The 131,318-nt window shown below is 49.1% G+C and overlaps 29 non-coding genes across 29 annotated transcripts; all 29 read left to right on the forward strand.

Moving 5' to 3' along the window:
- Window positions 1-11,016: 11,016 nt before the first annotated feature.
- Window positions 11,017-11,090, forward strand: Trnaa-agc (transfer RNA alanine (anticodon AGC)). The gene has a single exon. It is a non-coding gene; the product is annotated as a tRNA-Ala (tRNA).
- Window positions 11,091-13,955: 2,865 nt separating this feature from the next.
- Window positions 13,956-14,029, forward strand: Trnaa-agc (transfer RNA alanine (anticodon AGC)). The gene has a single exon. It is a non-coding gene; the product is annotated as a tRNA-Ala (tRNA).
- Window positions 14,030-18,363: 4,334 nt separating this feature from the next.
- Trnaa-agc (transfer RNA alanine (anticodon AGC)) lies at window positions 18,364-18,437 on the forward strand. The gene has a single exon. It is a non-coding gene; the product is annotated as a tRNA-Ala (tRNA).
- A 2,857-nt stretch (window positions 18,438-21,294) lies between these two features.
- On the forward strand, window positions 21,295-21,368 carry Trnaa-agc (transfer RNA alanine (anticodon AGC)). The gene has a single exon. It is a non-coding gene; the product is annotated as a tRNA-Ala (tRNA).
- Window positions 21,369-22,754: 1,386 nt separating this feature from the next.
- Window positions 22,755-22,828, forward strand: Trnaa-agc (transfer RNA alanine (anticodon AGC)). The gene has a single exon. It is a non-coding gene; the product is annotated as a tRNA-Ala (tRNA).
- Window positions 22,829-24,214: 1,386 nt separating this feature from the next.
- On the forward strand, window positions 24,215-24,288 carry Trnaa-agc (transfer RNA alanine (anticodon AGC)). The gene has a single exon. It is a non-coding gene; the product is annotated as a tRNA-Ala (tRNA).
- A 1,397-nt stretch (window positions 24,289-25,685) lies between these two features.
- Trnaa-agc (transfer RNA alanine (anticodon AGC)) lies at window positions 25,686-25,759 on the forward strand. Its single transcript has one exon. It is a non-coding gene; the product is annotated as a tRNA-Ala (tRNA).
- Window positions 25,760-27,159: 1,400 nt separating this feature from the next.
- Window positions 27,160-27,232, forward strand: Trnaa-agc (transfer RNA alanine (anticodon AGC)). The gene has a single exon. It is a non-coding gene; the product is annotated as a tRNA-Ala (tRNA).
- A 1,386-nt stretch (window positions 27,233-28,618) lies between these two features.
- Window positions 28,619-28,692, forward strand: Trnaa-agc (transfer RNA alanine (anticodon AGC)). Its single transcript has one exon. It is a non-coding gene; the product is annotated as a tRNA-Ala (tRNA).
- Window positions 28,693-30,078: 1,386 nt separating this feature from the next.
- Trnaa-agc (transfer RNA alanine (anticodon AGC)) lies at window positions 30,079-30,152 on the forward strand. Its single transcript has one exon. It is a non-coding gene; the product is annotated as a tRNA-Ala (tRNA).
- Window positions 30,153-31,538: 1,386 nt separating this feature from the next.
- Window positions 31,539-31,612, forward strand: Trnaa-agc (transfer RNA alanine (anticodon AGC)). The gene has a single exon. It is a non-coding gene; the product is annotated as a tRNA-Ala (tRNA).
- A 1,365-nt stretch (window positions 31,613-32,977) lies between these two features.
- Trnaa-agc (transfer RNA alanine (anticodon AGC)) lies at window positions 32,978-33,051 on the forward strand. Its single transcript has one exon. It is a non-coding gene; the product is annotated as a tRNA-Ala (tRNA).
- A 1,386-nt stretch (window positions 33,052-34,437) lies between these two features.
- Window positions 34,438-34,511, forward strand: Trnaa-agc (transfer RNA alanine (anticodon AGC)). The gene has a single exon. It is a non-coding gene; the product is annotated as a tRNA-Ala (tRNA).
- A 1,365-nt stretch (window positions 34,512-35,876) lies between these two features.
- On the forward strand, window positions 35,877-35,950 carry Trnaa-agc (transfer RNA alanine (anticodon AGC)). The gene has a single exon. It is a non-coding gene; the product is annotated as a tRNA-Ala (tRNA).
- An 8,411-nt stretch (window positions 35,951-44,361) lies between these two features.
- On the forward strand, window positions 44,362-44,435 carry Trnaa-agc (transfer RNA alanine (anticodon AGC)). Its single transcript has one exon. It is a non-coding gene; the product is annotated as a tRNA-Ala (tRNA).
- Window positions 44,436-48,697: 4,262 nt separating this feature from the next.
- Window positions 48,698-48,771, forward strand: Trnat-agu (transfer RNA threonine (anticodon AGU)). Its single transcript has one exon. It is a non-coding gene; the product is annotated as a tRNA-Thr (tRNA).
- A 1,397-nt stretch (window positions 48,772-50,168) lies between these two features.
- Window positions 50,169-50,242, forward strand: Trnaa-agc (transfer RNA alanine (anticodon AGC)). The gene has a single exon. It is a non-coding gene; the product is annotated as a tRNA-Ala (tRNA).
- Window positions 50,243-51,637: 1,395 nt separating this feature from the next.
- Trnat-agu (transfer RNA threonine (anticodon AGU)) lies at window positions 51,638-51,711 on the forward strand. The gene has a single exon. It is a non-coding gene; the product is annotated as a tRNA-Thr (tRNA).
- A 1,397-nt stretch (window positions 51,712-53,108) lies between these two features.
- Trnaa-agc (transfer RNA alanine (anticodon AGC)) lies at window positions 53,109-53,182 on the forward strand. The gene has a single exon. It is a non-coding gene; the product is annotated as a tRNA-Ala (tRNA).
- A 1,395-nt stretch (window positions 53,183-54,577) lies between these two features.
- Trnat-agu (transfer RNA threonine (anticodon AGU)) lies at window positions 54,578-54,651 on the forward strand. Its single transcript has one exon. It is a non-coding gene; the product is annotated as a tRNA-Thr (tRNA).
- A 2,857-nt stretch (window positions 54,652-57,508) lies between these two features.
- Trnaa-agc (transfer RNA alanine (anticodon AGC)) lies at window positions 57,509-57,582 on the forward strand. The gene has a single exon. It is a non-coding gene; the product is annotated as a tRNA-Ala (tRNA).
- Window positions 57,583-60,426: 2,844 nt separating this feature from the next.
- On the forward strand, window positions 60,427-60,500 carry Trnaa-agc (transfer RNA alanine (anticodon AGC)). Its single transcript has one exon. It is a non-coding gene; the product is annotated as a tRNA-Ala (tRNA).
- A 1,386-nt stretch (window positions 60,501-61,886) lies between these two features.
- Window positions 61,887-61,960, forward strand: Trnaa-agc (transfer RNA alanine (anticodon AGC)). The gene has a single exon. It is a non-coding gene; the product is annotated as a tRNA-Ala (tRNA).
- A 2,846-nt stretch (window positions 61,961-64,806) lies between these two features.
- Trnaa-agc (transfer RNA alanine (anticodon AGC)) lies at window positions 64,807-64,880 on the forward strand. Its single transcript has one exon. It is a non-coding gene; the product is annotated as a tRNA-Ala (tRNA).
- Window positions 64,881-66,266: 1,386 nt separating this feature from the next.
- Trnaa-agc (transfer RNA alanine (anticodon AGC)) lies at window positions 66,267-66,340 on the forward strand. The gene has a single exon. It is a non-coding gene; the product is annotated as a tRNA-Ala (tRNA).
- Window positions 66,341-67,737: 1,397 nt separating this feature from the next.
- On the forward strand, window positions 67,738-67,811 carry Trnaa-agc (transfer RNA alanine (anticodon AGC)). The gene has a single exon. It is a non-coding gene; the product is annotated as a tRNA-Ala (tRNA).
- Window positions 67,812-70,666: 2,855 nt separating this feature from the next.
- On the forward strand, window positions 70,667-70,740 carry Trnaa-agc (transfer RNA alanine (anticodon AGC)). Its single transcript has one exon. It is a non-coding gene; the product is annotated as a tRNA-Ala (tRNA).
- Window positions 70,741-72,126: 1,386 nt separating this feature from the next.
- Trnaa-agc (transfer RNA alanine (anticodon AGC)) lies at window positions 72,127-72,200 on the forward strand. The gene has a single exon. It is a non-coding gene; the product is annotated as a tRNA-Ala (tRNA).
- A 1,397-nt stretch (window positions 72,201-73,597) lies between these two features.
- Window positions 73,598-73,671, forward strand: Trnaa-agc (transfer RNA alanine (anticodon AGC)). The gene has a single exon. It is a non-coding gene; the product is annotated as a tRNA-Ala (tRNA).
- Window positions 73,672-131,318: the final 57,647 nt, after the last annotated feature.

Below are 131,318 nucleotides of genomic sequence, written 5' to 3' on the forward strand. Positions count from 1 at the left end.
TTGTTACCTCAGGTGCTGTGTGATTGTGGACAAGGAGTGAAATGGACCAATTTGTGACCGCCCTTTCAATTTAAGACGTTCAAAACAGACGGAATTTGCATTCGTAATACCAGAGCATCGAAACTACTTGGAACTCTTGTGTATATGAACGTGTCCGCGCCTTTGTATTCTGGTACCTTCGCCGCTACAAACCAACCAACCATCGTGTCCGTGCACATCAGAGTCGCAAAGAATGGAGAATAGCCAGGCTTGGTCGTGTGTGTAGCTGTAGCTCAGTTGGCAGATCGTTCGCTTAGCGTGTGAACGGTCTCGGGTTCAAGCCCCGGCTTCTCCATGTTTTGTGGTCAGTGCATGGTAAGTGTTGGTCGCGGCGAACATAAACGCACGCAAGAAGTTGCAAAACCAGCGTCACAGACTGATATGATGTATACTGTCATAAGGAGAGCAAGATGTAAGTGTGGGGACCGGCTGTTATCGTGGTGTCATCGAGTGCAGATCTGTCTTAGGTATCACGGCTTAACGTCATTGAAGTCTAGAGGTGGACAACACGTTGGTCTTACTCAGAGCGGTGTCTGAACTCTATTTTCGACGGTATGCGTGCCACTTTCATTGTGGCCAACTACGATTCGATACAGAATGCACGAAACCTGAAAGACACCCTCACTGATACATAGAGAGTAGTGTTTGTCTGCGGAATAATGGGAGTGCAAGGGTCTGTGACGTTGATATGACTGTATGTAGCACTACTAGTTATCGGGGGGGTGGGCGTAGCTCAGATGGTAGAGCGCTCGCTTAGCGTGCGAGAGGTACTGGGATTGATACCCAGCGCCTCCAGAATTTTTAACACACCTACATGCGCACCTTGCCATGCAAGTGGAATAATTCCCAACCGGCAGAGGTGTGTAGGCAGATACAAGCGAACGATTAGCATCCACAATTGCGCCGATTTCACGTAAATCCCACTGCACGTTCCCATTCTTTGCGTGCAGTCGGCTGCTACTGGTGTTGCTGGTTGTGACTGCTGATAACAGATGCCGTAGCAATCAATTCATGGAGTGAGTTGTATGTTTTGCGATAGTCTGTCTCTGACAAGGAAGCACAGGTGATATAGGTGCGAACACAGGAAGCTTGCAGCCCCTCGCTGCCTGCAGACACAGGGCAGCCACACTAGAAGAGCGGCCTAAGCCGTAGGCGAAATGTGCTCATTCGCTTTGGCGCGACGTCGAACTATAAATAAGGCTGTCACTAGCGTGAGCGTTGCGTGAGCGTCGTGTAAAGTCGGAAAAGTCATCTGCATGGGTGATTGCCAAGTTTGGGGAGCGTTTCGTAGTACGATCAGTGCAAAGGGGAAGCGGAAACTTGTTGTGTCCCAGTGTTTTGCAGTTGGACGACAAGAGTTTGACACAGTAGCAAAGAGCGAGGCACTGAGTTGGCATGAACAATGGAGAGCACAATGGGGCTTGAGATGTGCTTGTTACCTCAGGTGCGGTGTGATTGTGGACAAGGAGTGAAATGGACCAATTTGTGACCGCCCTTTCAATTTAAGACGTTCAAAACAGACGGAATTTGCATTCGTAATACCAGAGCATCGAAACTACTTGGAACTCTTGTGTATATGAACGTGTCCGCGCCTTTGTATTCTGGTACCTTCGCCGCTACAAACCAACCAACCATCGTGTCCGTGCACATCAGAGTCGCAAAGAATGGAGAATAGCCAGGCTTGGTCGTGTGTGTAGCTGTAGCTCAGTTGGCAGATCGTTCGCTTAGCGTGTGAACGGTCTCGGGTTCAAGCCCCGGCTTCTCCATGTTTTGTGGTCAGTGCATGGTAAGTGTTGGTCGCGGCGAACATAAACGCACGCAAGAAGTTGCAAAACCAGCGTCACAGACTGATATGATGTATACTGTCATAAGGAGAGCAAGATGTAAGTGTGGGGACCGGCTGTTATCGTGGTGTCATCGAGTGCAGATCTGTCTTAGGTATCACGGCTTAACGTCATTGAAGTCTAGAGGTGGACAACACGTTGGTCTTACTCAGAGCGGTGTCTGAACTCTATTTTCGACGTTATGCGTGCCACTTTCATTGTGGCCAACTACGATTCGATACAGAATGCACGAAACCTGAAAGACACCCTCACTGATACATAGAGAGTAGTGTTTGTCTGCGGAATAATGGGAGTGCAAGGGTCTGTGACGTTGATATGACTGTATGTAGCACTACTAGTTATCGGGGGGGTGGGCGTAGCTCAGATGGTAGAGCGCTCGCTTAGCGTGCGAGAGGTACTGGGATTGATACCCAGCGCCTCCAGAATTTTTAACACACCTACATGCGCACCTTGCGATGCAAGTGGAATAATTCCCAACCGGCAGAGGTGTGTAGGCAGATACAAGCGAACGATTAGCATCCACAATTGCGCCGATTTCACGTAAATCCCACTGCACGTTCCCATTCTTTGCGTGCAGTCGGCTGCTACTGGTGTTGCTGGTTGTGACTGCTGATAACAGATGCCGTAGCAATCAATTCATGGAGTGAGTTGTATGTTTTGCGATAGTCTGTCTCTGACAAGGAAGCACAGGTGATATAGGTGCGAACACAGGAAGCTTGCAGCCCCTCGCTGCCTGCAGACACAGGGCAGCCACACTAGAAGAGCGGCCTAAGCCGTAGGCGAAATGTGCTCATTCGCTTTGGCGCGACGTCGAACTATAAATAAGGCTGTCACTAGCGTGAGCGTCGTGTAAAGTCGGAAAAGTCATCTGCATGGGTGATTGCCAAGTTTGGGGAGCGTTTCGTATTACGATCAGTGCAAAGGGGAAGCGGAAACTTGTTGTCTCCCAGTGTTTTGCAGTTGGACGACAAGAGTTTGACACAGTAGCAAAGAGCGAGGCACTGAGTTGGCATGAACAATGGAGAGCACAATGGGGCTTGAGATGTGCTTGTTACCTCAGGTGCTGTGTGATTGTGGACAAGGAGTGAAATGGACCAATTTGTGACCGCCCTTTCAATTTAAGACGTTCAAAACAGACGGAATTTGCATTCGTAATACCAGAGCATCGAAACTACTTGGAACTCTTGTGTATATGAACGTGTCCGCGCCTTTGTATTCTGGTACCTTCGCCGCTACAAACCAACCAACCATCGTGTCCGTGCACATCAGAGTCGCAAAGAATGGAGAATAGCCAGGCTTGGTCGTGTGTGTAGCTGTAGCTCAGTTGGCAGATCGTTCGCTTAGCGTGTGAACGGTCTCGGGTTCAAGCCCCGGCTTCTCCATGTTTTGTGGTCAGTGCATGGTAAGTGTTGGTCGCGGCGAACATAAACGCACGCAAGAAGTTGCAAAACCAGCGTCACAGACTGATATGATGTATACTGTCATAAGGAGAGCAAGATGTAAGTGTGGGGACCGGCTGTTATCGTGGTGTCATCGAGTGCAGATCTGTCTTAGGTATCACGGCTTAACGTCATTGAAGTCTAGAGGTGGACAACACGTTGGTCTTACTCAGAGCGGTGTCTGAACTCTATTTTCGACGGTATGCGTGCCACTTTCATTGTGGCCAACTACGATTCGATACAGAATGCACGAAACCTGAAAGACACCCTCACTGATACATAGAGAGTAGTGTTTGTCTGCGGAATAATGGGAGTGCAAGGGTCTGTGACGTTGATATGACTGTATGTAGCACTACTAGTTATCGGGGGGGTGGGCGTAGCTCAGATGGTAGAGCGCTCGCTTAGCGTGCGAGAGGTACTGGGATTGATACCCAGCGCCTCCAGAATTTTTAACACACCTACATGCGCACCTTGCCATGCAAGTGGAATAATTCCCAACCGGCAGAGGTGTGTAGGCAGATACAAGCGAACGATTAGCATCCACAATTGCGCCGATTTCACGTAAATCCCACTGCACGTTCCCATTCTTTGCGTGCAGTCGGCTGCTACTGGTGTTGCTGGTTGTGACTGCTGATAACAGATGCCGTAGCAATCAATTCATGGAGTGAGTTGTATGTTTTGCGATAGTCTGTCTCTGACAAGGAAGCACAGGTGATATAGGTGCGAACACAGGAAGCTTGCAGCCCCTCGCTGCCTGCAGACACAGGGCAGCCACACTAGAAGAGCGGCATAAGCCGTAGGCGAAATGTGCTCATTCGCTTTGGCGCGACGTCGAACTATAAATAAGGCTGTCACTAGCGTGAGCGTCGTGTAAAGTCGGAAAAGTCATCTGCATGGGTGATTGCCAAGTTTGGGGAGCGTTTCGTATTACGATCAGTGCAAAGGGGAAGCGGAAACTTGTTGTGTCCCAGTGTTTTGCAGTTGGACGACAAGAGTTTGACACAGTAGCAAAGAGCGAGGCACTGAGTTGGCATGAACAATGGAGAGCAAAATGGGGCTTGAGATGTGCTTGTTACCTCAGGTGCTGTGTGATTGTGGACAAGGAGTGAAATGGACCAATTTGTGACCGCCCTTTCAATTTAAGACGTTCAAAACAGACGGAATTTGCATTCGTAATACCAGAGCATCGAAACTACTTGGAACTCTTGTGTATATGAACGTGTCCGCGCCTTTGTATTCTGGTACCTTCGCCGCTACAAACCAACCAACCATCGTGTCCGTGCACATCAGAGTCGCAAAGAATGGAGAATAGCCAGGCTTGGTCGTGTGTGTAGCTGTAGCTCAGTTGGCAGATCGTTCGCTTAGCGTGTGAACGGTCTCGGGTTCAAGCCCCGGCTTCTCCATGTTTTGTGGTCAGTGCATGGTAAGTGTTGGTCGCGGCGAACATAAACGCACGCAAGAAGTTGCAAAACCAGCGTCACAGACTGATATGATGTATACTGTCATAAGGAGAGCAAGATGTAAGTGTGGGGACCGGCTGTTATCGTGGTGTCATCGAGTGCAGATCTGTCTTAGGTATCACGGCTTAACGTCATTGAAGTCTAGAGGTGGACAACACGTTGGTCTTACTCAGAGCGGTGTCTGAACTCTATTTTCGACGTTATGCGTGCCACTTTCATTGTGGCCAACTACGATTCGATACAGAATGCACGAAACCTGAAAGACACCCTCACTGATACATAGAGAGTAGTGTTTGTCTGCGGAATAATGGGAGTGCAAGGGTCTGTGACGTTGATATGACTGTATGTAGCACTACTAGTTATCGGGGGGGTGGGCGTAGCTCAGATGGTAGAGCGCTCGCTTAGCGTGCGAGAGGTACTGGGATTGATACCCAGCGCCTCCAGAATTTTTAACACACCTACATGCGCACCTTGCGATGCAAGTGGAATAATTCCCAACCGGCAGAGGTGTGTAGGCAGATACAAGCGAACGATTAGCATCCACAATTGCGCCGATTTCACGTAAATCCCACTGCACGTTCCCATTCTTTGCGTGCAGTCGGCTGCTACTGGTGTTGCTGGTTGTGACTGCTGATAACAGATGCCGTAGCAATCAATTCATGGAGTGAGTTGTATGTTTTGCGATAGTCTGTCTCTGACAAGGAAGCACAGGTGATATAGGTGCGAACACAGGAAGCTTGCAGCCCCTCGCTGCCTGCAGACACAGGGCAGCCACACTAGAAGAGCGGCCTAAGCCGTAGGCGAAATGTGCTCATTCGCTTTGGCGCGACGTCGAACTATAAATAAGGCTGTCACTAGCGTGAGCGTCGTGTAAAGTCGGAAAAGTCATCTGCATGGGTGATTGCCAAGTTTGGGGAGCGTTTCGTATTACGATCAGTGCAAAGGGGAAGCGGAAACTTGTTGTGTCCCAGTGTTTTGCAGTTGGACGACAAGAGTTTGACACAGTAGCAAAGAGCGAGGCACTGAGTTGGCATGAACAATGGAGAGCACAATGGGGCTTGAGATGTGCTTGTTACCTCAGGTGCTGTGTGATTGTGGACAAGGAGTGAAATGGACCAATTTGTGACCGCCCTTTCAATTTAAGACGTTCAAAACAGACGGAATTTGCATTCGTAATACCAGAGCATCGAAACTACTTGGAACTCTTGTGTATATGAACGTGTCCGCGCCTTTGTATTCTGGTACCTTCGCCGCTACAAACCAACCAACCATCGTGTCCGTGCACATCAGAGTCGCAAAGAATGGAGAATAGCCAGGCTTGGTCGTGTGTGTAGCTGTAGCTCAGTTGGCAGATCGTTCGCTTAGCGTGTGAACGGTCTCGGGTTCAAGCCCCGGCTTCTCCATGTTTTGTGGTCAGTGCATGGTAAGTGTTGGTCGCGGCGAACATAAACGCATGCAAGAAGTTGCAAAACCAGCGTCACAGACTGATATGATGTATACTGTCATAAGGAGAGCAAGATGTAAGTGTGGGGACCGGCTGTTATCGTGGTGTCATCGAGTGCAGATCTGTCTTAGGTATCACGGCTTAACGTCATTGAAGTCTAGAGGTGGACAACACGTTGGTCTTACTCAGAGCGGTGTCTGAACTCTATTTTCGACGGTATGCGTGCCACTTTCATTGTGGCCAACTACGATTCGATACAGAATGCACGAAACCTGAAAGACACCCTCACTGATACATAGAGAGTAGTGTTTGTCTGCGGAATAATGGGAGTGCAAGGGTCTGTGACGTTGATATGACTGTATGTAGCACTACTAGTTATCGGGGGGGTGGGCGTAGCTCAGATGGTAGAGCGCTCGCTTAGCGTGCGAGAGGTACTGGGATTGATACCCAGCGCCTCCAGAATTTTTAACACACCTACATGCGCACCTTGCCATGCAAGTGGAATAATTCCCAACCGGCAGAGGTGTGTAGGCAGATACAAGCGAACGATTAGCATCCACAATTGCGCCGATTTCACGTAAATCCCACTGCACGTTCCCATTCTTTGCGTGCAGTCGGCTGCTACTGGTGTTGCTGGTTGTGACTGCTGATAACAGATGCCGTAGCAATCAATTCATGGAGTGAGTTGTATGTTTTGCGATAGTCTGTCTCTGACAAGGAAGCACAGGTGATATAGGTGCGAACACAGGAAGCTTGCAGCCCCTCGCTGCCTGCAGACACAGAGCAGCCACACTAGAAGAGCGGCATAAGCTGTAGGCGAAATGTGCTCATTCGCTTTGGCGCGACGTCGAACTATAAATAAGGCTGTCACTAGCGTGAGCGTTGCGTGAGCGTCGTGTAAAGTCGGAAAAGTCATCTGCATGGGTGATTGCCAAGTTTGGGGAGCGTTTCGTAGTACGATCAGTGCAAAGGGGAAGCGGAAACTTGTTGTGTCCCAGTGTTTTGCAGTTGGACGACAAGAGTTTGACACAGTAGCAAAGAGCGAGGCACTGAGTTGGCATGAACAATGGAGAGCACAATGGGGCTTGAGATGTGCTTGTTACCTCAGGTGCGGTGTGATTGTGGACAAGGAGTGAAATGGACCAATTTGTGACCGCCCTTTCAATTTAAGACGTTCAAAACAGACGGAATTTGCATTCGTAATACCAGAGCATCGAAACTACTTGGAACTCTTGTGTATATGAACGTGTCCGCTCCTTTGTATTCTGGTACCTTCGCCGCTACAAACCAACCAACCATCGTGTCCGTGCACATCAGAGTCGCAAAGAATGGAGAATAGCCAGGCTTGGTCGTGTGTGTAGCTGTAGCTCAGTTGGCAGATCGTTCGCTTAGCGTGTGAACGGTCTCGGGTTCAAGCCCCGGCTTCTCCATGTTTTGTGGTCAGTGCATGGTAAGTGTTGGTCGCGGCGAACGTAAACGCACGCAAGAAGTTGCAAAACCAGCGTCACAGACTGATATGATGTATACTGTCATAAGGAGAGCAAGATGTAAGTGTGGGGACCGGCTGTTATCGTGGTGTCATCGAGTGCAGATCTGTCTTAGGTATCACGGCTTAACGTCATTGAAGTCTAGAGGTGGACAACACGTTGGTCTTACTCAGAGCGGTGTCTGAACTCTATTTTCGACGTTATGCGTGCCACTTTCATTGTGGCCAACTACGATTCGATACAGAATGCACGAAACCTGAAAGACACCCTCACTGATACATAGAGAGTAGTGTTTGTCTGCGGAATAATGGGAGTGCAAGGGTCTGTGACGTTGATATGACTGTATGTAGCACTACTAGTTATCGGGGGGGTGGGCGTAGCTCAGATGGTAGAGCGCTCGCTTAGCGTGCGAGAGGTACTGGGATTGATACCCAGCGCCTCCAGAATTTTTAACACACCTACATGCGCACCTTGCCATGCAAGTGGAATAATTCCCAACCGGCAGAGGTGTGTAGGCAGATACAAGCGAACGATTAGCATCCACAATTGCGCCGATTTCACGTAAATCCCACTGCACGTTCCCATTCTTTGCGTGCAGTCGGCTGCTACTGGTGTTGCTGGTTGTGACTGCTGATAACAGATGCCGTAGCAATCAATTCATGGAGTGAGTTGTATGTTTTGCGATAGTCTGTCTCTGACAAGGAAGCACAGGTGATATAGGTGCGAACACAGGAAGCTTGCAGCCCCTCGCTGCCTGCAGACACAGGGCAGCCACACTAGAAGAGCGGCCTAAGCCGTAGGCGAAATGTGCTCATTCGCTTTGGCGCGACGTCGAACTATAAATAAGGCTGTCACTAGCGTGAGCGTCGTGTAAAGTCGGAAAAGTCATCTGCATGGGTGATTGCCAAGTTTGGGGAGCGTTTTGTATTACGATCAGTGCAAAGGGGAAGCGGAAACTTGTTGTGTCCCAGTGTTTTGCAGTTGGACGACAAGAGTTTGACACAGTAGCAAAGAGCGAGGCACTGAGTTGGCATGAACAATGGAGAGCACAATGGGGCTTGAGATGTGCTTGTTACCTCAGGTGCTGTGTGATTGTGGACAAGGAGTGAAATGGACCAATTTGTGACCGCCCTTTCAATTTAAGACGTTCAAAACAGACGGAATTTGCATTCGTAATACCAGAGCATCGAAACTACTTGGAACTCTTGTGTATATGAACGTGTCCGCGCCTTTGTATTCTGGTACCTTCGCCGCTACAAACCAACCAACCATCGTGTCCGTGCACATCAGAGTCGCAAAGAATGGAGAATAGCCAGGCTTGGTCGTGTGTGTAGCTGTAGCTCAGTTGGCAGATCGTTCGCTTAGCGTGTGAACGGTCTCGGGTTCAAGCCCCGGCTTCTCCATGTTTTGTGGTCAGTGCATGGTAAGTGTTGGTCGCGGCGAACATAAACGCATGCAAGAAGTTGCAAAACCAGCGTCACAGACTGATATGATGTATACTGTCATAAGGAGAGCAAGATGTAAGTGTGGGGACCGGCTGTTATCGTTGTGTCATCGAGTGCAGATCTGTCTTAGGTATCACGGCTTAACGTCATTGAAGTCTAGAGGTGGACAACACGTTGGTCTTACTCAGAGCGGTGTCTGAACTCTATTTTCGACGGTATGCGTGCCACTTTCATTGTGGCCAACTACGATTCGATACAGAATGCACGAAACCTGAAAGACACCCTCACTGATACATAGAGAGTAGTGTTTGTCTGCGGAATAATGGGAGTGCAAGGGTCTGTGACGTTGATATGACTGTATGTAGCACTACTAGTTATCGGGGGGGTGGGCGTAGCTCAGATGGTAGAGCGCTCGCTTAGCGTGCGAGAGGTACTGGGATTGATACCCAGCGCCTCCAGAATTTTTAACACACCTACATGCGCACCTTGCCATGCAAGTGGAATAATTCCCAACCGGCAGAGGTGTGTAGGCAGATACAATACAAGCGAACGATTAGCATCCACAATTGCGCCGATTTCACGTAAATCACACTGCACGTTCCCATTCTTTGCGTGCAGTCGTCTGCTACTGGTGTTGCTGGTTGTGACTGCTGATAACAGATGCCGTAGCAATCAATTCATGGAGTGAGTTGTATGTTTTGCGATAGTCTGTCTCTGACAAGGAAGCACAGGTGATATAGGTGCGAACACAGAGAGCTTGCAGCCCCTCGCTGCCTGCAGACACAGGGCAGCCACACTAGAAGAGCGGCCTAAGCCGTAGGCGAAATGTGCTCATTCGCTTTGGCGCGACGTCGAACTATAAATAAGGCTGTCACTAGCGTGAGCGTTGCGTGAGCGTCGTGTAAAGTCGGAAAAGTCATCTGCATGGGTGATTGCCAAGTTTGGGGAGCGTTTCGTAGTACGATCAGTGCAAAGGGGAAGCGGAAACTTGTTGTGTCCCAGTGTTTTGCAGTTGGACGACAAGAGTTTGACACAGTAGCAAAGAGCGAGGCACTGAGTTGGCATGAACAATGGAGAGCACAATGGGGCTTGAGATGTGCTTGTTACCTCAGGTGCTGTGTGATTGTGGACAAGGAGTGAAATGGACCAATTTGTGACCGCCCTTTCAATTTAAGACGTTCAAAACAGACGGAATTTGCATCCGTAATACCAGAGCATCGAAACTACTTGGAACTCTTGTGTATATGAACGTGTCCGCGCCTTTGTATTCTGGTACCTTCGCCGCTACAAACCAACCAACCATCGTGTCCGTGCACATCAGAGTCGCAAAGAATGGAGAATAGCCAGGCTTGGTCGTGTGTGTAGCTGTAGCTCAGTTGGCAGATCGTTCGCTTAGCGTGTGAACGGTCTCGGGTTCAAGCCCCGGCTTCTCCATGTTTTGTGGTCAGTGCATGGTAAGTGTTGGTCGCGGCGAACATAAACGCACGCAAGAAGTTGCAAAACCAGCGTCACAGACTGATATGATGTATACTGTCATAAGGAGAGCAAGATGTAAGTGTGGGGACCGGCTGTTATCGTGGTGTCATCGAGTGCAGATCTGTCTTAGGTATCACGGCTTAACGTCATTGAAGTCTAGAGGTGGACAACACGTTCGTCTTACTCAGAGCGGTGTCTGAACTCTATTTTCGACGTTATGCGTGCCACTTTCATTGTGGCCAACTACGATTCGATACAGAATGCACGAAACCTGAAAGACACCCTCACTGATACATAGAGTAGAGTTTGTCTGCGGAATAATGGGAGTGCAAGGGTCTGTGACGTTGATATGAATGTATGTAGCACTACTAGCTATCGGGGGGGTGGGCGTAGCTCAGATGGTAGAGCGCTCGCTTAGCGTGCGAGGGGTACTGGGATCGATACCCAGCGCCTCCAGAATTTTTAACACACCTACATGCGCACCTTGCCATGCAAGTGGAATAATTCCCAACCGGCAGAGGTGTGTAGGCAGATACAAGCGAACGATTAGCATCCACAATTGCGGCGATTTCACGTAAATCCCACTGCACGTTCCCATTCTTTGCGTGCAGTCGGCTGCTACTGGTGTTGCTGGTTGTGACTGCTGATAACAGATGCCGTAGCAATCAATTCATGGAGTGAGTTGTATGTTTTGCGATAGTCTGTCTCTGACAAGGAAGCACAGGTGATATAGGTGCGAACACAGAAAGCTTGCAGCCCCTCGCTGCCTGCAGACACAGAGCAGCCACACTAGAAGAGCGGCATAAGCTGTAGGCGAAATGTGCTCATTCGCTTTGGCGCGACGTCGAACTATAAATAAGGCTGTCACTAGCGTGAGCGTTGTGTGAGCGTCGTGTAAAGTCGGAAAAGTCATCTGCATGGGTGATTGCCAAGTTTGGGGATCGTTTCGTAGTACGATCAGTGCAAAGGGGAAGCGGAAACTTGTTGTGTCCCAGTGTTTTGCAATTGGACGACAAGAGTTTGACACAGTAGCAAAGAGCGAGGCACTGAGTTGGCATGAACAATGGAGAGCACAATGGGGCTTGAGATGTGCTTGTTACCTCAGGTGCTGTGTGATTGTGGACAAGGAGTGAAATGGACCAATTTGTGACCGCCCTTTCAATTTAAGACGTTCAAAACAGACGGAATTTGCATCCGTAATACCAGAGCATCGAAACTACTTGGAACTCTTGTGTATATGAACGTGTCCGCGCCTTTGTATTCTGGTACCTTCGCCGCTACAAACCAACCAACCATCGTGTCCGTGCACATCAGAGTCGCAAAGAATGGAGAATAGCCAGGCTTGGTCGTGTGTGTAGCTGTAGCTCAGTTGGCAGATCGTTCGCTTAGCGTGTGAACGGTCTCGGTTTCAAGCCCTGGCTCCTCCATGTTTTGTGGTCAGTGCATGGTAAGTGTTGGTCGCAGCGAACATAAACGCACGCAAGAAGTTGCAAAACCAGCGTCACAGACTGATATGATGTATACTGTCATAAGGAGAGCAAGATGTAAGTGTGGGGACCGGCTGTTATCGTGGTGTCATCGAGTGCAGATCTGTCTTAGGTATCACGGCTTAACGTCATTGAAGTCTAGAGGTGGACAACACGTTCGTCTTACTCAGAGCGGTGTCTGAACTCTATTTTCGACGTTATGCGTGCCACTTTCATTGTGGCCAACTACGATTCGATACAGAATGCACGAAACCTGAAAGACACCCTCACTGATACATAGAGAGTAGTGTTTGTCTGCGGAATAATGGGAGTGCAAGGGTCTGTGACGTTGATATGACTGTATGTAGCACTACTAGTTATCGGGGGGGTGGGCGTAGCTCAGATGGTAGAGCACTCGCTTAGCGTGCGAGAGGTACTGCGATCGATACCCAGCGCCTCCAGAATTTTTAACACACCTACATGCGCACCTTGCCATGCAAGTGGAATAATTCCCAACCGGCAGAGGTGTGTAGGCAGATACAAGCGAACGATTAGCATCCACAATTGCGCCGATTTCACGTAAATCCCACTGCACGTTCCCATTCTTTGCGTGCAGTCGGCTGCTACTGGTGTTGCTGGTTGTGACTGCTGATAACAGATGCCGTAGCAATCAATTCATGGAGTGAGTTGTATGTTTTGCGATAGTCTGTCTCTGACAAGGAAGCACAGGTGATATAGGTGCGAACACAGAAAGCTTGCAGCCCCTCGCTGCCTGCAGACACAGAGCAGCCACACTAGAAGAGCGGCATAAGCTGTAGGCGAAATGTGCTCATTCGCTTTGGCGCGACGTCGAACTATAAATAAGGCTGTCACTAGCGTGAGCGTTGTGTGAGCGTCGTGTAAAGTCGGAAAAGTCATCTGCATGGGTGATTGCCAAGTTTGGGGATCGTTTCGTAGTACGATCAGTGCAAAGGGAAGCGGAAACTTGTTGTGTCCCAGTGTTTTGCAATTGGACGACAAGAGTTTGACACAGTAGCAAAGAGCGAGGCACTGAGTTGGCATGAACAATGGAGAGCACAATGGGGCTTGAGATGTGCTTGTTACCTCAGGTGCTGTGTGATTGTGGACAAGGAGTGAAATGGACCAATTTGTGACCGCCCTTTCAATTTAAGACGTTCAAAACAGACGGAATTTGCATCCGTAATACCAGAGCATCGAAACTACTTGGAACTCTTGTGTATATGAACGTGTCCGCGCCTTTGTATTCTGGTACCTTCGCCGCTACAAACCAACCAACCATCGTGTCCGTGCACATCAGAGTCGCAAAGAATGGAGAATAGCCAGGCTTGGTCGTGTGTGTAGCTGTAGCTCAGTTGGCAGATCGTTCGCTTAGCGTGTGAACGGTCTCGGGTTCAAGCCCCGGCTTCTCCATGTTTTGTGGTCAGTGCATGGTAAGTGTTGGTCGCGGCGAACATAAACGCACGCAAGAAGTTGCAAAACCAGCGTCACAGACTGATATGATGTATACTGTCATAAGGAGAGCAAGATGTAAGTGTGGGGACCGGCTGTTATCGTGGTGTCATCGAGTGCAGATCTGTCTTAGGTATCACGGCTTAACGTCATTGAAGTCTAGAGGTGGACAACACGTTCGTCTTACTCAGAGCGGTGTCTGAACTCTATTTTCGACGTTATGCGTGCCACTTTCATTGTGGCCAACTACGATTCGATACAGAATGCACGAAACCTGAAAGACACCCTCACTGATACATAGAGTAGAGTTTGTCTGCGGAATAATGGGAGTGCAAGGGTCTGTGACGTTGATATGAATGTATGTAGCACTACTAGCTATCGGGGGGGTGGGCGTAGCTCAGATGGTAGAGCGCTCGCTTAGCGTGCGAGGGGTACTGGGATCGATACCCAGCGCCTCCAGAATTTTTAACACACCTACATGCGCACCTTGCCATGCAAGTGGAATAATTCCCAACCGGCAGAGGTGTGTAGGCAGATACAAGCGAACGATTAGCATCCACAATTGCGGCGATTTCACGTAAATCCCACTGCACGTTCCCATTCTTTGCGTGCAGTCGGCTGCTACTGGTGTTGCTGGTTGTGACTGCTGATAACAGATGCCGTAGCAATCAATTCATGGAGTGAGTTGTATGTTTTGCGATAGTCTGTCTCTGACAAGGAAGCACAGGTGATATAGGTGCGAACACAGAAAGCTTGCAGCCCCTCGCTGCCTGCAGACACAGAGCAGCCACACTAGAAGAGCGGCATAAGCTGTAGGCGAAATGTGCTCATTCGCTTTGGCGCGACGTCGAACTATAAATAAGGCTGTCACTAGCGTGAGCGTTGTGTGAGCGTCGTGTAAAGTCGGAAAAGTCATCTGCATGGGTGATTGCCAAGTTTGGGGATCGTTTCGTAGTACGATCAGTGCAAAGGGGAAGCGGAAACTTGTTGTGTCCCAGTGTTTTGCAATTGGACGACAAGAGTTTGACACAGTAGCAAAGAGCGAGGCACTGAGTTGGCATGAACAATGGAGAGCACAATGGGGCTTGAGATGTGCTTGTTACCTCAGGTGCTGTGTGATTGTGGACAAGGAGTGAAATGGACCAATTTGTGACCGCCCTTTCAATTTAAGACGTTCAAAACAGACGGAATTTGCATCCGTAATACCACACTAGATCGCGTGTTTGGAACTCTTGTGTATATGAACGTGTCCGCGCCTTTGTATTCTGGTACCTTCGCCGCTACAAACCAACCAACCATCGTGTCCGTGCACATCAGAGTCGCAAAGAATGGAGAATAGCCAGGCTTGGTCGTGTGTGTAGCTGTAGCTCAGTTGGCAGATCGTTCGCTTAGCGTGTGAACGGTCTCGGTTTCAAGCCCTGGCTCCTCCATGTTTTGTGGTCAGTGCATGGTAAGTGTTGGTCGCAGCGAACATAAACGCACGCAAGAAGTTGCAAAACCAGCGTCACAGACTGATATGATGTATACTGTCATAAGGAGAGCAAGATGTAAGTGTGGGGACCGGCTGTTATCGTGGTGTCATCGAGTGCAGATCTGTCTTAGGTATCACGGCTTAACGTCATTGAAGTCTAGAGGTGGACAACACGTTCGTCTTACTCAGAGCGGTGTCTGAACTCTATTTTCGACGTTATGCGTGCCACTTTCATTGTGGCCAACTACGATTCGATACAGAATGCACGAAACCTGAAAGACACCCTCACTGATACATAGAGAGTAGTGTTTGTCTGCGGAATAATGGGAGTGCAAGGGTCTGTGACGTTGATATGACTGTATGTAGCACTACTAGTTATCGGGGGGGTGGGCGTAGCTCAGATGGTAGAGCACTCGCTTAGCGTGCGAGAGGTACTGCGATCGATACCCAGCGCCTCCAGAATTTTTAACACACCTACATGCGCACCTTGCCATGCAAGTGGAATAATTCCCAACCGGCAGAGGTGTGTAGGCAGATACAAGCGAACGATTAGCATCCACAATTGCGCCGATTTCACGTAAATCCCACTGCACGTTCCCATTCTTTGCGTGCAGTCGGCTGCTACTGGTGTTGCTGGTTGTGACTGCTGATAACAGATGCCGTAGCAATCAATTCATGGAGTGAGTTGTATGTTTTGCGATAGTCTGTCTCTGACAAGGAAGCACAGGTGATATAGGTGCGAACACAGAAAGCTTGCAGCCCCTCGCTGCCTGCAGACACAGAGCAGCCACACTAGAAGAGCGGCATAAGCTGTAGGCGAAATGTGCTCATTCGCTTTGGCGCGACGTCGAACTATAAATAAGGCTGTCACTAGCGTGAGCGTTGTGTGAGCGTCGTGTAAAGTCGGAAAAGTCATCTGCATGGGTGATTGCCAAGTTTGGGGATCGTTTCGTAGTACGATCAGTGCAAAGGGAAGCGGAAACTTGTTGTGTCCCAGTGTTTTGCAATTGGACGACAAGAGTTTGACACAGTAGCAAAGAGCGAGGCACTGAGTTGGCATGAACAATGGAGAGCACAATGGGGCTTGAGATGTGCTTGTTACCTCAGGTGCTGTGTGATTGTGGACAAGGAGTGAAATGGACCAATTTGTGACCGCCCTTTCAATTTAAGACGTTCAAAACAGACGGAATTTGCATCCGTAATACCAGAGCATCGAAACTACTTGGAACTCTTGTGTATATGAACGTGTCCGCGCCTTTGTATTCTGGTACCTTCGCCGCTACAAACCAACCAACCATCGTGTCCGTGCACATCAGAGTCGCAAAGAATGGAGAATAGCCAGGCTTGGTCGTGTGTGTAGCTGTAGCTCAGTTGGCAGATCGTTCGCTTAGCGTGTGAACGGTCTCGGGTTCAAGCCCCGGCTTCTCCATGTTTTGTGGTCAGTGCATGGTAAGTGTTGGTCGCGGCGAACATAAACGCACGCAAGAAGTTGCAAAACCAGCGTCACAGACTGATATGATGTATACTGTCATAAGGAGAGCAAGATGTAAGTGTGGGGACCGGCTGTTATCGTGGTGTCATCGAGTGCAGATCTGTCTTAGGTATCACGGCTTAACGTCATTGAAGTCTAGAGGTGGACAACACGTTCGTCTTACTCAGAGCGGTGTCTGAACTCTATTTTCGACGTTATGCGTGCCACTTTCATTGTGGCCAACTACGATTCGATACAGAATGCACGAAACCTGAAAGACACCCTCACTGATACATAGAGTAGAGTTTGTCTGCGGAATAATGGGAGTGCAAGGGTCTGTGACGTTGATATGACTGTATGTAGCACTACTAGCTATCTGGGGGGTGGGCGTAGCGCAGATGGTAGAGCGCTCGCTTAGCGTGCGAGAGGTACTGGGATCGATACCCAGCGCCTCCAGAATTTTTAACACACCTACATGCGCACCTTGCCATGCAATTGGAATAATTCCCAACCGGCAGAGGTGTGTAGGCAGATACAAGCGAACGATTAGCATCCACAATTGCGCCGATTTCACGTAAATCACACTGCACGTTCCCATTCTTTGCGTGCAGTCGTCTGCTACTGGTGTTGCTGGTTGTGACTGCTGATAACAGATGCCGTAGCAATCAATTCATGGAGTGAGTTGTATGTTTTGCGATAGTCTGTCTCTGACAAGGAAGCACAGGTGATATAGGTGCGAACACAGAGAGCTTGCAGCCCCTCGCTGCCTGCAGACACAGGGCAGCCACACTAGAAGAGCGGCCTAAGCCGTAGGCGAAATGTGCTCATTCGCTTTGGCGCGACGTCGAACTATAAATAAGGCTGTCACTAGCGTGAGCGTTGCGTGAGCGTCGTGTAAAGTCGGAAAAGTCATCTGCATGGGTGATTGCCAAGTTTGGGGAGCGTTTCGTAGTACGATCAGTGCAAAGGGGAAGCGGAAACTTGTTGTGTCCCAGTGTTTTGCAGTTGGACGACAAGAGTTTGACACAGTAGCAAAGAGCGAGGCACTGAGCTGGCATGAACAATGGAGAGCACAATGGGGCTTGAGATGTGCTTGTTACCTCAGGTGCTGTGTGATTGTGGACAAGGAGTGAAATGGACCAATTTGTGACCGCCCTTTCAATTTAAGACGTTCAAAACAGACGGAATTTGCATCCGTAATACCAGAGCATCGAAACTACTTGGAACTCTTGTGTATATGAACGTGTCCGCGCCTTTGTATTCTGGTACCTTCGCCGCTACAAACCAACCAACCATCGTGTCCGTGCACATCAGAGTCGCAAAGAATGGAGAATAGCCAGGCTTGGTCGTGTGTGTAGCTGTAGCTCAGTTGGCAGATCGTTCGCTTAGCGTGTGAACGGTCTCGGGTTCAAGCCCCGGCTTCTCCATGTTCTGTGGTCAGTGCATGGTAAGTGTTGGTCGCGGCGAACATAAACGCACGCAAGAAGTTGCAAAACCAGCGTCACAGACTGATATGATGTATACAGTCATAAGGAGAGCAAGATGTAAGTGTGGGGACCGGCTGTTATCGTGGTGTCATCGAGTGCAGATCTGTCTTAGGTATCCCGGCTTAACGTCATTGAAGTCTAGAGGTGGACAACACGTTCGTCTTACTCAGAGCGGTGTCTGAACTCTATTTTCGACGTTATGCGTGCCACTTTCATTGTGGCCAACTACGATTCGATACAGAATGCACGAAACCTGAAAGACACCCTCACTGATACATAGAGTAGAGTTTGTCTGCGGAATAATGGGAGTGCAAGGGTCTGTGACGTTGATATGACTGTATGTAGCACTACTAGCTATCGGGGGGGTGGGCGTAGCTCAGATGGTAGAGCGCTCGCTTAGCGTGCGAGAGGTACTGGGATCGATACCCAGCGCCTCCAGAATTTTTAACACACCTACATGCGCACCTTGCCATGCAATTGGAATAATTCCCAACCGGCAGAGGTGTGTAGGCAGATACAAGCGAACGATTAGCATCCACAATTGCGCCGATTTCACGTAAATCACACTGCACGTTCCCATTCTTTGCGTGCAGTCGTCTGCTACTGGTGTTGCTGGTTGTGACTGCTGATAACAGATGCCGTAGCAATCAATTCATGGAGTGAGTTGTATGTTTTGCGATAGTCTGTCTCTGACAAGGAAGCACAGGTGATATAGGTGCGAACACAGAGAGCTTGCAGCCCCTCGCTGCCTGCAGACACAGGGCAGCCACACTAGAAGAGCGGCCTAAGCCGTAGGCGAAATGTGCTCATTCGCTTTGGCGCGACGTCGAACTATAAATAAGGCTGTCACTAGCGTGAGCGTTGCGTGAGCGTCGTGTAAAGTCGGAAAAGTCATCTGCATGGGTGATTGCCAAGTTTGGGGAGCGTTTCGTAGTACGATCAGTGCAAAGGGGAAGCGGAAACTTGTTGTGTCCCAGTGTTTTGCAGTTGGACGACAAGAGTTTGACACAGTAGCAAAGAGCGAGGCACTGAGTTGGCATGAACAATGGAGAGCACAACGGGGCTTGAGATGTGCTTGTTACCTCAGGTGCTGTGTGATTGTGGACAAGGAGTGAAATGGACCAATTTGTGACCGCCCTTTCAATTTAAGACGTTCAAAACAGACGGAATTTGCATCCGTAATACCAGAGCATCGAAACTACTTGGAACTCTTGTGTATATGAACGTGTCCGCGCCTTTGTATTCTGGTACCTTCGCCGCTACAAACCAACCAACCATCGTGTCCGTGCACATCAGAGTCGCAAAGAATGGAGAATAGCCAGGCTTGGTCGTGTGTGTAGCTGTAGCTCTGTTGGCAGATCGTTCGCTTAGCGTGTGAACGGACTCGGGTTCAAGCCCCGGCTTCTCCATGTTTTGTGGTCAGTGCATGGTAAGTGTTGGTCGCGGCGAACATAAACGCACGCAAGAAGTTGCAAAACCAGCGTCACAGACTGATATGATGTATACTGTCATAAGGAGAGCAAGATGTAAGTGTGGGGACCGGCTGTTATCGTGGTGTCATCGAGTGCAGATCTGTCTTAGGTATCACGGCTTAACGTCATTGAAGTCTAGAGGTGGACAACACGTTCGTCTTACTCAGAGCGGTGTCTGAACTCTATTTTCGACGTTATGCGTGCCACTTTCATTGTGGCCAACTACGATTCGATACAGAATGCACGAAACCTGAAAGACACCCTCACTGATACATAGAGAGTAGTGTTTGTCTGCGGAATAATGGGAGTGCAAGGGTCTGTGACGTTGATATGACTGTATGTAGCACTACTAGTTATCGGGGGGGTGGGCGTAGCTCAGATGGTAGAGCGCTCGCTTAGCGTGCGAGAGGTACTGGGATTGATACCCAGCGCCTCCAGAATTTTTAACACACCTACATGCGCACCTTGCCATGCAAGTGGAATAATTCCCAACCGGCAGAGGTGTGTAGGCAGATACAAGCGAACGATTAGCATCCACAATTGCGCCGATTTCACGTAAATCCCACTGCACGTTCCCATTCTTTGCGTGCAGTCGGCTGCTACTGGTGTTGCTGGTTGTGACTGCTGATAACAGATGCCGTAGCAATCAATTCATGGAGTGAGTTGTATGTTTTTCGATAGTCTGTCTCTGACAAGGAAGCACAGGTGATATATGTGCGAACACAGGAAGCTTTCAGCCCCTCGCTGCCTGCAGACACAGAGCAGCCACACTAGAAGAGCGGCATAAGCCGTAGGCGAAATGTGCTCATTCGCTTTGGCGCGACGTCGAACTATAAATAAGGCTGTCACTAGCGTGAGCGTCGTGTAAAGTCGGAAAAGTCATCTGCATGGGTGATTGCCAAGTTTGGGGAGCGTTTCGTAGTACGATCAGTGCAAAGGGGAAGCGGAAACTTGTTGTGTCCCAGTGTTTTGCAGTTGGACGACAAGAGTTTGACACAGTAGCAAAGAGCGAGGCACTGAGTTGGCATGAACAATGGAGAGCACAATGGGGCTTGAGATGTGCTTGTTACCTCAGGTGCTGTGTGATTGTGGACAAGGAGTGAAATGGACCAATTTGTGACCGCCCTTTCAATTTAAGACGTTCAAAACAGACGGAATTTGCATTCGAAATACCAGAGCATCGAAACTACTTGGAACTCTTGTGTATATGAACGTGTCCGCGCCTTTGTATTCTGGTACCTTCGCCGCTACAAACCAACCAACCATCGTGTCCGTGCACATCAGAGTCGCAAAGAATGGAGAATAGCCAGGCTTGGTCGTGTGTGTAGCTGTAGCTCAGTTGGCAGATGGTTCGCTTAGCGTGTGAACGGTCTCGGTTTCAAGCCCCGGCTCCTCCATGTTTTGTGGTCAGTGCATGGTAAGTGTTGGTCGCAGCGAACATAAACGCACGCAAGAAGTTGCAAAACCAGCGTCACAGACTGATATGATGTATACTGTCATAAGGAGAGCAAGATGTAAGTGTGGGGACCGGCTGTTATCGTGGTGTCATCGAGTGCAGATCTGTCTTAGGTATCACGGCTTAACGTCATTGAAGTCTAGAGGTGGACAACACGTTCGTCTTACTCAGAGCGGTGTCTGAACTCTATTTTCGACGTTATGCGTGCCACTTTCATTGTGGCCAACTACGATTCGATACAGAATGCACGAAACCTGAAAGACACCCTCACTGATACATAGAGAGTAGTGTTTGTCTGCGGAATAATGGGAGTGCAAGGGTCTGTGACGTTGATATGACTGTATGTAGCACTACTAGTTATCGGGGGGGTGGGCGTAGCTCAGATGGTAGAGCGCTCGCTTAGCGTGCGAGAGGTACTGGGATCGATACCCAGCGCCTCCAGAATTTTTAACACACCTACATGCGCACCTTGCGATGCAAGTGGAATAATTCCCAACTGGCAGAGGTGTGTAGGCAGATACAAGCGAACGATTAGCATCCACAATTGCGCCGATTTCACGTAAATCCCACTGCACGTTCCCATTCTTTGCGTGCAGTCGGCTGCTACTGGTGTTGCTGGTTGTGACTGCTGATAACAGATGCCGTAGCAATCAATTCATGGAGTGAGTTGTATGTTTTGCGATAGTCTGTCTCTGACAAGGAAGCACAGGTGATATAGGTGCGAACACAGAAAGCTTGCAGCCCCTCGCTGCCTGCAGACACAGGGCAGCCACACTAGAAGAGCGGCCTAAGCCGTAGGCGAAATGTGCTCATTCGCTTTGGCGCGACGTCGAACTATAAATAAGGCTGTCACTAGCGTGAGCGTCGTGTAAAGTCGGAAAAGTCATCTGCATGGGTGATTGCCAAGTTTGGGGATCGTTTCGTAGTACGATCAGTGCAAAGGGGAAGCGGAAACTTGTTGTGTCCCAGTGTTTTGCAGCTGGACGACAAGAGTTTGACACAGTAGCAAAGAGCGAGGCACTGAGTTGGCATGAACAATGGAGAGCACAATGGGGCTTGAGATGTGCTTGTTACCTCAGGTGCTGTGTGATTGTGGACAAGGAGTGAAATGGACCAATTTGTGACCGCCCTTTCAATTTAAGACGTTCAAAACAGACGGAATTTGCATTCGTAATACCAGAGCATCGAAACTACTTGGAACTCTTGTGTATATGAACGTGTCCGCGCCTTTGTATTCTGGTACCTTCGCCGCTACAAACCAACCAACCATCGTGTCCGTGCACATCAGAGTCGCAAAGAATGGAGAATAGCCAGGCTTGGTCGTGTGTGTAGCTGTAGCTCAGTTGGCAGATCGTTCGCTTAGTGTGTGAACGGTCTCGGTTTCAAGCCCCGGCTCCTCCATGTTTTGTGGTCAGTGCATGGTAAGTGTTGGTCGCAGCGAACATAAACGCACGCAAGAAGTTGCAAAACCAGCGTCACAGACTGATATGATGTATACTGTCATAAGGAGAGCAAGATGTAAGTGTGGGGACCGGCTGTTATCGTGGTGTCATCGAGTGCAGATCTGTCTTCGGTATCACGGCTTAACGTCATTGAAGTCTAGAGGTGGACAACACGTTCGTCTTACTCCGAGCGGTGTCTGAACTCTATTTTCGACGTTATGCGTGCCACTTTCATTGTGGCCAACTACGATTCGATACAGAATGCACGAAACCTGAAAGACACCCTCACTGATACATAGAGAGTAGTGTTTGTCTGCGGAATAATGGGATTGCAAGGGTCTGTGACGTTGATATGACTGTATGTAGCACTACTAGTTATCGGGGGGGTGGGCGTAGCTCAGATGGTAGAGCGCTCGCTTAGCGTGCGAGAGGTACTGGGATCGATACCCAGCGCCTCCAGAATTTTTAACACACATACATGCGCACCTTGCTATGCAAGTGGAATAATTCCCAACTGGCAGAGGTGTGTAGGCAGATACAAGCGAACGATTAGCATCCAAAATTGCGCCGATTTCACGTAAATCCCACTGCACGTTCCCATTCTTTGCGTGCAGTCGGCTGCTACTGGTGTTGCTGGTTGTGACTGCTGATAACAGATGCCGTAGCAATCAATTCATGGAGTGAGTTGTATGTTTTGCGATAGTCTGTCTCTGACAAGGAAGCACAGGTGATATAGGTGCGAACACAGAAAGCTTGCAGCCCCTCGCTGCCTGCAGACACAGGGCAGCCACACTAGAAGAGCGGCCTAAGCCGTAGGCGAAGTGTGCTCATTCGCTTTGGCGCGACGTCGAACTATAAATAAGGCTGTCACTAGCGTGAGCGTCGTGTAAAGTCGGAAAAGTCATCTGCATGGGTGATTGCCAAGTTTGGGGATCGTTTCGTAGTACGATCAGTGCAAAGGGGAAGCGGAAACTTGTTGTGTCCCAGTGTTTTGCAGTTGGACGACAAGAGTTTGACACAGTAGCAAAGAGCGAGGCACTGAGTTGGCACGAACAATGGAGAGCACAATGGGGCTTGAGATGTGCTTGTTACCTCAGGTGCTGTGTGATTGTGGACAAGGAGTGAAATGGACCAATTTGTGACCGCCCTTTCAATTTAAGACGTTCAAAACAGACGGAATTTGCATCCGTAATACCAGAGCATCGAAACTACTTGGAACTCTTGTGTATATGAACGTGTCCGCGCCTTTGTATTCTGGTACCTTCGCCGCTACAAACCAACCAACCATCGTGTCCGTGCACATCAGAGTCGCAAAGAATGGAGAATACCCAGGCTTGGTCGTGTGTGTAGCTGTAGCTCAGTTGGCAGATCGTTCGCTTAGCGTGTGAACGGTCTCGGGTTGAAGCCCCGGCTTCTCCATGTTTTGTGGTCAGTGCATGGTAAGTGTTGGTCGCGGCGAACATAAACGCACGCAAGTAGTTGCAAAACCAGCGTCACAGACTGATATGATGTATACTGTCATAAGGAGACCAAGATGTAAGTGTGGGGACCGGCTGTTATCGTGGTGTCATCGAGTGCAGATCTGTCTTAGGTATCACGGCTTAACGTCATTGAAGTCTAGAGGTGGACAACACGTTCGTCTTACTCAGAGCGGTGTCTGAACTCTATTTTCGACGTTATGCGTGCCACTTTCATTGTGGCCAACTACGATTCGATACAGAATGCACGAAACCTGAAAGACACCCTCACTGATACATAGAGAGTAGAGTTTGTCTGCGGAATAATGGGAGTGCAAGGGTCTGTGACGTTGATATGACTGTATGTAGCACTACTAGCTATCGGGGGGGTGGGCGTAGCTCAGATGGTAGAGCGCTCGCTTAGCGTGCGAGAGGTACTGGGATCGATACCCAGCGCCTCCAGAATTTTTAACACACCTACATGCGCACCTTGCCATGCAAGTGGAATAATTCCCAACCGGCAGAGGTGTGTAGGCAGATACAAGCGAACGATTAGCATCCACAATTGCGGCGATTTCACGTAAAACCCACTGCACGTTCCCATTCTTTGCGTGCAGTCGGCTGCTACTGGTGTTGCTGGTTGTGACTGCTGATAACAGATGCCGTAGCAATCAATTCATGGAGTGAGTTGTATGTTTTGCGATAGTCTGTCTCTGACAAGGAAGCACAGGTGATATAGGTGCGAACACAGGAAGCTTGCAGCCCCTCGCTGCCTGCAGACACAGAGCAGCCACACTAGAAGAGCGGCATAAGCTGTAGGCGAAATGTGCTCATTCGCTTTGGCGCGACGTCGAACTATAAATAACGCTGTCACTAGCGTGAGCGTTGTGTGAGCGTCGTATAAAGTCGGAAAAGTCATCTGCATGGGTGATTGCCAAGTTTGGGGATCGTTTCGTAGTACGATCAGTGCAAAGGGGAAGCGGAAACTTGTTGTGTCCCAGTGTTTTGCAGTTGGACGACAAGAGTTTGTCACAGTAGCAAAGAGCGAGGCACTGAGTTGGCATGAACAATGGAGAGCACAATGGGGCTTGAGATGTGCTTGTTACCTCAGGTGCTGTGTGATTGTGGACAAGGAGTGAAATGGACCAATTTGTGACCGCCCTTTCAATTTAAGACGTTCAAAACAGACGGAATTTGCATCCGTAATACCAGAGCATCGAAACTACTTGGAACTCTTGTGTATATGAACGTGTCCGCCCCTTTGTATTCTGGTACCTTCGCCGCTACAAACCAACCAACCATCGTGTCCGTGCACATCAGAGTCGCAAAGAATGGAGAATAGCCAGGCTTGGTCGTGTGTGTAGCTGTAGCTCAGTTGGCAGATCGTTCGCTTAGCGTGTGAACGGTCTCGGGTTCAAGCCCCGGCTTCTCCATGTTTTGTGGTCAGTGCATGATAAGTGTTGGTCGCGGCGAACATAAACGCACGCAAGAAGTTGCAAAACCAGCGTCACAGACTGATATGATGTATACTGTCATAAGGAGAGCAAGATGTAAGTGTGGGGACCGGCTGTTATCGTGGTGTCATCGAGTGCAGATCTGTCTTAGGTATCACGGCTTAACGTCATTGAAGTCTAGAGGTGGACAACACGTTCGTCTTACTCAGAGCGGTGTCTGAACTCTATTTTCGACGTTATGCGTGCCACTTTCATTGTGGCCAACTACGATTCGATACAGAATGCACGAAACCTGAAAGACACCCTCACTGATACATAGAGAGTAGAGTTTGTCTGCGGAATAATGGGAGTGCAAGGGTCTGTGACGTTGATATAACTTTATGTAGCACTACTAGCTATCGGGGGGGTGGGCGTAGCTCAGATGGTAGAGCGCTCGCTTAGCGTGCGAGAGGTACTGGGATCGATACCCAGCGCCTCCAGAATTTTTAACACACCTACATGCGCACCTTGCCATGCAAGTGGAATAATTCCCAACCGGCAGAGGTGTGTAGGCAGATACAAGCGAAAGATTAGCATCCACAATTCCGGCGATTTCACGTAAATCACACTGCACGTTCCCATTCTTTGCGTGCAGTCGGCTGCTACTGGTGTTGCTGGTTGTGACTGCTGATAACAGATGCCGTAGCAATCAATTCATGGAGTGAGTTGTATGTTTTGCGATAGTCTGTCTCTGACAAGGAAGCACAGGTGATATAGGTGCGAACACAGGAAGCTTGCAGCCCCTCGCTGCCTGCAGACACAGAGCAGCCACACTAGAAGAGCGGCATAAGCTGTAGGCGAAATGTGCTCATTCGCTTTGGCGCGACGTCGAACTATAAATAAGGCTGTCACTAGCGTGAGCGTCGTGTAAAGTCGGAAAAGTCATCTGCATGGGTGATTGCCAAGTTTGGGGAGCGTTTCGTAGTACGATCAGTGCAAAGGGGAAGCGGAAACTTGTTGTGTCCCAGTGTTTTGCAGTTGGACGACAAGAGTTTGACACAGTAGCAAAGAGCGAGGCACTGAGTTGGCATGAACAATGGAGAGCACAATGGGGCTTGAGATGTGCTTGTTACCTCAGGTGCTGTGTCATTGGGGACAAGGAGTGAAATGGACCAATTTGTGACCGCCCTTTCAATTTAAGACGTTCAAAACAGACGGAATTTGCATTCGTAATACCAGAGCATCGAAACTACTTGGAACTCTTGTGTATATGAACGTGTCCGCGCCTTTGTATTCTGGTACCTTCGCCGCTACAAACCAACCAACCATCGTGTCCGTGCACATCAGAGTCGCAAAGAATGGAGAATAGCCAGGCTTGGTCGTGTGTGTAGCTGTAGCTCAGTTGGCAGATCGTTCGCTTAGCGTGTGAACGGTCTCGGGTTCAAGCCCCGGCTTCTCCATGTTTTGTGGTCAGTGCATGGTAAGTGTTGGTCGCGGCGAACATAAACGCACGCAAGAAGTTGCAAAACCAGCGTCACAGACTGATATGATGTATACTGTCATAAGGAGAGCAAGATGTAAGTGTGGGGACCGGCTGTTATCGTGGTGTCATCGAGTGCAGATCTGTCTTAGGTATCACGGCTTAACGTCATTGAAGTCTAGAGGTGGACAACACGTTCGTCTTACTCAGAGCGGTGTCTGAACTCTATTTTCGACGTTATGCGTGCCACTTTCATTGTGGCCAACTACGATTCGATACAGAATGCACGAAACCTGAAAGACACCCTCACTGATACATAGAGAGTAGAGTTTGTCTGCGGAATAATGGGAGTGCAAGGGTCTGTGACGTTGATATGACTGTATGTAGCACTACTAGCTATCGGGGGGGGGGGGGGGGGGCGTGGGCGTAGCTCAGATGGTAGAGCGCTCGCTTAGCGTGCGAGAGGTACTGGGATCGATACCCAGCGCCTCCAGAATTTTTAACACACCTACATGCGCACCTTGCCATGCAAGTGGAATAATTCCCAACCGGCAGAGGTGTGTAGGCAGATACAAGCGAACGATTAGCATCCACAATTGCGGCGATTTCACGTAAATCCCACTGCACGTTCCCATTCTTTGCGTGCAGTCGGCTGCTATTGGTGTTGCTGGTTGTGACTGCTGATAACAGATGCCGTAGCAATCAATTCATGGAGTGAGTTGTATGTTTTGCGATAGTCTGTCTCTGACAAGGAAGCACAGGTGATATAGGTGCGAACACAGGAAGCTTGCAGCCCCTCGCTGCCTGCAGACACAGAGCAGCCACACTAGAAGAGCGGCATAAGCTGTAGGCGAAATGTGCTCATTCGCTTTGGCGCGACGTCGAACTATAAATAAGGCTGTCACTAGCGTGAGCGTCGTGTAAAGTCGGAAAAGTCATCTGCATGGGTGATTGCCAAGTTTGGGGAGCGTTTCGTAGTACGATCAGTGCAAAGGGGAAGCGGAAACTTGTTGTGTCCCAGTGTTTTGCAGTTGGACGACAAGAGTTTGACACAGTAGCAAAGAGCGAGGCACTGAGTTGGCATGAACAATGGAGAGCACAATGGGGCTTGAGATGTGCTTGTTACCTCAGGTGCTGTGTGATTGTGGACAAGGAGTGAAATGGACCAATTTGTGACCGCCCTTTCAATTTAAGACGTTCAAAACAGACGGAATTTGCATTCGTAATACCAGAGCATCGAAACTACTTGGAACTCTTGTGTATATGAACGTGTCCGCGCCTTTGTATTCTGGTACCTTCGCCGCTACAAACCAACCAACCATCGTGCCCGTGCACATCAGAGTCGCAAAGAATGGAGAATAGCCAGGCTTGGTCGTGTGTGTAGCTGTAGCTCAGTTGGCAGATCGTTCGCTTAGCGTGTGAACGGTCTCGGGTTCAAGCCCCGGCTTCTCCATGTTTTGTGGTCAGTGCATGGTAAGTGTTGGTCGCGGCGAACATAAACGCACGCAAGAAGTTGCAAAACCAGCGTCACAGACTGATATGATGTATACTGTCATAAGGAGAGCAAGATGTAAGTGTGGGGACCGGCTGTTATCGTGGTGTCATCGAGTGCAGATCTGTCTTAGGTATCACGGCTTAACGTCATTGAAGTCTAGAGGTGGACAACACGTTCGTCTTACTCAGAGCGGTGTCTGAACTCTATTTTCGACGTTATGCGTGCCACTTTCATTGTGGCCAACTACGATTCGATACAGAATGCACGAAACCTGAAAGACACCCTCACTGATACATAGAGAGTAGAGTTTGTCTGCGGAATAATGGGAGTGCAAGGGTCTGTGACGTTGATATGACTGTATGTAGCACTACTAGCTATCGGGGGGGTGGGCGTAGCTCAGATGGTAGAGCGCTCGCTTAGCGTGCGAGAGGTACTGGGATCGATACCCAGCGCCTCCAGAATTTTTAACACACCTACATGCGCACCTTGCCATGCAAGTGGAATAATTCCCAACCGGCAGAGGTGTGTAGGCAGATACAAGCGAACGATTAGCATCCACAATTGCGGCGATTTCACGTAAATCCCACTGCACGTTCCCATTCTTTGCGTGCAGTCGGCTGCTACTGGTGTTGCTGGTTGTGACTGCTGATAACAGATGCCGTAGCAATCAATTCATGGAGTGAGTTGTATGTTTTGCGATAGTCTGTCTCTGACAAGGAAGCACAGGTGATATAGGTGCGAACACAGGAAGCTTGCAGCCCCTCGCTGCCTGCAGACACAGAGCAGCCACACTAGAAGAGCGGCATAAGCTGTAGGCGAAATGTGCTCATTCGCTTTGGCGCGACGTCGAACTATAAATAAGGCTGTCACTAGCGTGAGCGTCGTGTAAAGTCGGAAAAGTCATCTGCATGGGTGATTGCCAAGTTTGGGGAGCGTTTCGTAGTACGATCAGTGCAAAGGGGAAGCGGATACTTGTTGTGTCCCAGTGTTTTGCAGTTGGACGACAAGAGTTTTACACAGTAGCAAAGAGCGAGGCACTGAGTTGGCATGAACAATGGAGAGCACAATGGGGCTTGAGATGTGCTTGTTACCTCAGGTGCTGTGTGATTGTGGACAAGGAGTGAAATGGACCAATTTGTGACCGCCCTTTCAATTTAAGACGTTCAAAACAGACGGAATTTGCATTCGTAATACCAGAGCATCGAAACTACTTGGAACTCTTGTGTATATGAACGTGTCCGCGCCTTTGTATTCTGGTACCTTCGCCGCTACAAACCAACCAACCATCGTGTCCGTGCACATCAGAGTCGCAAAGAATGGAGAATAGCCAGGCTTGGTCGTGTGTGTAGCTGTAGCTCAGTTGGCAGATCGTTCGCTTAGCGTGTGAACGGTCTCGGGTTCAAGCCCCGGCTTCTCCATGTTTTGTGGTCAGTGCATGGTAAGTGTTGGTCGCGGCGAACATAAACGCACGCAAGAAGTTGCAAAACCAGCGTCACAGACTGATATGATGTATACTGTCATAAGGAGAGCAAGATGTAAGTGTGGGGACCGGCTGTTATCGTGGTGTCATCGAGTGCAGATCTGTCTTAGGTATCACGGCTTAACGTCATTGAAGTCTAGAGGTGGACAACACGTTCGTCTTACTCAGAGCGGTGTCTGAACTCTATTTTCGACGTTATGCGTGCCACTTTCATTGTGGCCAACTACGATTCGATACAGAATGCACGAAACCTGAAAGACACCCTCACTGATACATAGAGAGTAGAGTTTGTCTGCGGAATAATGGGAGTGCAAGGGTCTGTGACATTGATATGACTGTATGTAGCACTACTAGCTATCGGGGGGGTGGGCGTAGCTCAGATGGTAGAGCGCTCGCTTAGCGTGCGAGAGGTACTGGGATCGATACCCAGCGCCTCCAGAATTTTTAACACACCTACATGCGCACCTTGCCATGCAAGTGGAATAATTCCCAACCGGCAGAGGTGTGTAGGCAGATACAAGCGAACGATTAGCATCCACAATTGCGGCGATTTCACGTAAATCCCACTGCACGTTCCCATTCTTTGCGTGCAGTCGGCTGCTACTGGTGTTGCTGGTTGTGACTGCTGATAACAGATGCCGTAGCAATCAATTCATGGAGTGAGTTGTATGTTTTGCGATAGTCTGTCTCTGACAAGGAAGCACAGGTGATATAGGTGCGAACACAGGAAGCTTGCAGCCCCTCGCTGCCTGCAGACACAGAGCAGCCACACTAGAAGAGCGGCATAAGCTGTAGGCGAAATGTGCTCATTCGCTTTGGCGCGACGTCGAACTATAAATAAGGCTGTCACTAGCGTGAGCGTCGTGTAAAGTCGGAAAAGTCATCTGCATGGGTGATTGCCAAGTTTGGGGATCGTTTCGTAGTACGGTCAGTGCAAAGGGGAAGCGGAAACTTGTTGTGTCCCAGTGTTTTGCAGTTGGACGACAAGAGTTTGACACAGTAGCAAAGAGCGAGGCACTGAGTTGGCATGAACAATGGAGAGCACAATGGGGCTTGAGATGTGCTTGTTACCTCAGGTGCTGTGTGATTGTGGACAAGGAGTGAAATGGACCAATTTGTGACCGCCCTTTCAATTTAAGACGTTCAAAACAGACGGAATTTGCATTCGTAATACCAGAGCATCGAAACTACTTGGAACTCTTGTGTATATGAACGTGTCCGCGCCTTTGTATTCTGGTACCTTCGCCGCTACAAACCAACCAACCATCGTGTCGGTGCACATCAGAGTCGCAAAGAATGGAGAATAGCCAGGCTTGGTCGTGTGTGTAGCTGTAGCTCAGTTGGCAGATCGTTCGCTTAGCGTGTGAACGGTCTCGGGTTCAAGCCCCGGCTTCTCCATGTTTTGTGGTCAGTGCATGGTAAGTGTTGGTCGCGGCGAACATAAACGCACGCAAGAAGTTGCAAAACCCGCGTCACAGACTGATATGATGTATACTGTCATAAGGAGAGCAAGATGTAAGTGTGGGGACCGGCTGTTATCGTGGTGTCATCGAGTGCAGATCTGTCTTAGGTATCACGGCTTAACGTCATTGAAGTCTAGAGGTGGACAACACGTTGGTCTTACTCAGAGCGGTGTCTGAACTCTATTTTCGACGTTATGCGTGCCACTTTCATTGTGGCCAACTACGATTCGATACAGAATGCACGAAACCTGAAAGACACCCTCACTGATACATAGAGAGTAGAGTTTGTCTGCGGAATAATGGGAGTGCAAGGGTCTGTGACGTTGATATGACTGTATGTAGCACTACTAGCTATCGGGGGGGTGGGCGTAGCTCAGATGGTAGAGCGCTCGCTTAGCGTGCGAGAGGTACTGGGATCGATACCCAGCGCCTCCAGAATTTTTAACACACCTACATGCGCACCTTGCGATGCAAGTGGAATAATTCCCAACCGGCAGAGGTGTGTAGGCATCCACAATTGCGACGATTTCACGTAAATCCCACTGCACGTTCCCATTCTTTGCGTGCAGTCGGCTGCTACTGGTGTTGCTGGTTGTGACTGCTGATAACAGATGCCGTAGCAATCAATTCATGGAGTGAGTTGTATGTTTTGCGATAGTCTGTCTCTGACAAGGAAGCACAGGTGATATAGGTGCGAACACAGGAAGCTTGCAGCCCCTCGCTGCCTGCAGACACAGAGCAGCCACACTAGAAGAGCGGCATAAGCTGTAGGCGAAATGCGCTCATTCGCTTTGGCGCGACGTCGAACTATAAATAAGGCTGTCACTAGCGTGAGCGTCGTGTAAAGTCGGAAAAGTCATCTGCATGGGTGATTGCCAAGTTTGGGGATCGTTTCGTAGTACGGTCAGTGCAAAGGGGAAGCGGAAACTTGTTGTGTCCCAGTGTTTTGCAGTTGGACGACAAGAGTTTGACACAGTAGCAAAGAGCGAGGCACTGAGTTGGCATGAACAATGGAGAGCACAATGGGGCTTGAGATGTGCTTGTTACCTCAGGTGCTGTGTGATTGTGGACAAGGAGTGAAATGGACCAATTTGTGACCGCCCTTTCAATTTAAGACGTTCAAAACAGACGGAATTTGCATTCGTAATACCAGAGCATCGAAACTACTTGGAACTCTTGTGTATATGAACGTGTCCGCGCCTTTGTATTCTGGTACCTTCGCCGCTACAAACCAACCAACCATCGTGTCCGTGCACATCAGAGTCGCAAAGAATGGAGAATAGCCAGGCTTGGTCGTGTGTGTAGCTGTAGCTCAGTTGGCAGATCGTTCGCTTAGCGTGTGAACGGTCTCGGGTTCAAGCCCCGGCTTCTCCATGTTTTGTGGTCAGTGCATGGTAAGTGTTGGTCGCGGCGAACATAAACGCACGCAAGAAGTTGCAAAACCAGCGTCACAGACTGATATGATGTATACTGTCATAAGGAGAGCAAGATGTAAGTGTGGGGACCGGCTGTTATCGTGGTGTCATCGAGTGCAGATCTGTCTTAGGTATCACGGCTTAACGTCATTGAAGTCTAGAGGTGGACAACACGTTCGTCTTACTCAGAGCGGTGTCTGAACTCTATTTTCGACGTTATGCGTGCCACTTTCATTGTGGCCAACTACGATTCGATACAGAATGCACGAAACCTGAAAGACACCCTCACTGATACATAGAGAGTAGAGTTTGTCTGCGGAATAATGGGAGTGCAAGGGTCTGTGACGTTGATATGACTGTATGTAGCACTACTAGCTATCGGGGGGGTGGGCGTAGCTCAGATGGTAGAGCGCTCGCTTAGCGTGCGAGAGGTACTGGGATCGAAACCCAGCGCCTCCAGAATTTTTAACACACCTACATGCGCACCTTGCGATGCAAGTGGAATAATTCCCAACCGGCAGAGGTGTGTAGGCAGATACAAGCGAACGATTAGCATCCACAATTGCGGCGATATCACGTAAATCCCACTGCACGTTCCCATTCTTTGCGTGCAGTCGGCTGCTACTGGTGTTGCTGGTTGTGACTGCTGATAACAGATGCCGTAGCAATCAATTCATGGAGTGAGTTGTATGTTTTGCGATAGTCTGTCTCTGACAAGGAACCACAGGTGATATAGGTGCGAACACAGGAAGCTTGCAGCCCCTCGCTGCCTGCAGACACAGAGCAGCCACACTAGAAGAGCGGCATAAGCTGTAGGCGAAATGTGCTCATTCGCTTTGGCGCGACGTCGAACTATAAATAAGGCTGTCACTAGCGTGAGCGTCGTGTAAAGTCGGAAAAGTCATCTGCATGGGTGATTGCCAAGTTTGGGGAGCGTTTCGTAGTACGGTCAGTGCAAAGGGGAAGCGGAAACTTGTTGTGTCCCAGTGTTTTGCAGTTGGACGACAAGAGTTTGACACAGTAGCAAAGAGCGAGGCACTGAGTTGGCATGAACAATGGAGAGCACAATGGGGCTTGAGATGTGCTTGTTACCTCAGGTGCTGTGTGATTGTCGACAAGGAGTGAAATGGACCAATTTGTGACCGCCCTTTCAATTTAAGACGTTCAAAACAGACGGAATTTGCATTCGTAATACCAGAGCATCGAAACTACTTGGAACTCTTGTGTATATGAACGTGTCCGCGCCTTTGTATTCTGGTACCTTCGCCGCTACAAACCAACCAACCATCGTGTCCGTGCACATCAGAGTCGCAAAGAATGGAGAATAGCCAGGCTTGGTTGTGTGTGTAGCTGTAGCTCAGTTGGCAGATCGTTCGCTTAGCGTGTGAACGGTCTCGGGTTCAAGCCCCGGCTTCTCCATGTTTTGTGGTCAGTGCATGGTAAGTGTTGGTCGCGGCGAACATAAACGCACGCAAGAAGTTGCAAAACCAGCGTCACAGACTGATATGATGTATACTGTCATAAGGAGAGCAAGATGTAAGTGTGGGGACCGGCTGTTATCGTGGTGTCATCGAGTGCAGATCTGTCTTAGGTATCACGGCTTAACGTCATTGAAGTCTAGAGGTGGACAACACGTTCGTCTTACTCAGAGCGGTGTCTGAACTCTATTTTCGACGTTATGCGTGCCACTTTCATTGTGGCCAACTACGATTCGATACAGAATGCACGAAACCTAAAAGACACCCTCACTGATACATAGAGAGTAGAGTTTGTCTGCGGAATAATGGGAGTGCAAGGGTCTGTGACGTTGATATGACTGTATGTAGCACTACTAGCTATCGGGGGGGTGGGCGTAGCTCAGATGGTAGAGCGCTCGCTTAGCGTGCGAGAGGTACTGGGATCGATACCCAGCGCCTCCAGAATTTTTAACACACCTACATGCGCACCTTGCGATGCAAGTGGAATAATTCCCAACCGGCAGAGGTGTGTAGGCATCCACAATTGCGGCGATTTCACGTAAATCCCACTGCACGTTCCCATTCTTTGCGTGCAGTCGGCTGCTACTGGTGTTGCTGGTTGTGACTGCTGATAACAGATGCCGTAGCAATCAATTCATGGAGTGAGTTGTATGTTTTGCGATAGTCTGTCTCTGACAAGGAAGCACAGGTGATATAGGTGCGAACACAGGAAGCTTGCAGCCCCTCGCTGCCTGCAGACACAGAGCAGCCACACTAGAAGAGCGGCATAAGCTGTAGGCGAAATGCGCTCATTCGCTTTGGCGCGACGTCGAACTATAAATAAGGCTGTCACTAGCGTGAGCGTCGTGTAAAGTCGGAAAAGTCATCTGCATGGGTGATTGCCAAGTTTGGGGATCGTTTCGTAGTACGGTCAGTGCAAAGGGGAAGCGGAAACTTGTTGTGTCCCAGTGTTTTGCAGTTGGACGACAAGAGTTTGACACAGTAGCAAAGAGCGAGGCACTGAGTTGGCATGAACAATGGAGAGCACAATGGGGCTTGAGATGTGCTTGTTACCTCAGGTGCTGTGTGATTGTGGACAAGGAGTGAAATGGACCAATTTGTGACCGCCCTTTCAATTTAAGACGTTCAAAACAGACGGAATTTGCATTCGTAATACCAGAGCATCGAAACTACTTGGAACTCTTGTGTATATGAACGTGTCCGCGCCTTTGTATTCTGGTACCTTCGCCGCTACAAACCAACCAACCATCGTGTCCGTGCACATCAGAGTCGCAAAGAATGGAGAATAGCCAGGCTTGGTCGTGTGTGTAGCTGTAGCTCAGTTGGCAGATCGTTCGCTTAGCGTGTGAACGGTCTCGGGTTCAAGCCCCGGCTTCTCCATGTTTTGTGGTCAGTGCATGGTAAGTGTTGGTCGCGGCGAACATAAACGCACGCAAGAAGTTGCAAAACCAGCGTCACAGACTGATATGATGTATACTGTCATAAGGAGAGCAAGATGTAAGTGTGGGGACCGGCTGTTAACGTGGTGTCATCGAGTGCAGATCTGTCTTAGGTATCACGGCTTAACGTCATTGAAGTCTAGAGGTGGACAACACGTTCGTCTTACTCAGAGCGGTGTCTGAACTCTATTTTCGACGTTATGCGTGCCACTTTCATTGTGGCCAACTACGATTCGATACAGAATGCACGAAACCTGAAAGACACCCTCACTGATACATAGAGAGTAGAGTTTGTCTGCGGAATAATGGGAGTGCAAGGGTCTGTTACGTTGATATGACTGTATGTAGCACTACTAGCTATCGGGGGGGTGGGCGTAGCTCAGATGGTAGAGCGCTCGCTTAGCGTGCGAGAGGTACTGGGATCGAAACCCAGCGCCTTCAGAATTTTTAACACACCTACATGCGCACCTTGCGATGCAAGTGGAATAATTCCCAACCGGCAGAGGTGTGTAGGCAGATACAAGCGAACGATTAGCATCCACAATTGCGGCGATATCACGTAAATCCCACTGCACGTTCCCATTCTTTGCGTGCAGTCGGCTGCTACTGGTGTTGCTGGTTGTGACTGCTGATAACAGATGCCGTAGCAATCAATTCATGGAGTGAGTTGTATGTTTTGCGATAGTCTGTCTCTGACAAGGAACCACAGGTGATATAGGTGCGAACACAGGAAGCTTGCAGCCCCTCGCTGCCTGCAGACACAGAGCAGCCACACTAGAAGAGCGGCATAAGCTGTAGGCGAAATGTGCTCATTCGCTTTGGCGCGACGTCGAACTATAAATAAGGCTGTCACTAGCGTGAGCGTCGTGTAAAGTCGGAAAAGTCATCTGCATGGGTGATTGCCAAGTTTGGGGAGCGTTTCGTAGTACGGTCAGTGCAAAGGGGAAGCGGAAACTTGTTGTGTCCCAGTGTTTTGCAGTTGGACGACAAGAGTTTGACACAGTAGCAAAGAGCGAGGCACTGAGTTGGCATGAACAATGGAGAGCACAATGGGGCTTGAGATGTGCTTGTTACCTCAGGTGCTGTGTGATTGTCGACAAGGAGTGAAATGGACCAATTTGTGACCGCCCTTTCAATTTAAGACGTTCAAAACAGACGGAATTTGCATTCGTAATACCAGAGCATCGAAACTACTTGGAACTCTTGTGTATATGAACGTGTCCGCGCCTTTGTATTCTGGTACCTTCGCCGCTACAAACCAACCAACCATCGTGTCCGTGCACATCAGAGTCGCAAAGAATGGAGAATAGCCAGGCTTGGTTGTGTGTGTAGCTGTAGCTCAGTTGGCAGATCGTTCGCTTAGCGTGTGAACGGTCTCGGGTTCAAGCCCCGGCTTCTCCATGTTTTGTGGTCAGTGCATGGTAAGTGTTGGTCGCGGCGAACATAAACGCACGCAAGAAGTTGCAAAACCAGCGTCACAGACTGATATGATGTATACTGTCATAAGGAGAGCAAGATGTAAGTGTGGGGACCGGCTGTTATCGTGGTGTCATCGAGTGCAGATCTGTCTTAGGTATCACGGCTTAACGTCATTGAAGTCTAGAGGTGGACAACACGTTCGTCTTACTCAGAGCGGTGTCTGAACTCTATTTTCGACGTTATGCGTGCCACTTTCATTGTGGCCAACTACGATTCGATACAGAATGCACGAAACCTGAAAGACACCCTCACTGATACATAGAGAGTAGAGTTTGTCTGCGGAATAATGGGAGTGCAAGGGTCTGTGACGTTGATATGACTGTATGTAGCACTACTAGCTATCGGGGGGGTGGGCGTAGCTCAGATGGATCACAGTCTGCTTTCGGCTGCGGTGGGGCGAGGACGTCCGCTGCGCCCCGCCGTGCGCGACCGTGAGCGCTTGCTTGTGTTTACCTTCTCGCGGCGCGAGTTGTATTAGTTTCAAGTTCGGTGCGACTATGGCACACACATGGCGCCACGATACGATCAAAATTACCTTCCAACCAGATCACGCGCGTCCTCGAGCCTATGAAATAGAACAGTTCATACGAGACGATCTACGTTTAGATCCGGCGACTGTCGTCGGAATACATTTTTCTATAACGGCGAGCGTGGTTTATGTTAAAATGACCAGTGCAGAGGTCTGCGCGACAGTGGTGTCTAAATACTCGAACTCTCTCAGATTCAAACATTCTGACGGGCATATCGGTGCAGTGACGGTGGATCATGCAGGCATGGGCCTAAGGACTGTAAGAGTTTTTGAGCTCCCCTTCGAGGTCCCAGAGGAAGTTGTCAAGGCCGCCTTCCGACCGTACGGCAATGTTATCAACCACGTTGCAGAAAAGTGGCAAACTTTCTCGACGTATAAGGTCTACAATGGTGTGCGCCAAATTAAACTTGAGCTCAAGAAACATGTGCCGTCCTATTTGAACATCGGTGGCTGTCGTGCAATCATCATGTACGACGGTCAGCCGCGTACCTGTTCCGGATGTGGGCAGGAAGGCCATGTTCGATCGAGCTGCTTACAACGTAGAATTACGCAGATACCAGTGGGAGACTCCGTTTCCCCGACGGGGACGACAATCCTGCCCCTCACGTACGCTCAGACGACGATGCGCACCATAGTTGAGGACGAAACGGGCGATCAGACACACCCATCGACGCCAGAAGCACCAAGGGAGGAAGAGGAAGGACCCCCGATGCCAACCCATATGTCGCCCCCTCCACAGCAACAACAGCAGCAGCAGTCCCACGGACTCCAGACGCAACGTAACATCCAGAACGCGATGGACGTGGACGCGAACATTGTCCCGACCGCGGCTTTCCTAGCGGAAGGTGATACGACGCTGGATTGCCTCCCACATTCGGATACGGATGTCCACGTTCGCAAGCAACGTTCGCCTCGACGACGGAAGCGACGTCGGCGGACCCCTTCAGACGATTGCCTCCTACACACGGCCGGTCAAGACGGTGACATCTCCTCAGACGGCATGGATGCTGCGCCTGCTGAGAATCTAAGTGGTGTAGACGGTTCACTTGCCCATACCACGAGTGCCAAGTTACTTCTTGCACCACGGATTCAGCAGGTCGCGTCGATGGATGGCGCTCCGTCTACCTCTAACAAAGACGACGTACGTGCGGGAGATTTAGGTGCCGATCAGCTACACAGCATCGTGTTGCAGCCACTGTGGTCGGACGATGTTGAGGAACTTCCTAAAGAGGGCACGGGTGACAGCGGAGGGGGTGGCATTGGAGATGCCACTCCTATCGTAAAAGACGCATAATTTGTAACGGATTTGGTAGGTCCGGCATCTCTTGCGGTTAGCTTTGATTGCCATGGGGTCTACCCTAGGTGAAGAGGCTAGGCAGCACACCTTTCGCCTAGCCACAATCAATATCAACGCGATAAGGGCACCACACAAACTGACAATGCTACAACGCATGCTTGATGCGGCGGACGTCGACGTGGCCCTCTTACAGGAAGTATGTGTCGCTAGTTTCCCTGACTTCTACGGATATACCGCCCACATCTCCCACGCCTCTTCTACCGATTGTGGTGTGGCTGTTCTGCTACGGGACGGTTTGGAGGCTACGGACGTACTGTACTTACCGAATGCAAGAGCCATGGCAGTAACTGTCAACGGTGTACGACTCATCAATGTCTATGCCCCTTCAGGATCAGGGAGACGGAGAGACCGGGCCCGCTTCTTTTCGGAAGATATCACACGTCTATTTATGGGCCGCATAGACGATATGGTGATCGGAGGAGATTTTAACTGTACATTATCTCAGTCTGATCAGCAGCCACATCACGTCCCGTGTGCGGAATTGGAAATGCTAGTGCGTGACCTCCACCTGATTGACACGTGGCGCCATATCCATGGCCCAGCTCCTGGATACACCCACTATACAAGTCATTCATCAAGTCGGTTAGACAGGATTTACGTCACAAGCACCCTTTCGACGGCGACGAGAGGAGCAGAGCTCTGGCCCACTGCATTCACCGACCACACAGCCTATATTTGCACCATTGCCCTTCCAGCTGCACGTGTGTGGCGCAGTAGGCCCCCCTGGAAACTGAACGTCGCCCATCTGGACGAGCCGGCATGTAAACGTGCTATCGAAGAGTCGTGGAACGCGTCCTTACAGCGTCGTGGTCGTTACCGATCGGCCCTCAGTTGGTGGATTGAATGTGCCAAGCCTGCTCTTAGGCGCACCTTCATGGTTTACGGCCGAGAAGCGGCGGCATGGAGGAGGAGCACGGAAAACTTTTATTACACCGTCCTACGGGAATGTCTTGCTATGGAGCCCTCACCTGACCGGCAGATCATAGTCAATCGCGCGAAAGCGCAACTCATCTCCTTAGCACGCCATCATTTACAAGGCGCTGTTATACGGTCGCGTGCTCCAGACATGATACAATCAGAAAGGCCATCTATGCACCATGTGCTCCTAGAACGCAGGAGGCGCCGTAGGGCACTGGTAACCGACATGATAACGGACGACGGACGACACGTGGCAGAACAAGCAGATATAGCAGAAGCCTTCTATGGGCATTACGCTCAACTTTATTCAGCAGTGCTCCCTGATATGGCGACGGTAGACTCCGTTTCAGCACATGTCCACGGTACAGTTCCACCAGACATGGTACCGACTTTACTGGGGGAAGTGACAGAAGAGGAAGTGCTCGACGCCATTGGTAAAGGTGCTCCCCATAAATCACCAGGAATCGATGGATTACCATTAGAGTTCTATCGAGCATTTAAACAACTGTTGGTACCGTGTTGGGTTGAAATTTGTCAGGAATTGATGTCCCCGGGTATACCGCTGCCTGCACCGTTCTTGGAAGGACTGATTGTCCCCATCCATAAGCCGAAGGACGGAATCATGTCCGCGATTATCGCCCCTTAACGTTATTGAACAGCGACTTCAAGATCTTTTCGAGGCTACTATCAGAACGTCTTCGGGGCACACTATTGCACGTCCTGTCCAGCGATCAGATGTCCTTGGGGGGACCAAACAACATCAGAACTGCGTTATGCCGTTACAGAGATCTCATCTCCCTTGCACGGGTGAGACGTTTGCCGGCAGCCCTGGCGTCTATCGACTTTAGCCAGGCTTTTGACCGTGTGGGCCACACTTTCCTCACTGCCGTTCTACGGCGCATGGAATATCCCGACCCCTTTATCACAGTGTTGACACGCCTTCTGCATGGGGCTACTTCTCGAGTTCTTGTTAATGGAAGACTGACGGCACCCATGCCGATCCGCCGATCAGTACGACAGGGATGTCCATTATCAACATTGTTATTTGCATTGGCCTTAGAACCCTTGTTGTGTGGTCTCCGAGACAGGCTCACTGGGATACAGTTCGGCGGCTCCATCTATCGCTGCACCGCATATGCGGATGATTTGATGATCGTCATACGAGGAGCTGACGATATGGCCGCGACGTTGGACTGGATTGCAACCTACGGTGCAGCTTCTGGTAGCCAAATCAACATTGACAAATCTGTCGCCTTGAGCATCGGGATTGGGCTACCGCAGGAACACATTGCCCCCTTACACTTCAGTGATACTGTCCGCTGCTTGGGCTTAGATTTCATGAACGACATGCGACGCGCGACGACGCTCAATTATCGACGCCTTCTTCACCAAATTAGGGCCGGAATTGCAAATCAGCGCTTGCGGTCCCTCAACATCGTTCAGCGGGCGTATTATGCCAATGTATACCTTGCGTCCCGCATACCGCATGTCGCCCAAACGCTACCCATTCCGAAATCCTTGGCTCGTAGCATTATGGCAGCGCTGGGATACTTCGTCACAGCTGGTATGTTACTGAAGATCAGATACGTATCTCTTACTCTCCCCAAGGAAAAAGGTGGTCTCGGCCTAGTCAACGTCCATGATAGGGCCATTGCCCTCTATGTTAGCTCACATTTATGTCTGCTGCGCCGTTGTCCTACGAGCCTCACGAGTCTGCTTCTGACGGCGCTACGACCTACTTCACTAAGAGCGCCGGTGCCACTACAGGACATCCCAGCGCCCCTCTTTTATATAGGACGTTTCTATTTAGAACAAAGTTATTGCAGTGTAGCGCTCACGACACCACAAATGGCCACGACTCGACGTATCTACCACGACATGATGCAACGCCGCCCCCTAAATGTGGTCGAACTAAAATATCCTGACGTACGGTGGCGCGTTGTGTGGAAGACTGTACACGATGCCATGCTTGATTCCGACGTTGTTTCCCAATGGTACGTAGTCGTTAATGGGAAGCTGGTGACGCAAGAACGTCTCTACAATATCCACATGGCAGAATCTCCTAATTGTGTGGGTTGTAACACTGTAGATTCTGACGAGCACCGCCTCAGCTGCGGAGAGGCGGAACCGGTTTGGCACCTAGTGCGGCATATGCTGGCTTATGTCTTGCGAGTTAGGCCGGAGCATATATCTGCACGCACGTTATTGTTTCCGGATGAGACATTTTACCCCAAGACTCGAACCAACTCCGTCACCTGGATACGTGGACATGCGGTCCATTACCTCTGTCGTGACGGACACAAGAATTTCCTTGACTTCTGGCTCTATTTGCAAGAAAGACATCATGCAATTTCAGGGCATACCAGATATCGACAATGCTTCGCAAACTACCTATGGAGCGCCTTTCACAGCCCCCCGTGCAGCTGGAATGTTCCAGGCAGTGGCAGATGAGGTCAGAACAAACTGCAAACGAGCATATATTGAACAATCTTTATCAGAGGGCGCAGTCAATGGGAAGCCTAACTACGACGTGGTAGTTTTCTTTTTCATGTTATTTACGTTTAATATCTTCGATGGTGTCTTCATTCTGTTTTAGTTTTCCAGGCTTGATTAACTATGACTGTTCGCACATTGATACCTATATAAATAAATAAAAAAAAAAGATTTAAAAAAAGTGGGCAGGAGACCTGCGTTTAGAATCCTAATAAATACACAAGAACAAAATGAACAACAAATCAAATATAATAACGTATTATACCCTTTCCTTTCTCCTTTTATTATTTTTTTTTATATTAAAAAAAAAAAAAAGTTGGTAGAGCACTTGCCCGCGAAAGGCAAAGGTCCCGAGTTCGAGTCTCGGTCGGGCACACAGTTTTAATCTGCCAGGAAGTTTCATATTATTAAAAAAAAAAAAAAAAAAAAAAAAATAAGATGGTAGAGCGCTCGCTTAGCGTGCGAGAGGTACTGCGATCGATACCCAGCGCCTCCAGAATTTTTAACACACCTACATGCGCACCTTGCCATGCAAGTGGAATAATTCCCAACCGGCAGAGGTGTGTAGGCAGATACAAGCGAACGATTAGCATCCACAATTGCGGCGATTTCACGTAAATCCCACTGCACGTTCCCATTCTTTGCGTGCAGTCGGCTGCTACTGGTGTTGCTGGTTGTGACTGCTGATAACAGATGCCGTAGCAATCAATTCATGGAGTGAGTTGTATGTTTTGCGATAGTCTGTCTCTGACAAGGAAGCACAGGTGATATAGGTGCGAACACAGGAAGCTTGCAGCCCCTCGCTGCCTGCAGACACAGAGCAGCCACACTAGAAGAGCGGCCTAAGCCGTAGGCGAAATGTGCTCATTCGCTTTGGCGCGACGTCGAAATATAAATACGGCTGTCACTAGCGTGAGCGTCGTGTAAGGTCGGAAAAGTCATCTGCATGGGTGATTGCCAAGTTTGGGGAGCGTTTCGTAGTACGATCAGTGCAATGGGGACACGGAAACTTGTTGGCTCTGAGCACTATGCGACTTAACATCTGTGGTCATCAGTCGCTTAGAACTTAGAACTAATTAAACCTAACTAACCTAAGGACATCACACACATCCATGCCCGAGGCAGGATTCGAACCTGCGACCGTAGCAGTCGCGCGGTTCCGGATGAGCGCCTAGAACCGCGAGACCACCGCGGCCGGCGAAACTTGTTGTGTCCCAGTGTTTTGCAGTTGGACGACAAGAGTTTTACACAGTAGCAAAGAGCGAGGCACTGAGTTGGCATGAACAATGGAGAGCACAATGGGGCTCGAGATGTGCTTGTTACCTCAGGTGCTGTGTGATTGTGGACAAGGAGTGAAATGGACCAATTTGAGACCGCCCTTTCAATTTAAGACGTTCAAAACAGACGGAATTTGCATTCGTAATACCAGAGCATCGAAACTACTTGGAACTCTTGTGTATATGAACGTGTCCGCGCCTTTGTATTCTGGTACCTTCGCCGCTACAAACCAACCAACCATCGTGTCCGTGCACATCAGAGTCGCAAAGAATGGAGAATAGCCAGGCTTGGTCGTGTGTGTAGCTGTAGCTCAGTTGGCAGATCGTTCGCTTAGCGTGTGAACGGTCTCGGTTTCAAGCCCCGGCTCCTCCATGTTTTGTGGTCAGTGCATGGTAAGTGTTGGTCGCAGCGAACATAAACGCACGCAAGAAGTTGCAAAACCAGCGTCACAGACTGATATGATGTATACTGTCGTAAGGAGAGCAAGATGTAAGTGTGGGGACCGGCTGTTATCGTGGTGTCATCGAGTGCAGATCTGTCTTAGGTATCACGGCTTAACGTCATTGAAGTCTAGAGGTGGACAAGACGTTCGTCTTACTCAGAGCGGTGTCTGAACTCTATTTTCGACGTTATGCGTGCCACTTTCATTGTGGCCAACTACGATTCGATACAGAATGCACGAAACCTGAAAGACACCCTCACTGATACATAGAGAGTAGTGTTTGTCTGCGGAATAATGGGAGTGCAAGGGTCTGTGACGTTGATATGACTGTATGTAGCACTACTAGTTATCGGGAAGGTGGGCGTAGCTCAGATGGTAGAGCGCTCGCTTAGCGTGCGAGAGGTACTGGGATCGATACCCAGCGCCTCCAGAATTTTTAACACACCTACATGCGCACCTTGCCATGCAAGTGGAATAATTCCCAACCGGCAGAGGTGTGTAGGCAGATACAAGCGAACGATTAGCATCCACAATTGCGCCGATTTCACGTAAATCCCACTGCACGTTCCCATTCATCAATTCATGGAGTGAGTTGTATGTTTTGCGATAGTCTGTCTCTGACAAGGAAGCACAGATGATATAGGTGCGAACACAGGAAGCTTGCAGCCCCTCGCTGCCTGCAGACACAGAGCAGCCACACTAGAAGAGCGGCCTAAGCCGTAGGCGAAATGTGCTCATTCGCTTTGGCGCGACGTCGACCTATAAATAAGGCTGTCACGAGCGTGAGCGTTGCGTGAGCGTCGTGTAAAGTCGGAAAAGTCATCTGCATGGGTGATTGCCAAGTTTGGGGAGCGTTTCGTAGTACGATCAGTGCAAAGGGGAAGCGGAAACTTGTTGTGTCCCAGTGTTTTGCAGTTGGACGACAAGAGTTTTACACAGTAGCAAAGAGCGAGGCACTGAGTTGGCATGAACAATGGAGAGCACAATGGGGCTCGAGATGTGCTTGTTACCTCAGGTGCTGTGTGATTGTCGACAAGGAGTGAAATGGACCAATTTGTGACCGCCCTTTCAATTTAAGACGTTCAAAACAGACGGAATTTGCATTCGTAATACCAGAGCATCGAAACTACTTGGAACTCTTGTGTATATGAACGTGTCCGCGGCTTTGTATTCTGGTACCTCCGCCGCTACAAACCAACCAACCATCGTGTCCGTGCACATCAGAGTCGCAAAGAATGGAGAATAGCCAGGCTTGGTCGTGTGTGTAGCTGTAGCTCAGTTGGCAGATCGTTCGCTTAGCGTGTGAACGGTCTCGGTTTCAAGCCCCGGCTCCTCCATGTTTTGTGGTCAGTGCATGGTAAGTGTTGGTCGCAGCGAACATAAACGCACGTAAGAAGTTGCAAAACCAGCGTCACAGACTGATATGATGTATACTGTCATAAGGAGAGCAAGATGTAAGTGTGGGGACCGGCTGTTATCGTGGTGTCATCGAGTGCAGATCTGTCTTAGGTATCACGGCTTAACGTCATTGAAGTCTAGAGGTGGACAACACGTTCGTCTTACTCAGAGCGGTGTCTGAACTCTATTTTCGACGTTATGCGTGCCACTTTCATTGTGGCCAACTACGATTCGATACAGAATGCACGAAACCTGAAAGACACCCTCACTGATACATAGAGAGTAGTGTTTGTCTGCGGAATAATGGGAGTGCAAGGGTCTGTGACGTCGATATGACTGTATGTAGCACTATTAGTTATTGGGGGGGTGGGCGTAGCTCAGATGGTAGAGCGCTCGCTTAGCGTGCGAGAGGTACTGGAATCGATACCCAGCGCCTCCAGAATTTTTAACACACCTACATGCGCACCTTGCCATGCAAGTGGAATAATTCCCAACCGGCAGAGGTATGTAGGCAGATACAAGCGAACGATTAGCATCCACAATTGCGCCGATTTCACGTAAATCCCACTGCACGTTCCCATTCTTTGCGTGCAGTCGGCTGCTACTGGTGTTGCTGGTTGTGACTGCTGATAACAGATGCCGTAGCAATCAATTCATGGAGTGAGTTGTATGTTTTGCGATAGTCTGTCTCTGACAAGGAAGCAAAGGTGATATAGGTGCGAACACAGGAAGCTTGCAGCCCCTCGCTGCCTGCAGACACAGAGCAGCCACACTAGAAGAGCGGCCTAAGCCGTAGGCGAAATGTGCTCATTCGCTTTGGCGCGACGTCGAACTATAAATAAGGCTGTCACTAGCGTGAGCGTCGTGTAAAGTCGGAAAAGTCATCTGCATGGGTGATTGCCAAGTTTGGGGAGCGTTTCGTAGTACGATCAGTGCAATGGGGACGCGGAAACTTGTTGTGTCCCAGTGTTTTGCAGTTGGACGACAAGAGTTTTACACAGTAGCAAAGAGCGAGGCACTGAGTTGGCATGAACAATGGAGAGCACAATGGGGCTCGAGATGTGCTTGTTACCTCAGGTGCTGTGTGATTGTCGACAAGGAGTGAAATGGACCAATTTGTGACCGCTCTTTCAATTTAAGACGTTCAAATCAGACGGAATTTGCATTCGTAATACCAGAGCATCGAAACTACTTGGAACTCTTGTGTATATGAACGTGTCCGCGCCTTTGTATTCTGGTACCTTCGCCGCTACAAACCAACCAACCATCGTGTCCGTGCACATCAGAGTCGCAAAGAATGGAGAATAGCCAGGCTTGGTCGTGTGTGTAGCTGTAGCTCAGTTGGCAGATCGTTCGCTTAGTGTGTGAACGGTCTCGGTTTCAAGCCCCGGCTCCTCCATGTTTTGTGGTCAGTGCATGGTAAGTGTTGGTCGCAGCGAACATAAACGCACGCAACAAGTAGCAAAACCAGCGTCACAGACTGATATGATGTATACTGTCATCAGGAGAGCAAGATGTAAGTGTGGGGATCGGCTGTTATCGTGGTGTCATCGAGTGCAGATCTGTCTTAGGTATCACGGCTTAACGTCATTGAAGTCTAGAGGTGTACAACACGTTCGTCTTACTCAGAGCGGTGTCTGAACTCTATTTTCGACGTTATGCGTACCACTTTCATTGTGGCCAACTACGATTCGATACAGAATGCACGAAACCTGAAAGACACCCTCACTGATACATAGAGAGTAGTGTTTGTCTGCGGAATAATGGGAGTGCAAGGGTCTCTGACGTTGATATGACTGTATGTAGCACTACTAGTTATTGGGGGGGTGGGCGTAGCTCAGATGGTAGAGCGCTCGCTTAGCGTGCGAGAGGTACTGGCATCGATACCCAGCGCCTCCAGAATTTTTAACACACCTACATGCGCACCTTGCCATGCAAGTGGAATAATTCCAACCGGCAGAGGTGTGTAGGCAGATACAAGCGAACGATTAGCATCCACAATTGCGCCGATTTCACGTAAATCCCACTGCACGTTCCCATTCTTTGCGTGCAGTCGGCTGCTACTGGTGTTGCTGGTTGTGACTGCTGATAACAGATGCCGTAGCAATCAATTCATGGAGTGAGTTGTATGTTTTGCGATAGTCTGTCTCTGACAAGGAAGCGCAGGTGATATAGGTGCGAACACAGGAAGCTTGCAGCCCCTCGCTGCCTGCAGACACAGGGCAGCCACACTAGAAGAGCGGCCTAAGCCGTAGGCGAAATGTGCTCATTCGCTTTGGCGCGACGTCGAATTATAAATAAGGCTGTCACTAGCGTGAGCGTTGCGTGAGCGTCGTGTAAAGTCGGAAAAGTCATCTGCATGGGTGATTGCCAAGTTTGGGGAGCGTTTCGTTGTACGATCAGTGCAAAGGGGAAGCGGAAACTTGTTGTGTCCCAGTGTTTTGCAGTTGGACGACAAGAGTTTGACACAGTAGCAAAGAGCGTGGCACTGAGTTGGCATGAACAATGGAGAGCACAATGGGGCTCGAGATGTGCTTGTTACCTCAGGTGCTGTGTGATTGTCGACAAGGAGTGAAATGGACCAATTTGTGACCGCCCTTTCAATTTAAGACGTTCAAAACAGACGGAATTTGCATTCGTAATACCAGAGCATCGAAACTACTTGGAACTCTTGTGTATATGAACGTGTCCGCGCCTTTGTATTCTGGTACCTTCGCCGCTACAAACCAACCAACCATCGTGTCCGTGCACATCAGAGTCACAAAGAATGGAGAATAGCCAGGCTTGGTCGTGTGTGTAGCTGTAGCTCAGTTGGCAGATCGTTCGCTTAGCGTGTGAACGGTCTCGGTTTCAAGCCCCGTCTCCTCCATGTTTTGTGGTCAGTGCATGGTAAGTGTTGGTCGCAGCGAACATAAACGCACGCAAGAAGTTGCAAAACCAGCGTCACAGACTGATATGATGTATACTGTCATAAGGAGAGCAAGATGTAAGTGTGGGGCCGGCTGTTACTGTGGTGTCATCGAGTGCAGATCTGTCTTAGGTATCACGGCTTAACGTCATTGAAGTCTAGAGGTGGACAACACGTTCGTCTTACTCAGAGCGGTGTCTGAACTCTATTTTCGACGTTATGCGTGCCACTTTCATTGTGGCCAACTACGATTCGATGCAGAATGCACGAAACCTGAAAGACACCCTCACTGATACATAGAGAGTAGTGTTTGTCTGCGGAATAATGGGAGTGCAAGGGTCTGTGAGGTTGATATGACTGTATGTAGCACTACTAGTTATCGGGGCGGTGGGCGTAGCTCAGATGGTAGAGCGCTCGCTTAGTGTGCGAGAGGTACTGGGATCGATACCCAGCGCCTCCAGAAATTTTAACACACCTACATGCGCACCTTGCAATGCAAGTGGAATAATTCCCAACCGGCAGAGGTGTGTAGGCAGATACAAGCGAACGATTAGCATCCACAATTGCGCCGATTTCACGTAAATCCCATTGCACGTTCCCATTCTTTGCGTGCAGTCGGCTGCTACTGGTGTTGCTGGTTGTGACTGCTGATAACAGATGCCGTAGCAATCAATTCATGGAGTGAGTTGTATGTTTTGCGATAGTCTGTCTCTGACAAGGAAGCACAGGTGATATAGGTGCGAACACAGGAAGCTTGCAGCCCCTCGCTGCCTGCAGACACAGAGCAGCCACACTAGAAGAGCGGCCTAAGCCGTAGGCGAAATGTGCTCATTCGCTTCGGCGCGACGTCGAACTATAAATAAGGCTGTCACTAGCGTGAGCGTTGCGTGAGCGTCGTGTAAAGTCGGAAAAGTCATCTGCATGGGTGATTGCCAAGTTTGGGGAGCGTTTCGTAGTACGATCAGTGCAATGGGGACGCGGAAACTTGTTGTGTCCCAGTGTTTTGCAGTTGGACGACAAGAGTTTTACACAGTAGCAAAGAGCGAGGCACTGAGTTGGCATGAACAATGGAGAGCACAATGGGGCTCGAGATGTGCTTGTTACCTCAGGTGCTGTGTGATTGTCGACAAGGAGTGAAATGGACCAATTTGTGACCGCTCTTTCAATTTAAGACGTTCAAAACAGACGGAATTTGCATTCGTAATACCAGAGCATCGAAACTACTTGGAACTCTTGTGTATATGAACGTGTCCGCGCCTTTGTATTCTGGTACCTTCGCCGCTACAAACCAACCAACCATCGTGTCCGTGCACATCAGAGTCGCAAAGAATGGAGAATAGCCAGGCTTGGTCGTGTGTGTAGCTGTAGCTCAGTTGGCAGATCGTTCGCTTAGTGTGTGAACGGTCTCGGTTTCAAGCCCCGGCTCCTCCATGTTTTGTGGTCAGTGCATGGTAAGTGTTGGTCGCAGCGAACATAAACGCACGCAACAAGTAGCAAAACCAGCGTCACAGACTGATATGATGTATACTGTCATCAGGAGAGCAAGATGTAAGTGTGGGGATCGGCTGTTATCGTGGTGTCATCGAGTGCAGATCTGTCTTAGGTATCACGGCTTAACGTCATTGAAGTCTAGAGGTGTACAACACGTTCGTCTTACTCAGAGCGGTGTCTGAACTCTATTTTCGACGTTATGCGTACCACTTTCATTGTGGCCAACTACGATTCGATACAGAATGCACGAAACCTGAAAGACACCCTCACTGATACATAGAGAGTAGTGTTTGTCTGCGGAATAATGGGAGTGCAAGGGTCTCTGACGTTGATATGACTGTATGTAGCACTACTAGTTATTGGGGGGGTGGGCGTAGCTCAGATGGTAGAGCGCTCGCTTAGCGTGCGAGAGGTACTGGGATCGATACCCAGCGCCTCCAGAATTTTTAACACACCTACATGCGCACCTTGCCATGCAAGTGGAATAATTCCAACCGGCAGAGGTGTGTAGGCAGATACAAGCGAACGATTAGCATCCACAATTGCGCCGATTTCACGTAAATCCCACTGCACGTTCCCATTCTTTGCGTGCAGTCGGCTGCTACTGGTGTTGCTGGTTGTGACTGCTGATAACAGATGCCGTAGCAATCAATTCATGGAGTGAGTTGTATGTTTTGCGATAGTCTGTCTCTGACAAGGAAGCGCAGGTGATATAGGTGCGAACACAGGAAGCTTGCAGCCCCTCGCTGCCTGCAGACACAGGGCAGCCACACTAGAAGAGCGGCCTAAGCCGTAGGCGAAATGTGCTCATTCGCTTTGGCGCGACGTCGAATTATAAATAAGGCTGTCACTAGCGTGAGCGTTGCGTGAGCGTCGTGTAAAGTCGGAAAAGTCATCTGCATGGGTGATTGCCAAGTTTGGGGAGCGTTTCGTTGTACGATCAGTGCAAAGGGGAAGCGGAAACTTGTTGTGTCCCAGTGTTTTGCAGTTGGACGACAAGAGTTTGACACAGTAGCAAAGAGCGTGGCACTGAGTTGGCATGAACAATGGAGAGCACAATGGGGCTCGAGATGTGCTTGTTACCTCAGGTGCTGTGTGATTGTCGACAAGGAGTGAAATGGACCAATTTGTGACCGCCCTTTCAATTTAAGACGTTCAAAACAGACGGAATTTGCATTCGTAATACCAGAGCATCGAAACTACTTGGAACTCTTGTGTATATGAACGTGTCCGCGCCTTTGTATTCTGGTACCTTCGCCGCTACAAACCAACCAACCATCGTGTCCGTGCACATCAGAGTCACAAAGAATGGAGAATAGCCAGGCTTGGTCGTGTGTGTAGCTGTAGCTCAGTTGGCAGATCGTTCGCTTAGCGTGTGAACGGTCTCGGTTTCAAGCCCCGTCTCCTCCATGTTTTGTGGTCAGTGCATGGTAAGTGTTGGTCGCAGCGAACATAAACGCACGCAAGAAGTTGCAAAACCAGCGTCACAGACTGATATGATGTATACTGTCATAAGGAGAGCAAGATGTAAGTGTGGGGCCGGCTGTTACTGTGGTGTCATCGAGTGCAGATCTGTCTTAGGTATCACGGCTTAACGTCATTGAAGTCTAGAGGTGGACAACACGTTCGTCTTACTCAGAGCGGTGTCTGAACTCTATTTTCGACGTTATGCGTGCCACTTTCATTGTGGCCAACTACGATTCGATGCAGAATGCACGAAACCTGAAAGACACCCTCACTGATACATAGAGAGTAGTGTTTGTCTGCGGAATAATGGGAGTGCAAGGGTCTGTGAGGTTGATATGACTGTATGTAGCACTACTAGTTATCGGGGCGGTGGGCGTAGCTCAGATGGTAGAGCGCTCGCTTAGTGTGCGAGAGGTACTGGGATCGATACCCAGCGCCTCCAGAAATTTTAACACACCTACATGCGCACCTTGCAATGCAAGTGGAATAATTCCCAACCGGCAGAGGTGTGTAGGCAGATACAAGCGAACGATTAGCATCCACAATTGCGCCGATTTCACGTAAATCCCATTGCACGTTCCCATTCTTTGCGTGCAGTCGGCTGCTACTGGTGTTGCTGGTTGTGACTGCTGATAACAGATGCCGTAGCAATCAATTCATGGAGTGAGTTGTATGTTTTGCGATAGTCTGTCTCTGACAAGGAAGCACAGGTGATATAGGTGCGAACACAGGAAGCTTGCAGCCCCTCGCTGCCTGCAGACACAGAGCAGCCACACTAGAAGAGCGGCCTAAGCCGTAGGCGAAATGTGCTCATTCGCTTCGGCGCGACGTCGAACTATAAATAAGGCTGTCACTAGCGTGAGCGTTGCGTGAGCGTCGTGTAAAGTCGGAAAAGTCATCTGCATGGGTGATTGCCAAGTTTGGGGAGCGTTTCGTAGTACGATCAGTGCAATGGGGACGCGGAAACTTGTTGTGTCCCAGTGTTTTGCAGTTGGACGACAAGAGTTTTACACAGTAGCAAAGAGCGAGGCACTGAGTTGGCATGAACAATGGAGAGCACAATGGGGCTCGAGATGTGCTTGTTACCTCAGGTGCTGTGTGATTGTCGACAAGGAGTGAAATGGACCAATTTGTGACCGCTCTTTCAATTTAAGACGTTCAAAACAGACGGAATTTGCATTCGTAATACCAGAGCATCGAAACTACTTGGAACTCTTGTGTATATGAACGTGTCCGCGCCTTTGTATTCTGGTACCTTCGCCGCTACAAACCAACCAACCATCGTGTCCGTGCACATCAGAGTCGCAAAGAATGGAGAATAGCCAGGCTTGGTCGTGTGTGTAGCTGTAGCTCAGTTGGCAGATCGTTCGCTTAGTGTGTGAACGGTCTCGGTTTCAAGCCCCGGCTCCTCCATGTTTTGTGGTCAGTGCATGGTAAGTGTTGGTCGCAGCGAACATAAACGCACGCAACAAGTAGCAAAACCAGCGTCACAGACTGATATGATGTATACTGTCATAAGGAGAGCAAGATGTAAGTGTGGGGATCGGCTGTTATCGTGGTGTCATCGAGTGCAGATCTGTCTTAGGTATCACGGCTTAACGTCATTGAAGTCTAGAGGTGTACAACACGTTCGTCTTACTCAGAGCGGTGTCTGAACTCTATTTTCGACGTTATGCGTACCACTTTCATTGTGGCCAACTACGATTCGATACAGAATGCACGAAACCTGAAAGACACCCTCACTGATACATAGAGAGTAGTGTTTGTCTGCGGAATAATGGGAGTGCAAGGGTCTCTGACGTTGATATGACTGTATGTAGAACTACTAGTTATTGGGGGGGTGGGCGTAGCTCAGATGGTAGAGCGCTCGCTTAGCGTGCGAGAGGTACTGGGATCGATACCCAGCGCCTCCAGAATTTTTAACACACCTACATGCGCACCTTGCCATGCAAGTGGAATAATTCCAACCGGCAGAGGTGTGTAGGCAGATACAAGCGAACGATTAGCATCCACAATTGCGCCGATTTCACGTAAATCCCACTGCACGTTCCCATTCTTTGCGTGCAGTCGGCTGCTACTGGTGTTGCTGGTTGTGACTGCTGATAACAGATGCCGTAGCAATCAATTCATGGAGTGAGTTGTATGTTTTGCGATAGTCTGTCTCTGACAAGGAAGCGCAGGTGATATAGGTGCGAACACAGGAAGCTTGCAGCCACTCGCTGCCTGCAGACACAGGGCAGCCACACTAGAAGAGCGGCCTAAGCCGTAGGCGAAATGTGCTCATTCGCTTTGGCGCGACGTCGAACTATAAATAAGGCTGTCACTAGCGTGAGCGTTGCGTGAGCGTCGTGTAAAGTCGGAAAAGTCATCTGCATGGGTGATTGCCAAGTTTGGGGAGCGTTTCGTAGTACGATCAGTGCAAAGGGGAAGCGGAAACTTGTTGTGTCCCAGTGTTTTGCAGTTGGACGACAAGAGTTTGACACAGTAGCAAAGAGCGTGGCACTGAGTTGGCATGAACAATGGAGAGCACAATGGGGCTCGAGATGTGCTTGTTACCTCAGGTGCTGTGTGATTGTCGACAAGGAGTGAAATGGACCAATTTGTGACCGCCCTTTCAATTTAAGACGTTCAAAACAGACGGAATTTGCATTCGTAATACCAGAGCATCGAAACTACTTGGAACTCTTGTGTATATGAACGTGTCCGCGCCTTTGTATTCTGGTACCTTCGCCGCTACAAACCAACCAACCATCGTGTCCGTGCACATCAGAGTCACAAAGAATGGAGAATAGCCAGGCTTGGTCGTGTGTGTAGCTGTAGCTCAGTTGGCAGATCGTTCGCTTAGCGTGTGAACGGTCTCGGTTTCAAGCCCCGTCTCCTCCATGTTTTGTGGTCAGTGCATGGTAAGTGTTGGTCGCAGCGAACATAAACGCACGCAAGAAGTTGCAAAACCAGCGTCACAGACTGATATGATGTATACTGTCATAAGGAGAGCAAGATGTAAGTGTGGGGCCGGCTGTTACTGTGGTGTCATCGAGTGCAGATCTGTCTTAGGTATCACGGCTTAACGTCATTGAAGTCTAGAGGTGGACAACACGTTCGTCTTACTCAGAGCGGTGTCTGAACTCTATTTTCGACGTTATGCGTGCCACTTTCATTGTGGCCAACTACGATTCGATGCAGAATGCACGAAACCTGAAAGACACCCTCACTGATACATAGAGAGTAGTGTTTGTCTGCGGAATAATGGGAGTGCAAGGGTCTGTGACGTTGATATGACTGTATGTAGCACTACTAGTTATCGGGGCGGTGGGCGTAGCTCAGATGGTAGAGCGCTCGCTTAGTGTGCGAGAGGTACTGGGATCGATACCCAGCGCCTCCAGAAATTTTAACACACCTACATGCGCACCTTGCAATGCAAGTGGAATAATTCCCAACCGGCAGAGGTGTGTAGGCAGATACAAGCGAACGATTAGCATCCACAATTGCGCCGATTTCACGTAAATCCCATTGCACGTTCCCATTCTTTGCGTGCAGTCGGCTGCTACTGGTGTTGCTGGTTGTGACTGCTGATAACAGATGCCGTAGCAATCAATTCATGGAGTGAGTTGTATGTTTTGCGATAGTCTGTCTCTGACAAGGAAGCACAGGTGATATAGGTGCGAACACAGGAAGCTTGCAGCCCCTCGCTGCCTGCAGACACAGAGCAGCCACACTAGAAGAGCGGCCTAAGCCGTAGGCGAAATGTGCTCATTCGCTTCGGCGCGACGTCGAACTATAAATAAGGCTGTCACTAGCGTGAGCGTCGTGTAAAGTCGGAAAAGTCATCTGCATGGGTGATTGCCAAGTTTGGGGAGCGTTTCGTAGTACGATCAGTGCAATGGGGACGCGGAAACTTGTTGTGTCCCAGTGTTTTGCAGTTGGACGACAAGAGTTTTACACAGTAGCAAAGAGCGAGGCACTGAGTTGGCATGAACATTGGAGAGCACAATGGGGCTCGAGATGTGCTTGTTACCTCAGGTGCTGTGTGATTGTGGACAATGAGTGAAATGGACCTATTTGTGACCGCCCTTTCAATTTAAGACGTTCAAAACAGACGGAATTTGCATTCGTAATACCAGAGCATCGAAACTACTTGGAACTCTTGTGTATATGAACGTGTCCGCGCCTTTGTATTCTGGTACCTTCGCCGCTACAAACCAACCAACCATCGTGTCCGTGCACATCAGAGTCGCAAAGAATGGAGAATAGCCAGGCTTGGTCGTGTGTGTAGCTGTAGCTCAGTTGGCAGATCGTTCGCTTAGCGTGTGAACGGTCTCGGTTTCAAGCCCCGGCTTCTCCATGTTTTGTGGTCAGTGCATGGTAAGTGTTGGTCGCGGCGAACATAAACGCACGCAAGAAGTTGCAAAACCAGCGTCACAGACTGATATGATGTATACTGTCATAAGGAGAGCAAGATGTAAGTGTGGGGATCGGCTGTTATCGTGGTGTCATTGAGTGCAGATCTGTCTTAGGTATCACGGCTTAACGTCATTGAAGTCTAGAGGTGGACAACACGTTCGTCTTACTCAGAGCGGTGTCTGAACTCTATTTTCGACGTTATGCGTGCCACTTTCATTGTGGCCAACTACGATTCGATGCAGAATGCACGAAACCTGAAAGACACCCTCACTGATACATAGAGAGTAGTGTTTGTCTGCGGAATAATAGGAGTGCAAGGGTCTGTGACGTTGATATGACTGTATGTAGCACTACTAGTTGTTGGGGGGTTGGGCGTAGCTCAGATAGTAGAGCGCTCGCTTAGCGTGCGAGAGGTACTGGGATCGATACCCAGCGCCTCCAGAATTTTTAACACACCTACATGCGCACCTTGCCATGCAAGTGGAATAATTCCCAACCGGCAGAGGTGTGTAGGCAGATACAAGCGAACGATTAGCATCCACAATTGCGCCGATTTCACGTAAATCCCACTGCACGTTCCCATTCTTTGCGTGCAGTCGGCTGCTACTGGTGTTGCTGGTTGTGACTGCTGATAACAGATGCCGTAGCAATCAATTCATGGAGTGAGTTGTATGTTTTGCGATAGTCTGTCTCTGAGAAGAAAGCACAGGTGATATAGGTGCGAACACAGGAAGCTTGCAGCCCCTCGCTGCCTGCAGACACAGAGCAGCCACACTAGAAGAGCGACATAAGCCGTAGGCGAAATGTGCTCATTCGCTTTGGCGCGACGTCGAACTATAAATAAGGCTGTCACTAGCGTGAGCGTTGCGTGAGCGTCGTGTAAAGTCGGAAAAGTCATCAGCATGGGTGATTGCCAAGTTTGGGGAGCTTTTCGTAGTACGATCAGTGCAATGGGGACGCGGAAACTTGTTGTGTCCCAGTGTTTTGCAGTTGGACGACAAGAGTTTTACACAGTAGCAAAGAGCGAGGCACTGAGTTGGCAAGAACAATGGAGAGCACAATGGGGCTTGAGATGTGCTTGTTACCTCAGGTGCTGTGTGATTGTGGACAAGGAGTGAAATGGACCAATTTGTGACCGCCCTTTCAATTTAAGACGTTCAAAACAGACGGAATTTGCATTCGTAATACCAGAGCATCGAAACTACTTGGAACTCTTGTGTATATGAACGTGTCCGCGCCTTTGTATTCTGGTACCTTCGCCGCTACAAACCAACCAACCATCGTGTCCGTGCACATCAGAGTCGCAAAGAATGGAGAATAGCCAGGCTTGGTCGTTTGTGTAGCTGTAGCTCAGTTGGCAGATCGTTCGCTTAGCGTGTGAACGGTCTCGGTTTCAAGCCCCGGCTCCTCCATGTTTTGTGGTCAGTGCATGGTAAGTGTTGGTCGCAGCGAACATAAACGCACGCAAGAAGTTGCAAAACCAGCGTCACAGACTGATATGATGTATACTGTCATAAGGAGAGCAAGATGTAAGTGTGGGGACCGGCTGTTATCGTGGTGTCATCGAGTGCAGATCTGTCTTAGGTATCACGGCTTAACGTCATTGAAATCTAGAGGTGGACAAGACGTTCGTCTTACTCAGAGCGGTGTCTGAACTCTATTTTCGACGTTATGCGTGCCACTTTCATTGTGGCCAACTACGATTCGATACAGAATGCACGAAACCTGAAAGACACCCTCACTGATACATAGAGAGTAGTGTTTGTCTGCGGAATAATGGGAGTGCAAGGGGCTGTGACGTTGATATGACTGTATGTAGCACTACTAGTTATCGGGGTGGTGGGCGTAGCTCAGATGGTAGAGCGCTCGCTTAGCGTGCGAGAGGTACTGGGATCGATACCCAGCGCCTCCAGAATTTTTAACACACCTACATGCGCACCTTGCCATGCAAGTGCAATAATTCCCAACCGGCAGAGGTGTGTAGGCAGATACAAGCGAACGATTAGCATCCACAATTGCGCCGATTTCACGTAAATCACAGCACGTTCCCATTCTTTGCGTGCAGTCGGCTGCTACTGGTGTTGCTGGTTGTGACTGCTGATAACAGATGCCGTAGCAATCAATTCATGGAGTGAGTTGTATGTTTTGCGATAGTCTGTCTCTGACAAGGAAGCACAGGTGATATAGGTGCGAACACAGGAAGCTTGCAGCCCCTCGCTGCCTGCAGACACAGAGCAGCCACACTAGAAGAGCGGCCTAAGCCGTAGGCGAAATGTGCTCATTCGCTTTGGCGCGACGTCGAACTATAAATAAGGCTGTCACTAGCGTGAGCGTCGTGTAAAGTCGGAAAAGTCATCTGAATGGGTGATTGCCAGGTTTGGGGAGCGTTTCGTAGTACGATCAGTGCAAAGGGGAAGCGGAAACTTGTTGTGTCCCAGTGTTTTGCAGTTGGACGACAAGATTTTGACACAGTAGCAAAGAGCGAGGCACTGAGTTGGCATGAACAATGGAGAGCACAATGGGGCTTGAGATGTGCTTGTTACCTCAGGTGCTGTGTGATTGTGGACAAGGAGTGAAATGGACCAATTTGTGACCGCCCTTTCAATTTAAGACGTTCAAAACAGACGGAATTTGCATTCGTAATACCAGAGCATCGAAACTACTTGGAACTCTTGTGTATATGAACGTGTCCGCGCCTTTGTATTCTGGTACCTTCGCCGCTACAAACCAACCAACCATCGTGTCCGTGCACATCAGAGTCGCGAAGAATGGAGAATAGCCAGGCTTGGTCGTGTGTGTAGCTGTAGCTCAGTTGGCAGATCGTTCGCTTAGCGTGTGAACGGTCTCGGTTTCAAGCCCCGGCTCCTCCATGTTTTGTGGTCAGTGCATGGTAAGTGTTGGTCGCAGCGAACATAAACGCACGCAAGAAGTTGCAAAACCAGCGTCACAGACTGATATGATGTATACTGTCATAAGGAGAGCAAGATGTAAGTGTGGGGACCGGCTGTTATCGTGGTGTCATCGAGTGCAGATCTGTCTTAGGTATCACGGCTTAACGTCATTGAAGTCTAGAGGTGGACAACACGTTCGTCTTACTCAGAGCGGTGTCTGAACTCTATTTTCGACGTTATGCGTGCCACTTTCATTGTGGCCAACTACGATTCGATGCAGAATGCACGAAACCTGAAAGACAACCTCACTGATACATAGAGAGTAGTGTTTGTCTGCGGAATAATGGGAGTGCAAGGGTCTGTGACGTTGATATGACTGTATGTAGTACTACTAGTTACCGGGGCGGTGGGCGTAGCTCAGATGGTAGAGCGATCGCTTAGCGTGCGAGAGGTACTGGGATTGATACCCAGCGCCTCCAGAATTTTTAACACACCTACATGCGCACCTTGCCATGCAAGTGGAATAATTCCCAACCGGCAGAGGTGTGTAGGCAGATACAAGCGAACGATTAGCATCCACAATTGCGCCGATTTCACGTAAATCCCACTGCACGTTCCCATTCTTTGCGTGCAGTCGGCTGCTACTGGTGTTGCTGGTTGTGACTGCTGATAACAGATGCCGTAGCAATCAATTCATGGAGTGAGTTGTATGTTTTGCGATAGTCTGTCTCTGACAAGGAAGCACAGGTGATATAGGTGCGAACACAGGAAGCTTGCAGCCCCTCGCTGCCTGCAGACACAGAGCAGACACACTAGAAGAGCGGCCTAAACCGTAGGCGAAATGTGCTCATTCGCTTTGGCGCGACGTCGAACTATAAATAAGGCTGTCACTAGCGTGAGCGTCGTGTAAAGTCGGAAAAGTCATCTGCATGGGTGATTGCCAAGTTTGGGGAGCGTTTCGTAGTACGATCAGTGCAATGGGGACGCGGAAACTTGTTGTGTCCCAGTGTTTTGCAGTTGGACGACAAGAGTTTTACACAGTAGCAAAGAGCGAGGCACTGAGTTGGCATGAACAATGGAGAGCACAATGGGGCTCGAGATGTGCTTGTTACCTCAGGTGCTGTGTGATTGTGGACAAGCAGTGAAATGGACCAATTTGTGACCGCCCTTTCAATTTAAGACGTTCAAAACAGACGGAATTTGCATTCGTAATACCAGAGCATCGAAACTACTTGGAACTCTTGTGTATATGAACGTGTCCGCGCCTTTGTATTCTGGTACCTTCGCCGCTACAAACCAACCAACCATCGTGTCCGTGCACATCAGAGTCGCAAAGAATGGAGAATAGCCAGGCTTGGTCGTGTGTGTAGCTGTAGCTCAGTTGGCAGATCGTTCGCTTAGCGTGTGAACGGTCTCGGTTTCAGGCCCCGGCTCCTCCATGTTTTGTGGTCAGTGCATGGTAAGTGTTGGTCGCAGCGTACATAAACGCACGCAAGAAGTTGCAAAACCAGCGTCACAGACTGATATGATGTATACTGTCATAAGGAGAGCAAGATGTAAGTGTGGGGACCGGCTGTTATCGTGGTGTCATCGAGTGCAGATCTGTCTTAGGTATCACGGCTTAACGTCATTGAAGTCTAGAGGTGGACAACACGTTCGTCTTACTCAGAGCGGTGTCTGAACTCTATTTTCGACGTTATGCGTGCCACTTTCATTGTGGCCAACTACGATTCGATGCAGAATGCACGAAACCTGAAAGACACCCTCAATGATACATAGAGAGTAGTGTTTGTCTGCGGAATAATGGGAGTGCAAGGGTCTGTGACGTTGATATGACTGTATGTAGCACAACTAGTTATCGGGGCGGTGGGCGTAGCTCAGATGGTAGAGCGCTCGCTTAGCGTGCGAGAGGTACTGGGATCGATACCCAGCGCCTCCAGAATTTTTAACACACCTACATGCGCACCTTGCCATGCAAGTGGAATAATTCCCAACCGGCAGAGGTGTGTAGGCAGATACAAGCGAACGATTAGCATCCACAATTGCGCCGATTTCACGTAAATCCCACTGCACGCTCCCATTCTTTGCGTGCAGTCGGCTGCTACTGGTGTTGCTGGTTGTGACTGCTGATAACAGATGCCGTAGCAATCAATTCATGGAGTGAGTTGTATGTTTTGCGATAGTCTGTCTCTGACAAGGAAGCACAGGTGATATAGGTGCGAACACAGGAAGCTTGCAGCCCCTCGCTGCCTGCAGACACAGAGCAGACACACTAGAAGAGCGGCCTAAGCCGTAGGCGAAATGTGCTTATTCGCTTTGGCGCGACGTCGAACTATAAATAAGGCTGTCACTAGCGTGAGCGTCGTGTAAAGTCGGAAAAGTCATCTGCATGGGTGATTGCCAAGTTTGGGGAGCGTTTCGTAGTACGATCAGTGCAATGGGGACGCGGAAACTTGTTGTGTCGCAGTGTTTTGCAGTTGGACGACAAGAGTTTTACACAGTAGCAAAGAGCGAGGCACTGAGTTGGCATGAACAATGGAGAGCACAATAGGGCTCGAGATGTGCTTGTTACCTCAGGTGCTGTGTGATTGTGGACAAGGAGTGAAATGGACCAATTTGTGACCGCCCTTTCAATTTAAGACGTTCAAAACAGACGGAATTTGCATTCGTAATACCAGAGCATCGAAACTACTTGGAACTCTTGTGTATATGAACGTGTCCGCGCCTTTGTATTCTGGTACCTTCGCCGCTACAAACCAACCAACCATCGTGTCCGTGCACATCAGAGTCGCAAAGAATGGAGAATAGCCAGGCTTGGTCGTGTGTGTAGCTGTAGCTCAGTTGGCAGATCGTTCGCTTAGCGTGTGAACGGTCTCGGGTTCAAGCCCCGGCTTCTCCATGTTTTGTGGTCAGTGCATGGTAAGTGTTGGTCGCGGCGAACATAAACGCACGCAAGAAGTTGCAAAACCAGCGTCACAGACTGATATGATGTATACTGTCATAAGGAGAGCAAGATGTAAGTGTGGGGACCGGCTGTTATCGTGGTGTCATCGAGTGCAGATCTGTCTTAGGTATCACGGCTTAACGTCATTGAAGTCTAGAGGTGGACAACACGTTCGTCCTACTCAGAGCGGTGTCTGAACTCTATTTTCGACGTTATGCGTGCCACTTTCATTGTGGCCAACTACGATTCGATACAGAATGCACGAAACCTGAAAGACACCCTCACTGATACATAGAGAGTAGTGTTTGTCTGCGGAATAATGGGAGTGCAAGGGTCTGTGACGTTGATATGACTGTATGTAGCACTACTAGTTATCGGGGCGGTGGGCGTAGCTCAGATGGTAGAGCGCTCGCTTAGCGTGCGAGAGGTACTGGGATCGATACCCAGCGCCTCCAGAGTTCTTAACACACCTACATGCGCACCTTGCCATGCAAGTGGAATAATTCCCAACCAGCAGAGGTGTGTAGGCAGATACAAGCGAACGATTAGCATCCACAATTGCGCCGATTTCACGTAAATCCCACTGCACGTTCCCATTCTTTGCGTGCAGTCGGCTGCTACTGGTGTTGCTGGTTGTGACTGCTGATAACAGATGCCGTAGCAATCAATTCATGGAGTGAGTTGTATGTTTTGCGATAGTCTGTCTCTGACAAGGAAGCACAGATGATATAGGTGCGAACACAGGAAGCTTGCAGCCCCTCGCTGCCTGCAGACACAGGGCAGCCACACTAGAAGAGCGGCCTAAGCCGTAGGCGAAATGTGCTCATTCGCTTTGGCGCGACGTCGAACTATAAATAAGGCTGTCACTAGCGTGAGCGTCGTGTAAAGTCGGAAAAGTCATCTGAATGGGTGATTGCCAGGTTTGGGGAGCGTTTCGTAGTACGATCAGTGCAAAGGGGAAGCGGAAACTTGTTGTGTCCCAGTGTTTTGCAGTTGGACGACAAGATTTTGACACAGTAGCAAAGAGCGAGGCACTGAGTTGGCATGAACAATGGAGAGCACAATGGGGCTTGAGATGTGCTTGTTACCTCAGGTGCTGTGTGATTGTGGACAAGGAGTGAAATGGACCAATTTGTGACCGCCCTTTCAATTTAAGACGTTCAAAACAGACGGAATTTGCATTCGTAATACCAGAGCATCGAAACTACTTGGAACTCTTGTGTATATGAACGTGTCCGCGCCTTTGTATTCTGGTACCTTCGCCGCTACAAACCAACCAACCATCGTGTCCGTGCACATCAGAGTCGCGAAGAATGGAGAATAGCCAGGCTTGGTCGTGTGTGTAGCTGTAGCTCAGTTGGCAGATCGTTCGCTTAGCGTGTGAACGGTCTCGGTTTCAAGCCCCGGCTCCTCCATGTTTTGTGGTCAGTGCATGGTAAGTGTTGGTCGCAGCGAACATAAACGCACGCAAGAAGTTGCAAAACCAGCGTCACAGACTGATATGATGTATACTGTCATAAGGAGAGCAAGATGTAAGTGTGGGGACCGGCTGTTATCGTGGTGTCATCGAGTGCAGATCTGTCTTAGGTATCACGGCTTAACGTCATTGAAGTCTAGAGGTGGACAACACGTTCGTCTTACTCAGAGCGGTGTCTGAACTCTATTTTCGACGTTATGCGTGCCACTTTCATTGTGGCCAACTACGATTCGATGCAGAATGCACGAAACCTGAAAGACAACCTCACTGATACATAGAGAGTAGTGTTTGTCTGCGGAATAATGGGAGTGCAAGGGTCTGTGACGTTGATATGACTGTATGTAGTACTACTAGTTACCGGGGCGGTGGGCGTAGCTCAGATGGTAGAGCGATCGCTTAGCGTGCGAGAGGTACTGGGATTGATACCCAGCGCCTCCAGAATTTTTAACACACCTACATGCGCACCTTGCCATGCAAGTGGAATAATTCCCAACCGGCAGAGGTGTGTAGGCAGATACAAGCGAACGATTAGCATCCACAATTGCGCCGATTTCACGTAAATCCCACTGCACGTTCCCATTCTTTGCGTGCAGTCGGCTGCTACTGGTGTTGCTGGTTGTGACTGCTGATAACAGATGCCGTAGCAATCAATTCATGGAGTGAGTTGTATGTTTTGCGATAGTCTGTCTCTGACAAGGAAGCACAGGTGATATAGGTGCGAACACAGGAAGCTTGCAGCCCCTCGCTGCCTGCAGACACAGAGCAGACACACTAGAAGAGCGGCCTAAACCGTAGGCGAAATGTGCTCATTCGCTTTGGCGCGACGTCGAACTATAAATAAGGCTGTCACTAGCGTGAGCGTCGTGTAAAGTCGGAAAAGTCATCTGCATGGGTGATTGCCAAGTTTGGGGAGCGTTTCGTAGTACGATCAGTGCAATGGGGACGCGGAAACTTGTTGTGTCCCAGTGTTTTGCAGTTGGACGACAAGAGTTTTACACAGTAGCAAAGAGCGAGGCACTGAGTTGGCATGAACAATGGAGAGCACAATGGGGCTCGAGATGTGCTTGTTACCTCAGGTGCTGTGTGATTGTGGACAAGCAGTGAAATGGACCAATTTGTGACCGCCCTTTCAATTTAAGACGTTCAAAACAGACGGAATTTGCATTCGTAATACCAGAGCATCGAAACTACTTGGAACTCTTGTGTATATGAACGTGTCCGCGCCTTTGTATTCTGGTACCTTCGCCGCTACAAACCAACCAACCATCGTGTCCGTGCACATCAGAGTCGCAAAGAATGGAGAATAGCCAGGCTTGGTCGTGTGTGTAGCTGTAGCTCAGTTGGCAGATCGTTCGCTTAGCGTGTGAACGGTCTCGGTTTCAGGCCCCGGCTCCTCCATGTTTTGTGGTCAGTGCATGGTAAGTGTTGGTCGCAGCGTACATAAACGCACGCAAGAAGTTGCAAAACCAGCGTCACAGACTGATATGATGTATACTGTCATAAGGAGAGCAAGATGTAAGTGTGGGGACCGGCTGTTATCGTGGTGTCATCGAGTGCAGATCTGTCTTAGGTATCACGGCTTAACGTCATTGAAGTCTAGAGGTGGACAACACGTTCGTCTTACTCAGAGCGGTGTCTGAACTCTATTTTCGACGTTATGCGTGCCACTTTCATTGTGGCCAACTACGATTCGATGCAGAATGCACGAAACCTGAAAGACACCCTCAATGATACATAGAGAGTAGTGTTTGTCTGCGGAATAATGGGAGTGCAAGGGTCTGTGACGTTGATATGACTGTATGTAGCACAACTAGTTATCGGGGCGGTGGGCGTAGCTCAGATGGTAGAGCGCTCGCTTAGCGTGCGAGAGGTACTGGGATCGATACCCAGCGCCTCCAGAATTTTTAACACACCTACATGCGCACCTTGCCATGCAAGTGGAATAATTCCCAACCGGCAGAGGTGTGTAGGCAGATACAAGCGAACGATTAGCATCCACAATTGCGCCGATTTCACGTAAATCCCACTGCACGCTCCCATTCTTTGCGTGCAGTCGGCTGCTACTGGTGTTGCTGGTTGTGACTGCTGATAACAGATGCCGTAGCAATCAATTCATGGAGTGAGTTGTATGTTTTGCGATAGTCTGTCTCTGACAAGGAAGCACAGGTGATATAGGTGCGAACACAGGAAGCTTGCAGCCCCTCGCTGCCTGCAGACACAGAGCAGACACACTAGAAGAGCGGCCTAAGCCGTAGGCGAAATGTGCTTATTCGCTTTGGCGCGACGTCGAACTATAAATAAGGCTGTCACTAGCGTGAGCGTCGTGTAAAGTCGGAAAAGTCATCTGCATGGGTGATTGCCAAGTTTGGGGAGCGTTTCGTAGTACGATCAGTGCAATGGGGACGCGGAAACTTGTTGTGTCGCAGTGTTTTGCAGTTGGACGACAAGAGTTTTACACAGTAGCAAAGAGCGAGGCACTGAGTTGGCATGAACAATGGAGAGCACAATAGGGCTCGAGATGTGCTTGTTACCTCAGGTGCTGTGTGATTGTGGACAAGGAGTGAAATGGACCAATTTGTGACCGCCCTTTCAATTTAAGACGTTCAAAACAGACGGAATTTGCATTCGTAATACCAGAGCATCGAAACTACTTGGAACTCTTGTGTATATGAACGTGTCCGCGCCTTTGTATTCTGGTACCTTCGCCGCTACAAACCAACCAACCATCGTGTCCGTGCACATCAGAGTCGCAAAGAATGGAGAATAGCCAGGCTTGGTCGTGTGTGTAGCTGTAGCTCAGTTGGCAGATCGTTCGCTTAGCGTGTGAACGGTCTCGGGTTCAAGCCCCGGCTTCTCCATGTTTTGTGGTCAGTGCATGGTAAGTGTTGGTCGCGGCGAACATAAACGCACGCAAGAAGTTGCAAAACCAGCGTCACAGACTGATATGATGTATACTGTCATAAGGAGAGCAAGATGTAAGTGTGGGGACCGGCTGTTATCGTGGTGTCATCGAGTGCAGATCTGTCTTAGGTATCACGGCTTAACGTCATTGAAGTCTAGAGGTGGACAACACGTTCGTCCTACTCAGAGCGGTGTCTGAACTCTATTTTCGACGTTATGCGTGCCACTTTCATTGTGGCCAACTACGATTCGATACAGAATGCACGAAACCTGAAAGACACCCTCACTGATACATAGAGAGTAGTGTTTGTCTGCGGAATAATGGGAGTGCAAGGGTCTGTGACGTTGATATGACTGTATGTAGCACTACTAGTTATCGGGGCGGTGGGCGTAGCTCAGATGGTAGAGCGCTCGCTTAGCGTGCGAGAGGTACTGGGATCGATACCCAGCGCCTCCAGAGTTCTTAACACACCTACATGCGCACCTTGCCATGCAAGTGGAATAATTCCCAACCAGCAGAGGTGTGTAGGCAGATACAAGCGAACGATTAGCATCCACAATTGCGCCGATTTCACGTAAATCCCACTGCACGTTCCCATTCTTTGCGTGCAGTCGGCTGCTACTGGTGTTGCTGGTTGTGAGTGCTGATAACAGATGCCGTAGCAATCAATTCATGGAGTGAGTTGTATGTTTTGCGATAGTGTGTCTCTGACAAGGAAGCACAGGTGATATAGGTGCGAACACAGGAAGCTTGCAGCCCCTCGCTGCCTGCAGACACAGAGCAGCCACACTAGAAGAGCGGCCTAAGCCGTAGGCGAAATGTGCTCATTCGCTTTGGCGCGACGTCGAACTATAAATAAGGCTGTCACTAGCGTGAGCGTTGCGTGAGCGTCGTGTAAAGTCGGAAAAGTCATCTGCATGGGTGATTGCCAAGTTTGGGGAGCGTTTCGTAGTACGATCAGTGCAATGGGGACGCGGAAACTTGTTGTGTCCCAGTGTTTTGCAGTTGGACGACAAGAGTTTTACACAGTAGCAAAGAGCGAGGCACTGAGTTGGCATGAACAATGGAGAGCACAATGGGGCTCGAGATGTGCTTGTTACCTCAGGTGCTGTGTGATTGTCGACAAGGAGTGAAATGGACCAATTTGTGACCGCCCTTTCAATTTAAGACGTTCAAAACAGATGGAATTTGTATTCGTAATACCAGAGCATCGAAACTACTTGGAACTCTTGTGTATATGAACGTGTCCATGCCTTTGTATTCTGGTACCTTCGCCGCTACAAACCAACCAACCATCGTGTCCGTGCACATCAGAGTCGCAAAGAATGGAGAATAGCCAGGCTTGGTCGTGTGTGTAGCTGTAGCTCAGTTGGCAGATCGTTCGCTTAGCGTGTGAACGATCTCGGTTTCAAGCCCCGGCTCCTCCATGTTTTGTGGTCAGTGCATGGTAAGTGTTGGTCGCAGCGAACATAAACGCACGCAAGAAGTTGCAAAACCAGCGTCACAGACTGATATGATGTATACTGTCATAAGGAGAGCAAGATGTAAGTGTGGGGACCGGCTGTTATCGTGGTGTCATCGAGTGCAGATCTGTCTTAGGTATCACGGCTTAACGTCATTGAAGTCTAGAGGTGGACAAGACGTTCGTCTTACTCAGAGCGGTGTCTGAACTCTATTTTCGACGTTATGCGTGCCACTTTCATTGTGGCCAACTACGATTCGATACAGAATGCACGAAACCTGAAAGACACCCTCACTGATACATAGAGAGTAGTGTTTGTCTGCGGAAAAATGGGAGTGCAAGGGTCTGTGACGTTGATATGACTGTATGTAGCACTACTAGTTATCGGGGGGGTGGGCGTAGCTCAGATGGTAGAGCGCTCGCTTAGCGTGCGAGAGGTACTGGGATCGATACCCAGCGCCTCCAGAATTTTTAACACACCTACATGCGCACCTTGCCATGCAAGTGCAATAATTCCCAACCGGCAGAGGTGTGTAGGCAGATACAAGCGAACGATTAGCATCCACAATTGCGCCGATTTCACGTAAATCACAGCACGTTCCCATTCTTTGCGTGCAGTCGGCTGCTACTGGTGTTGCTGGTTGTGACTGCTGATAACAGATGCCGTAGCAATCAATTCATGGAGTGAGTTGTATGTTTTGCGATAGTCTGTCTCTGACAAGGAAGCACAGGTGATATAGGTGCGAACACAGGAAGCTTGCAGCCCCTCGCTGCCTGCAGACACAGAGCAGCCACACTAGAAGAGCGGCCTAAGCCGTAGGCGAAATGTGCTCATTCGCTTTGGCGCGACGTCGAACTATAAATAAGGCTGTCACTAGCGTGAGCGTTGCGTGAGCGTCGTGTAAAGTCGGAAAAGTCATCTGAATGGGTGATTGCCAGGTTTGGGGAGCGTTTCGTAGTACGATCAGTGCAAAGGGGAAGCGGAAACTTGTTGTGTCCCAGTGTTTTGCAGTTGGACGACAAGATTTTGACACAGTAGCAAAGAGCGAGGCACTGAGTTGGCATGAACAATGGAGAGCACAATGGGGCTTGAGATGTGCTTGTTACCTCAGGTGCTGTGTGATTGTGGACAAGGAGTGAAATGGACCAATTTGTGACCGCCCTTTCAATTTAAGACGTTCAAAACAGACGGAATTTGCATTCGTAATACCAGAGCATCGAAACTACTTGGAACTCTTGTGTATATGAACGTGTCCGCGCCTTTGTATTCTGGTACCTTCGCCGCTACAAACCAACCAACCATCGTGTCCGTGCACATCAGAGTCGCGAAGAATGGAGAATAGCCAGGCTTGGTCGTGTGTGTAGCTGTAGCTCAGTTGGCAGATCGTTCGCTTAGCGTGTGAACGGTCTCGGTTTCAAGCCCCGGCTCCTCCATGTTTTGTGGTCAGTGCATGGTAAGTGTTGGTCGCAGCGAACATAAACGCACGCAAGAAGTTGCAAAACCAGCGTCACAGACTGATATGATGTATACTGTCATAAGGAGAGCAAGATGTAAGTGTGGGGACCGGCTGTTATCGTGGTGTCATCGAGTGCAGATCTGTCTTAGGTATCACGGCTTAACGTCATTGAAGTCTAGAGGTGGACAACACGTTCGTCTTACTCAGAGCGGTGTCTGAACTCTATTTTCGACGTTATGCGTGCCACTTTCATTGTGGCCAACTACGATTCGATGCAGAATGCACGAAACCTGAAAGACAACCTCACTGATACATAGAGAGTAGTGTTTGTCTGCGGAATAATGGGAGTGCAAGGGTCTGTGACGTTGATATGACTGTATGTAGTACTACTAGTTACCGGGGCGGTGGGCGTAGCTCAGATGGTAGAGCGATCGCTTAGCGTGCGAGAGGTACTGGGATTGATACCCAGCGCCTCCAGAATTTTTAACACACCTACATGCGCACCTTGCCATGCAAGTGGAATAATTCCCAACCGGCAGAGGTGTGTAGGCAGATACAAGCGAACGATTAGCATCCACAATTGCGCCGATTTCACGTAAATCCCACTGCACGTTCCCATTCTTTGCGTGCAGTCGGCTGCTACTGGTGTTGCTGGTTGTGACTGCTGATAACAGATGCCGTAGCAATCAATTCATGGAGTGAGTTGTATGTTTTGCGATAGTCTGTCTCTGACAAGGAAGCACAGGTGATATAGGTGCGAACACAGGAAGCTTGCAGCCCCTCGCTGCCTGCAGACACAGAGCAGACACACTAGAAGAGCGGCCTAAACCGTAGGCGAAATGTGCTCATTCGCTTTGGCGCGACGTCGAACTATAAATAAGGCTGTCACTAGCGTGAGCGTCGTGTAAAGTCGGAAAAGTCATCTGCATGGGTGATTGCCAAGTTTGGGGAGCGTTTCGTAGTACGATCAGTGCAATGGGGACGCGGAAACTTGTTGTGTCCCAGTGTTTTGCAGTTGGACGACAAGAGTTTTACACAGTAGCAAAGAGCGAGGCACTGAGTTGGCATGAACAATGGAGAGCACAATGGGGCTCGAGATGTGCTTGTTACCTCAGGTGCTGTGTGATTGTGGACAAGCAGTGAAATGGACCAATTTGTGACCGCCCTTTCAATTTAAGACGTTCAAAACAGACGGAATTTGCATTCGTAATACCAGAGCATCGAAACTACTTGGAACTCTTGTGTATATGAACGTGTCCGCGCCTTTGTATTCTGGTACCTTCGCCGCTACAAACCAACCAACCATCGTGTCCGTGCACATCAGAGTCGCAAAGAATGGAGAATAGCCAGGCTTGGTCGTGTGTGTAGCTGTAGCTCAGTTGGCAGATCGTTCGCTTAGCGTGTGAACGGTCTCGGTTTCAGGCCCCGGCTCCTCCATGTTTTGTGGTCAGTGCATGGTAAGTGTTGGTCGCAGCGAACATAAACGCACGCAAGAAGTTGCAAAACCAGCGTCACAGACTGATATGATGTATACTGTCATAAGGAGAGCAAGATGTAAGTGTGGGGACCGGCTGTTATCGTGGTGTCATCGAGTGCAGATCTGTCTTAGGTATCACGGCTTAACGTCATTGAAGTCTAGAGGTGGACAACACGTTCGTCTTACTCAGAGCGGTGTCTGAACTCTATTTTCGACGTTATGCGTGCCACTTTCATTGTGGCCAACTACGATTCGATGCAGAATGCACGAAACCTGAAAGACACCCTCAATGATACATAGTGAGTAGTGTTTGTCTGCGGAATAATGGGAGTGCAAGGGTCTGTGACGTTGATATGACTGTATGTAGCACAACTAGTTATCGGGGCGGTGGGCGTAGCTCAGATGGTAGAGCGCTCGCTTAGCGTGCGAGAGGTACTGGGATCGATACCCAGCGCCTCCAGAATTTTTAACACACCTACATGCGCACCTTGCCATGCAAGTGGAATAATTCCCAACCGGCAGAGGTGTGTAGGCAGATACAAGCGAACGATTAGCATCCACAATTGCGCCGATTTCACGTAAATCCCACTGCACGCTCCCATTCTTTGCGTGCAGTCGGCTGCTACTGGTGTTGCTGGTTGTGACTGCTGATAACAGATGCCGTAGCAATCAATTCATGGAGTGAGTTGTATGTTTTGCGATAGTCTGTCTCTGACAAGGAAGCACAGGTGATATAGGTGCGAACACAGGAAGCTTGCAGCCCCTCGCTGCCTGCAGACACAGAGCAGACACACTAGAAGAGCGGCCTAAGCCGTAGGCGAAATGTGCTTATTCGCTTTGGCGCGACGTCGAACTATAAATAAGGCTGTCACTAGCGTGAGCGTCGTGTAAAGTCGGAAAAGTCATCTGCATGGGTGATTGCCAAGTTTGGGGAGCGTTTCGTAGTACGATCAGTGCAATGGGGACGCGGAAACTTGTTGTGTCCCAGTGTTTTGCAGTTGGACGACAAGAGTTTTACACAGTAGCAAAGAGCGAGGCACTGAGTTGGCATGAACAATGGAGAGCACAATGGGGCTCGAGATGTGCTTGTTACCTCAGGTGCTGTGTGATTGTGGACAAGCAGTGAAATGGACCAATTTGTGACCGCCCTTTCAATTTAAGACGTTCAAAACAGACGGAATTTGCATTCGTAATACCAGAGCATCGAAACTACTTGGAACTCTTGTGTATATGAACATGTCCGCGCCTTTGTATTCTGGTACCTTCGCCGCTACAAACCAACCAACCATCGTGTCCGTGCACATCAGAGTCGCAAAGAATGGAGAATAGCCAGGCTTGGTCGTGTGTGTAGCTGTAGCTCAGTTGGCAGATCGTTCGCTTAGCGTGTGAACGGTCTCGGTTTCAGGCCCCGGCTCCTCCATGTTTTGTGGTCAGTGCATGGTAAGTGTTGGTCGCAGCGAACATAAACGCACGCAAGAAGTTGCAAAACCAGCGTCACAGACTGATATGATGTATACTGTCATAAGGAGAGCAAGATGTAAGTGTGGGGACCGGCTGTTATCGTGGTGTCATCGAGTGCAGATCTGTCTTAGGTATCACGGCTTAACGTCATTGAAGTCTAGAGGTGGACAACACGTTCGTCTTACTCAGAGCGGTGTCTGAACTCTATTTTCGACGTTATGCGTGCCACTTTCATTGTGGCCAACTACGATTCGATGCAGAATGCACGAAACCTGAAAGACACCCTCAATGATACATAGTGAGTAGTGTTTGTCGTCGGAATAATGGGAGTGCAAGGGTCTGTGACGTTGATATGACTGTATGTAGCACAACTAGTTATCGGGGCGGTGGGCGTAGCTCAGATGGTAGAGCGCTCGCTTAGCGTGCGAGAGGTACTGGGATCGATACCCAGCGCCTCCAGAATTTTTAACACACCTACATGCGCACCTTGCCATGCAAGTGGAATAATTCCCAACCGGCAGAGGTGTGTAGGCAGATACAAGCGAACGATTAGCATCCACAATTGCGCCGATTTCACGTAAATCCCACTGCACGCTCCCATTCTTTGCGTGCAGTCGGCTGCTACTGGTGTTGCTGGTTGTGACTGCTGATAACAGATGCCGTAGCAATCAATTCATGGAGTGAGTTGTATGTTTTGCGATAGTCTGTCTCTGACAAGGAAGCACAGGTGATATAGGTGCGAACACAGGAAGCTTGCAGCCCCTCGCTGCCTGCAGACACAGAGCAGCCACACTAGAAGAGCGGCCTAAGCCGTAGGCGAAATGTGCTCATTCGCTTTGGCGCGACGTCGAACTATAAATAAGGCTGTCACTAGCGTGAGCGTTGCGTGAGCGTCGTGTAAAGTCGGAAAAGTCATCTGCATGGGTGATTGCCAAGTTTGGGGAGCGTTTCGTAGTACGATCAGTGCAATGGGGACGCGGAAACTTGTTGTGTCCCAGTGTTTTGCAGTTGGACGACAAGAGTTTTACACAGTAGCAAAGAGCGAGGCACTGAGTTGGCATGAACAATGGAGAGCACAATGGGGCTCGAGATGTGCTTGTTACCTCAGGTGCTGTGTGATTGTCGACAAGGAGTGAAATGGACCAATTTGTGACCGCCCTTTCAATTTAAGACGTTCAAAACAGATGGAATTTGCATTCGTAATACCAGAGCATCGAAACTACTTGGAACTCTTGTGTATATGAACGTGTCCATGCCTTTGTATTCTGGTACCTTCGCCGCTACAAACCAACCAACCATCGTGTCCGTGCACATCAGAGTCGCAAAGAATGGAGAATAGCCAGGCTTGGTCGTGTGTGTAGCTGTAGCTCAGTTGGCAGATCGTTCGCTTAGCGTGTGAACGATCTCGGTTTCAAGCCCCGGCTCCTCCATGTTTTGTGGTCAGTGCATGGTAAGTGTTGGTCGCAGCGAACATAAACGCACGCAAGAAGTTGCAAAACCAGCGTCACAGACTGATATGATGTATACTGTCATAAGGAGAGCAAGATGTAAGTGTGGGGACCGGCTGTTATCGTGGTGTCATCGAGTGCAGATCTGTCTTAGGTATCACGGCTTAACGTCATTGAAGTCTAGAGGTGGACAACACGTTCGTCTTACTCAGAGCGGTGTCTGAACTCTATTTTCGACGTTATGCGTGCCACTTTCATTGTGGCCAACTACGATTCGATGCAGAATGCACGAAACCTGAAAGACAACCTCACTGATACATAGAGAGTAGTGTTTGTCTGCGGAATAATGGGAGTGCAAGGGTCTGTGACGTTGATATGACTGTATGTAGCACTACTAGTTATCGGGGTGGTGGGCGTAGCTCAGATGGTAGAGCGCTCGCTTAGCGTGCGAGAGGTACTGGGATCGATACCCAGCGCCTCCAGAATTTTTAACACACCTACATGCGCACCTTGCCAGGCAAGTGGAATAATTCCCAACCGGCAGAGGTGTGTAGGCAGATACAAGCGAACGATTAGCATCCACAATTGCGCCGATTTCACGTAAATCCCACTGCACGTTCCCATTCTTTGCGTGCAGTCGGCTGCTACTGGTGTTGCTGGTTGTGACTGCTGATAACAGATGCCGTAGCAATCAATTCATGGAGTGAGTTGTATGTTTTGCGATAGTCTGTCTCTGACAAGGAAGCACAGGTGATATAGGTGCGAACACAGGAAGCTTGCAGCCCCTCGCTGCCTTCAGACACAGAGCAGACACACTAGAAGAGCGGCCTAAGCCGTAGGCGAAATGTGCTCATTCGCTTTGGCGCGACGTCGAACTGTAAATAAGGCTGTCACTAGCGTGAGCGTCGTGTAAAGTCGGAAAAGTCATCTGCATGGGTGATTGCCACGTTTGGGGATCGTTTCGTAGTACGATCAGTGCAAAGGGGAAGCGGAAACTTGTTGTGTCCCAGTGTTTTGCAGTTGGACGACAAGAGTTTGACACAGTAGCAAAGAGCGAGGCACTGAGTTGGCATGAACAATGGAGAGCACAATGGGGCTTGAGATGTGCTTGTTACCTCAGGTGCTGTGTGATTGTGGACAAGCAGTGAAATGGACCAATTTGTGACCGCCCTTTCAATTTAAGACGTTCAAAACAGACGGAATTTGCATTCGTAATACCAGAGCATCGAGACTACTTGGAACTCTTGTGTATATGAACGTGTCCGCGCCTTTGTATTCTGGTACCTTCGCCGCTACAAACCAACCAACCATCGTGTCCGTGCACATCAGAGTCGCAAAGAATGGAGAATAGCCAGGCTTGGTCGTGTGTGTAGCTGTAGCTCAGTTGGCAGATCGTTCGCTTAGCGTGTGAACGGTCTCGGTTTCAAGCCCCGGCTCCTCCATGTTTTGTGGTCAGTGCATGGTAAGTGTTGGTCGCGGCGAACCTAAAGGCACGCAAGATGTTGCAAGGCCAGCGTCACAGACTGATATGATATATACTGACGTAAGGAGAGCAAGATGTAAGTGTGGGGACCGGCTGTTATCGAGGTGTCATCGAGTGCAGATCTGTCTTAGGTATCACGGCTTAACCTCATTGAAGTCTAGAGGGTGGACAACACGTTCGTCTTACTCAGAGCGGTGTCCGAACTCTATTTTCGACGTTATACGTGCCACTTTCCTTGTGGCCAACTACGATTCGACACAGAATGCACGAAACCTGAAAGACACCCTTACGGATACATAGAGAGTAGTGTTTGTCTGCTGAATAATGGGAGTGCAAGGGTCTGTGTCGTCTATATGGCTGTATGAAGCACCATTGGTCTTCGGGGTGCGGGCGTAGCTCAGATGGTTGAGCGCTCGCTTAGTATGCCAGAGGTACTGGGATCAATACCCAGTTCCTCCAGAATTTTTAACACACCTACATGCGCACCTTGCCATGCAAGTGGAATAATTCACAGCCAGCAGATGTCTCTAGGAAGAGGCAAGCGAATGATTAGCATCCACAATTGGCAAGCGTGCTGTTATTAGTGCGCGGGAAGCACCCTCCTTCCACGCCTACACTTAATTTAGAAACAGTACAAGTGTTACCGTAAGATTCTCAAGCCTATGTCGGAAAGATCTGCCTTGGGCCGAGTTCACGTAAATCCCACTGCACATTCCTAAACTTTGTGTGCAGTCGGCTGCTACTGGTGTTGCTAGTTGTGACTGCTGATAACAGATGCCGTAGCAATCAATTCATGGAGTGAGTTGTATGTTTTGCGATAGTCTGTCTCTGACAAGCAGGCACAGGTGACATAGGTGCGAACACAGGAAGCTTGCAGACCCTCGCTGCCTGCAGACACCGAGCAGCCACACTAGGAGGGCGGCCTAAGCCGTAGGCGAAATGTGCTCATTCGCTTTGGCGCGACGTCGAACTATAAATAATGCTGTCACTAGCGTGAGCGTTGCGTGAGCGTCGTGGAAAGTCGGAAAAGTCGGCTGCGTGGGTGAGTGCCAAGTTTGGGGAGCGTTTCGTAGTATGCGAAGTGCAATGGAGATGCGGAAACTTGTTGTGGCCCAGTGTTTTGCAGTTGGACGACAAGATTGGTACACAGTAGTAAAGAGCGAGGCACTGAGTTGGCAGGAATAATGGAGTGCACAATGGGGCTCGAGATGTGTTTGTTACCTCAGGTGCTGTATGATTGTCGACAAGGAGTGAAAACGGAGCAATTTGTGACGGCTCTTTCAATTTAAGACGTTAAAAACAGACGGAATTTGCATTTGTAATACCAGAGCATCGAAACTACTTGGAACTTTTGTGTATATGAACGTGTCCGCGCCTTTGTACTCTGCTCCCTTCACCGCTACAAACCAACCAATCATCGTGTCCGTGCGCATCAGAGTTGCAAAGAATGGGGAATAGCGCAGTTTGGTCGTGCATGGGGCGTAGCTCAGTTGTTAGAGCGTTCGCATCGCATGTGAAAGGTCCAGGGTTCAAGCCGCGGCACCTCAATTTTTTGTGGTCAGTGCATGGTAAGTGTTGGTCGCGGCGAACCTAAAGGCACGCAAGATGTTGCAAGGCCAGTTTCACAGACTGATATGATATATACTGACGTAAGGAGAGCAAGATGAAAGTGTGGGGACCGGCTGTTATCGAGGTGTCAACGAGTGCAGATCTGTCTTAGGTATCACGGCTTAACCTCATTGAAATCTAGAGGGTGGACAACATGTTCGTCTTACTCAGAGCGGTGTCCGAACTCAATTTTCGACGTTATACGTGCCACTTTCATTGTGGCCAACTACGATTCGACACAAAATGCACGAAACCTGAAGGACACCCTAACGGATACATAGAGAGTAGTGTTTGTCTGCTGAATAATGGGAGTGCAAGGGTCTGTGTCGTCTATATGGCTGTATGAAGCACCATTAGTCTTCGGGGAGCGGGCGTAGCTCAGATGGTAGAGCGCTCGCTTAGTATGCCAGAGGTACTGGGATCAATACCCAGTGCCTCCAGAATTTTTAACACACCTATATGCGCACCTTGCCATGCAAGTGGAATAATTCACAGCCAGCAGATGTGTCTAGGAAGATACAAGCGAATGATTAGCATCCACAATTGGCAAGCGTGCTGTTATTAGTGCGCGGGAAGCACCCTCCTCCCACGCCTACACTTAATTTAGAAACAGTACAAGTGTTCCCGTAAGATTCTCAAGCCTATGTCGGAAAGATCTGTCTTGCGCCGAATTCACGTAAATCCCACTGCACATTCCTATTCTTTGCGTGCAGTCGGCTGCTACTGGTGTTGCTAGTTGTGACTGCTGATAACAGATGCCGTAGCAATCAATTCATGGAGTGAGTTGTATGTTTTGCGATAGTCTGTCTCTGACAAGCAAGCACAGGTGACATAGTTGCGAACACAGGAAGCTTGCAGACCCTCGCTGCCTGCAGACACCGAGCAGCCACTCTAGGAGGGCGGCCTAAGCCGTAGGCGAAATGTGCTCATTCGCTTTGGCGCGACGTAGAACTATAAATAATGCTGTCACTAGCGTGAGCGTCGTGGAAAGTCGGAAAAGTCGGCTGCGTGGGTGAGTGCCAAGTTTGGGGAGCGTTTCGTAGTATGCGAAGTGCAATGGAGATGCGGAAACTTGTTGTGGCCCAGTGTTTTGCAGTTGGACGACAAGATTGGTACACAGTAGTAAAGAGCGAGGCGCTGAGTTGGCAGGAATAATGGAGTGCACAAAGGGGCTCGAGATGTGTTTGTTACCTCAGGTGCTGTATGATTGTCGACAAGGAGTGAAAACGGAGCAATTTGTGACGGCTCTTTCAATTTAAGACGTTAAAAACAGACGGAATTTGCATTTGTAATACCAGAGCATCGAAACTACTTGGAACTTTTGTGTATATGAACGTGTCCGCGCCTTTGTACTCTGCTCCCTTCACCGCTACAAACCAACCAACCATCGTGTCCGTGCGCATCAGAGTTGCAAAGAATGGGGAATAGCGCAGTTTGGTCGTGCATGGGGCGTAGCTCAGTTGTTTTCGATAAAGCCTTCGACAGGCTCAGCCACTCCAACCTCCTGAAAACGATGGGCGCAATGGGTTTTCCGCCGAGATTCGTCGACCTCATACGACGTTTGGTAACGAATAACTCCTCCAGAATCATCATAAATGGACAGCCTAGCCGGCCAGTCGAGATCGCATGTTCCGTCAGGCAAGGTTGTCCGTTGTCCATGGCACTTTTTGCCATGGCCATCGAACCTTTGCTCGCTACCTTGACTCAGCGGTTACAAGGATTGCAAATACGAGGAAACAAAATAATATGTAAAGCTTATGCGGACGATGTTGGGTTTCTCGTTATGAATGTAGCGGAAGTCGAGACGGCAATGCACATAATAGAAAAATACGAACGAGCGTCAGCCGCGAGGTTAAACAAAACCAAGTCCGGCATATTCAATATCGGATGTGGCATTGGCATGCGCACACACGGTCAGTTACGTGAGCTAACAGCCTTGAAGTGTCTCGGCATTGATTTCCGAAAAAATATACGTCAAACTATTGCGGCCAACTATAGACAAGTACTAACTACCATACGAGCTAGTGTACGGACACATAGTATTCGACAATTAAATGAAATTCAGAGAGTGTCTTTAGCGAACGTCTCTATTACTTCCAAAGTCAATTATGTCGCCCAGATACTGCCAATACCCGCCGGCATCGCCAAACAAATTATGTCAGCAATAGGCTATTTTGTGAGCCGTGGCCACATATTTAAAATCCAGTATGACACTCTGACGCTCGCCACTAATAATGGCGGCTTAAACTTAACGAATGTTACTAAAAAGTCGCAGGCTCTGTACATCTCCAGTACATTTCAACAATGGAGACAATCCGGCAGCTGTATCGCCGCGCACTTGCTATCTGAAATAGCTCCAGATGACCTCTCTCCACCCATTAATGTGCAGCACATACCGAGCGGACTTTACCATTTACGATGGTTTTTAATAGAATATAGCTACCTACGTTCAAGAATTCCGGAAAAAGACATGACAAACGTAAAAGAAATATATGGCAAATTGATGGGAGAAAAGAAGAACAACAAAATAGAACAAAACTATCCATGTTCTAACTGGAAAGTGATATGGGCAAATATTCATAACCGTAACTTAGCTACTCATCTGAAAGCAACATGGTACTTTGTTGTAAATAGGAAAGTTGCAACAAACTCGAAACTTCATTCGATCCACTTAGCGGATTCGCCTTTGTGTGCAACGTGTAGTTTAATTGATAACGAAGAACATCGTTTCGTGTGCGACAAGGTTAAAGATATCTGGCTGAATGTCCGACGAAAGCTGGCACTCATCCTTCGAACGTCACCTAACGCTATAACGCCTGCGGACTTTTTGACACCGGATGATGTACCCTTTCCTAACACGAAACGCAACGCAGTCAATTGGCTGAAAGCGGCAACGGTCCATTACCTCTTCACGAAGGAAGAGAAAAGCCAAGAGGATTTTTGGATCTCTCTGCTAACTGAGCATCACATGTTACTGAAGACTAGAAAATATAAAGAAACATACGCAAATTTTTTAATCAAGACCTTGATGTAAAAGAATTAACAAGAAATATCTGCGGACACAGAAGACAAACGTAAGAGAGTGGTCACCACTACTAACTTACTTAACAATCGTGGAAAAAAAAAAAAAATTAGTTTTTACCGGAATTGCCGTTCTTTGAGTTCAACGTTTATTAATTTATTTTTCAAGAAGCCATTATAAATAGTTGCTTCTCACCGAATATGGTTTGTTTTTTAAGCATTTTCAGAGAGAAGAGGCAGTTTCGAAATGCCCTCTGACGTTTCTTTGTCAAGGAAGACTATTTGCTTTAAGTGTGACAACAAAAAACAGCGATGAAGAAGGAAACAAACTGAACATAACTTCTGTTTCTACCTACTGAAGACTTCATTCTTTTTTCACATTATCAATAAGCCCAAAGAAGGGGTACATTAGTTTCTCCACGATAAAGGGATTAACTTCGTCTCATCACTTTATGGTAATGTACATGGCGTGAGAAGCCGACGCCGATGAAGGCGAATTATGGAGAGCGCAAGGATGGGCTAAAAGGGGTGATGGGAGGCCCAAAAAAAAAGAAAAAAAAAAGTTGTTAGAGCGTTCGCATCGCATGTGAAAGGACCAGGGTTCAAGCCGCGGCACCTCAATTTTGTGTGGTCAGTGCATGGTAAGTGTTGGTCGCGGCGAACCTAAAGGCACGCAAGATGTTGCAAGGCCAGCGTCACAGACTGATATGATGTATACTGACGTAAGGAGAGCAAGATGTAAGTGTGGGGACCGGCTGTTATCGAGGTGTCATCGAGTGCAGATCTGTCTTAGGTATCACGGCTTCACCTCATTGAAGTCTAGAGGGTGGACAACACGTTCGTCTTACTCAGAGCGGTGTCCGAACTCTATTTTCGACGTTATACGTGCCACTTTCATTGTGGCCAACTACGATTCGACACAGAATGCACGAAACCTGAAAGACAACCTAACGGATACATAGAGAGTAGTGTTTGTCTACTGAATAATGGGAGTGCAAGGGTCTGTGTCGTCTATATGGCTGTATGAAGTACCATTTGTCTTTGGGGGGCGTGCGTAGCTCAGATGGTTGAGCGCTCGCTTAGTATGCGAGAGGTACTGGGATCAATACCCAGTGCCTCCAGAATTTTTAACACACCTACATGCGCACCTAGCCATGCAACTGGAATAATTCACAGCCAGCAGATGTGTCTAGGAAGATACAAGCGAATGATTAGCATCCACAATTGGCAAGCGTGCTGTTATTAGTGCGCGGGAAGCACCCTCCTCCCACGCCTAAACTTAATTTAGAAACAGTACAAGTGTTCCCGTAAGATTCTCAAGCCTATGTCGGAAAGATCTGCCTTGCGCCGAGTTCACGTAAATCCCACTGCACATTCCTATTCTTTGCGTGCAGTCGGCTGCTACTGGTGTTGCTAGTTGTGACTGCTGATAACAGATGCCGTAGCAATCAATTCATGGAGTGAGTTGTATGTTTTGCGATAGTCTGTCTCTGACAAGCAAGCACAGGTGACATAGTTGCGAACACAGGAAGCTTGCAGACCCTCGCTGCCTGCAGACACCGAGCAGCCACACTAGGAGGGCGGCCTAAGCCGTAGGCGAAATGTGCTCATTCGCTTTGGCGCGACGTCGAACTATAAATAATGCTGTCACTAGCGTGAGCGTCGTGGAAAGTCGGAAAAGTCGGCTGCGTGGGTGAGTGCCAAGTTTGGGGAGCGTTTCGTAGTATGCGAAGTGCAATGGAGATGCGGAAACTTGTTGTGGCCCAGTGTTTTGCAGTTGGACGACAAGATTGGTACACAGTAGTAAAGAGCGAGGCACTGAGTTGGCAGGAATAATGGAGTGCACAATTGGGCTCGAGATGTGCTTCTCACCTCAGGTGCTGTATGATTGACGACAAGGAGTGAAAACGGAGCAATTTGTGACGGCTCTTTCAATTTAAGACGTTAAAAACAGACGGAATTTGCATTTGTAATACCAGAGCATCGAAACTACTTGGAACTTTTGTGTATATGAACGTGTCCGCGTCTTTGTACTCTGCTCCCTTCACCGCTACAAACCAACCAACCATCGTGTCCGTGCGCATCAGAGTTGCAAAGAATGGGGAATAGCGCAGTTTGGTCGTGCATGGGGCGTAGCTCAGTTGTTAGAGCGTTCGCATCGCATGTGAAAGGTCCAGGGTTCAAGCCGCGGCACCTCAATTTTTTGTGGTCAGTGCATGGTAAGTGTTGGTCGCGGCGAACCTAAAGGCACGCAAGATGTTGCAAGGCCAGCGTCACAGACATGATATGATATATACTGACGTAAGGAGAGCAAGATGTAAGTGTGGGGACCGGCTGTTATCGAGGTGTCATCGAGTGCAGATCTGTCTTAGGTATCACGGCTTAACCTCATTGAAGTCTAGAGGGTGGACAACACGTTCGTCTTACTCAGAGCGGTGTCCGAACTCTATTTTCGACGTTATACGTGCCACTTTCATTGTGGCCAACCACGATTCGACACAGAATGCACGAAACCTGAAAGACACCCTAACGGATACATAGAGAGTAGTGTTTGTCTGCTGAATAATGGGAGTGCAAGGGTCTGTGTCGTCTATATGGCTGTATGAAGCACCATTAGTCCTCGGGGGGCGGGCGTAGCTCAGATGGTTGAGCGCTCGCTTAGTATGCCAGAGGTACTGGGATCAATACCCAGTGCCTCCAGAATTTTTAACACACCTACATGCGCACCTTGCCATGCAAGTGGAATAATACACAGCCAGCAGATGTCTCTAGGAAGATGCAAGCGAATGATTAGCATCAACAATTGGCAAGCGTGCTGTTATTAGTGCGCGGGAAGCACCCTCCTCCCACGCCTACACTTAATTTAGAAACAGTACAAGTGTTCCCGTAAGATTCTCAAGCCTATGTCGGAAAGATCTGCCTTGCGCCGAGTTCACGTAAATCCCACTGCACATTCCTATTCTTTGCGTGCAGTCGGCTGCTACTGGTGTTGCTAGTTGTGACTGCTGATAACAGATGCCGTAGCAATCAATTCATGGAGTGAGTTGTATGTTTTGCGATAGTCTGTCTCTGACAAGCAAGCACAGGTGACATAGGTGCGAACACAGGAAGCTTGCAGACCCTCGCTGCCTGCAGACACCGAGCAGCCACACTAGGAGGGCGGCCTAAGCCGTAGGCGAAATGTGCTCATTCGCTTTGGCGCGGCGTCGAACTATAAATAATGCTGTCACTAGCGTGAGCGTTGCGTGAGCGTCGTGGAAAGTCGGAAAAGTCGGCTGCGTGGGTGAGTGCCAAGTTTGGGGAGCGTTTCGTAGTATGCGAAGTGTAATGGAGATGCGAAAACTTGTTGTGGCCCAGTGTTTTGCAGTTGGACGACAAGATTGGTACACAGTAGTAAAGAGCGAGGCGCTGAGTTGGCAGGAATAATGGAGTGCACAATGGGGCTCGAGATGTGTTTGTTACCTCAGGTGCTGTATGATTGTCGACAAGGAGTGAAAACGGAGCAATTTGTGACGGCTCTTTCAATTTAAGACGTTAAAAACAGACGGAATTTGCATTTGTAATACCAGAGCATCGAAACTACTTGGAACTTTTGTGTATATGAACGTGTCCGCGCCTTTGTACTCTGCTCCCTTCACCGCTACAAACCAACCAACCATCGTGTCCGTGCGCATCAGAGTTGCAAAGAATGGGGAATAGCGCAGTTTGGTCGTGCATGGGGCGTAGCTCAGTTGTTTTCGATAAAGCCTTCGACAGGATCAGCCACTCCTACCTCCTGAAAACGGTGGGCGCAATGGGTTTTCCGCCGAGATTCGTCGACCTCATACGACGTTTGGTAACGAATAACTCCTCCAGAATCATCATAAATGGACAGCCTAGCCGGCCAGTCGAGATCGCATGTTCCGTCAGGCAAGGTTGTCCGTTGTCCATGGCACTTTTTGCCATGGCCATCGAACCTTTGCTCGCTACCTTGACTCAGCGGTTACAAGGATTGCAAATACGAGGAAACAAAATAATATGTAAAGCTTATGCGGACGATGTTGGGTTTCTCGTTATGAATGTAGCGGAAGTCGAGACGGCAATGCACATAATAGAAAAATACGAACGAGCGTCAGCCGCGAGGTTAAACAAAACCAAGTCCGGCATATTCAATATCGGATGTGGCATTGGCATGCGCACACACGGTCAGTTACGTGAGCTAACAGCCTTGAAGTGTCTCGGCATTGATTTCCGAAAAAATATACGTCAAACTATTGCGGCCAACTATAGACAAGTACTAACTACCATACGAGCTAGTGTACGGACACATAGTATTCGACAATTAAATGAAATTCAGAGAGTGTCTTTAGCGAACGTCTCTATTACTTCCAAAGTCAATTATGTCGCCCAGATAGTGCCAATACCCGCCGGCATCGCCAAACAAATTATGTCAGCAATAGGCTATTTTGTGAGCCGTGGCCACATATTTAAAATCCAGTATGACACTCTGACGCTCGCCACTAATAATGGCGGCTTAAACTTAACGAATGTTACTAAAAAGTCGCAGGCTCTGTACATCTCCAGTACATTTCAACAATGGAGACAATCCGGCAGCTGTATCGCCGCGCACTTGCTATCTGAAATAGCTCCAGATGACCTCTCTCCACCCATTAATGTGCAGCACATACCGAGCGGACTTTACCATTTACGATGGTTTTTAATAGAATATAGCTACCTACGTTCAAGAATTCCGGAAAAAGACATGACAAACGTAAAAGAAATATATGGCAAATTGATGGGAGAAAAGAAGAACAACAAAATAGAACAAAACTATCCATGTTCTAACTGGAAAGTGATATGGGCAAATATTCATAACCGTAACTTAGCTACTCGTCTGAAAGCAACATGGTACTTTGTTGTAAATAGGAAAGTTGCAACAAACTCGAAACTTCATTCGATCCACTTAGCGGATTCGCCTTTGTGTGCAACGTGTAGTTTAATTGATAATGAAGAACATCGTTTCGTGTGCGACAAGGTTAAAGATATCTGGCTGAATGTCCGACGAAAGCTGGCACTCATCCTTCGAACGTCACCTAACGCTATAACGCCTGCGGACTTTTTGACACCGGATGATGTACCCTTTCCTAACACGAAACGCAACGCAGTCAATTGGCTGAAAGCGGCAACGGTTCATTACCTCTTCACGAAGGAAGAGAAAAGCCAAGAGGATTTTTGGATCTCTCTGCTAACTGAGCATCACATGTTACTGAAGACTAGTAAATATAAAGAAACATGCGCAAATTTTTTAATCAAGACCTTGATGTAAAAGAATTAACAAGAAATATCTGCGGACACAGAAGACAAACGTAAGAGAGTGTTCACCACTACTAACTTACTTAACAATCGTGGAAAAAAAAAAAATTAGTTTTTACCGGAATTGCCGTTCTTTGAGTTCAACGTTTATTAATTTATTTTTCAAGAAGCCATTATAAATAGTTGCTTCTCACCGAATATGGTTTGTTTCTTAAGCATTTTCAGAGAGAAGAGGCAGTTTCGAAATGCCCTCTGACGTTTCTTTGTCAAGGAAGACTATTTGCTTTAAGTGTGACAACAAAAAACAGCGATGAAGAAGGAAACAAACTGAACATAACTTCTGTTTCTACCTACTGAAGACTTCATTCTTTTTTCACATTATCAATAAGCCCAAAGAAGGGGTACATTAGTTTCTCCACGATAAAGGGATTAATTCGTCTCACGTTAGAGCGTTCGCATCGCATGTGAAAGGTCCAGGGTTCAAGCCGCGGCACCTCAATTTTTTGTGGTCAGTGCATGGTAAGTGTTGGTCGCGGCGAACCTAAAGGCACGCAAGATGTTGCAAGGCCAGCGTCAGAGACTGATATGATATATACTGACGTAAGGAGAGCAAGATGTAAGTGTGGGGACCGGCTGTTATCGACTTGTCATCGAGTGCAGATCTGTCTTAGGTATCACGGCTTAACCTCATTGAAGTCTAGAGGGTGGACAACACGTTCGTCTTACTCAGAGCGGTGTCCGAACTCTATTTTCGACGTTATACGTGCCACTTTCATTGTGGCCAACTACGATTCGACACAGAATGCACGAAACCTGAAAGACACCCTAACGAATACATAGAGAGTAGTGTTTGTCTGCTGAATAATGGGAGTGCAAGGGTCTGTATCGTCTATATGGCTGTATGAAGCACCATTAGTCTTCGGGGGGCGGGCGTAGCTCAGATGGTTGAGCGCTCGCTTAGTATGCCAGAGGTACTGGGATCAATACCCAGTGCCTCCAGAATTTTTAACACACCTACATGCGCACCTTGCCATGCAAGTGGAATAATTCACAGCCAGCAGATGTCTCAAGGAAGATGCAAGCGAATGATTAGCATCCACAATTGGCAAGCGTGCTGTTATTAGTACGCGGGAAGCACCCTCCTCCCACGCCTACACTTAATTTAGAAACAGTACAAGTGTTCCCGTAAGATTCTCAAGCCTATGTCGGAAAGATCTGCCTTGCGCCGAGTTCACGTAAATCCCACTGCACATTCCTATTCTTTGCGTGCAGTCGGCTGCTACTGGTGTTGCTAGTTGTGACTGCTGATAACAGATGCCGTAGCAATCAATTCATGGAGTGAGTTGTATGTTTTGCGATAGTCTGTCTCTGACAAGCAAGCACAGGTGACATAGGTGCGAACACAGGAAGCTTGCAGACACTCGCTGCCTGCAGACACCGAGCAGCCACACTAGGAGGGCGGCCTAAGCCGTAGGCGAAATGTGCTCATTCGCTTTGGCGCGACGTCGAACTATAAATAATGCTGTCACTAGCGAGAGCGTTGCGTGAGCGTCGTGGAAAGTCGGAAAAGTCGGCTGCGTGGTGAGTGCCAAGTTTGGGGAGCGTTTCGTAGTATGCGAAGTGCAATGGAGATGTGGAAACTTGTTGTGGCCCAGTGTTTTGCAGTTGGGCGACAAGATTGGTACACAGTAGTAAAGAGCGAGGCACTGAGTTGGCAGGAATAATGGAGTGCACAATGGGGCTCGAGATGTGTTTGTTACCTCAGGTGCTGTATGATTGTCGACAAGGAGTGAAAACGGAGCAATTTGTGACGGCTCTTTCAATTTAAGACGTTAAAAACAGACGGAATTTGCATTTGTAATACCAGAGCATCGAAACTACTTGGAACTTTTGTGTATATGAACGTGTCCGCGCCTTTGTACTCTGCTCCCTTCACCGCTACAAACCAACCAACCATCGTGTCCGTGCGCATCAGAGTTGCAAAGAATGGGGAATAGCGCAGTTTGATCGTGCATGGGGCGTAGCTCAGTTGTTAGAGCGTTCGCATCGCATGTGAAAGGTCCAGGGTTCAAGCCGCGGCACCTCAATTTTTTGTGGTCAGTGCATGGTAAGTGTTGGTCGCGGCGAACCTAAAGGCACGCAAGATGTTGCAAGGCCAGCGTCACAGACTGATATGATGTATACTGACGTAAGGAGAGCAAGATGTAAGTGTGGGGACCGGCTGTTATCGACTTGTCATCGAGTGCAGATCTGTCTTAGTTATCACGGCTTAACCTCATTGAAGTCTAGAGGGTGGACAACACGTTCGTCTTACTCAGAGCGGTGTCCGAACTCTATTTTCGACGTTATACGTGCCACTTTCATTGTGGCCAACTACGATTCGACACAGAATGCACGAAACCTGAAAGACACCCTAACGGATACATAGAGAGTAGTGTTTGTCTGCTGAATAATGGGAGTGCAAGGGTCTGTGTCGTCTATATGGCTGTATGACGCACAATTAGTCTTCGGGGGGCGGGCGTAGCTCAGATGGTTGAGCGCTCGCTTAGTATGCCAGAGGTACTGGGATCAATACCCAGTGCCTCCAGAATTTTTAACACACCTACATGCGCACCTTGCCATGCAAGTGGAATAATTCACAGCCAGCAGATGTCTCAAGGAAGATGCAAGCGAATGATTAGCATCCACAATTGGCAAGCGTGCTGTTATTAGTGCGCGGGAAGCACCCTCCTCCCACGCCTACACTTCATTTAGAAACAGTACAAGTGTTCCCGTAAGATTCTCAAGCCTATGTCGGAAAGATCTGCCTTGCGCCGAGTTCACGTAAATCCCACTGCACATTCCTATTCTTTGCGTGCAGTCGGCTGCTACTGGTGTTGCTAGTTGTGACTGCTGATAACAGATGCCGTAGCAATCAATTCACGGAGTGAGTTGTATGTTTTGCGATAGTCTGTCTCTGACAAGCAAGCACAGGTGACATAGGTGCGAACACAGGAAGCTTGCAGACCCTCGCTGCCTGCAGACACCGAGCAGCCACACTAGGAGGGCGGCCTAAGCCGTAGGCGAAATGTGCTCATTCGCTTTGGCGCGGCGTCGAACTATAAATAATGCTGTCACTAGCGTGAGCGTTGCGTGAGCGTCGTGGATAGTCGGAAAAGTCGGCTGCGTGGGTGAGTGACAAGTTTGGGGAGCGTTTCGTAGTATGCGAAGTGCAATGGAGATGTGGAAACTTGTTGTGGCCCAGTGTTTTGCAGTTGGGCGACAAGATTGGTACACAGTAGTAAAGAGCGAGGCACTGAGTTGGCATTAATAATGGAGTGCACAATGGGGCTCGAGATATGTTTGTTACCTCAGGTGCTGTATGATTGTCGACAAGGAGTGAAAACGGAGCAATTTGTGACGGCTCTTTCAATTTAAGACGTTAAAAACAGACGGAATTTGCATTTGTAATACCAGAGCATCGAAACTACTTGGAACTTTTGTGTATATGAACGTGTCCGCGCCTTTGTACTCTGCTCCCTTCACCGCTACAAACCAACCAACCAACGTGTCCGTGCGCATCAGAGTTGCAAAGAATGGGGAATAGCGCAGTTTGGTCGTGCATGGGGCGTAGCTCAGTTTTTAGAGCGTTCGCATCGCATGTGAAAGGTCCAGGTTTCAAGCCGCGGCGCCTCCATTTTTTGTGGTCAGTGCATGGTAAGTGTTGGTCGCGGCGAACCTAAAGGCACGCAAGATGTTGCAAGGCCAGCGTCAGAGACTGATATGATATATACTGACATAAGGAGAGCAAGATGTAAGTGTGGGGACCGGCTGTTATCGACTTGTCATCGAGTGCATATCTGTCTTAGGTATCACGGCTTAACCTCATTGAAGTCTAGAGGGTGGACAACACGTTCGTCTTACTCAGAGCGGTGTCCGAACTCTATTTTCGACGTTATACGTGCCACTTTCATTGTGGCCAACTACGATTCGACACAGAATGCACGAAACCTGAAAGACACCCTAACGGATACATAGAGAGTAGTGTTTGTCTGCTGAATAATGGGAGTGCAAGGGTCTGTGTCGTCTATATGGCTGTATGAGGCACCATTAGTTTTCAGGGGGCGGGCGTAGCTCAGATGGTTGAGCGCTCGCTTAGTATGCCAGAGGTACTGGGATCAATACCCAGTGCCTCCAGAATTTTTAACACACCTACATGCGCACCTTGCCATGCAAGTGGAATAATTCACAGCCAGCAGATGTCTCAAGGAAGATGCAAGCGAATGATTAGCATCCACAATTGGCAAGCGTGCTGTTATTAGTGCGCGGGAAGCACCCTCCTCCCACGCCTACACTTAATTTAGAAACAGTACAAGTGTTCCCGTAAGATTCTCAAGCCTATGTCGGAAAGATCTGCCTTGCGCCGAGTTCACGTAAATCCCACTGCACATTCCTATTCTTTGCGTGCAGTCGGCTGCTACTGGTGTTGCTAGTTGTGACTGCTGATAACAGATGCCGTAGCAATCAATTCACGGAGTGAGTTGTATGTTTTGCGATAGTCTGTCTCTGACAAGCAAGCACAGGTGACATAGGTGCGAACACAGGAAGCTTGCAGACCCTCGCTGCCTGCAGACACCGAGCAGCCACACTAGGAGGGCGGCCTAAGCCGTAGGCGAAATGTGCTCATTCGCTTTGGCGCGGCGTCGAACTATAAATAATGCTGTCACTAGCGTGAGCGTTGCGTGAGCGTCGTGGATAGTCGGAAAAGTCGGCTGCGTGGGTGAGTGACAAGTTTGGGGAGCGTTTCGTAGTATGCGAAGTGCAATGGAGATGTGGAAACTTGTTGTGGCCCAGTGTTTTGCAGTTGGGCGACAAGATTGGTACACAGTAGTAAAGAGCGAGGCACTGAGTTGGCATTAATAATGGAGTGCACAATGGGACTCGAGATATGTTTGTTACCTCAGGTGCTGTGTGATTGTCGACAAGGAGTGAAAACGGAGCAATTTGTGACGGCTCTTTCAATTTAAGACGTTAAAAACAGACGGAATTTGCATTTGTAATACCAGAGCATCGAAACTACTTGGAACTTTTGTGTATATGAACGTGTCCGCGCCTTCGTACTCTGCTCCCTTCACCGCTACAAACCAACCAACCATCGTGTCCGTGCGCATCAGAGTTGCAAAGAATGGGGAATAGCGCAGTTTGGTCGTGCATGGGGCGTAGCTCAGTTGTTAAAGCGTGCGCTTCGCATGTGAAAGGTCCAGGGTTCAAGCCGCGGCGCCTCCATTTTTTGTGGTCAGTGCATGGTAAGTGTTGGTCGCGGCGAACCTAAAGGCACGCAAGATGTTGCAAAGCCAGCGTCACAGACTGATATGATGTACACTGACGTAAGGAGAGCAAGATGTAAGTGTGGGGACCGGCTGTTATCGAGGTGTCATCGAGTGCAGATCTGTCTTAGGTATCACGGCTTAACCTCATTGAAGTCTAGAGGGTGGACAACACGTTCGTCTTACTCAGAGCGGTGTCCGAACTCTATTTTCGACGTTATACGTGCCACTTTCATTGTGGCCAACTACGATTCGACACAAAATGCACGAAACCTGAAAGACACCCTAACGGATACATAGAGAGTAGTGTTTGTCTGCTGAATAATGGGAGTGAAAGGGTCTGTGTCGTCTATATGGCTGTATGAAGCACCATTAGTCTTCGGGGGGCGGGCGTAGCTCAGATGGTAGAGCGCTCGCTTAGTATGCCAGACGTACTGGGATCAATACCCAGTGCCTCCAGAATTTTTAACACACCTACATGCGCACCTTGCCATGCAAGTGGAATAATTCACAGCCAGCAGATGTGTCTAGGAAGATACAAGCGAATGATTAGCATCCACAATTGGCAAGCGTGCTGTTATTAGGGCGCGGGAAGCACCCTCCTCCCACGCCTACACTTAATTTAGAAACAGTACAAGTGTTCCCGTAAGATTCTCAAGCCTATGTCGGAAATATCTGCCTTGCGCCGAGTTCACGTAAATCCCACTGCACATTCCTATTCTTTGCGTGCAGTCGGCTGCTACTGGTGTTGCTAGTTGTGACTGCTGATAACAGATGCCGTAGCAATCAATTCATGGAGTGAGTTGTATGTTTTGCGATAGTCTGTCTCTGACAAGCAAGCACAGGTGACATAGGTGCGAACACAGGAAGCTTGCAGACACTCGCTGCCTGCAGACACCGAGCAGCCACACTAGGAGGGCGGCCTAAGCCGTAGGCGAAATGTGCTCATTCGCTTTGGCGCGACGTCGAACTATAAATAATGCTGTCACTAGCGTGAGCGTTGCGTGAGCGTCGTGGAAAGTCGGAAAAGTCGGCTGCGTGGATGAGTGCCAAGTGTGGGGAGCGTTTCGTAGTATGCGAAGTGCAGTGGAGATGCGGAAACTTGTTGTGGCCCAGTGTTTTGCAGTTGGACGACAAGATTGGTACACAGTAGTAAAGAGCGAGGCACTGAGTTGGCAGGAATAATGGAGTGCACAATGGGGCTCGAGATGTGTTTGTTACCTCAGGTGCTGTATGATTGTCGACAAGGAGTGAAAACGGAGCAATTTGTGACGGCTCTTTCAATTTAACACGTTAAAAACAGACGGAATTTGCATTTGTAATACCAGAGCATCGAAACTACTTGGAACTTTTGTGTATATGAACGTGTCCGCGCCTTTGTACTCTGCTCCCTTCACCGCTACAAACCAATCAACCATCGTGTCCGTGCGCATCAGAGTTGCAAAGAATGGGGAATAGCGCAATTTGGTCGTGCATGGTTCGTAGCTCAGTTGTTAGAGCGTTCGCATCGCATGTGAAAGGTCCAGGGTTCAAGCCGCGGCACCTCAATTTTTTGTGGTCAGTGCATGGTAAGTGTTGGTCGCGGCGAACCTAAAGGCACGCAAGAAGTTGCAAGGCCAGCGTCACAGACTGATATGATGTATACTGACGTAAGGAGAGCAAGATGTAAGTGTGGGGACCGGCTGTTATCGAGGTGTCATCGGTGCAGATCTGTCTTAGGTATCACGGCTTAACCTCATTGAAGTCTAGAGGGTGGACAACACGTTCGTCTTACTCAGAGCGGTGTCCGAACTCTATTTTCGACGTTATACGTGCCACTTTCATTGTGGCCAACTACGATTCGACACAGAATGCACGAAACCTGAAAGACACCCTAACGGATACATAGAGAGTAGTGTTTGTCTGCTGAATAATGGGAGTGCAAGGGTCTGTGTCGTCTATATGGCTGTATGAAGCACCATTGGTCTTTGGGGGGCGGTCGTAGCTCAGATGGTAGAGTGCTCGCTTAGTATGCGAGAGGTACTGGGATCAATACCCAGTGCCTCCAGAATTTTAAACACACCTACATGCGCACCTTGCCATGCAACTGGAATAATTCACAGCCAGCAGATGTGTCTACGAAGATACCAGCGAATGATTAGCATCCACAATTGGCAAGCGTGCTGTTATTAGTGCGCGGGAAGCACCCTCCTCCCACGCCTACACTTAATTTAGAAACAGTGCAAGTGTTCCCGTAAGATTCTCAAGACTATGTCGGAAAGATCTGCCTTGCACCGAGTTCACGTAAATCCCACTGCACATTCCTATTCTTTGCGTGCAGTCGGCTGCTACTGATGTTGCTACTTGTGACTGCTGATAACAGATGCCGTAGCAATCAATTCATGGAGTGAGTTGTATGTTTTGCGATAGTCTGTCTCTGACAAGCAAGCACAGGTGACATAGTTGCGAACACAGGAAGCTTGCAGACACTCGCTGCCTGCAGACACCGAGCAGCCACACTAGGAGGGCGGCCTAAGCCGTAGGCGAAATGTGCTCATTCGCTTTGGCGCGACGTCGAACTATAAATAATGCTGTCACTAGCGTGAGCGTCGTGGAAAGTCGGAAAAGTCGACTGCGTGGGTGAGTGCCAAGTTTGGGGAGCGTTTCGTAGTATGCGAAGTGCAATGGAGATGCGGAAACTTGTTGTGGCCCAGTGTTTTGCAGTTGGACGACAAGATTGGTACACAGTAGTAAAGAGCGAGGCACTGAGTTGGCAGGAATAATGGAGTGCACAATGGGGCTCGAGATGTGTTTGTTACCTCAGGTGCTGTATGATTGTCGACAAGGAGTGAAAACGGAGCAATTTGTGACGGCTCTTTCAATTTAAGACGTTAAAAACAGACGGAATTTGCATTTGTAATACCAGAGCATCGAAACAACTTGGAACTTTTGTGTATATGAACGTGTCCGCGCCTTTGTACTCTGCTCCCTTCACCGCTACAAACCAACCAACCATCGTGTCCGTGCGCATCAGAGTTGCAAAGAATGGGGAATAACGCAGTTTGGTCGTGCATGGGGCGTAGCTCAGTTGTTAGAGCGTTCGCATCGCATGTGAAAGGTCCAGGGTTCAAGCCGCGGCACCTCAATCTTTTGTGGTCAGTGCATGGTAAGTGTTGGTCGCGGCGAACCTAAAGGCACGCAAGATGTTGCAAGGGCAGCGTCACAGACTGATATGTTATATACTGACGTAAGGAGAGCAAGATGTAAGTGTGGGGACCGGCTGTTACCGAGGTGTCATCGAGTGCAGATCAGTCTTAGGTATCACGGCTTAACCTCATTGAAGTCTAGAGGGTGGACAACACGTTCGTCTTACTCAGAGCGGTGTCCGAACTCTATTTTCGACGTTATACGTGCCACTTTCATTATGGCCAACTACGATTCGACACAGAATGCACGAAACCTGAAAGACACCCTACGGATACATAGAGAGTAGTGTTTGTCTGCTGAAAAATGGGAGTGCAAGGGTCTGTGTCGTCTATATGGCTGTATGAAGCACCATTAGTCTTCGGGGGGTGGGCGTAGCTCAGATGGTTGAGCGCTCGCTTAGTATGCGAGAGGTACTGGGATCAATACCCAGTGCCTCCAGAACTTTTAACACACCTACTTGCGCACCTTGCCATGCAAGTGGAATAATTCACAGCCAGCAGATGTGTCTAGGAAGATACAAGCGAATGATTAGCATCCACAATTGGCAAGCGTGCTGTTATTAGTGCGCGGGAGGCTCCCTCCTCCCACGCCTACACTTAATTTAGAAACAGTACAGGTGTTCCCGTAAGATTCTCAAGCCTATGTCGGAAAGATCTGCCTTGCGCCGAGTTCACGTAAATCCCACTGCACATTCCTATTCTTTGAGTGCAGTCGGCTGCTACTGGTTTTGCTAGTTGTGGCTGCTGATAACAGATGCCGTAGCAATCAATTCATGGAGTGAGTTGTATGTTTTGCGATAGTCTGTCTCTGACAAGCAAGCACAGGTGACATAGGTGCGAACACAGGAAGCTTGCAGACAATCGCTGCCTGCAGACACCGAGCAGCCACACTAGGAGGGCGGCCTAAGCCGTAGGCGAAATGTGCTCAATCGCTTTGGCGCGACGTCGAACTATAAATAATGCTGTCACTAGCGTGAGCGTCGTGGAAAGTCGGAAAAGTCGGCTGCGTGGGTGAGTGCCAAGTTTGGGGAGCGTTTCGTAGTATGCGAAGTGCAATGGAGATGCGGAAACTTGTTGTGGCCCAGTGTTTTGCAGTTGGACGACAAGATTGGTACACAGTAGTAAAGAACGAGGCACTGAGTTGGCAGGAATAATGGAGTGCACAATGGGGCTCGAGATGTGTTTGTTACCTCAGGTGCTGTATGATTGTCGACAAGGAGTGAAAACGGAGCAATTTGTGACGGCTCTTTCAATTTAAGACGTTAAAAACAGACGGAATTTGCATTTGTAATACCAGAGCATCGAAACTACTTGGAACTTTTGTGTATATGAACGTGTCCGCGCCTTTGTACTCTGCTCCCTTCACCGCTACAAACCAACCAACCATCGTGTCCGTGCGCATCAGAGTTGCAAAGAATGGGGAATAGCGCAGTTTGGTCGTGCATGGGGCGTAGCTCAGTTGTTAGAGCGTTCGCATCGCATGTGAAAGGTTCAGGGTTCAAGCCGCGGCACCTCAATTTTTTGTGGTCAGTGCATGGTAAGTGTTGGTCGCGGCGAACCTAAAGGCACGCAAGATGTTGCAAGGCCAGCGTCACAGACTGATATGATGTATACTGACGTAAGGAGAGCAAGATGTAAGTGTGGGGACCGGCTGTTATCGAGGTGTCATCGAGTGCAGATCTGTCTTAGGTATCACGGCTTCACCTCATTGAAGTCTAGAGGGTGGACAACACGTTCGTCTTACTCAGAGCGGTGTCCGAACTCTATTTTCGACGTTATACGTGCCACTTTCATTGTGGCCAACTACGATTCGACACAAAATGCACGAAACCTGAAAGACACCCTAACGGATACATAGAGAGTAGTGTTTGTCTGCTGAATAATGGGAGTGCAAGGGTCTGTGTCGTCTATATGGCTGTATGAAGCAACATTAGTCTTCGGGGGGCGGGCGTAGCTCAGATGGTTGAGCGCTCGCTTAGTATGCGAGAGGTACTGGGATCAATACCCAGTGCCTCCAGAATTTTTAACACACCTACATGCGCACCTTGCCATGCAACTGGAATAATTCACAGCCAGCAGATGTGTCTAGGAAGATACAAGCGAATGATTAGCATCCACAATTGGCAAGCGTGCTGTTATTAGTGCGCGGGAAGCACCCTCCTCCCACGCCTAAACTTAATTTAGAAACAGTACAAGTGTTCCCGTAAGATTCTCAAGCCTATGTCGGAAAGATCTGCCTTGCGCCGAGTTCACGTAAATCCCACTGCACATTCCTATTCTTTGCGTGCAGTCGGCTGCTACTGCTGTTGCTACTTATGACTACTGATAACAGATGCCGTAGCAATCAATTCATGGAGTGAGTTGTATGTTTTGCGATAGTCTGTCTCTGACAAGCAAGCACAGGTGACATAGTTGCGAACACAGGAAGCTTGCAGACCCTCGCTGCCTGCAGACACCGAGCAGCCACACTAGGAGGGCGGCCTAAGCCGTAGGCGAGATGTGCTCATTCGCTTTGGCGCGACGTCGAACTATAAATAATGCTGTCACTAGCGTGAGCGTCGTGGATAGTCGGAAAAGTCGGCTGCGTGGGTGAGTGCCAAGTTTGGGGAGCGTTTCGTAGTATGCGAAGTGCAATGGAGATGCGGAAACTTGTTGTGGCCCAGTGTTTTGCAGTTGGACGACAAGATTGGTACACAGTAGTAAAGAGCGAGGCACTGAGTTGGCAGGAATAATGGAGTGCACAATGGGGCTCCAGATGTGTTTGTTACCTCAGGTGCTGTATGATTGTCGACAAGGAGTGAAAACGGAGCAATTTGTGACGGCTCTTTCAATTTAAGACGTTAAAAACAGACGGAATTTGCATTTGTAATACCAGAGCATCGAAACTACTAGGAACTTTTGTGTATATGAACGTGTCCGCGCCTTTGTACTCTGCTCCCTTCACCGCTACAAACCAACCAACCATCGTGTCCGTGCGTATCAGAGTTGCAAAGAATGGGGAATAGCGCAGTTTGGTCGTGCAGGGGGCGTAGCTCAGTTGTTAGAGCGTTCGCATCGCATGTGAAAGGTCCAGGGTTCCAGCCGCGGCACCACAATTTTTTGTGGTCAGTGCATGGTAAGTGTTGGTCGCGGCGAACCTAAAGGCACGCAAGATGTTGCAAGGCCAGCGTCACAGACTGATATGATGTATACTGACGTAAGGAGAGCAAGATGTAAGTGTGGGGACCGGCTGTTATCGAGGTGTCATCGAGTGCAGATCTGTCTTAGGTATCACGGCTTAACCTCATTGAAGTCTAGAGGGTGGACAACACGTTCGTCTTACTCAGAGCGGTGTCCGAACTCTATTTTCGACGTTATACGTGCCACTTTCATTGTGGCCAACTACGATTCGACACAGAATGCACGAAACCTGAAAGACACCCTAACGGATACATAGAGAGTAGTGTTTGTCTGCTGAATAGTGGGAGTTCAAGGGTCTGTGTCGTCTAAAGGCTGTATGTAGCACCATTATTCTTCGGGGAGGCGGGCGTAGCTCAGATGGTAGAGCGCTCGCTAAGTATGCGAGAGGTACTGGTATCAATACCCAGTGCCCCCAGAATTTTTAACACACCTACATGCGCACCTTGCCATGCAAGTGGAATAATTCACAGCCAGCAGATGTGTCTAGGAAGATGCAAGCGAATGTTTAGCATCCACAATTGGCAAGCGTGCTGTTATTAGTGCGCGGGAAGCACCCTACTTCCATGCCTACACTTAATTTAGAAGATACAAGCGAATGATTAGCATCCACAATTGGCAAGCGTGCTGTTATTAGTGCGCGGGAAGCACCCTTCTCCAACGCCTACACTTAATTTAGAAACAGTACAAGTGTTCCCGTAAGATTCTCAAGCCTATGTCGGAAAGATCTGCCTTGCGCCGAGTTCACGTAAATCCCACTGCACATTCCTATTCTTTGCGTGCAGTCGGCTGCTACTGGTGTTGCTAGTCTTGACTGCTGATAACAGATGCCGTAGCAATCAATTCATGGAGTGAGTTGTATGTTTTGCGATAGTCTGTCTCTGACAAGTAAGCACAGGTGACATAGTTGCGAACACAGGAAGCTTGCAGACACTCGCTGCCTGCAGACACCGAGCAGCCACACTAGGAGGGCGGCCTAAGCCGTAGGCGAAATGTGCTCATTCGCTTTGGCGCGACGTCGAACTATAAATAATGCTGTCACTAGCGTGAGCGTCGTGGAAAGTCGGAAAAGTCGGCTGCGTGGGTGAGTGCCAAGTTTGGGGAGCGTTTCGTAGTATGCGAAGGGCAATGGAGATGCGGAAACTTGTTGTGGCCCAGTGTTTTGCAGTTGGACGACAAGATTGGTACACAGTAGTAAAGAGCGAGGCACTGAGTTGGCTGGAATAATGGAGTGCACAATGGGGCTCGAGATGTGTTTGTTACCTCAGGTGCTGTATGATTGTCGACAAGGAGTGAAAACGGAGCAATTTGTGACGGCTCTTTCAATTTAAGACGTTAAAAACAGACGGAATTTGCATTTGTAATACCAGAGCATCGAAACTACTTGGAACTTTTGTGTATATGAACGTGTCCGCGCCTTTGTACTCGGCTCCCTTCACCGCTACAAACCAACCAACCATCGTGTCCGTGCGCATCAGAGTTGCAAAGAATGGGGAATAGCGCAGTTTGGTCGTGCATGGGGCGTAGCTCAGTTGTTAGAGCGTTCGCATCGCATGTGAAAGGTCCAGGGTTCAAGCCGCCGCACCTCAATTTTTTGTGGTCAGTGCATGGTAAGTGTTGGTCGCGGCGAACCTAAAGGCACGCAAGATGTTGCAAGGCCAGCGTCACAGACTGATATGATGTATACTGACGTAAGGAGAGCAAGATGTAAGTGTGGGGACCGGCTGTTATCGAGGTGTCATCGAGTGCAGATCTGTCTTAGGTATCACGGCTTCACCTCATTGAAGTCTAGAGGGTGGACAACACGTTCGTCTTAGAGCGGTGTCCGAACTCTATTTTCGACGTTATACGTGCCACTTTCATTGTGGCCAACTACGATTCGACACAGAATGCACGAAACCTGAAAGACACCCTATCGGATACATAGAGAGTAGTGTTTGTCTGCTGAATAATGGGAGTGCAAGGGTCTGTATCGTCTATATGGCTGTATGAAGCACCATTAATCTCCCCGGGGCGGGCGTAGCTCAGATGGTTGAGCGCTCGCTTAGTATGCGAGAGGTACTGGGATTAATACCCAGTGCCTCCAGAACTTTTAACACACCTACATGCGCACCTTGCCATGCAAGTGGAATAATTCACAGCCAGCAGATGTCTCTAGGAAGATGCAAGCGAATGATTAGCATCCACAATTGGCAGGCGTGCTGTTATTAGTGCGCGGGAAGCACCCTCCTCCCACGCCTACACTTAATTTAGAAACAATACAAGTGTTCCCGTAAGATTCTCAAGCCTATGTCGGAAAGATCTGCCTTGCGCCGAGTTCACGTAAATCCCACTGCACATTCCTATTCTTTGCGTGCAGTCGGCTGCTACTGGTGTTGCTAGTTGTGACTGCTGATAACAGATGCCGTAGCAATCAATTCATGGAGTGAGTTGTATGTTTTGTGATAGTCTGTCTCTGACAAGCAAGCACAGGTGACATAGGTGCGAACACAGGAAGCTTGCAGACACTCGCTGCCTGCAGACACCGAGCAGCCACACTAGGAGGGCGGCCTAAGCCGTAGGCGAAATGTGCTCATTCGCTTTGGCGCGACGTCGAACTATAAATAATGCTGTCAATAGCGTGAGCCTTGCGTGAGCGTCGTGGAAAGTCGGAAAAGTCGGCTGCGTGGGTGAGTGCCAAGTTAAGGGTGCGTTTCGTAGTATGCGAAGTGCAATGGAGATGCGGAAACTTGTTGTGGCCCAGTGTTTTGCAGTTGGACGACAAGATTGGTACACAGTAGTAAAGAGCGAGGCACTGAGTTGGCAGGAATAATGGAGTGCACAATGGGGCTCGAGATGTGTTTGTTACCTCAGGTGCTGTATGATTGTCGACAAGGAGTGAAAACGGAGCAATTTGTGACGGCTCTTTCAATTTAAGACGTTAAAAACAGACGGAATTTGCATTTGTAATACCAGAGCATCGACACTACTTGGAACTTTTGTGTATATGAACGTGTCCGCGCCTTTGTACTCTGCTCCCTTCACCGCTAAAAACCAACCAACCATCGTGTCCGTGCGCATCAGAGTTGCAAAGAATGGGGAATAGCGCAGTTTGGTCGTGCATGGGGCGTAGCTCAGTTGTTAGAGCGTACGCTTCGCATGTGAAAGGTCCAGGGTTCAAGCCGTGGCGCCTCCATTTTTTGTGGTCAGTGCATGGTAAGTGTTGGTCGCGGCGAACCTAAAGGCACGCAAGATGTTGCAAAGCCAGCGTCACAGACTGATATGATGTATACTGACGTAAGGAGAGCAAGATGTAAGTGTGGGGACCGGCTGTTATCGAGGTGTCATCGAGTGCAGATCTGTCTTAGGTATCACGGCTTAACCTCATTGAAGTCTAGAGGGTGGACAACACGTTCGTCTTACTCAGAGCGGTGTGTGAACTCTATTTTCGACGTTATACGTGCCACTTTCATTATGGCCAATTACGATTCGACACAGAATGCACGAAACCTGAAAGACACCATAACGGATACATAGAGAGTAGTGTTTGTCTGCTGAATAATGGGAGTGCAAGGGTCTGTGTCGTCTATATGGCTGTATGAAGCACCATTAGTCTTTGGGGGGCGGGCGTAGCTCAGCGCTCGCTTAGTATGCCAGAGGTACTGGGATGAATACCCAGTGCCTCCAGAATTTTTAACACACCTACATGTGCACTTTGCCATGCAAGTTTAATAATTCACAGCCAGCAGATGTGTCTAGGAAGATACAAGCGAATGATTAGCATCCACAATTGGCAAGCGTGCTGTTATTAGTGCGCGGGAAGCACCCTCCTCCCACGCCTACACTTAATTTAGAAACAATACAAGTGTTCCCGTAAGATTCTCAAGCCTATGTCGGAAAGATCTGCCTTGCGCCGAGTTCACGTAAATCCCACTGCACATTCCTATTCTTTGCGTGCAGTCGGCTGCTACTGGTGTTGCTAGTTGTGACTGCTGATAACAGATGCCGTAGCAATCAATTCATGGAGTGAGTTGTATGTTTTGCGATAGTCTGTCTCTGACAAGCAAGCACAGGTGACATAGGTGCGAACACAGGAAGCTTGCAGACACTCGCTGCCTGCAGACACCGAGCAGCCACACTAGGAGGGCGGCCTAAGCCGTAGGCGAAATGTGCTCATTCGCTTTGGCGCGACGTCGAACTATAAATAATGCTGTCACTAGCGTGAGCGTCGTGGAAAGTCGGAAAAGTCGGCTGCGTGGGTGAGTGCCAAGTTTGGGGAGCGTTTCGTAGTATGCGAAGTGCAATGGAGATACGGAAACTTGTTGTGGCCCAGTGTTTTGCAGTTGGACGACAAGATTGGTACACAGTAGTAAAGAGCGAGGCACTGAGTTGGCATGAATAATGGAGTGCACAATGGGGCTCGAGATGTGTTTGTTACCTCAGGTGCTGTATGATTGTCGACAAGGAGTGAAAACGGAGCAATTTGTGACGGCTCTTTCGATTTAAGACGTTAAAAACAGACGGAATTTGCATTTGTAATACCAGAGCATCGAAACTACTTGGAACTTTTGTGTATATGAACGTGTCCGCGCCTTTGTGCTCTGCTCCCTTCACCGCTACAAAACAACCAACCATCGTGTCCGTGCGCATCAGAGTTGCAAAGAATGGGGAATAGCGCAGTTTGGTCGTGCATGGGGCGTAGCTCAGTTGTTAGAGCGTGCGCTTCGCATGTGAAAGGTCCAGGGTACAAGCCGCGGCGCCTCCATTTTTTGTGGTCACTGCATGGTAAGTGTTGGTCGCGGCGAACGTAAAGGCACGCAAGATGTTGCAAAGCCAGCGTCACAGACTGATATGATGTATACTGACGTAAGGAGAGCAAGATGTAAATGTGGGGAACGGCTGTTATCGAGGTGTCATCGAGTGCAGATCTGTCTTAGGTATCACGGCCTAACCTCATTGAAGTCTAGAGGGTGGACAACACGTTCGTCTTACTCAGAGCGGTGTCCGAACTCTATTTTCGACGTTATACGTGCCACTTTCATTGTGGCCAACTACGATTCGACACAAAATGCACGAAACCTGAAAGACACCCTAACGGATACATAGAGAGTAGTGTTTGTCTGCTGAATAATGGGAGTGCAAGGGTCTGTGTCGTCTATATGGCTGTATGAAGCAACATTAGTTTTCGGGGGGCGGGCGTAGCTCAGATGGTAGAGCGCTCGCTTAGTATGCGAGAGGTACTGGGATCAATACCCAGTGCCTCAAGAACTGTTAACACACCTACATGCGCACCTTGCCATGCAAGTGGAATAATTCACAGCCAGCAGATGTGTCTAGGAAGATACAAGCGAATGATTAGCATCCACAATTGGCAAGCGTGCTGTTATTATTGCGAGGGAGGCACCCTCCTCCCACGCCTACACTTAATTTAGAAACAGTACAAGTGTTCCCGTAAGATTCTCAAGCCTATGTCGGAAAGATCTGCCTTGCGCCGAGTTCACGTAAATCCCACTGCACATTCCTATTCTTTGCGTGCAGTCGGCTGCTACTGGTTTTGCTAGTTGTGACTGCTGATAACAGATGCCGTAGCAATCAATTCATGGAGTGAGTTGTATGTTTTGCGATAGTCTGTCTCTGACAAGCAAGCACAGGTGACATAGGTGCGAAAACAGGAAGCTTGCAGACACTCGCTGCCTGCAGACACCGAGCAGCCACACTAGGAGGGCGGCCTAAGCCGTAGGCGAAATGTGCTCAATCGCTTTGGCGCGACGTCGAACTATAAATAATGCTGTCACTAGCGTGAGCGTTGTGGAAAGTCGGAAAAGTCGGCTGCGTGGGTGAGTGCCAAGTTTGGGGAGCGTTTCGTAGTATGCGAAGTGCAATGGAGATGCGGAAACTTGTTGTGGCCCAGTGTTTTGCAGTTGGACTACAAGATTGGTACACAGTAGTAAAGAGCGAGGCACTGAGTTGGCAGGAATAATGGAGTGCACAATGGGGCTCGAGATGTGTTTCTTACCTCAGGTGCTGTATGATTGTCGACAAGGAGTGAAAACGGAGCAATTTGTGACGGCTCTTTCAATTTAAGACGTTAAAAACAGACGGAATTTGCATTTGTAATACCAGAGCATCGAAACTACTTGGAACTTTTGTGTATATGAACGTGTCCGCGCCTTTGTACTCTGCTCCCTTCACCGCTACAAACCAACCAACCATCGTGTCCGTGCGCATCAGAGTTGCAAAGAATGGGGAATAGCGCAGTTTGGTCGTGCATGGGGCGTAGCTCAGTTGTTAGAGCGTTCGCATCGCATGTGAAAGGTTCAGGGTTCAAGCCGCGGCACCTCAATTTTTTGTGGTCAGTGCATGGTAAGTGTTGGTCGCGGCGAACCTAAAGGCACGCAAGATGTTGCAAGGCCAGCGTCACAGACTGATATGATGTATACTGACGTAAGGAGAGCAAGATGTAAGTGTGGGGACCGGCTGTTATCGAGGTGTCATCGAGTGCAGATCTGTCTTAGGTATCACGGCTTCACCTCATTGAAGTCTAGAGGGTGGACAACACGTTCGTCTTACTCAGAGCGGTGTCCGAACTCTATTTTCGACGTTATACGTGCCACTTTCATTGTGGCCAACTACGATTCGACACAGAATGCACGAAACCTGAAAGACACCCTAACGGATACATAGAGAGTAGTGTTTGTCTGCCGAAAAATGGGAGTGCAAGGGTCTGTGTCGTCTATATGGCTGTATGAAGCACCATTAGTCTTCGGGGGGCGGGCGTAGCTCAGATGGTTGAGCGCTCGCTTAGTATGCGAGAGGTACTGGGATCAATACCCAGTGCCTCCAGAATTTTTAACACACCTACATGCGCACCTTGCCATGCAACTGGAATAATTCACAGCCAGCAGATGTGTCTAGGAAGATACAAGCGAATGATTAGCATCCACAATTGGCAAGCGTGCTGTTATTAGTGCGCGGGAAGCACCCCCCTCCCACGCCTACACTTAATTTAGAAACAGTACAAGTGTTCCCGTAAGATTCTCAAGCCTATGTCGGAAAGATCTGCCTTTTGCCGAGTTCACGTAAATCCCACTGCACATTCCTATTCTTTGCGTGCAGTCGGCTGCTACTGGTGTTGCTAGTTGTGACTGCTGATAACAGATGCCGTAGCAATCAATTCATGGAGTGAGTTGTATGTTTTGCGATAGTCTGTCTCTGACAAGCAAGCACAGGTGACATAGGTGCGAACACAGGAAGCTTGCAGACACTCGCTGCCTGCAGACACCGAGCAGTCACACTAGGAGGGCGGCCTAAGCCGTAGGCGAAATGTGCTCATTCGCTTTGGCGCGACGTCGAACTATAAATAATGCTGTCACTAGTGTGAGCGTTGCGTGAGCGTCGTGGAAATTCGGAAAAGTCGGCTGCGTGGGTGAGTGCCAAGTTTGGGGAGCGTTTCGTAGTATGCGAAGTGCAATGGAGATGCGGAAACTTGTTGTGGCCCAGTGTTTTGCAGTTGGACGACAAGATTGGTACACAGTAGTAAAGAGCGAGGCACTGAGTTGGCAGGAATAATGGAGTGCACAATGGGGCTCGAGATGTGTTTCTCACCTCAGGTGCTGTATGATTGTCGACAAGGAGTGAAAACGGAGCAATTTGTGACGGCTCTTTCAATTTAAGACGTTAAAAACAGACGGAATTTGCATTTGTAATACCAGAGCATCGAAACTACTTGGAACTTTTGTGCATATGAACGTGTCCGCGCCTTTGTACTCTGCTCCCTTCACCGCTACAAACCAACCAACCATCGTGTCCGTGCGCATCAGAGTTGCAAAGAATGGGGAATAGCGCAGTTTGGTCGTGCATGGGGCGTAGCTCAGTTGTTAGAGCGTACGCTTCGCATGTGAAAGGTCCAGGGTTCAAGCCGCGGCGCCTCCATTTTTGGTGGTCAGTGCATGGTAAGTGTTGGTCGCGGCGAACGTAAAGGCACGCAAGATGTTGCAAAGCCAGCGTCACAGACTGATATGATGTATACTGACGTAAGGAGAGCAAGATGTAAGTGTGGGGAACGGCTGTTATCGAGGTGTCATCGAGTGCAGATCTGTCTTAGGTATCACGGCTTCACCTCATTGAAGTCTAGAGGGTGGACAACACGTTCGTCTTACTCAGAGCGGTGTCCGAACTCTATTTTCGACGTTATACGTGCCACTTTCATTGTGGCCAACTACGATTCGACACAGAATGCACGAAACCTGAAAGACACCCTAACGGATACATAGAGAGTAGTGTTTGTCTGCTGAATAATGGGAGTGCAAGGGTCTGTGTCGTCTATATGGCTGTATGAAGCACCATAAGTCTTTGGGGGGCGGGCGTAGCTCAGATGGTAGAGCGCTCGCTTAGTATGCGAGAGGTACTGGGATCAATACCCAGTGCCTCCAGAATTTTTAACACACCTACATGCGCACCTTGCCAAGCAAGTGGAATAATTCACAGACAGCAGATGTGTCTAGGAAGATACAAGCGAATGATTAGCATCCACAATTGGCAAGCGTGCTGTTATTAGTGCGCGGGAAGCACCCTCCTCCCACGCCTACACTTAATTTAGAAACAGTACAAGTGTTCCCGTAAGATTCTCAAGCCTATGTCGGAAAGATCTGCCTTTTGCCGAGTTCACGTAAATCCCACTGCACATTCCTATTCTTTGCGTGCAGTCGCTGCTACTGGTGTTGCTAGTTGTGACTGCTGATAACAGATGCCGTAGCAATCAATTCATGGAGTGAGTTGTATGTTTTGCGATAGTCTGTCTCTGACAAGCAAGCACAGGTGACATAGGTGCGAACACAGGAAGCTTGCAGACCCTCGCTGCCTGCAGACACCGAGCAGCCACACTAGGAGGGCGGCCTAAGCCGTAGGCGAAATGTGCTCATTCGCTTTGGCGCGACGTCGAACTATAAATAATGCTGTTACTAGCGTGAGCGTCGTGGAAAGTCGGAAAACTCGGCTGCGTGGGTGAGTGCCCAGTTTGGGGAGCGTTTCGTAGTATGCGAAGTGCAATGGAGATGTGGAAACTTGTTGTGGCCCAGTGTTTTGCAGTTGGACGACAAGATTGGTACACAGTAGTAAAGAGCGAGGCACTGAGTTGGCAGGAATAATGGAGTGCACAATGGGGCTCGAGATGTGTTTGTTACCTCAGGTGCTGTATGATTGTCGACAAGGAGTGAAATCGGAGCAATTTGTGACGGCTCTTTCAATTTAAGACGTTAAAAACAGACGGAATTTGCATTTGTAATACCAGAGCATCGAAACTACTTGGAACTTTTGTGTATATGAACGTGTCCGCGCCTTTGTACTCTGCTCCCTTCACCGCTACAAACCAACCAACCATCGTGTCCGTGCGCATCAGAGTTGCAAAGAATGGGGAATGGCGCAGTTTGGTCGTGCATGGGGCGTAGCTCAGTTGTTAGAGCGTGCGCTTCGCGTTTGAAAGGTCCAGGCTTCAAGCCGCGGCGCCTCCATTTTTTGTGGTCAGTGCATGGTAAGTGTTGGTCGCGGCGAACCTAAAGGCACGCAAGATGTTGCAAAGCCAGCGTCACAGACTGATATGATGTATACTGACGTAAGGAGAGCAAGATGTAAGTGTGGGGAACGGCTGTTATCGAGGTGTCATCGAGTGCAGATCTGTCTTAGGTATCACGACTTAACCTCATTGAAGTCTAGAGGGTGGACAACACGTTCGTCTTACTCAGAGCGGTGTCCGAACTCAATTTATCGACGTTATACGTGCCACTTTCATTGTGGCCAACTACGATTCGACACAAAATGCACGAAACCTGAAAGACACCCTAACGGATACATAGAGAGTAGTGTTTGTCTGCTGAATAATGGGAGTGCAAGGGTCTGTGTCGTCTATATGGCTGTATGAAGCACCATTAGTCTTCGGGGGGCGGGCGTAGCTCAGATGGTAGAGCGCTCGCTTAGTATGCCAGAGGTACTGGGATCAATACCCAGTGCCTCCAGAATTTTTAACACACCTACATGCGCACCTTGCCATGCAAGTGGAATAATTCACAGCCAGCAGATGTGTCTAGGAAGATACAAGCGAAAGATTAGCATTCACAATTGGCAAGCGTGCTGTTATTAGTGCGCGGGAAGCACCCTCCTCCCACGCCTACACTTAATTTAGAAACAGTACAAGTGTTCCCGTAAGATTCTCAAGCCTATGTCGGAAAGATCTGCCTTGCGCCGAGTTCACGTAAATCCCACTGCACATTCCTATACTTTGTGTGCAGTCGGCTGCTACTGGTGTTGCTAGTTGTGACTGCTGATAACAGATGCCGTAGCAATCAATTCATGGAGTGAGTTGTATGTTTTGCGATAGTCTGTCTCTGACAAGCAAGCACAGGTGACATAGGTGCGAACACAGGAAGCTTGCAGACACTCGCTGCCTGCAGACACCGAGCAGCCACACTAGGAGGGCGGCCTAAGCCGTAGGCGAAATGTGCTCATTCGCTTTGGGGCGACGTCGAACTATAAATAATGCTGTCACTAGCGTGAGCGTCGTGGAAAGTCGGAAAAATCGGCTGCGTGGGTGGGTGCCAAGTTTGGGGAGCGTTTCGTAGTATGCGAAGTGCAATGGAGATGCGGAAACTTGTTGTGGCCCAGTGTTTTGCAGTTGGACGACAAGATTGGTACACAGTAGTAAAGAGCGAGGCACTGAGTTGGCAGGAATAATGGAGTGCACAATGGGGCTCGAGATGTGTTTGTTACCTCAGGTGCTGTATGATTGTCGACAAGGAGTGAAAACGGAGCAATTTGTGACGGCTCTATCAATTTAAGACGTTAAAAACAGACGGAATTTGCATTTGTAATACCAGAGCATCGAAACTACTTGGAACTTTTGTGTATATGAACGTGTCCGCGCCTTTGTACTCTGCTCCCTTCACCGCTACAAACCAACCAACCATCGTGTCCGTGCGTATCAGAGTTGCAAAGAATGGGGAATAGCGCAGTTTGGTCGTGCATGGGGCGTAGCTCAGTTGTTAGAGCGTGCGCTTCGCATTTGAAAGGTCCGCGGTTCAAGCCGCGGCGCCTCCATTTTTTGTGGTCAGTGCATGGTAAGTGTTGGTCGCGGCGAACCTAAAGGCACGCAAGATGTTGCAAAGCCAGCGTCACAGACTGATATGATGTATACTGACGTAAGGAGAGCAAGATGTAAGTGTGGGGAGCGGCTGTTATCGAGGTGTCATCGAGTGCAGATCTGTCTTAGGTATCACGACTTAACCTCATTGAAGTCTAGAGGGTGGACAACACGTTCGTCTTACTCAGAGCGGTGTCCGAACTCAATTTTCGACGTTATACGTGCCACATTCATTGTGGCCAACTAAGATTCGACACAAAATGCACGAAACCTGAAAGACACCCTAACGGATACATAGAGAGTAGTATTTGTCCGCTGAATAATGGGAGTGCAAGGGTCTGTGTCGTCTATATGGCTGTATGCACCATTAGTCTTCGGGGGGGCGGGCGTAGCTCAGATAGTAGAGCGCTCGCTTAGTATGCGAGAGGTACTGGGATCAATACCCAGTGCCTCCAGAATTTTTAACACACCTATATGCGCACCTTGCCATGCAAGTGGAATAATTCACAGCCAGCAGATGTGTCTAGGAAGATACAAGCGAATGATTAGCATCCACAATTGGCAAGCGTGCTGTTATTAGTGCGCGGGAAGCACCCTCCTCCCACGCCTACACTTAATTTAGAAACAGTACAAGTGTTCCCGTAAGATTCTCAAGCCTATGTCGGAAAGATCTGCCTTGCGCCGAGTTCACGTAAATCCCACTGCACATTCCTATTCTTTGCGTGCAGTCGGCTGCTACTGGTGTTGCTAGTTGTGACTGCTGATAACAGATGCCGTAGCAATCAATTCATGGAGTGAGTTGTATGTTTTGCGATAGTTTGTCTCTGACAAGCAAGCACAGGTGACATAGGTGCGAACACAGGAAGCTTGCAGACACTCGCTGCCTGCAGACACCGAGCAGCCACACTAGGAGGGCGGCCTAAGCCGTAGGCGAAATGTGCTCATACGCTTTGGGGCGACGTCGAACTATAAATAATGCTGTCACTAGCGTGAGCGTCGTGGAAAGTCGGAAAAGTCGTCTGCGTGGGTGAGTGCCAAGTTTGGGGAGCGTTTCGTAGTATGCGAAGTGCAATGGAGATGCGGAAACTTGTTGTGGCCCAGTGTTTTGCAGTTGGACGACAAGATTGGTACACAGTAGTAAGGAGCGAGGCACTGAGTTGGCAGGAATAATGGAGTGCACAATGGGGCTCGAGATGTGTTTGTTACCTCAGGTGCTGTATGATTGTCGACAAGGAGTGAAAACGGAGCAATTTGTGACGGCTCTTTCAATTTAACACGTTAAAAACAGACGGAATTTGCATTTGTAATACCAGAGCATCGAAACTACTTGGAACTTTTGTGTATATGAACGTGTCCGCGCCTTTGTACTCTGCTCCCTTCACCGCTACAAACCAACCAACCATCGTGTCCGTGCGCATCAGAGTTGCAAAGAATGGGGAATAGCGCAGTTTGGTCGTGCATGGGGCGTAGCTCAGTTGGTAGAGCGTACGCTTCGCATGTGAAAGGTCCAGGGTTCAAGCCGCGGCGCCTCCATTTTTTGTGGTCAGTGCATGGTAAGTGTTGGTCGCGGCGAACCTAAAGGCACGCAAGATGTTGCAAAGCCAGCGTCACAGACTGATATGATGTATACTGACGTAAGGAGAGCAAGATGTAAGTGTGGGGACCGGCTGTTATCGAGGTGTCATCGAGTGCAGATCTGTCTTAGGTATCACGGCTTAACCTCATTGAAGTCTAGAGGGTGGACAACACGTTCGTATTACTCAGAGCGGTGTCCGAACTCTATTTTCGACGTTATACGTGCCACTTTCATTGTGGCCAACTACGATTCGACACAGATTGCACGAAACCTGAAAGACACCCTAACGGATACATAGAGAGTAGTGTTTGTCTGCTGAATAATGGGAGTGCAAGGGTCTGTGTCGTCTATATGGCTGTATGAAGCACCATTAGTCTTTGGGGGGCGGGCGTAGCTCAGCGCTCGCTTAGTATGCCAGAGGTACTGGGATGAATACCCAGTGCCTCCAGAATTTTTAACACACCTACATGCGCACCTTGCCAAGCAAGTGGAATAATTCACAGACAGCAGATGTGTCTAGGAAGATACAAGCGCCGGCCGCGGTGGTATAGCGGTTCTAGGCGCGCAGCCCGGAATCGCGCGACTGCTACGGTCGCAGGTTCGAATCCTGCCTCGGGCATGGACATGTGTGATGTCCTTAGGTTAGTTAGGTTTAAGTAGTTCTAAGTTCTAGGGGACTGATGACCACAGTAGTTAAGTCCCATAGTGCTCAGAGCCATTTGAACCATTTGAAGATACAAGCGAATGATTAGCATCCACAATTGGCAAGCGTGCTGTTATTAGTGCGCGGGAAGCACCCTCCTCCCACGCCTACACTTAATTTAGTAACAGTACAAGTGTTCCCGTAAGATTCTCAAGCCTATGTCGGAAAGATCTGCCTTTTGCCGAGTTCACGTAAATCCCACTGCACATTCCTATTCTTTGCGTGCAGTCGCTGCTACTGGTGTTGCTAGTTGTGACTGCTGATAACAGATGCCGTAGCAATCAATTCATGGAGTGAGTTGTATGTTTTGCGATAGTCTGTCTCTGACAAGCAAGCACAGGTGCGAACACAGGAAGCTTGCAGACACTCGCTGCCTGCAGACACCGAGCAGCCACACTAGGAGGGCGGCCTAAGCCGTAGGCGAAATGTGCTCATTCGCTTTGGCGCGACGTCGAACTATAAATAATGCTGTTACTAGCGTGAGCGTCGTGGAAAGTCGGAAAAGTCGGCTGCGTGGGTGAGTGCCAAGTTTGGGGAGCGTTTCGTAGTATGCGAAGTGCAATGGAGATGTGGAAACTTGTTGTGGCCCAGTGTTTTGCAGTTGGACGACAAGATTGGTACACAGTAGTAAAGAGCGAGGCACTGAGTTGGCAGGAATAATGGAGTGCACAATGGGGCTCGAGATGTGTTTGTTACCTCAGGTGCTGTATGATTGTCGACAAGGAGTGAAAACGGAGCAATTTGTGACGGCTCTATCAATTTAAGACGTTAAAAACAGACGGAATTTGCATTTGTAATACCAGAGCATCGAAACTACTTGGAACTTTTGTGTATATGAACGTGTCCGCGCCTTTGTACTCTGCTCCCTTCACCGCTACAAACCAACCAACCATCGTGTCCGTGCGCATCAGAGTTGCAAAGAATGGGGAATAGCGCAGTTTGGTCGTGCATGGGGCGTAGCTCAGTTGTCAGAGCGTGCGCTTCGCATTTGAAAGGTCCACGGTTCAAACCGCGGCGCCTCCACTTTTTGTGGTCAGTGCATGGTAAGTGTTGGTCGCGGCGAACCTAAAGGCACGCAAGATGTTGCAAAGCCAGCGTCACAGACTGATATGATGTATACTGACGTAAGGAGAGCAAGATGTAAGTGTGGGGAACGGCTGTTATCGAGGTGTCATCGAGTGCAGATCTGTCTTAGGTATCACGACTTAACCTCATTGAAGTCTAGAGGGTGGACAACACGTTCGTCTTACTCAGAGCGGTGTCCGAACTCAATTTTCGACGTTATACGTGCCACATTCATTGTGGCCAACTAAGATTCGACACAAAATGCACGAAACCTGAAAGACACCCTAACGGATACATAGAGAGTAGTATTTGTCCGCTGAATAATGGGAGTGCAAGGGTCTGTGTCGCCTATATGGCTGTAGGCACCATTAGCCTTGGGGGGGCGGGCGTAGCTCAGATAGTAGAGCGCTCGCTTAGTATGCGAGAGGTACTGGGATCAATACCCAGTGCCTCCAGAATTTTTAACACACCTACATGCGCACCTTGCCATGCAAGTGGAATAATTCACAGCCAGCAGATGTGTCTAGGAAGATACAAGCGAAAGATTAGCATTCACAATTGGCAAGCGTGCTGTTATTAGTGCGCGGGAAGCACCCTCCTCCCACGCCTACACTTAATTTAGAAACAGTACAAGTGTTCCCGTAAGATTCTCAAGCCTATGTCGGAAAGATCTGCCTTGCGCCGAGTTCACGTAAATCCCACTGCACATTCCTATACTTTGTGTGCAGTCGGCTGCTACTGGTGTTGCTAGTTGTGACTGCTGATAACAGATGCCGTAGCAATCAATTCATGGAGTGAGTTGTATGTTTTGCGATAGTCTGTCTCTGACAAGCAAGCACAGGTGACATAGGTGCGAACACAGGAAGCTTGCAGACACTCGCTGCCTGCAGACACCGAGCAGCCACACTAGGAGGGCGGCCTAAGCCGTAGGCGAAATGTGCTCATTCGCTTTGGGGCGACGTCGAACTATAAATAATGCTGTCACTAGCGTGAGCGTCGTGGAAAGTCGGAAAAATCGGCTGCGTGGGTGGGTGCCAAGTTTGGGGAGCGTTTCGTAGTATGCGAAGTGCAATGGAGATGCGGAAACTTGTTGTGGCCCAGTGTTTTGCAGTTGGACGACAAGATTGGTACACAGTAGTAAAGAGCGAGGCACTGAGTTGGCAGGAATAATGGAGTGCACAATGGGGCTCGAGATGTGTTTGTTACCTCAGGTGCTGTATGATTGTCGACAAGGAGTGAAAACGGAGCAATTTGTGACGGCTCTATCAATTTAAGACGTTAAAAACAGACGGAATTTGCATTTGTAATACCAGAGCATCGAAACTACTTGGAACTTTTGTGTATATGAACGTGTCCGCGCCTTTGTACTCTGCTCCCTTCACCGCTACAAACCAACCAACCATCGTGTCCGTGCGCATCAGAGTTGCAAAGAATGGGGAATAGCGCAGTTTGGTCGTGCATGGGGCGTAGCTCAGTTGTTAGAGCGTGCGCTTCGCATTTGAAAGGTCCGCGGTTCAAGCCGCGGCGCCTCCATTTTTTGTGGTCAGTGCATGGTAAGTGTTGGTCGCGGCGAACCTAAAGGCACGCAAGATGTTGCAAAGCCAGCGTCACAGACTGATATGATGTATACTGACGTAAGGAGAGCAAGATGTAAGTGTGGGGAGCGGCTGTTATCGAGGTGTCATCGAGTGCAGATCTGTCTTAGGTATCACGACTTAACCTCATTGAAGTCTAGAGGGTGGACAACACGTTCGTCTTACTCAGAGCGGTGTCCGAACTCAATTTTCGACGTTATACGTGCCACATTCATTGTGGCCAACTAAGATTCGACACAAAATGCACAAAACCTGAAAGACACCCTAACGGATACATAGAGAGTAGTATTTGTCCGCTGAATAATGGGAGTGCAAGGGTCTGTGTCGTCTATATGGCTGTATGCACCATTAGTCTTCGGGGGGGCGGGCGTAGCTCAGATAGTAGAGCGCTCGCTTAGTATGCGAGAGGTACTGGGATCAATACCCAGTGCCTCCAGAATTTTTAACACACCTACATGCGCACCTTGCCATGCAAGTGGAATAATTCACAGCCAGCAGATGTGTCTAGGAAGATACAAGCGAATGATTAGCATTCACAATTGGCAAGCGTGCTGTTATTAGTGCGTGGGAAGCACCCTCCTCCCACGCCTACACTTAATTTAGAAACAGTACAAGTGTTCCCGTAAGATTCTCAAGCCTATGTCGGAAAGATCTGCCTTGCGCCGAGTTCACGTAAATCCCACTGCACATTCCTATACTTTGCGTGCAGTTGGCTGCTACTGGTGTTGGTAGTTGTGACTGCTGATAACAGATGCCGTAGCAATCAATTCATGGAGTGAGTTGTATGTTTTGCGATAGTCTGTCTCTGACAAGCAAGCACAGGTGACATAGGTGCGAACACAGGAAGCTTGCAGACACTCGCTGCCTGCAGACACCGAGCAGCCACACTAGGAGGGCGGCCTAAGCCGTAGGCGAAATGTGCTCATTCGCTTTGGGGCGACGTCGAACTATAAATAATGCTGTCACTAGCGTGAGCGTCGTGGAAAGTCGGAAAAATCGGCTGCGTGGGTGAGTGCCAAGTTTGGGGAGCGTTTCGTAGTATGCGAAGTGCAATGGAGATGCGGAAACTTGTTGTGGCCCAGTGTTTTGCAGTTGGACGACAAGATTGGTACACAGTAGTAAAGAGCGAGGCACTGAGTTGGCAGGAATAATGGAGTGCACAATGGGGCTCGAGATGTGTTTGTTACCTCAGGTGCTGTATGATTGTCGACAAGGAGTGAAAACGGAGCAATTTGTGACGGCTCTTTCAATTTAACACGTTAAAAACAGACGGAATTTGCATTTGTAATACCAGAGCATCGAAACTACTTGGAACTTTTGTGTATATGAACGTGTCCGCGCCTTTGTACTCTGCTCCCTTCACCGCTACAAACCAACCAACCATCGTGTCCGTGCGCATCAGAGTTGCAAAGAATGGGGAATAGCGCAGTTTGGTCGTGCATGGGGCGTAGCTCAGTTGTTAGAGCGTACGCTTCGCATGTGAAAGGTCCAGGGTTCAAGCCGCGGCGCCTCCATTTTTTGTGGTCAGTGCATGGTAAGTGTTGGTCGCGGCGAACCTAAAGGCACGCAAGATGTTGCAAAGCCAGCGTCACAGACTGATATGATGTATACTGACGTAAGGAGAGCAAGATGTAAGTGTGGGGACCGGCTGTTATCGAGGTGTCATCGAGTGCAGATCTGTCTTAGGTATCACGGCTTAACCTCATTGAAGTCTAGAGGGTGGACAACACGTTGGTATTACTCAGAGCGGTGTCCGAACTCTATTTTCGACGTTATACGTGCCACTTTCATTGTGGCCAACTACGATTCGACACAGATTGCACGAAACCTGAAAGACACCCTAACGGATACATAGAGAGTAGTGTTTGTCTGCTGAATAATGGGAGTGCAAGGGTCTGTGTCGTCTATATGGCTGTATGAAGCACCATTAGTCTTTGGGGGGCGGGCGTAGCTCAGCGCTCGCTTAGTATGCCAGAGGTACTGGGATGAATACCCAGTGCCTCCAGAATTTTTAACACACCTACATGCGCACCTTGCCAAGCAAGTGGAATAATTCACAGACAGCAGATGTGTCTAGGAAGATACAAGCGCCGGCCGCGGTGGTATAGCGGTTCTAGGCGCGCAGCCCGGAATCGCGCGACTGCTACGGTCGCAGGTTCGAATCCTGCCTCGGGCATGGACATGTGTGATGTCCTTAGGTTAGTTAGGTTTAAGTAGTTCTAAGTTCTAGGGGACTGATGACCACAGTAGTTAAGTCCCATAGTGCTCAGAGCCATTTGAACCATTTGAAGATACAAGCGAATGATTAGCATCCACAATTGGCAAGCGTGCTGTTATTAGTGCGCGGGAAGCACCCTCCTCCCACGCCTACACTTAATTTAGTAACAGTACAAGTGTTCCCGTAAGATTCTCAAGCCTATGTCGGAAAGATCTGCCTTTTGCCGAGTTCACGTAAATCCCACTGCACATTCCTATTCTTTGCGTGCAGTCGCTGCTACTGGTGTTGCTAGTTGTGACTGCTGATAACAGATGCCGTAGCAATCAATTCATGGAGTGAGTTGTATGTTTTGCGATAGTCTGTCTCTGACAAGCAAGCACAGGTGACATAGGTGCGAACACAGGAAGCTTGCAGACACTCGCTGCCTGCAGACACCGAGCAGCCACACTAGGAGGGCGGCCTAAGCCGTAGGCGAAATGTGCTCATTCGCTTTGGCGCGACGTCGAACTATAAATAATGCTGTTACTAGCGTGAGCGTCGTGGAAAGTCGGAAAAGTCGGCTGCGTGGGTGAGTGCCAAGTTTGGGGAGCGTTTCGTAGTATGCGAAGTGCAATGGAGATGTGGAAACTTGTTGTGGCCCAGTGTTTTGCAGTTGGACGACAAGATTGGTACACAGTAGTAAAGAGCGAGGCACTGAGTTGGCAGGAATAATGGAGTGCACAATGGGGCTCGAGATGTGTTTGTTACCTCAGGTGCTGTATGATTGTCGACAAGGAGTGAAAACGGAGCAATTTGTGACGGCTCTATCAATTTAAGACGTTAAAAACAGACGGAATTTGCATTTGTAATACCAGAGCATCGAAACTACTTGCAACTTTTGTGTATATGAACGTGTCCGCGCCTTTGTACTCTGCTCCCTTCACCGCTACAAACCAACCAACCATCGTGTCCGTGCGCATCAGAGTTGCAAAGAATGGGGAATAGCGCAGTTTGGTCGTGCATGGGGCGTAGCTCAGTTGTCAGAGCGTGCGCTTCGCATTTGAAAGGTCCACGGTTCAAGCCGCGGCGCCTCCACTTTTTGTGGTCAGTGCATGGTAAGTGTTGGTCGCGGCGAACCTAAAGGCACGCAAGATGTTGCAAAGCCAGCGTCACAGACTGATATGATGTATACTGACGTAAGGAGAGCAAGATGTAAGTGTGGGGAACGGCTGTTATCGAGGTGTCATCGAGTGCAGATCTGTCTTAGGTATCACGACTTAACCTCATTGAAGTCTAGAGGGTGGACAACACGTTCGTCTTACTCAGAGCGGTGTCCGAACTCAATTTTCGACGTTATACGTGCCACATTCATTGTGGCCAACTAAGATTCGACACAAAATGCACGAAACCTGAAAGACACCCTAACGGATACATAGAGAGTAGTATTTGTCCGCTGAATAATGGGAGTGCAAGGGTCTGTGTCGCCTATATGGCTGTAGGCACCATTAGCCTTGGGGGGGCGGGCGTAGCTCAGATAGTAGAGCGCTCGCTTAGTATGCGAGAGGTACTGGGATCAATACCCAGTGCCTCCAGAATTTTTAACACACCTACATGCGCACCTTGCCATGCAAGTGGAATAATTCACAGCCAGCAGATGTGTCTAGGAAGATACAAGCGAATGATTAGCATTCACAATTGGCAAGCGTGCTGTTATTAGTGCGCGGGAAGCACCCTCCTCCCACGCCTACACTTAATTTAGAAACAGTACAAGTGTTCCCGTAAGATTCTCAAGCCTATGTCGGAAAGATCTGCCTTGCGCCGAGTTCACGTAAATCCCACTGCTCATTCCTATTCTTTGCGTGCAGTCGGCTGCTACTGGTGTTGGTAGTTGTGACTGCTGATAACAGATGCCGTAGCAATCAATTCATGGAGTGAGTTGTATGTTTTGCGATAGTCTGTCTCTGACAAGCAAGCACAGGAGACATAGGTGCGAACACAGGAAGCTTGCAGACACTCGCTGCCTGCAGACACCGAGCAGCCACACTAGGAGGGCGGCCTAAGCCGTAGGCGAAATGTGCTCATTCGCTTTGGGGCGACGTCGAACTATAAATAATGCTGTCACTAGCGTGAGCGTCGTGGAAAGTCGGAAAAATCGGCTGCGTGGGTGAGTGCCAAGTTTGGGGAGCGTTTCGTAGTATGCGAAGTGCAATGGAGATGCGGAAACTTGTTGTGGCCCAGTGTTTTGCAGTTGGACGACAAGATTGGTACACAGTAGTAAAGAGCGAGGCACTGAGTTGGCAGGAATAATGGAGTGCACAATGGGGCTCGAGATGTGCTTGTTACCTCAGGTGCTGTATGATTGTCGACAAGGAGTGAAAACGGAGCAATTTATGACGGCTCTTTCAATTTAACACGTTAAAAACAGACGGAATTTGCATTTGTAATACCAGAGCATCGAAACTACTTGGAACTTTTGTGTATATGAACGTGTCCGCGCCTTTGTACTCTGCACCCTTCACCGCTACAAACCAACCAACCATCGTGTCCGTGCGCATCAGAGTTGCAAAGAATGGGGAATAGCGCAGTTTGGTCGTGCATGGGGCGTAGCTCAGTTGGTAGAGCGTTCGCTTCGCATGTGAAAGGTCCAGGGTTCAAGCCGCGGCGCCTCCATTTTTTGTGGTCAGTGCATGGTAAGTGTTGGTCGCGGCGAACCTAAAGGCACGCAAGATGTTGCAAAGCCAGCGTCACAGACTGATATGATGTATACTGACGTAAGGAGAGCAAGATGTAAGTGTGGGGACCGGCTGTTATCGAGGTGTCATCGAGTGCAGATCTGTCTTAGGTATCACGGCTTAACCTCATTGAAGTCTAGACGGTGGACAACACGTTCGTCTTACTCAGAGCGGTGTCCGAACTCTATTTTCGACGTTATACGTGCCACTTTCATTGTGGCCAACTACGATTCGACACAGAATGCACGAAACCTGAAAGACACCCTAACGGATACATAGAGAGTAGTGTTTGTCTGCTGAATAATGGGAGTGCAAGGGTCTGTGTCGTCTATATGGCTGTATGAAGCACCATTATTCTTTGGGGTGCAGGCGTAGCTCAGATGTTAGAACGCTCGCTTAGTATGTGAGAGGTACTGGGATCAATACCCAGTGCCTCCAGAATTTTTAACACACCTACATGCGCACCTTGCCAAGCAAGTGGAATAATTCACGGACAGCAGATGTGTCTAGGAAGATACAAGCGAATGATTAGCATCCACAATTGGCAAGCGTGCTGTTATTAGTGCGCGGGAAGCACCCTCCTCCCACGCCTACACTTAATTTGGAAACAGTACAAGTGTTCCCGCCAGATTCTCAAGCCTATGTCGGAAAGATCTGCCTTGCGGCAGTTCACGTAAATCCCACTGCACATTCCTATTCTTTGCGTGCAGTCGGCTGCTACTGGTGTTGCTAGTTGTGACTGCTGATAACAGATGCCGTAGCAATCAATTCATGGAGTGAGTTGTATGTTTTGCGATAGTCTGTCTCTGACAAGCAAGCACAGGTGACATAGTTGCGAACACAGGAAGCTTGCAGACACTCGCTGCCTGCAAACACCGAGCAGCCACACTAGGAGGGCGGCCTAAGCCGTAGGCGAAATGTGCTCATTCGCTTTGGCGCGACGTCGAACTATAAATAATGCTGTCACTAGCGTGAGCGTCGTGGAAAGTCGGAAAAGTCGGCTGCGTGGTGCGTGCCAAGTTTGGGGAGCGTTTCGTAGTATGCGAAGTGCAATGGAGATGCGGAAACTTGTTGTGGCCCAGTGTTTTGCAGTTGGACGACAAGATTGGTACTCAGTAGTAAAGAGCGAGGCACTGAGTTGGCACGAAAAATGGAGTGCACAATGGGGCTCGAGATGTGTTTGTTACCTCAGGTGCTGTATGATTGTCGACAAGGAGTGAAAACGGAGCAATTTGTGACGGCTCTTTCAATTTAAGACGTTAAAAACAGACGGAATTTGCATTTGTAATACCAGAGCATCGAAACTACTTGGAACTTTTGTGTATATGAACGTGTCCGCGCCTTTGTACTCTGCTCCCTTCACCGCTACAAACCAACCAACCATCGTGTCCGTGCGCATCAGAGTTGAAAAGAATGGGGAATAGCACAGTTTGGTCGTGCATGGGGCGTAGCTCAGTTGGTAGAGCGTTCGCTTCGCTTGTGAAAGGTCCAGGGTTCAAGCTGCGGCGCCTCCATTTTTTGTGGTCAGTGCATGGTAAGTGTTGGTCGCGGCGAACCTAAGGGCACGCAAGATGTTGCAAAGCCAGCGTCACAGACTTATATGATGTATACTGACGTAAGGAGAGCAAGATGTAAGTGTGGGGACCGGCTGTTATCGAGGTGTCATCGAGTGCAGATCTGTCTTAGGTATCACGGCTTAACCTCATTGAAGTCTAGAGGGTGGACAACACGTTCGTCTTACTCAGAGTGGTGTCCGAACTCTGTTTTCGACGTTATACGTGCCACTTTCATTGTGGCCAACTACGATTCGATACAGAATGCACGAAACCTGAAAGACACCCTAACGGATACATAGAGAGTAGTGTTTGTCTGCTGAATAATGGGAGTGCAAGGGTCTGTGTCGTCAATATGGCTGTATGAAGCACCATTAGTCTTCGGGGGGCGGGCGTAGCTCAGATGGTAGAGCGCTCGCTTAGTATGCGAGAGGTAGTGGGATCAATACCCAGTGCCTCCAGAATTTTTAACACACCTACATGCGCACCTTGCCATGCAAGTGGAATAATTCACAGCCAGCAGATGTGTCTAGGAAGATACAAGCGAATGATTAGCATCCACAATTGGCAAGCGTGCTGTTATTAGTGCGCGGGAAGCACCCTCCTCCCACGCCTACACTTAATTTAGTAACAGTACAAGTGTTCCCGTAAGATTCTCAAGCCTATGTCGGAAAGATCTGCCTTTTGCCGAGTTCACGTAAATCCCACTGCACATTCCTATTCTTTGCGTGCAGTCGCTGCTACTGGTGTTGCTAGTTGTGACTGCTGATAACAGATGCCGTAGCAATCAATTCATGGAGTGAGTTGTATGTTTTGCGATAGTCTGTCTCTGACAAGCAAGCACAGGTGACATAGGTGCGAACACAGGAAGCTTGCAGACACTCGCTGCCTGCAGACACCGAGCAGCCACACTAGGAGGGCGGCCTAAGCCGTAGGCGAAATGTGCTCATTCGCTTTGGCGCGACGTCGAACTATAAATAATGCTGTTACTAGCGTGAGCGTCGTGGAAAGTCGGAAAAGTCGGCTGCGTGGGTGAGTGCCAAGTTTGGGGAGCGTTTCGTAGTATGCGAAGTGCAATGGAGATGTGGAAACTTGTTGTGGCCCAGTGTTTTGCAGTTGGACGACAAGATTGGTACACAGTAGTAAAGAGCGAGGCACTGAGTTGGCAGGAATAATGGAGTGCACAATGGGGCTCGAGATGTGTTTGTTACCTCAGGTGCTGTATGATTGTCGACAAGGAGTGAAAACGGAGCAATTTGTGACGGCTCTATCAATTTAAGACGTTAAAAACAGACGGAATTTGCATTTGTAATACCAGAGCATCGAAACTACTTGCAACTTTTGTGTATATGAACGTGTCCGCGCCTTTGTACTCTGCTCCCTTCACCGCTACAAACCAACCAACCATCGTGTCCGTGCGCATCAGAGTTGCAAAGAATGGGGAATAGCGCAGTTTGGTCGTGCATGGGGCGTAGCTCAGTTGTCAGAGCGTGCGCTTCGCATTTGAAAGGTCCACGGTTCAAGCTGCGGCGCCTCCACTTTTTGTGGTCAGTGCATGGTAAGTGTTGGTCGCGGCGAACCTAAAGGCACGCAAGATGTTGCAAAGCCAGCGTCACAGACTGATATGATGTATACTGACGTAAGGAGAGCAAGATGTAAGTGTGGGGAACGGCTGTTATCGAGGTGTCATCGAGTGCAGATCTGTCTTAGGTATCACGACTTAACCTCATTGAAGTCTAGAGGGTGGACAACACGTTCGTCTTACTCAGAGCGGTGTCCGAACTCAATTTTCGACGTTATACGTGCCACATTCATTGTGGCCAACTAAGATTCGACACAAAATGCACGAAACCTGAAAGACACCCTAACGGATACATAGAGAGTAGTATTTGTCCGCTGAATAATGGGAGTGCAAGGGTCTGTGTCGCCTATATGGCTGTAGGCACCATTAGCCTTGGGGGGGCGGGCGTAGCTCAGATAGTAGAGCGCTCGCTTAGTATGCGAGAGGTACTGGGATCAATACCCAGTGCCTCCAGAATTTTTAACACACCTACATGCGCACCTTGCCATGCAAGTGGAATAATTCACAGCCAGCAGATGTGTCTAGGAAGATACAAGCGAATGATTAGCATTCACAATTGGCAAGCGTGCTGTTATTAGTGCGCGGGAAGCACCCTCCTCCCACGCCTACACTTAATTTAGAAACAGTACAAGTGTTCCCGTAAGATTCTCAAGCCTATGTCGGAAAGATCTGCCTTGCGCCGAGTTCACGTAAATCCCACTGCTCATTCCTATTCTTTGCGTGCAGTCGGCTGCTACTGGTGTTGGTAGTTGTGACTGCTGATAACAGATGCCGTAGCAATCAATTCATGGAGTGAGTTGTATGTTTTGCGATAGTCTGTCTCTGACAAGCAAGCACAGGAGACATAGGTGCGAACACAGGAAGCTTGCAGACACTCGCTGCCTGCAGACACCGAGCAGCCACACTAGGAGGGCGGCCTAAGCCGTAGGCGAAATGTGCTCATTCGCTTTGGGGCGACGTCGAACTATAAATAATGCTGTCACTAGCGTGAGCGTCGTGGAAAGTCGGAAAAATCGGCTGCGTGGGTGAGTGCCAAGTTTGGGGAGCGTTTCGTAGTATGCGAAGTGCAATGGAGATGCGGAAACTTGTTGTGGCCCAGTGTTTTGCAGTTGGACGACAAGATTGGTACACAGTAGTAAAGAGCGAGGCACTGAGTTGGCAGGAATAATGGAGTGCACAATGGGGCTCGAGATGTGCTTGTTACCTCAGGTGCTGTATGATTGTCGACAAGGAGTGAAAACGGAGCAATTTATGACGGCTCTTTCAATTTAACACGTTAAAAACAGACGGAATTTGCATTTGTAATACCAGAGCATCGAAACTACTTGGAACTTTTGTGTATATGAACGTGTCCGCGCCTTTGTACTCTGCACCCTTCACCGCTACAAACCAACCAACCATCGTGTCCGTGCGCATCAGAGTTGCAAAGAATGGGGAATAGCGCAGTTTGGTCGTGCATGGGGCGTAGCTCAGTTGGTAGAGCGTTCGCTTCGCATGTGAAAGGTCCATTGTTCAAGCCGCGGCGCCTCCATTTTTTGTGGTCAGTGCATGGTAAGTGTTGGTCGCGGCGAACCTAAAGGCACGCAAGATGTTGCAAAGCCAGCGTCACAGACTGATATGATGTATACTGACGTAAGGAGAGCAAGATGTAAGTGTGGGGACCGGCTGTTATCGAGGTGTCATCGAGTGCAGATCTGTCTTAGGTATCACGGCTTAACCTCATTGAAGTCTAGAGGGTGGACAACACGTTCGTCTTACTCAGAGTGGTGTCCGAACTCTGTTTTCGACGTTATACGTGCCACTTTCATTGTGGCCAACTACGATTCGATACAGAATGCACGAAACCTGAAAGACACCCTAACGGATACATAGAGAGTAGTGTTTGTCTGCTGAATAATGGGAGTGCAAGGGTCTGTGTCGTCAATATGGCTGTATGAAGCACCATTAGTCTTCGGGGGGCGGGCGTAGCTCAGATGGTAGAGCGCTCGCTTAGTATGCGAGAGGTAGTGGGATCAATACCCAGTGCCTCCAGAATTTTTAACACACCTACATGCGCACCTTGCCATGCAAGTGGAATAATTCACAGCCAGCAGATGTGTCTAGGAAGATACAAGCGAATGATTAGCATCCACAATTGGCAAGCGTGCTGTTATTAGTGCGCGGGAAGCACCCTCCTCCCACGCCTACACTTAATTTAGAAACAGTACAAGTGTTCCCGTAAGATTCTCAAGCCTATGTCGGAAAGATCTGCCTTGCGCCGAGTTCACGTAAATCCCACTGCACATTCCTATTATTTGCGTGCAGTCGGCTGCTACTGGTGTTGCTAGTTGTGACTGCTGATAACAGATGCCGTAGCAATCAATTCATGGAGTGAGTTGTATGTTTTGCGATAGTCTGTCTCTGACAAGCAAGCACAGGTGACATAATTGCGAACACAGCAAGCTTGCAGACCCTCGCTGCCTGCATACACCGAGCAGCCACACTAGGAGGGCGGCCTAAGCCGTAGGCGAAATGTGCTCATCAGCTTTGGCGCGACGTCGAACTATAAATAATGCTGTCACTAGCGTGAGCGTCGTGGAAAGTCGGAAAAGTCGGCTGCGTGGGTGCGTGCCAAGTTTGGGGAGCGTTTCGTAGTATGCGAAGTGCAATGGAGATGCGGAAACTTGTTGTGGCCCAGTGTTTTGCAGTTGGACGACAAGATTGTTACTCAGTAGTAAAGAGCGAGGCACTGAGTTGGCAGGAATAATGGAGTGCACAATGGGGCTCGAGATGTGTTTGTTACCTCAGGCGCTGTATGATTGTCGACAAGGAGTGAAAACGGTGCAATTTGTGACGGCTCTTTCAATTTAAGACGCAAAAAACAGACGGAATTTGCATTTGTAATACCAGAGCATCGAAACTACTTGGAATTTTTGTGTATATGAACGTGTCCCCGCATTTGTACTCTGCTCTCTTCACCGCTACAAACCAGCCAACCATCGTGTCCGTGCGCATCAGAGTTGCAAAGAATTAGGAATAGCGCAGTTTGGTCGTGCATGGGGCGTAGCTCAGTTGGTAGAGCGTTCGCTTCGCATGTGAAAGGTCCAGGGTGCAAGCCGCGGCACCTCAATTTTTTGTGGTCAGTGCATGGTAAGTGTTGGTCGCGGCGAACCTAAAGGCTCGCAAGATGTTGCAAAGACAGCGTCACAGACTGATATGATGTACACTGACGTAAGGAGAGCAAGGTGTAAGTGTGGGGACCGGCTGTTATCGAGGTGTCATCGAGTGCAGATCTGTCTTAGGTATCACGGCTTAACCTCATTGAAGTCTAGAGGGTGGACAACACGTTCGTCTTACTCAGAGCGGTGTCCGAACTCTGTTTCCGACGTTATACGTACCACTTTCATTGTGGCCAAGTACGATTCGATACAGAATGCACGAAACCTGAAAGACACCCTAACGGATACGTAGAGAGTAGTGTTTGTCTGCTGAATAATGGGAGTGCAAGGGTCTGTGTCGTATATATGGCTATATGAAGAACCATTAGTATTCGTGGGGCGGGCGTAGCTCAGATGGTAGAGCGCTCGCTTAGTATGCGAGAGGTACTGGGATCAATACCCAGTGCCTCCAGAATTTTTAACACACCTACATGCGCACCTTGCCATGCAAGTGGAATAATTCACAGACAGCAGATGTGTCTAGGAAGATACAAGCGAATGATTAGCATCCACAATTGGCAAGCGTGCTGTTATTAGTGCGCGGGAAGCACCCTCCTCCCACGCCTACACTTAATTTAGAAACAGTACAAGTGTTCCCGTAAGATTCTCAAGCCTATGTCGGAAAGATCTGCCTTGCGCCGAGTTCACGTAAATCCCACTGCACATTCCTATTCTTTACGTGCAGTCGGCTGCTACTGGTGTTGCTACTTGTGACTGCTGATAACAGATGCCGTAGCAATCAATTCATGGAGTGAGTTGTATGTTTTGCGATAGTCTGTCTCTGACAAGCAAGCACAGGTGACATAGGTGCGAACACAGGAAGCTTGCAGACACTCGCTGCCTGCAGACACCGAGCAGCCACACTAGGAGGGCGGCCTAAGCCGTAGGCGAAATGTGCTCATTCGCTTCGGCGCGACGTCGAACTATAAATAATGCTGTCACCAGCGTGAGCGTCGTGGAAAGTCGGAAAAGTCGGCTGCGTGGGTGCGGGCCAAGTTTGGGGAGCGTTTCGTAGTATGCGAAATGCAATGGAGATGCGGAAACTTGTTGTGGCCCAGTGTTTTGCAGTTGGACGACAAGATTGGTACTCAGTAGTAAAGAGCGAGGCACTGAGTTGACAGGAATAATGGAGTGCACAATGGGGCTCGAGATGTGTTTGTTACCACAGGTGCTGTATGATTGTCGACAAGGAGTGAAAACGGAGCAATTTGTGACGGCTCTTTCAATTCAAGACGCTAAAAACAGACGGAATTTGCATTTGTAATACCAGAGCATCGAAACTACTTGGAACTTTTGTGTATATGAACGTGTCCGCGCCTTTGTACTCTGCTCCCTTCACCGCTACAAACCAACGAACCATCGTGTCCGTGCGCATCAGAGTTGCAAAGAATGGGGAATAGCGCAGTTTGGTCGTGCATGGGGCGTAGCTCAGTTGGTAGAGCGTTCGCTTCGCATGTGAAAGGTCCAGGGTTCAAGCCGCGGCGCCTCCATTTTTTGTGGTCAGTGCATGGTAAGTGTTGGTCGCGGCGAACCTAAAGGCACGCAAGATGTTGCAAAGCCAGCGTCTCAGACTGATATGATGTATACTGACGTAAGGAGAGCAAGATGTAAGTGTTGGCACCGGCTGTTATCGAGGTGTCATCGAGTGCAGATCTGTCTTAGGTATCACGGCTTAACCTCATTGAAGTCTAGAGGGTGGACAACACGTTCGTCTTACTCAGAGCGGTGTCCGAACTCTGTTTTCGACGTTATACGTGCCACTTTCATTGTGGCCAACTACGATTCGATACAGAATGCACGAAACCTGAAAGACACCCTAACGGATACATAGAGAGTAGTGTTTGTCTGCTGAATAATGGGAGTGCAAGGGTCTGTGTCGTATATATGGCTGTATGAAGAACCATCAGTCTTCGTGGGGCGGGCGTAGCTCAGATGGTAGAGCGCTCGCTTAGTATGTGAGAGGTACTGGGATCAATACCCAGTGCCTCCAGAATTTTTAACACACCTACATGCGCACCTTGCCATGCAAGTGGAATAATTCACAGCCAGCAGATGTGTCAAGGAAGATACAAACGAATGATTAGCATCCACAATTGGCAAGCGTGCTGTTATTAGTGCGCGGGAAGCACCCTCCTCCCACGCCTACACTTAATTTAGAAACAGTACAAGTGTTCCCGTAAGATTCTCAAGCCTATGTCGGAAAGATCTGCCTTGCGCCGATTTCACGTAAATCCCACTGCACATTCCTATTCTTTGCGTGCAGTCGGCTGCTACTGGTGTTGCTACATGTGACTGCTGATAACAGATGCCGTAGCAATCAATTCATGGAGTGAGTTGTATGTTTTGCGATAGTCTGTCTCTGACAAGCAAGCACAGGTGACATAGGTGCGAACACAGGAAGCTTGCAGACACTCGCTGCCTGCAGACACCGAGCAGCCACACTAGGAGGGCGGCCTAAGCCGTAGGCGAAATGTGCTCATTCGCTTTGGCGCGACGTCGAACTATAAATAATGCTGTCACTAGCGTGAGCGTCGTGGAAAGTCGGAAAAGTCTGCTGCGTGGGTGCGTGCCAAGTTTGGGGAGCGTTTTGTAGTATGCGAAGTGCAATGGAGATGCGGAAACTTGTTGTGGCCCAGTGTTTTGCAGTTGGACGACAAGATTGGTACTCAGTAGTAAAGAGCGAGGCACTGAGTTGGCAGGAATAATGGAGTGCACAATGGGGCTCGAGATGTGTTTGTTACCTCAGGTGCTGTATGATTGTCGACAAGGAGTGAAAACGGAGCAATTTGTGACGGCTCTTTCAATTTAAGACGCTAAAAACAGACGGAATTTGCATTTGTAATACCAGAGCATCGAAACTACTTGGAACTTTTGTGTATATGAACGTGTCCGCGCCTTTGTACTCTGCTCCCTTCACCGCTACAAACCAACCAACCATCGTGTCCGTGCGCATCAGAGTTGCAAAGAATGGGGAATAGCGCAGTTTGGTCGTGCATGGGGCGTAGCTCAGTTGGTAGAGCGTTCGCTTCGCATGTGAAAGGTCCAGGGTTCAAGCCGCGGCGCCTCCATTTTTTGTGGTCAGTGCATGGTAAGTGTTGGTCGCGGCGAACCTAAAGGCACGCAAGATGTTGCAAAGCCAGCGTCACAGACTGATATGATGTATACTGAAGTAAGGAGAGCAAGATGTAAGTGTGGGGACCGGCTGTTATCGAGGTGTCATCGAGTGCAGATCTGTCTTAGGTATCACGGCTTAACCTCATTGAAGTCTAGAGGGTGGACAACACGTTCGTCTTACTCAGAGCGGTGTCCGAACTCTGTTTTCGAAGTTATACGTGCCACTTTCATTGTGGCCAACTACGATTCGACACAGAATGCACGAAACCTGAAAGACACCCTAACGGATACATGGAGAGTAGTGTTTGTCTGCTGAATAATGGGAGTGCAAGGGTCTGTGTCGTCTATATGGCTGTATGAAGCACCATTAGTCTTCAGGGAGCGGGCGTAGCTCACATGGTAGAGCGCTCGCTTAGTATGCGAGAGGTATTGGGATCAATACCCAGTGCCTCCAGAATTTTTAACACACCTACATGCGCACCTTGCCATGCAAGTGGAATAATTCACAGCCAGCAGATATGTCTAGGAAGATACAAGCGAATGATTAGCATCCACAATTGGCAAGCGTGCTGTTATTAGTGCGCGGGAAGCACCCTCCTCCCACGCCTACACTTAATTTAGAAACAGTACAAGTGTTCCCGTAAGATTCTCAAGCCTATGTCGGAAAGATCTGCCTTGCACCGAGTTCACGTAAATCCCACTGCACATTCCTATTCTTTGCGTGCAGTCGGCTGCTACTGGTGTTGCTAGTTGTGACTGCTGATAACAGAGGCCGTAGCAGTCAATTCATGGAGTGAGTTGTATGTTTTGCGATAGTCTGTCTCTGACAAGCAAGCACAGGTGACATTGGTGCGAACACAGGAAGCTTGCAGACACTCGCTGCCTGCAGACACCGAGCAGCCACACTAGGAGGGCGGAATAAGCCGTAGGCGAAATGTGCTCATTCGCTTTGGCGCGACGTCGAACTATAAATAATGCTGTCACTAGCGTGAGCGTCGTGGAAAGTCGGAAAAGTCGGCTGCGTGGGTGCGTGCCAAGTTTGGGGAGCGTTTCGTAGTATGCGAAGTGCAATGGAGATGCGGAAACTTGTTGTGGCCCAGTGTTTCGCAGTTGGACGACAAGATTGGTACTCAGTAGTAAAGAGCGAGGCACTGAGTTGGCACGAATAATGGAGTGCACAATGGGGCTCGAGATGTGTTTGTTACCTCACGTGCTGTATGATTGTCGACAAGGAGTGAAAACGGAGCAATTTGTGACGGCTCTTTCAATTTAAGACGCTAAAAACAGACGGAATTTGCATTTGTAATACCAGAGCATCGAAACTACTTGGAATTTTTGTGTATATGAACGTGTCCGCGCATTTGTACTCTGCTCTCTTCACCGCTACAAACCAGCCAACCATCGTGTCCGTGCGCATCAGAGTTGCAAAGAATTAGGAATAGCGCAGTATGGTCGTGCATGGGGCGTAGCTCAGTTGGTAGAGCGTTCGCTTCGCATGTGAAAGGTCCAGGGTGCATGCCGCGGCACCGCAATTTTTTGTGGTCAGTGCATGGTAAGTGTTGGTCGCGGCGAACCTAAAGGCTCGCAAGATGTTGCAAAGACAGCGTCACAGACTGATATGATGTACACTGACGTAAGGAGAGCAAAATGTAAGTGTGGGGACCGGCTGTTATCGAGGTGTCATCGAGTGCAGATCTGTCTTAGGTATCACGGCTTAACCTCATTGAAGTCTAGAGGGTGGACAACACGTTCGTCTTACTCAGAGCGGTGTCCGAACTCTGTTTCCGACGTTATACGTGCCACTTTCATTGTGGCCAAGTACGATTCGATACAGAATGCACGAAACCTGAAAGACACCCTAACGGATACATAGAGAGTAGTGTTTGTCTGCTGAATAATGGGAGTGCAAGGGTCTGTGTCGTATATATGGCTATATGAAGAACCATTAGTATTCGCGGGGCGGGCGTAGCTCAGATGGTAGAGCGCTCGCTTAGTATGCGAGAGGTACTGGGATCAATACCCAGTGCCTCCAGAATTTTTAACACACCTACATGCGCACCTTGCCATGCAAGTGGAATAATTCACAGCCAGCAGATGTGTCTAGGAAGATACAAGCGAATGATTAGCTTCCACAATTGGCAAGCGTGCTGTTATTAGTGCGCGGGAAGCACCCTCCTCCCACGCCTACACTTAATTTAGAAACAGTACAAGTGTTCCCGTAAGATTCTCAAGCCTATGTCGGAAAGATCTGCCTTGCGCCGAGTTCACGTAAATCCCACTGCACATTCCTATTCTTTGCGTGCAGTCGGCTGCTACTGGTGTTGCTACTTGTGACTGCTGATAACAGATGCCGTAGCAATCAATTCATGGAGTGAGTTGTATGTTTTGCGATAGTCTGTCTCTGACAAGCAAGCACAGGTGACATAGGTGCGAACACAGGAAGCTTGCAGACACTCGCTGCCTGCAGACACCGAGCAGCCACACTAGGAGGGCGGCCTAAGCCGTAGGCGAAATGTGCTCATTCGCTTTGGCGCGACGTCGAACTATAAATAATGCTGTCACTAGCGTGAGCGTCGTGGAAAGTCGGAAAAGTCGGCTGCGTGTGTGCGTGCCAAGTTTGGGGAGCGTTTCGTAGTATGCGAAGTGCAATGGAGATGCGGAAACTTGTTGTGGCCCAGTGTTTTGCAGTTGGACGACAAGATTGGTACTCAGTAGTAAAGAGCGAGGCACTGAGTTGGCAGGAATAATGGAGTGCACAATGGGGCTCGAGATGTGTTTGTTACCACAGGTGCTGTATGATTGTCGACAAGGAGTGAAAACGGAGCAATTTGTGACGGCTCTTTCAATTCAAGACGCTAAAAACAGAGGGAATTTGCATTTGTAATACCAGAGCATCGAAACTACTTGGAACTTTTGTGTATATGAACGTGTCCGCGCCTTTGTACTCTGCTCCCTTCACCGCTACAAACCAACCAACCATCGTGTCCGTGCGCATCAGAGTTGCAAAGAATGGGGAATAGCGCAGTTTGGTCGTGCATGGGGCGTAGCTCAGTTTGTAGAGCGTTCGCTTTGCATGTGAAAGGTCCAGGGTTCAAGCCGCGGCGCCTCCATTTTTTGTGGTCAGTGCATGGTAAGTGTTGGTGGCGGCGAACCTAAAGGCACGCAAGATGTTGCAAAGCCAGCGTCTCCGACTGATATGATGTATACTGACGTAAGGAGAGCAAGATGTAAGTGTTGGCACCGGCTGTTATCGATGTGTCATCGAGTGCAGATCTGTCTTAGGTATCACAGCTTAACCTCATTGAAGTCTAGAGGGTGGACAACACGTTCGTCTTACTCAGAGCGGTGTCCGAACTCTGTTTTCGACGTTATACGTGCCACTTTCATTGTGGCCAACTACGATTCGATACAGAATGCACGAAACCTGAAAGACACCCTAACGGATACATAGAGAGTAGTGTTTGTCTGCTGAATAATGGGAGTGCAAGGGTCTGTGTCGTATATATGGCTGTATGAAGAACCATCAGTCTTCGTAGGGCGGGCGTAGCTCAGATGGCAGTCTGCCGCCGGCAGTGCTGCGAGGCGGTCACGCGCCAGAGCGCTGCGGGCGAGGCGCGCGCGGTGTGTTTGTGTTTACTTCGGCCGCTGTAAGTGCCGTTTTCCCTTCTAGACCACCATGGCGCACAACTATCGGAAGAAGACATTACGTTTCAACTTTTGTTCCGACTTCGCCCGACCCAAGGCCCTGGAGGTAGAACGATTTATTCGCGATGAAGTTAAGATACCACCAACGGATCTAATTGGTATCCACTTGTCGATAGTTAGCAGTACCGTCTACGTCAAAATGATCAACGATGCGGCGTGCGACAAGGTGCTTCAAGAGGCAAAACGTGGACTGCGCTTCTGCCATTCCGACGGCAACGTCGGACCCGTTACCGTCGATCACGCAGGTCTCGGCACACGGACGATAAGGATATTCGAACTGCCGTTCGAACTACCTGCAGACGTCGTCATCGAGGCGCTCCGTCCCTATGGCAACGTTCTGGAACATGTTGCCGAACGATGGGTACAATTTCAGACCTATCCCGTTTTAAACGGTGTTAGACAGGTCCGCATCGAATTGCAGAAACACGTGCCTTCTTATCTACGTATCGGAGGCTGCCGTGCCATTATAATGTACGACGGCCAACCTCGAACCTGTTCCGGTTGCGGGAAAGAAGGTCACCTACGGTCTGAATGCATTCAACGACGTGTCGCACAGCTCCCGTTGTCGGAAGCGTCCGTCACACCCACGATGACCGCCCTACCGGTCACTTACGCAGCGGCTCTTGCCACGTCTACAGTTTCGTCCAGTCCGTCGCCCGGTCCTTCCGATCGGCACGTCCCACCGTCCCAGTCACCTATGGATGGTGCGGACGTCCCACCTGACAACCTTGCCGCCGAACAGGCTCCTGCACCGGATGCTGAGGAGAACAGTACTTCTTCACAACACCTGTTTGACAATTTCGTTGTACCCACCGACGCATTCGAACCAGGTCGACGCTCTTCCTTGCCGTCGTCCGACACTGAGGAACACGTGCGCAAACAACGCTCGCCACGTAGGCGCAAACGCCGTCGCCGTTCACCCACGGGC

This window comes from Schistocerca gregaria, chromosome 3 (genome assembly GCF_023897955.1).
Source record: "Schistocerca gregaria isolate iqSchGreg1 chromosome 3, iqSchGreg1.2, whole genome shotgun sequence".
Lineage (NCBI taxonomy): Eukaryota > Metazoa > Arthropoda > Insecta > Orthoptera > Acrididae > Schistocerca > Schistocerca gregaria.